The 144,179-nt window shown below is 35.2% G+C and overlaps 1 long non-coding RNA gene across 1 annotated transcript; it reads right to left on the bottom strand.

Moving 5' to 3' along the window:
• Positions 1-64,146: 64,146 nt before the first annotated feature.
• On the bottom strand, positions 64,147-131,508 carry LOC132424013 (uncharacterized). Its single transcript, XR_009519156.1, has 3 exons — positions 131,373-131,508; positions 107,673-107,794; positions 64,147-64,388 (listed from the first exon to the last, which is right to left on the bottom strand). It is a non-coding gene; the product is annotated as an uncharacterized lncRNA (long non-coding RNA).
• Between the last annotated feature and the right edge of the window lie 12,671 nt (positions 131,509-144,179).

Genomic DNA, 144,179 nt, shown 5'->3' with positions numbered 1-144,179 from the left:
TGGAGACGGAAGGTGATCATGAGGTTGGGGCCCCCATGATGGGATATGTTCCCCCTAGAAGAAGAGGAAGAGACCAGAACTCTCCCTCTCAGCCATGTGTGGATACAGAGAGAAGTCAGTCATCTGCAAACCAGAAAGTGGCTCCTCATCAGACATCAAATCTGCTGGCACCTTGATCTTGGACTTCTCAGCCTCCAGAGCTGTGAGAAATCAGTATTTGTTGTTTAAGCCACCCAGTCTGTGGTATTTGCTATTGAATAAGACAGGAAGTGTGTGTTGTGTGAAATGGTTATTTGCATCCCCATTTCATACAAAAACTAAATGGTATTTCAGATCTGAGGTACATTAGAGAATGATTTTTTATAGACACATTTTAAACATTTTAATGCTTCTTATCATTTCACTTTAAATCACTCCATTATGAAATGTCCTTTATTGTACAATAGTTCTTCAAAACTTTAAGCAGATCTTTATCAATTAAATTTACAGCAGTACAGCATGGTTTGTCACAGACTTAAAGTGCAAGGCACCTAATGATATGAAAGGATGATATAATACATACAGTATAAGTGAACCAGGTCTATTCTGAAATATTCATTCCTTTTATAGCCCCTCCAAATCTGCAAGACATAGCTGCTGCATAAACTACACATTTATTTTGTGTTGTTTATTTGCAATCTTCTATAAAACTCAAAAATATAATCCATACTTACTACAGACATTTTACCTATAAGAAACACTGATCTGTATACTAAAAGAATTCTTGAAAAATTTTACAATATAGTCTATTGTTTAACAAATATTTGAAAATAAAGTCTACAGAGAATAGAATTTTATTCCTTGATTAGTTGTAATTATTTCATCAGCTGAATTCCTTGAGATGTATGACACTGGTTGGTCCTTTAGATGGACTGTAAACTGGAACCTCTTATTCTTGTAGTAATGTGTACACAGGTACAAAGTATTTCATTATGAAAATGAAGAAAACAAATATGAGAAAAAAATATGTTAGAGTTTCAAAGAACTTACATTATTATTTTTTAGACTAGGCACTGAATAAGTGAGTGATGTTTTCTTGTGTTTGGTTACTTTTTTAAATTATAAGAACAAGTAAATATAACAAACAGTACACGATTCATCTAGGGAGAAAAAAAGTTATACACATAATAAAATAAGAAAGAAAAGAAGGGAACTCAACGCATGATATAGGGTAAGCTGATCACAGATTATCAGTATATCGCTTGCACATTTAAAGCATGAGTCAGCTATAAGGAAGAGCTTTTTTGTAGGAATTGCTGACTTTGTTCTTCTAGCTCCACTGTTTAATGAAAAGTATAAGAATGCTAGGATTTTTTAAAATTATAGCTACATTCATTAGAGTAAGCTTTTGTAAATTCCCTTTTACCTACTGAACTCTGTTGGAAAAGTCAGCTGTGGAGAAAAGGAAGAACTTATGAAGAGAAAGAAGATCTGGAAACAACAGGAACCATTGGGCATCTGTAGAGAAGAAGGAGAACACAGCACGGACACAGGCTGTGCGGGACCTGGTGGAGAAATGAACACTGCAAGAGCTGCAGCAGCCACGAGAACCAGTCTGTGGGTGTTTATATATTTATAGCCTTGACTGTCCCTCCTACCTAAGGAATGGTGCATCAGCTACGGACTGCTGTCAGGAAATAATTCTGTATCCACATAATCAGTGACGTGCCATGCTTGGGTCATACTACAGAGCTAAAAAAAATAGAGGCACATCTTTGTATCAGGTTTTTTTTTTTTTTTTTTTTTTTTTTTTGCGGTAGGCGGGCCTCTCACTGTTGTGGCCTCCCCCGTTGCGGAGCACAGGCTCTGGACGCGCAGGCTCAGCGGCCATGGCTCACGGGCCCAGCCGCTCCGCAGCGTATGGGATCTTCCCAGAGCGGGGCACGAACCCATGTCCCCTGCATCTGCAGGCGGACTCTCAACCACTGCGCCACCAGGGAAGCCCAGGGTACCTACTTTTGAACAACAAAACTGCCTGAAGTACTTTCTAAAACAAACTTGTGGCAAAATGTCCAACTTGGAAATAGAATTAGACAACCTGATGTATGAAATAATAAGGTGTAAATTAGTCAAGTGAAAGATTAATAAATTAATTCAGGTGCATGTGTTGGAAGTAGAAATTGAGAGCAGACTAAAAGAAGTGGCCCGTAGGCTTATTTATTCTGGCATACTTTGTTTATAAAATAAATATGTATAATGGAGTGTGTTCCTCTATGATTTGTGTCTTCAAATTCCCCCCAGTCTTTACTTCACCCTACTATATAAGACCCAGTCTGGCTTCACTCACTTTTTCTTAATCTGCCTGGTTCCTGAAGCTATTAAAGTTTGTGCTCCCTGTGCATCTTTATTCTATAGTAGAGAATGTGGACAAGTGTTACAACACAAATCCAATGAAGAAAAAAAAGGATTTTATATATTAGAATCTGAATCATAGCAGCTAGAAGTGACTCTTATTAGCTGAAAAATGTGTGCAGGAATTTTACTAAAATCAGGCTTCAAAGACTTCACACCAGAAGCATGACTAATGTAATGCAGCAGTTCGCCACACAGGGGCAGTAAATGGCCAGCTTTCTTATGTGAAAATAAAATGAGAAAGGAGTTCATGAAAACAAGATTTTGAAGGAAACAAAATGATGTTCTCTCAAAGGTTAAGAATTTTACTTCTTAAGTATTTCCAGACCACATATGTAGTTTTTAATAAAACTTTAATAGCTTGTTTCACTTTTGCTCTCATACCTACTCTACTTCCAACCTGGCCTCTATCAGTTTTTCAAACAGCCTAGGAATTTTCCAATTAAAAGGGCTTTGTACATCCTGTTTATTGCTACCAAGGACACACCCCCGCCCCACCCTAACCTTTCAAGTCCCAGTTGAAATGCAGCTTCCCTAGAGAGGGCTTACCAAGATGCATTTTTTTTTTTTTTAAATGCAAGTCTCCCATACACAACATGCAACTTCTTATGGAGGTTCATTTTTCCCCCCTGTGTATTTCAGTCATGTCACTTATCCCAATTTGTAAGTATCTTACTTATGTACGTTGCTATTTGAGTTTGTCTATTTCCCCCAGTATGCTCTGAGCTGATGAGGTTAAAATCCTAACTCTCTGGGTCATTTTTGAATCCCCAGAGCCTACTATACTGGAATGTAAGAGAGCTTGAAAAACTATTTATTGAATAAGTAAATGAATCCCTATGACTGTGGCTTATCTTCCCCGGACACACAACTTCAACCGAGCCCCAGATTCCCATGTATATCTTTACAATAGTATCAGTAGTATGTCACCTGATATTTTCCAACCAATACACCTGAAGATTTGTCTACAGTTTACACCAATTAAAGATAGTTCTGATACACTTTTTTTTTTAACATCTTTATTGGAGTACAATTGCTTCACAATGGTGTGTTAGTTTCTGCTTTATAACAGGGTGAATCAGCTATACATAAACATATATCCCCATATCTCCTCCCTGTTGCGACTCCCTCCCACCCTCCCTATCCCACTCCTCTAGGTGGTCAAAAAGCACCGAGCTGATCTCCCTGTGCTATGCAGCTGCTTCCCACTAGCTATCTATTTTACATTTGGTAGTGTATATATGTCGAGGCCACTCTCTCACTTTGTCCCAGCTTACCCTCCCCATCGCCGTGTCCCCAAGTCCATTCTCTACGTCAGCGTCTTTATTCCTGTCCTGCCCCTAGGTTCTTCAGAACGATTTTTTTCTTAGATTCCATATATATGTGTTAGCATACGGTATTTGTTTTTCTCTTTCTGACTTAATTCAGTCTGTATGACAGTCTCTAGGTCCATCCACCTCACTACAAATAACTCAATTTCGTATCTTCTTATGGCTGAGTAATATTCCATTTTATATATGTTCCACATCTTCTTTATCCATTCATCTGTCAGTGGACAATTAGGTTGCTTCCATGTCCTGGCTATTGTAAATAGAGCTGCAATGAATATTGTGGTAGATGACTATTTTTGAACTATGGTTTTCTCAGGGTATATGCCCAGTAGTGGGAATGCTGGGTCGTATGGTAGCTCTATTTTTAGTTTTTTACGGAACTTCCATACTGTTCGCCATAGTGGATGTATCAATTTACATTCCCACCAACAATGCAGGAGGGTTCCCTCTCCAGCATGTACTGTTCGTAGATTTTTTAATGATGGCCACTCTGACTGCTGTGAAGTGATACCTCACTGTAGTGTTGATTTGCATTCCTCTAATGATTAGTGATGTTAAGCATCCTTTCATGTGTTTCTTGGCAACCTGTATATCTTCTTTGGAGAAATGTCTATTTAGGTCTTCTGCCCATTTTTGAATTGGGTTGTTTGTTTTTTTTGATATGGAGCTGCATGAGCTGATTGTAAATTTTGGAGATTAATCTTTTGTCAGTTGCTTCAATTGCAAATATTATCTCCCATTCTGAAGGTTGTCTTTTCATCTTGATTATGGTTTCCTTTGCTGTGCAAAAGCTTTTAGGTTTCATTAGGGCCCATTTGTTTATTTTTGTTTTTATTTCCATTTCTCTAGGAGGTGGGTCAAAAAGGATCTTGCTGTGCTTTAGGTCATAGAGTGTTCTGCCTATGTTTTGCTCTAAGAGTTTTATAGTGTCTGGCCTTACATTTAGGTCTTTAATCCATTTTGAGTTTATTTTTGTGTATGGTGTTAGGGAGTGTCCTAATTTCATTTTTTTAAGCTGTCCAGTTTTCCCAGCAACACCCATTGAAGAGGGTGTCTTTTCTCCATTGTATATTCTTTCCTCCTTTATCAAAAGTAAGGTGACCATATGTGTGTGGATTTATCTCTGAGCTTTCTATCCTGTTCCATTGGTCTATATTTCTGTTTTTGTGCAAGTACCATACTGTGTTAATTACTGTAGCTTTGTAGTATAGTCTGAAGTCTGGGAGCATGATTCCTCCAGCTCCGTTTTTCTTTCTCAAGATTGCTTTGGCCATTCAGGATCTGTTGTGTTTCCATACAAATTGTGAAATATTTTGTTTTAGTTCTGTGAAAAATGCCAGTGGTAGTTTGATAGGGATTGCACTGAATCTGTAGATTGCTTAGGGTAGTATAGTCATTTTCACAATGTTGATTCTTCCGATCCAAGAGCATGGTATATCTCTCCATCTGTTTGTATTATCTTTAGTTTCTTTCATCAGTGTCGAATAGTTTTCTGCATACAGGTCTTTTGTCTCCTTAGGTAGGTTTATTCCTAGGTATTTTATTCTTTTTTTTGCAGTGGTAAGTGGGAGTGTTTCCTTAATTTCACTTTCAGATTTTTCATCATTAGTGTATAGGAATGCAAGAGATTTCTGAGCATTAATTTTCTATCCTGCTACTTTACCAAATTCATTGATTAGCTCTAGTAGTTTTCTGGTAGCATCTTTAGGATTCTCTATGTATAGTATCATGTCATCTGCAAACAGTGACAGTTTTATTTCTTCTTTTCTGATTTGGATTCCTTTTATTTCTTTTTCCTCTCTGATTGCCATGGCTAGGACTTCCAAAACTATGCTGAATAATAGTGGTGAGAGTGGACATCCTTGTCTTGTTCCTGATATGAGGAAATGCTTTCAGTTTTTCACCATTGAGAATGATGTTTGCTGTGGGTTTGTCGTATATGGCTTTCATTATGTTGAGGTAGGTTCCCGCTATGCCCATTTTCTGGAGAGTTTTCATCATAAATGGGTGCTGAATTTTATCAAAAGCTTTTTCTGCATCTACTGAGATGATAATACAGTTTTTACTCTTCAATTTGTTAATATGGTGTATCACATTGATTGATTTGCACATATTGAAGAATCCTCACATCCCTGGGGTAAACCCCACTTGATCATGGTGTATGATCCTTTTAATGTGCTGTTGGATTCTATTTGTTAGTATTCTGTTGAGGATTTTTGCATCTATGTTCAGCAGTGATACTGGTCTGTAGTTTTCTTTCTTTGTAACATCTTTGTCTGGTTTGGTATCAGGGTGATGGTGGCCTCGTAGAATGAACTGGGAGTGTTCCTCTCTCTGCTATATTTTGGAAGAGTTTGAGAAGGATATTTGTTAGCTCATATCTAAATGTTTGATGGAATTCGCCTGTGAAGCCATCTGGTCCTGGGCTTTTGTTTGCCTGAAGACTTTTAATAGCAGTCTCATTTCAGTGCTTGTGACTGGTCTGTTTATATTTTCTATTTCTTCCTGGTTCAGTCTCGCAAGGTTGTGCTTTTTCTAAGAATTTGTCCATTTCTTCCAAGTTGTCCATTTCATTGGCATATAGTTGCTTGTAGTAATCTCTCGTGAACCTTTGTATTTCTGCAGTGTCAGTTGTTACTTCTCCTTTCTCATTTCTAAGTCTATTGATTTGTGTCTTCTCCCTTTTTTTTTTTTGATGAGTCTGCCTAAGATTATCTTCTCAAAGAATGAGCTTTTAGTTTTATTGATCTTTGCTATTGTTTTCTTTGTTTCTATTTCATTTATTTCTGCTCTGATCTTTATGATTTGTTTCCTTCTGCTAACTTTGGGGGTCTTTTGTTCCTCTTTCTCTAATTGCTTTAGGTGTAAGTTTAGGTTGTTTATTTGAGATGTTTCTTGTTTCCTGAGGTAGGATTGTATTGCTATAAACTTCCCTCTTAGGACTGCTTTTGCTGCATCCCATAGGTTTGGGGTCATTGTGTTTTCATTGCCATTTCTTTCTAGGTATTTTTTGATTTTCTCTTGAGTTCTTCAGTGATCTCTTGGTTATTTAATAGTGTATTGTTTAGCCTCCATGTGTTTGTATTATTTAGATTTTTTCCTCTAATTGATATCTAGTCTCATAGTGTTGTAGTTGGAAAAGATACTTCATATGGTTTCAATTTTCTTAAATTTACCAAGGCTGGATTTGTGACCCAATATATGATCTATTCTGAAGAATGTTCCATAAGCACTTGAGAAGAATGGTATTCTGTTGTTTTTGGATGGAATGTCCGATAAATATCAATTAAGTCCATCGTGTTAATGTATCATTTAAAGCTTGTGTTTCCTTATTTACTTTCATTTTGGATGATCTGTCCATTGGTGAAAGTGGGATGTTAAAGTTCCCTAGTATGATTGTGTTACTGTCGATTTCCCCTTTTATGGCTGTTAGCATTTGCCTTATGTATTGAGGCGCTTCTATGTTGGGTGCATAAATATTTACAATTGTTATATCTTCTTGTTGGATTGATTCCTTGATCATTATGTAGTGTCCTTCTTTGTCTCTTGTTACAGTCTTTATTTTAAAGTCTATTTTGTCTGATATGAGAATTGCTTCTCCAGCTTTCTTCTGATTTCCATTTGCATGGAATATCTTTATTCCATTCCCTCACTTTCAGTCTGTATGTGTCCCTAGGTCTGAAGTGGGCCTCTTGTAGAGAGCATATATACAGGTCTTGTTTTTCTAGTCATTCAGCCAGTCTATGTCCTCTGGTTGGAGCATTTATTACATTTAGATTTAAGGTAATTATTGATATGTATGTTCCTATTACCATTTTCTTAATTGTTTTGGGTTTGTTATTGTAGGTCTTTTCCTTCTCTTGTGTTTCCTGCCTAGAGCAGGTCCTTTAGCATTTGTTTTACAGCTGGTTTGGTGGTGCTGAACTCTCTTAGCTTTTGCTTGTCTGTAAATGTTTTAATTTCTCCATCAAATCTGAATGAGTTCCTTGCTGGGTACAGTAATCTTGGTTGTAGGTTTTTCCCTTTCATCACTTTAAGTATGTCCTGCCACTCCCTTCTGGCTTGCAGAGTTTCTGCTGAAAGATCAGTTGTTAACCTTATGAGTATTCCCTTGTATGTGATTTGTTGTTTTTCCCTTGCTGCTTTAAATATTTTTTCTTTGTATTTAATTTTTAATAGTTTGATTAATATGTTTCTTGGCATGTTTCTCCTTGGATTTATCCTGTATGGGACTCTCTGCACCTCCTGGACTTGAGTGACTATTTCCTTTCCCATAATGGGGAAGTTTTCAACTATAATCTCTTCAAATATTTTCTTAGTCCTTTTCTTTTTCTCTTCTTTTACTGGGAACCCTATAATTCGAATGTTGGTATGATTAACATTGTCCCAGAGGTCTCTAACACTGTCCTCAATTCTTTTCATTCTTTTTTTTTTATTCTGCTCTGTGGTAGTTATTTCCACTATTTTCTCTTCCAGGTCACTTATTCATTCTTCTGCCTCAATTATTCTGCTATTGATTCCTTCTAGATAATTTTTTTATTTCTTTTATTGTGTTTTTCATCATTTGTTTGCTCTTTAGTTCTTCTAAGTCCTTGTTAAGCATCTCTTGTATTTTCTCCATTCTATTTCCAAGATTTTGGATCATCTTTACTATCATTACTCTGAATTCTTTTTCAGGTACACTGCCTATTTCCTCTTCATTTGTTTGGTCTGCTGAGTTTTTACCTTCCTCCTTCATCTGCTGTGTGTTTCTCTGTCTTCTCATTTTGCTTAAGTTACTGTGTTTGGGGGCTCGTTTTCAGAGCCTGCAGGTTAGTCGTTCCCATTGTTTTTGGTGTTTGCCCCCAGTGGCTAAGGTTGGTTCAGTGTGTTGTGCTGGCTTCTTGGTGGAGGGGACTAGTGCCTGTGTTCTGATGGATGAGGCTGCATCTTGTCTTTCTGGTGGGCTGGACCACGTCCAGTGGTATTATTTTGGGGTGTCTGTGACCTTAGTATGATTTTAGGCAGCCTCTCTGCTAAAGGGTGGGGTTGTGTTCCTGTCTTGCTAGTTGTTTGCCATAGGGTGTCCAGCACTATAGCTTGCTGGTCGCTGAGTGGAGCTGGGTCTTAGCATTGAGATGGAGATCTCTGGGAGAGCTTTTGCCATTTAATATTATGTGAAGCCGGGAGGTCTCTGTTTAACCAATGCCCTGAACTCAGCTCTCCCACCTCAGAGGCACAGGCCTGACACCCTGCTGGAGCACCAAGACCCTGTCGGCCACACGGCTTTTGGGAAGTCTGAGGTCTTCTGCCAGCGTTCAGTAGGTGTTCTGTAGGAGTTGTTCCACATGTAGTTGTTTCTGATGTATTTGTGGGGAGGAAGGTGATCTCCACGTCCTACTCCTCCACCATCTTGAAGGTCTCCTTCCCTCCCAAGAACTGGAAATCTGTACTTCATGGGCTATATGAAGGAGTTGCTTGAATAGCAGGAAGCAGTTGGAAAGTATCTTCTGAATTCCTTTACATTTCAGTCTTCCCGCCCTCACAGTCTCCTCGCCCCTACACTCTTAATTAAATAGAACTTGTCCTTCTTTGGAGAAGATGAGGACATAGTCTTAGGAAGAACACAAAGCACTGAAGGAAGAATGTTACCCTTGTCATCTTCATCACACCTTTGTCATAGATTTTAGTCCTTGCTCCAAGACCCCACATCATTCTTGCTGCCTCATTCTGCATTTACCCTTGTTAAGGCAGAAATGCAGAAAAAGGGTTATAGAGGAGTTTAATGGTGTCCATTCCCACCCATGATGAGAACAACATAATGTTCCTTTTTCTTCCGACTTTACAGGCATTTACCACTACATATAAAATGGTCATTTATAATTATCACCAATAGAGGGATATTAAAAAATCTCTTTATGGAGCACTAGGTGTAAAACACCAGCACTCAGCATAGTGCAATTTTACGAAGCAATAGCGAAGGAGAGAGACAAAATGCATGGGGTGGAGGGGAACCACTGTAGGACCGAGTGAGTGATTGAAAGGCAATCTTCCCATGGTCCCAAGATAATGCAGATCCCAAAAGGGGAGATACTGTTTGCCCACTGATATTTATCCCATGCTTATTATGACACCACAGCATAAATTGTTGATTAAGTAAATGATTGTTTCTTGAAGACTAGAATAGAAGCCAGAGTTGAGTGGAACTAGACATTGTTGTATTTTCTACCATTGAAGAGCTGGCTGGGTGCTAAGGTCTGCAGCTCAGGGTTTCCACTACCAAAGGCTGAGTGATCCAGGCAGGCTGCAGTGAATGCTAGTTCTTCCCTAGCCCTGGAGAACAGAGGATCAAGACTGATAAGGACTAAGGGAAATTCTGTAACCTAAAGGATGACTTTTGGTTCCCATGTGTCAGTAGATTTAGGGCTGTGCTTTCTCCCTTCTCACCTGTAAGAGACCCTACCAGGGCCTAGCACTGGAGAAAAAAGAAAGCAGTGATGAAAAAAGATCAATAAAAACTCCAGGGCCCAAGATAACACACTTCCAAGTGCAAAGGGAAGGAATATTCCAAGGACCAATAGGACAAAAGGATGAAGACACCTTAAAAGCACAAAAAGACACCTTGAAAGCACATGTAAGGGCCTAAATATTAATGGACAAAATCTACAGGATGATGGTCTATAGGGTGAAAGCAGTAGACTAGAATTATCCATGTGCTTTAAAAACTTTTATTCAAAAGATTTTAATAATTTCTTAGAAGTCAAAGGCATTATTTTAGATATTTGGATATTCCATCCTTTTTCATTTCCAAGACTCAGAAACTGTTTATTAAGGGTAAAAATAGTATTGCAACAAATCTAAATTTTGTGAATGTCAAATAAAAAACATTTAGGCAGATGTGAATTACTGTATACATACAATGCAGCATTGAAATATTTCCTCAGTGGAACACAGTTACTAAATGTATAAACTTTCCATAGTAGCACAGCTTTTCCGTTCAGTTTCTATTTTAATCTCTGATATTCATTCACACCTCTATACACCTGGAAACATCTGTTACTGTTTAGAAAAGAACTTTTATCAAAGTTTTTAAATACACCTGGTATATCACACATTAAATAATCAAGTCTTTTGCTCATTTCATTTCTTTAAAATCATGTCACTGTACTAATGAGGTAGTCTGTGCTTTTTACAACCTGGTCTTCTTAGAAGCCTTTACCCAACTTTTTCAAAAATACAGAATAACTATATTTAAAGGTAAGATGCAATTAACCCCTTTACATTGTTTTTGGCAGTTTAATATATTTTGTTTTTGTTTTTTTTTTCTACTCTGTGTGTCTGTTTCTTTGAGATTAATGAGCTAATAAGCTTTGGAAGACGTTCATCGATTGCTGCCTGCCAAAGACTTTCTGATTTTCTTAAGGTTTTAAAGTCTCAGAATAATCTACATTTGTTTTTCTTCTGTCTCTGTCTCTTTCTCTATCTCTTTCTCTCATATACACACACGCCTCCCCAGGTGCTGGCAACTCTGAGGTTTCAGATGATCAAGAAAAACAAAAGCATCACCTGAACATCTTTTAAAGTTGAAGTACACTGATATGTCAATGAATAGCAATGTGTTTCTGTCACTACAAGTAAAATTACAGCATTCTCTATTTCCAACTGCCAATAATGTAGGGATCAATCCAAAGAAAATCTTAGAAGCAATAATTAAATAAATGTCAACAGAATGACCTTATAATTTTTAAGTCCAAGTCATAAAAAGCTATATGATATATACAAATTTCAGTTCATCTGATTAATATCTGGAAGTATTTTGTGGTACTAAGAATATGAAAAAATATAAAAGTCCATTTAATTCCAAGTTCTTTAAAGTTAGATGGAAACAAACCATTTGAGATTTCAACAAACTTTTAAAATCTAGTTGGAAAACATACATACATTTCTTAAGAGCTAAAATTATACATTCAATATACAAACAAGGGAACAACGTGGGTGGTAGGGCAGAGCTCCATGACTGGACAGGAGAATCAGAAAACCTGTGCCAACTGAGTCCAGGAGCTATGAGCTTTGTGACTTCCCCCTTAAGGCTTGGAGTCTCTGACATTAACTCTAAATAGGATAGGTTTCCATTAGTAGCTACCCACCCCTCCAAGAAAAAGAAAAAGAAAAAGAAAAAAGACCAGTCAATAAATTTTCTGGTCAACGTCACTAGTCATAACACACCACACTCATTGTAGCATGACACCATCTTCCTCAGCAGAAAGACTGAGAATTAAGTACAGAGTAATCTGAGTAGCTTCAGTTACCAGGATGGTGATTTCATTCTTAATGGGTATATATTTCCTCCCACTCAAGAGCATTTACAATTAAATACAGAAATATTTAAAAGATTTAGAAACATGGAAGGTAGTTTTGAATTAGGAAGGAATCAATGTATATTTGAAAATATATATATTTGTAGTATTTAAGAGAACCTAGCCATGAGAGTAATGGTTGAAACGTAGAATATCAAATGTACAAATGTACAACTGAATACTTTATATAGATATTTGATTTTAAATATATTACTTTTATCATGAATAGTACTGCAATATTTACAAAACTTTTGGATTCACCTTTTTTATTCTTATTATAAGAATAAAATTATCAGGGAAATGTTGTTTGTTGATATAGCAAATTGAAGAACTTAAAAATGGAATAGAGGGACTTCCCTGGTGGTGCAGTGGTAAAGAGTCTGCCTGCCAATGCAGGGGACACAGGTTCGAGCCCTGGTCCAGGAAGACCACATATACCACAGAGCAACTAAGCCCGTGCGCCACAACACCTGAGCCTGCACTCTAGAGACCGTGAGCCATAATTACTGAGCTTGTGTGCCACAACTACTGAAGCTTGCATGCCTAGAGCCTGTGCTCTGCATCAAGAGAAACCAGCCTGCGCGGTGCAACAAAGAGTAGCCCCCGCTCACCACAACTAGAGAAAACCCGTGTGCAGCAACAAAGACCCAATGCAGCCAAAAATAAATAAATAAATTTATTAAAAGAAAAAAAATGGAAGAGTATATTACAATTAGAAATGCTTGTGAATTACAATGATTACTTCATAATTTCAAATTTAAAATATGCAATTAATTGCTTGATTTAGACACAGTATTTTATGTTGATATCTTATTGTTTATATGTTGTTTTAGAATAACCAGAAGAAATTTTGATTCACTATATTTGTTAATTAGATTTATAAAAGTTATTTAGATACCCAGAATTTTACTTTCAGAAAATTGAAGCATTTAAGAATAAAATGTTATTTAAATTTATTAATGAATTTAAAAATATTTGAAGATTTTTACCTTTATTAAAAGATTAAATATTATTCAAAACCCTTAAAATAACTACTAAACATTTATAGATTTATAAGTAAAATTAGTAATGAAAAGCCTAAGGAAGGATAATTTTCTAAATCTGTAAATTTAGTAAATTGAATATCAAGCGTTAAGAATAAGTTCCAGAAGTTTTCTCTTCACACAAAAAGACAGGAACAAAATCATAAAAAGGGCTCTATTCATTTTAATTAAAAAATAAGATATTTAATAGAGGCCTAATAAATCACCTTTCATGCAATTTATGGAATTCAAAGGAACTTCAAGATGGTATGTAGTTTATCTTCTGTGGCAGATTTTGATCAGCTCTGCATGTGATACTAATGAATCTGAGCTGCCCATCAACCCAGATTCCTACAGAAATGCATTTCTCAAACCCAGTCATTGTATTATACACATATATTCCTTCTCTTCATCAGACACATTTAAACTACAGAGATTATACAGGGTAAATTTAGACTGACAAGCATATATGCTTATTATATATTCACAACGAACCCTTTTTCAACTTATTAGTCAAATATGTTCCTTCATTTTGCCCTATAGACAGGTGTAGTAAAGATAAGACTCAATAGGAGTATTCCAACAGAGATGTTTATGTAAGCTTGTTAATGAAAGGTAATTGAAAGTTTTTTTGAATGGCTTTTTCTTAAGGGAACGGGAAAAAAAAAAAAAACAGACGTTTTCATCACAAGCACCACTTATCAAGCAACCCCAAATGCATGGCATTTGTATTAGACAAGAAAGCAAATAGAAGGATTTTTGATTGTCTACATTTGTACTCATTACCAGTGCTCTCATCAACTGGACTACCAATGCTTAGAAAAATTACTGTATTTTTCTTCTGACTCAATCCATCACTCTTCAGAATGACTATTTCAGTCTTTCCCCATTTACACAATCCTCTGAATCCCCTCTATTCTCCTTACTCTTTGCCTCTTTCTTCCTTGAGACAAATAGAATCCATGAACAGGAAACTGTGTTGCATCCTTCTCTAAACAAACCTACAACCAATCTGTACTCTGACCACTTCCTCTATCTGCTCAGATGTATTACAGAATCAATTATCTGGTTTCTTCCATCTTAAATCATCCATGTACCCCACATTCTCCTGAGCCTATGTTTTTCTGCTAAGCTTTTCCATACGACTGTCAATATCCCTCATCCTAAATATTTATCTCTTATATATTCCTCTCATTCCTGCTTTTATGATTCAACCTAAATAGCTGCATTCATTTACTGAACCAAAGAGTTAGTCACTATTTTTCCTATCCCAGACATCATGTCTTGACTGGGTAAGATGGGTAAGATTACCAGACACAATCCAGCACACCTTCTTTCTTAAAATAAATAAACAAACGAATATATATATATATATATATATATATATATATATATATATATATATATATATATACACACACACACTTTAGGCTGGGTTACCTGGAATATTTCAGGCCGGGTTTCAAGATTCCCTGGGAGATTTCAGATGGATATTACCAAGAAGGATATCTATTACAGAATTCTCTTGGGATCAGTACCCAGGAAAGAAGGGGAGAAGAGCATGATAAGGCAAGGAAAGAAACTGGGTTTCATGCAGTGCATGGAGATACCTGGAGCTGGACTAACACATCAGAGTTGTATACAGGCCCAGTCCAAGATGAAGCAAGGGTCTGGGTCTTAATACGCCCATATTAACCAGTCGTTGGTTGCAACCCTAGAGTAGATGTAACCTCATGTACGGCACGTGTTTTTAGCTGAAGCAAACCCCAAAGAGGGCTGTTATCATAACACCCACCATACAATGGAACCCCATTCTCAGGATGTTCCTCACCCTTCTACAGCCCCTGTTTCTAGATTGATCTTTGCCAGATTCCTACTCCACCCAATTTTTAAATTTTGGAGTGCCTCATAGTTCCTTTTCGCCCCTCATCTTACAGTATATTCTCTCAAGTCAATCTCATCTCCCATGCTTTTAATAATTACAGGCTGCAGTAACTCAAATTTGTATCTATAACAGACATGTCTTCTAGCCCTGGACTTAGAGAATTGTAGAATTCTACCTATGACTCCTTCTACTTCCTGCTCTTTCCTAAAGAAGATACTTCTTTTTCCTTGTTCCACACACATTCTTGTTCCAGAATGCAATTTCTTTTTTTTAATTGCAGCATGTTACTCTTCTACTGCAACCATTCTCTGGTTTCCCATTGCCCTTCAGAACAAGTAAAAGACCCTTAACATGCCTCTTCCAAAGCTCTGCACATTGTGATTCACTTTTTTCCCCAACTTCCTCTATTTAATTTTATTCAATTCAGTTTTCTCCCTAACCCCTTCCATGAGACAAATCGGTACTGCTGTGGCCTCTCCCGTTGCGGAGCACAGGCTCCGGACGCGCAGGCTCAGCGGCCATGGTTCACAGGCGCAGCCGCTCCGCGGCATGCGGGATCCTCCCGGACCGGGGCACGAACCCGCATCCCCTGCATCGGCAGGCGGACCCCCAACCACTGCACCACCAGGGAAGCCCCGGTATTTATTCCTAAAGTCTCCATTTATATGAGATATTTTTTAAAGAAAATCCATCATTCATTTTTTTTCAGAGTATTCCAGGGATTTTGTCTAGAATCTCATTTCCTCTTCATGTTAATTTAAATGGCAATTTAACTAATTTATATAATTCTTCAGTTCATTTTTTTTTTCCTGTTTGACTATAAATTCCAAGAAGGCAGGGGAAAAAGTCTATCTCCAGTGCTTAGCATAAGGTTTTATATGCAGAAAAAGTTATATGTATGTATATGCTGAATAAAGCTGTATGACCCAAAGAATAAGTTATTTGATAGGCAGGACTTACAATGAGGATTAGTTTCAAAGGCCCATTGGGATACAATGGAGAGGGGTAAGTACCTATTACCAGAAGGAAGAATAAAATCTCAGTGAAAAATAGGGAATAGAAAACAAAAGATGACACAGAGGATGGCAAAATAATTTGCTTTTCTGAAGCTGTCTAAACAACTAAGCTACAAAACAAGCAGGGCTAAGTTCCTCATGGTAAAACGTCTAAAAACTGTGAAACAAATGGAAGCAAGATTTATCTTGACCTTCTGGGTGAATGGCAGTACTCAGGGATAAAGACTATTTTGTAGATGAGAAAGAAGAAGGAACTTGCCACAAAATAGTTGGCTAAAAAGTAGCATAGTTAAAATTTGAACTAATTTCTTTCTGATCCCTAAATGCACGGTTTTCTACTACACCAACACTACTTCAAAGAAATGTGAAGTAGTTTATAATAATGGATATCAACTATTTTTTTTTCAGCCCCAGGAGTAACCATTCTGACTCTAGCTTTAGAAATTTAAGTGAAAGGAAAAGGAAGAGGAAAATAGTTTTGAAGAATGTTAAGATAACAAAATGATTTGGGGGTTTTGTATTTTCTTGTGGAAAGGGGGAGCTAAATCCGTGGTAGAGGGTGAAGGAGGCACATGCATTAGAAATGGGCCAACACTGTGGCCTTAGATGTAACTTCTAGGATCAAATGAAAATTTCCGTCAGGACTGTCACTTTTAGATGAGATTGGTTCCAACTGATAATGAGCAAAGACCTCCAAATGCAGATGGGAATTATGTGACATATCAAGGTACATTTCTGTGAAACATACTCTGTGTAATATGGCTTGCGGAGTCAACATTCCTTTATTTAACTGCACTCAACTAATGTATGCCTTGAAAAGCAAGTAATTCAAACACTGCGTCTTAACAGACTTCTGAAAGAAAAAGGGGATTTTCTTGCTGCTCTTAAACAGTCTGCTGATTAGTTTATGGCATAGAAGAGAAAATCCAGCCTAGCATATCTTCAGCTTCTAATCATGTTTCAAGTCTTGATTAAAAAACAGAACATGATACATGAGTAATCTCTTCTAAATCATATCGGGATAATCCATGCTGAGATAATACTATGTATCTGCTTGAGACCCATCTAGGGGAAGTCTAATATCAAAAAGGATTTTAGTAGAGGTTCATTAATTCAACAAACATCATTTTTTAAATACCAAACATATGCCATGCATTGTCTGAGGAAGAGAGGATTTAGGGGAAATAAAAAGGTATATTGCATGTTACCTGGCAGAGGAAGACAAATAATTAAATGCAATAAAATGCAATACATACAAAGATAGAAATGTATGGAAGTCTGGAAATTGACGCACATGAGAAAAAACAGCCACTTCAACATAATGAAAGCAACTAATGCCCTTTTCCTATTTGCCCATTTCTGTTCCCCTCTAAACTTAAAAGAACCTAATTATAGGAATGAGATCACTAATCAATTTAACCTAACTCCTAACTTCTGCGCTCCTGACTGCACACTATGAAAGTGCGCATGAAGAAAAAGAAATAAAAGGAATACAAATTGCAAAACAACAAGTAAAACTGTCACTGTTTGCAGATTACATGATACTATACATAGAGAATCCTAAAGATGCTACCAGAAAACTACTAGAGCTAATCGGTAAAGTTGCAGGATACAAAATTAATGCACAGAAATCTCTTGCATTCCTATACACTAATGATGAAAAAACTGAAATAGAAATTAAGGAAACACTCCCATTTACCACTGCAACAAAAGGAATAAAATACCTAGGAAAAAACCTACCTAAGGAGACAAAAGAACTGTATGCAGAAAACTATAAGACACTGATGAAAGAAATTAAAGATGATACCAACAGACAGAGAGGTATACCATATTCTTGGATTGGAAGAATCAATATTGTGAAAATGACTATACTACCCAAATCAATCTACAGATAAATACAATCCCTATGAAATTACCAATGGCATTTTTTACAGAACTACAACAAAATATCTTAAAATTTGCATAGAGACACAAAAGACCCCGAATAGCCAAAGCAGTCTTGAGGGAAAAAAACGGAGCTGGAGGAATCAGACTCCCTGACTTCAGACTATACTTCAAAGCTACAATAATCAAGACAATATGGTACTGGCACAAAAACAGAAACATAGATCAATGGAACAAGATAGAAAGCCCAGAGATAAACCCACGTACCTATGGTCAACTAATCTATGACAAAGGAGGCAAGGATATACAATGGAGAAAAGACAGTCTCTTCAAAAAGTGGTGCTGGGAAAACTGGACAGCTACATGTAAAAGAATGAATTAGAACACTCCCTAAAACCATACACAAAAATAAACTCAACATGGATTAGAGACCTAAATGCAAGAATAGACACTATAAAACTCTTAGGGGAAAACATAGGAAGAACACTCTTTGACATAAATCACAGCAAGATCTTTTTCGATCCATCTCTTAGAGTACGGGAAGTAAAAACAAACACACGGGACCTAATGAAACTCAAAGCTTTTGCAAAAAAAGGAAACCATAAACAAGACGAAAAGACAACACTCAGAATGGGAGAAAATATTTGCAAATGAATCAACAGACAAAGGATTAATCTCCAAAATATATAAACAGCTCATGCAGCTCAATATTAAAGAAAAAAACAACCCAATCCAAAAATGGGCAGAAGACCTAAATAGACATTTCTCCAAAGAAGACATACAGATGGACAAAAAGCACATGAAAAGCTGCTCAACATCACTAATTATTAGAGAAATACAAATCAAAACTACAATGAGGTATCACCTCACACCAGTTAGAATGGGCATCACCAGAAAATCTAAAAACAACAAATGCTGGAGAGGGTGTGGAGAAAAGGGAAAATGCTCTTGCACTGTTGGTGGGAATGTAAATTGATACAGCCACTATGGAGAACAGCATGGAGGTTCCTTAAAAAAACTAAGAATAGAATTACCATATGATCCAGCAATCCCACTACTGGGCATATACCCAGAGAAAACCATAATTCAAAAAGACACATGCACCCCAATGTTCATTGCCGCACTATTTACAATAGCCAGGTCATGGAAGCAACCTAAATGCCGATCAACAGACAAATGGATAAAGAAGTTGTGGTACATATATACAATGGAATATTACTCAGCCGTAAAAAGGAATGAAATTGGGTCATTTGTAGAGATGTGGATTTATCTAGAGACTGTCATACAGAGTGAAGTAAGTCAGAAAAACAAATATCGTATATTAACGCATGTATGTGGAACCTAAAATAATGGTACACATGAACTGGTTTGCAGGGCAGAAGTTGAGACACGGATGTAGAGAATTAACGTATGGACACCAAGGGGGGAAAGCCGCAGGGGGCGGGGGGGATGGTGGTGTCATGAATTGGGCAATTGGGATTGACATGTATACACTGATGTGTATAAAATTGATGACTAATAAGAACCTGCTGTATAAAATAATTAATTAATTTTAAAAATGACTAGCTCTCCCTGCCCCCATCAACAGCCCCCTTAGCAATCCTGCAGGCAGATCATGTGGGCAAAATAGTACATGAAGAGAGAGTCGGCCAGTTGCATGCAATGGAGAATGATAAAGAACCCAACCTCCTGCCTCGATGAGTCACTGAGATTCTTCCCGCTTTTTCTTCTTTAAGAACTGTCATGGCTGAGGAGAATCTTCACTTGGCCTCAGGACACAAGTTTACCGTCTCCCCAGATTATGGGCTTTTATGATTAAATCACCTTTACCTTCTATTGACACTTGCCTCTCGAATTACTGGCTTTTCATCAGTGAGCAGACAAACCTGAGTTCGGTAACAATAAGAAAAGGTAATCCAAGGAAGATTTATTTAAGAGTTAATACTTGAGCTAAGACTAGAAAGAGCAGCAGTGTCTCTGGACATGATTTGTCAGGGACCAAAATAAGATGCTCCAACAGGGAGAGTTGAAATAGCAGAGTCTTACAGGTTTGACCCACATTGTAAGTGGGAGATGTACAAGAAGTTTGATTGGCTGAGGCATAGGTTGAGAGATAGGGCATGATAAATTATATCTGGAAACAAGTCAGGGCTTTCAGTGTCACACCAAGGAATTTCCACTCTTTTTTACGTGCCATGGGAAGACACTGAAAGGCTTTAAGCAAAACAATAGCACGACATCACATAAACATAGATTCAAGTTAGTGAGACAAAAAGTTTCTTTATTAAATGAATTGGGAAGTAGAATTGTGCAATTTACCTGCAAATAAGTACTGCTCACTCCCACAAAAAAAAATTCCAGCAAACAGAACTGATGCCAGTTATGAAGTATTGAACATTGTTCCCTCCTGCAACAATGGATTTCCAATTTTGTTCATTCAGTTCTGAGTGTGCTTATTTCCAAGGAAATATCACCCAAATCTCCACATTTTACCATCTAAAATCACTACAAGTGACTTGCTTACCTCGAAGAGAGAAATACAAGACCAACAGAAGCATGTAGTTCCCCTGAATTAACCAGCTGAGCTATCTGAGAAGAAGGTGATTAGACTGAAATTTCAAACTATTTTTTACTTAACATTGTAATCACAAACAACCAGGTACTTTTTTTTTTTCTTCAGGAAATCACAGAGAGAAAAACTTGAAGTTCATGCTTCTGCCTCTCAAAGGAAAAGGCTATGAGATGCAGTGGTCCCTTTTCAAAGACCACTGCAAGTCATTCCTAAAAGCAGTCTGGTTAAAGGTTAAGAGCCATCTACCAATCAACATGCCTACGCCTCTTTGTAAAGTGTGTCACTCCTCCCATCAGGAGTTGAAGTCTGCTTGCTCCGCTCTTGAATCTGGGCTGTGCTCGTGGCTTGCTATGTCCAACAGGCGGTGACAAAAGTCATGTTTTGGGATTCTGAGCTCAGGTCCTCTAGCTACTACTTTCCATCTTGGAAACCAACTCCCACATAGAGAATGCATGTTTTCCTGCTAGAGGTGGTGGACACATGGAGAGACAGGCCCTGGAAGAGGAGGGACTACAGTAGAGAAGGAGTCTACATAGAGGACAAGAGTGGCAATCCAGCCAACAGCAAACCCCCAAGCCCCAGATGTGTAAATGAGGTCAAGTTGAATCTACCTGCTTCAGTTCAGCTCTCCAGCCAGAACCTTGTCAAGTATACATAAGCTATCCCTGTTTAGGCCTGCCCAAATCACTGTCCCATGGAATCATTAGCAATAAAATAGCTGTGGTTTCAAGCCATTACATTTTGGGTGATTACACAGAAACAGATAATCAATACAAGTGGTAACATGCTTCATGCTACCTTTTCAAAGAGACACCCCAGTGCAGACCAGGCTGCCATGTAGAAGGTATCTGTGGGCTCAATTGGTACAAAAGCATCACAGCATGAAGGACACAGAGGCAAAGCCACAGTAGCAGGCCCTGTATACAGCAGGATACACAGGAATGGCCTTTTCAACACTCACACCAAGAAGAAGAAATAGCAGCACAGCAAACCCTACACAGTGATGTATGTCTGCCACAGATGAATCAGGCCAGACCAAGCAGGAATCCTGGCCAAAGAAAGATACTAGAAAATCCATTGAAAACATTAGACTTGTTTTTCTTTAGACATGAAGGCCAGCTATGATAAAAAAAATTTTTTAATCTTTCCTTGAGGAAGCAAAGAAAAAATGAATACACCTCCCCTGCTTTGCTTGTTGTTGTTATATCCACTTCATGATGTTTTAGAAGTTTTGTTTACTCTTACTGTGAAAACCAGTCAGAATGTGTGCAGTTTTCTCTTATTTTTCTCTTTAAAGCTTCAATACAAAGTTTTACAACATATTATGCACTGTAATATTAAAACATTAATTCTCCTAAAAACACGATGTCATATAGTGTCACATGCTTCAATGTGTGTGATACGAATGTTGCTTTAAGAAAAACATTATGGTCTGTATGGAGCACCCCAATATGTAATGATTTAAGCCAGCATGCCATAGCATTTAAAAAGTTTGTACACTAGAAATTTTAACAGTGCTACGTTATAGATTTTCAAATATTTATGAGACACTACTGAAATACCATGATTCTACTGCACACTTACCAAACCCAGTTGAGCAAAACAAATAGAAATGATAAAGTTTTATTAATATTCCATGATAATTTCTATTTTAATTTTAACTCTTTTCTGGTTTCAAAGTAATGGAAATTTTTTTTGACAAACAAATACTAAATATATTAAATCCTTGTTCTTATCCTCTAAATATCCACTTCTGCAGCTTTAAATTTTATTTTATTTACTTTTTTATACAGCAGGTTCTTATTAGTTATCCATTTTATACACATCAGTGTACACATGTCAAGCCCAATCTCCCATTTCATCATACCCCCCCCCCGCCCCCCACTGCCGCTTATCCCCCTTGGTGTCCATACTTTTGTTCTCTACATCTGTGTCTCAATTTCTGTCCTGCAAGCAGGTTCATCTGTACCACTTTTAAGGTTCCACATATATGCATTAATATACAATATTTGTTTTTCTCTTTCTGACTTACTTCACTCTGTATTACAGTCTCTAGATAAATCCACATCTCTACAAATGACCCAATTTCATTCCTTTTTATGGCTCAGTAATATTCCACTGTATGTATGTACCACAACTTCTTTATCCATTCGTCTGTTGATTGGCATTTAGGTTGCTTCCATGACCTGGCTATTGTAAATAGTGCGGCAATGAACACTGGGGTGCATGTGTCTTTTTGAATTATGGTTTTCTCTGGGTATATGCCCAGTAGTGGGATTGCTGGGTCATATGGTAATTCTATTTTTAGTTTTTTTAAGGAACCTCCATGCTGTTCTCCATAGTGGCTGTATCAATTTACATTCCCACCAACAGTGCAAGAGGGTTCCCTTTTCTGCACACCCTCTCCAGCATTTGTTGTTTGTAGATTTCTGATGATGCCCATTCTAACTGGTGTGAGGTGATACCTCATTGTAGTTTTGATTTGCATTTCTCTAATAATTAGTGATGTTGAGCAGCTTTTCATGTGCTTTTTGTCCATCTGTATGTCTTCTTTGGAGAAATGTCTATTTAGGTCTTCTGCCCATTTTTGGATTGGGTTGTTTTTTTTTTTTAATATTGAGCTGCATGAGCTGTTTATATATTTTGGAGATTAATCCTTTGTCCGTTGATTTGTTTGCACATATTTTCTCCCATTCTGAGGCTCGTCTTTTGATCTTGTTTGTAGTTTCCTTTTTTTGCAAAAGCTTTTAAATTTCATTAGGTCCCACTTGTTTAACTTTGTTTTTATTTCCCTTACTCTAGGAGATGGATCAAAAAAGCTCTTGCTGTGATTTATGTCAAAGGGTGTTCTTCCTATGTTTTCCTCTAAGAGTTTTATAGTGTCCTGTCTTACGTTTAGGTCTTTAATCCATTTTGAGTTTACTTTTATGTATGGTGTTAGGGAGTGTTCTACTTTCATTCTTTTACATGTAGCTGTCCAGTTTTCCTAGCACCACTTACTGAAGAGACTGTCTTTTTCTCCATTATATATCCTTGCCTCCTCTGTCATAGATTAGTTGACCATAGGGGTGTGGATTTTTCCTTGGGCTTTCTATCCTGTTCCATTGATCTATATTTCTGTTTTTCTGCCAGTAGCATATTGTCTTGATTACTGTAGCTTTGTAGTATAGTATAAAGTCAGGGAGTCTGATTCCTCCAGCTCCGTTTTTTTCCCTCAAGACTGCTTTGGCTATTCTGGATCTTTTGTGTCTCCATACAAATTTTAAGATTTATTGTTCTACTTCTGTAAAAAATGCCATTGGTAATTTCATAGGGATTGCACTTAATCTGTAGATTGATTTGGGTAGTATAGACATTTTCACAATGTTGATTTTCCAATCCAAGAACATGGTATATCTCTCCATCTGTTTGTAGCATCTTTAATTTCTTTCATCAGTGTCTTATAATTTTCTGCATACAGGTCTCCTGGCTCCTTAGGTAGGTTTATTCCTAGGTATTTTATTCTTTTTTGTTGCAGTGGTAAATGGGAGTGTTTCCTTAATTTCTATTTCAGATTTTTCATCATTAGTGTATAGGAATGCAAGAGATTTCTGAGCATTAATTTTGTATCCTGCTACTTTACCAAACTCATTGATTAGCTCTAGTAGTTTTCTGGTAGCATCTTTAGGATTCTCTATGTATAGTATCATGTCATCTGCAAACAGTGACAGTTTTACTTCTTCTTTTCCTATTTGATTCCTTTTATTTCTTTTTCTTCTCTGATTGCTGTGGCTAGGACTTCCAAAACCATGCTGAATAATAGTGGTGAGAGTGGACATCCTTGTCTTGTTCCTTATATTAGAGGAAATGCTTTCAGTTTTTCACCATTGAGAATGATGTTCCCTGGGGGTTTGTCGTATATGGCCTTATTATGTTGAGGTAGGTTCCCTCTATGCCCATTTTCTAGAGAGTTTTTATCATAAATGGGTGTTGAATTTTATCAAAAGCTTTTTCTGCATCTACTGAGATGATAATACAGTTTTTATTCTTCAATTTGTTAATGTGGTTTATCACATTGATTGATTTGTGCATATTGAAGAAGCCTTGCATTCCTGGGGTAAACCCCACTTGATCATGGTGTATGATCCTTTTAATGTGCTGTTGGATTCTGTTTGTTAGTATTCTGTTGAGGATTTTTGCATCTGTGTTCAGCAGTGATATTGGCCTGTAGTTTTCTTTCTTTGTGACATCTTTGTCTAGTTTTGGTATCAGGGTGATGGTGGCCTTGTAGAATGAGTTTGGGAATGTTCTTCCCTCTGCTATATTTTGGAAGAGTTTGAGAAGGACAGATGTTAGCTCGTCCCTAAATGTTTGATAGAATTCGCCTGTGAAGCCATCTGGTCCTGGGCTTTTGTTTGCCTGAAGACTTTTAACAGCAGTCTCATTTCAGTGCTTGTGATTGGTCTGTTTATATTTTCTATTTCTTCCTGGTTCAGTCTCACAAGGTTGTGCTTTTCTAAGCATTTGTCCATTTCTTCCAGATTGTCCATTTTATTGGCATAGAGTTGCTTGTAGTAATCTCTCATGATCCTTTGTATTTCTGCAGTGTCAGTTGTTACTTCTCGTTTTTCATTTCTAATTCTATTGATTTCAGTCTTTTCCCTTTTTTCTTGATGATTCTGGCTAATGGATTATCAATTTTGTTTATATTCTCAAAGAAACAGCTTTTAGTTGATCTGATCTTTGCTATTGTTTTATTTCTATTTCATTTATTTCTGCTCTGATCTTTATGATTTCTTTCCTTCTGCTAACTTTGGGCTTTGTTTGTTCTTCTTTCTCTAGTTCCTTTAGGTGTAAGGTTAGACCGTTTATTTGAGATTTTTCTTGTTTCTTGAGGCAGGCTTGTATTGCTATAAACTTCCCTCTTAGAACTGCTTTTGCTGTATCTCATAGGTTTTGGATAGTCGTGTTTTCATTGTCATTTGTCTCTAGGTATTTTTTAACTTCCTCTTTGATTTCTTCAGTGATCTCTTGGGTATTTAGTACCATATTGTTTAGCCTACACGTGTTTGTGTTTTTTACATTTTTTTCCCTGTAACTGATTTCTAATCTCAAAGTGTTGTGGTCAGAAAAGATGCTTGATATGATTTCAATTTTCTTAAATTTACTGAGACTTGATTTTTGACCCAACATGTGATCTATCCTGGAGAATGTTCCATGCGTACTACAGAAGAAAGTGTAATCCACTCTTTTTGGATGGAATGACCCGTAAGTATCAATTAAATCTATCTGGTCTATTGTGTCATTTAAAGCTTGTATTTCCTTATCAATTTTCTGTTTGGATGATCTGTCCATTGGAGTAAGTGAGGTGTTAAAGGCCCCCACTGTTATTATGTTACTGTCGATTTCCTCTTTTATAGCTGTTAGCAGTTGCTTATGTATTGAGGTGCTCCTATGTTGGGTGCATATATATTTATAATTGTCATATCTTCTTCTTGGATCGATCCCTTGATCATTATGTAGTGTCCTTCCTTGTCTCTTGTAACATTCTTTATTTTAAAGTCTATTTTATCTGATATGAGTATTGCCACTCCAGCTTTCTTTTGATTTCCATTTGCATGGAATACCTTTTTCCATTCCCTTTCAGTCTGTATGTGTCCCTAGGTCTGAAGTGGGTCTCTTGTAGACAGCATATTTATGGGTTTGGTTTCTGTATGCATTCAGTGAGTCTGTGTCTTTTGGTTGGAGCATTTAATCCATTCACGTTTAAGGTTATTATCGATATGTATGTTCCTATTACTATTTTCTTAATTGTTTTGGGTTAGTTTTTGTAGGTCCTTTTCTTCCCTTGTGTTTTCCAACTTAGAGAAGTTCCTTTAGCATTTGTTGTAGAGCTGGTTTGGTGGTGCTGAATTCTCTTAAGATTTTGCTTGTCTCTAAAGCTTTTGATTTCTCCATCGAATCTGAATGAGATCCTTGCCAGGTGAAGTCATCTTGGTTGTAGGTTCATCACTTTAAATATGTCATGCCACTCCCTTCGGGTTGTAGAGTTTCTGCTGAGAAATCAGCTGTTAACCTTACGGGAGTTCCCTTGTATGTTATTTGTCATTTTTCCCTTGTGCTTTCAATAATTTTTCTTTGTCTTTAATTTTTTCCAATTTGATTACTATGTTTCCTGGTGTGTTTCTCCTTGGGTGTTTCCTGTATGGGACTCTGTGCACTTCCTGGATTTGGGTGGCTATCTCCTTTCCCATATTAGGTAAGTTTTCGACTATAACCTCTTCAAATATTTTCTCGGGTCCTTTCTCTCTCTCTTCTCCTTCTGGGACCCCTATAATGTGAATGTTGTTGCGTTTAATGTTGTCCCAGAGGTCTCTTAGGCTGTCTTCATTTCTTTTCATTCTTTATTCTTTATTCTGTTCTGAAGCAGTGAATTCCACCAATCTGTCTTCCAGGTCACTTATCCATTCTTCTGCCTCAGTTATTCTGTTATTGATTCCTTCCAGTGTAGTTTTCATTTCAGTTATTGTATTGTTCATCTCTGTTTGTTCTTTAATTCTTCTAGGTCTTTGTTAATCATTTCTTGCATCTTCTCGATCTTTGCCTCCATTCTTTTTCCGAGGTCCCGGATCATCTTCACTATCATTATTCTGAATTCTTTTTCTGGAATGTTGCCTATCCCCACTTCATTTAGTTGTTTTTCTGGGGTTTTATCTTGGTCCTTCATCTCGTACATAGCCCTCTGCCTTTTCATCTTGTCTATCTTTCTGTGAATGTGGTTTTTGTCCACAGTCTGCAGGACTGTAGTCTTCTTGCTTCTGCTGTCTGCCCTCTGGTGGATGAGGCTATCTAAGAGGCTTCAGCAAGTTTCCTGATGGGAGGGACTGGTGGTGGGTAGAGCTGGCTGTTGCTCTGGTGGGCAGAGCTCAGTAAAACTTTAATCTGCTTGTCTGATGATGGGTGGGGCTGAGTTCCCTCCCTGTTGGTTGTTTGACCTGAGATGACCCAAAACTGGAGCCTACCCAGGCTCTTTGGTGGGGCTAATGGCAGACTCTGGGAGGGCTCATACCAAGGAGTACTTCCCAGAACTTCTGCTGCCAGTGTCCTTGTCACGGTGAGACATTGCCACCCCCTGCCTCTGCAGGAGACCCTCCAACACTAGCAGGTAGGTCTGGTTCAGTCTCCTATGGGGTCACTGCTCCTTCCCCTGGGTCCCAATGCACACACTACTTTGTGTGGGCCCTCCAAGAGTGGAGTCTTTTTTTTCCCCAGTCCTGTCAAAGTCCTCCAATCACATCCCGCTAACCTTCAAAGTCTGATTCTCTAGGAATTCCTCCTCCCTTTGCCAGACCCCCAGGTTGGGAAGCCTGATGTGGGGCTCAGAACCTTCACTCCGGTGGGTGGACTTCTGTGGCACAAGTGTTCTCCAGTTTATCAGACATCCACTCAGCAGTTATGGGATTTGGGTTTATTATGATTGTGCCCCTCCTACTGTCTCATTGTGGCTTCTCCTTTGTCCTTGGATGTGGGGTATCTTTTTTGGTGAGTTCCAGTGTCTTCCTGTCAAAGATTGTTCAGGAGATAGTAGTGATTCCGGTGCTCTCCCAAGAGGGAGTGAGAGCACGTCCTTCTACTCTACCATCTTGAACCAATCTCCCTCTACTCTTCTGCAGCTTTAGTTAAGCTAAATAAATCTGTTCCATATGCAATTGCTTTGTATTTCAGAGATAGCCAGATAGATAGACACACATATATATAATGGATGATGAATTTCAACCCCTGATATTTGAATAACCAAAAAGCTGGTCTTCACGTAGTTTGGCAAGTAAACATCACAGCATCATTGTCAGAAAATAGCCCCCAAAAGTCACCACAGCAGAGTTAGGATGCTAGAGATCTGATTTTAATTCCAAACACTCAGCTACACTTAAAGACCAAATTCAAATAGCCCATGCCTTTTTTTGATGATAAAAATACTGCATCAAATTTTTGCAATCATTGCATTTTTCTCATCCAGTTTGAATCTAGTCAGCTGCTTATGTTATTAAGATATTCTAAGGTTTTGATATAGTAGCGACTTTTGGTAGAAAGGTCTTCTTTCTTTTTGGTCTCTTTAAACAATATTCAAAATCCTGATGCCATTTGTGTTTGACATGTTACAGCCTATAATACCACTGCAATTTTATACCCTAAGATAGTTATTTTTTTTGTCTAAATCTTATCATATTGCATTTACCTCAAGATTTTTTTAAAGCATGTCCCAGTTCTTCGGAGATTTTCAAAGTCTGTTTAACAGCTTTTCTTATTCATTAGCAACTTCCCTTAGAATCTGCTAATGAGTCTCTTAGGACCCTGGAGTTCTCTCAGTCATGGCACTTTTTAATGTCTTTATCACGTATTTGGGAATAATTCTGTTACTTCTTACTTCATATAAGCTTGATTTTTCTTGCATATATCACTGCTAAAAATGTTATATAACTCTTAGTTGAATCTACATCTTCTCTCATTATGAATCTCTTAGGCCCTCCACAGGTCACATGAGCCTACTGTTTTTCAGAGAAGAAGACCAGTTTAGTTTTGCCAACTAAAAATTGTCACCTGCCGTCTGCCTCTACGAGGATGAAGTCACTAGCCACTGCAGTTGCTGACATTTAACACACCCTGAAAGGTGTTCAGGGTGGAGATCAGGAATGAGGCACTCTGCTCTGGGGAAAACTGGCAGAAAAGGCCTTCAGATAGTCAGATATTTTCAAGAGAAGATTTCATGAGCCCAACTGAGCCCAAATTCTTGCATCTCCTCATATGTAGAAAAGCACTAAATCATTAATGGTGACATCTGCTCCTCATGACCAGCAGCAAGCCTCTGCCCAAATGTGTGCTTGACTGCATGTACCGCCTTCACTAAAATCACATATACACTGACCTCCCCCCGACCTTCTAGGAGCTAGTACCTCAGAGCAATCTGGGAGACTGTCTCCCAGGCTATAGTCCTCATTTTGTCCCAAATAAAACTTAACTCTCACATCGTGCATTTTTTTCAGTCAACAGTTTCCTATAGTATTATCTATCCAGTTTCCTATAGTATTATCTATCCTCTCTCATACTTGCTTTATCAGAATATATTTGAATACAGTTTAATTCTACAGCAAGTGCTTTATCTCCCTCACATGATCTATTGTGCTTACATGGGGCTTTCTTCTCGTCTGAGAAAGCATCAATTTTTCTAATCCAACATATTTTTAATAAAATCATGTCTAAGAACAGACAATTTAATTTCTCTCTAAGGCTATACCTTCCTTTCTTTTCCTTTTCTTGAAAGACACTCCATCCAAACACTTCTCCCAACTGCCTGAAACATTTAGCCCTACTCATCTATCTTCTCAGCTCCTTGACTTTGATAGATGGCCTAACAAAAGTAGGTCACTGGAGGTTTCCAGAAAGTCTATCTCACTCTCATATACCCAAAGTATTCCTAACATAGAATTACTGGATTTAGCAAATAAATGTACAGGATGCCCACTTAAAATTAAATATCACCCAAACAAAAAATAACTTTTTAGTGTAAGCATGTCCCAAATTACCTGTGGTTTATCTGAAGTTCAAATTTAAATAAGTATCCTCTAATTTATCAGAAAATCCTATTCTAATGGAGTAACTCTATCTTTAGCTGTTGTCCAAAATCTTGACTGGGAATTTTCTGAGAACATCATTAGTTTCATCTCCAGAAGAAAAGAGAGAAGGCCAGGTTTCATTCTATTTTCACGTACTTGATTTTTATGATATTAGATCTGGCATCTCAGAAACAGCCTTGCATGTCCACCAGTAAGGCCTCACCTCTAGTTGTTCCTCGGGAATGAGGAGCATAAGCCCGCTCTTGTTCAGTGGGGTCCCTTGGAATTAAGTCATTCACAAATTATAAGCATTGAACATCTACTCTATGACAAGTACTGTAATATCAAGGATCCCAGAAAGAACAAGTGATATCCTGTCCACTAGAAATTTTAAGTCTAGTAAATGAGGAAAAAAAGATATGGAATGTGCCCTTTTTACTGATTTTAGTACCTATATCTGCATCCTTTGATTGACCCATGTTTACCTATAAATTATGCTCTCATTATTAAAAAACAGCTTATGCTATACCAGAATTAGGGCATACATGTATACATTTCCTTACAGTCAATAGAAAGGTTAAGTGTGTGTGAACCTAGAAAGAAAAATATGCTGACCAAATGGAAAACTGGGATTCACAAAAAACACTTCCACAGAACTATAAAAATAATCTAAATGTCATTTTCTAGAACTTTCTTTGCTTCATACTCCAAATGTTGGACTGTCCTAGTTTAGTCCTAAGATATCTCTTCTCTATAATCAGTCTCTCAATCAGAGGTCCATAAAGTGTGGTCTAGAGATGCTCGGCTGTCCCTGAGTGGATCCAAAAAGTCAAAACAATTTCACAATAATAAGATGTTATTTCCTTTTAACTATTTTATTCTCTCACAGTTAGAAGCTTGGATTTTTCAAAGGCAACACGGCAAATGATATCTCAACAGACTAAAAGTAGAAGCAGATATGAGAACCAGCTGTCTGGTATTACAAAGCCATTGAAGAAATATGTAGATATGTATAAATTTAAGCAATCCCTTTTTTCTAACTATTTTTTGTTTTGGAAAATATGATTACTCTTTATAAAAATCGTATTCAATTAAGAGCGCATTACTCTTATTTTTAAATGAATTAATATATAAGTATTTTGAGAATTTCTGTTTTAATTTATATTAAGAGATAAAACCCATATAAGCAAAAGTTCTTCAGAGTACCGAATATATTTTTTTTAAGTGTAGAGGGGTCCTAAGACCAAAAAGTTTGAGAACAAGTAATATCTAATGACATAGCTTTAAACTCCATCCTTCTTATACTTGTGACATCAAAATTTACATATTCAATTGTAACCACTCTCTATTAAGATCTTTCAATGGCTTTCCTACACACATAGAATAAAATTCAAACTCCTTTTTGTGACCTACCAGGTCACAGGAGATCTGGCCTCTGCCTCAACCTCCCACTTTATTATCTGTCACTTCCTGCTCCCTCTGCTTGGTCCACACTGGACATCTAAGCTCTTCTTCAAATATGTCAAGAATGGTCTCACCTCAAAGTCTTACAAATCCTACTGCCTGCTATTTTTCTCTAAAAGACTTTCTTCTTTCCTTTATGCAGGTATCTACCCCGAAGTTTTTCTTTAGAAAAATCTTCTCTGACAACCCATTAGGAAAAACAGTCTCTGTTACTCCACACCTTGCCCTGCTTCACATTTCTTGATAGTCTTATCATAACCTGAAATAAAATATAAACAAGATACTTGTTTATATTGGGCCTCCCTCACAAGTTACACGAGAGTAAGGACATGTCTATTTTTGTGCGTTACTTTATCCACAACACCTTCAAAAGTACATGGCATATCACAGGCGTATAGAAACCATTTGTAATTTTTGGTACAGTGAATATATTTGACCTTATAGCTTTATTTTGAAGTGAGAATAATACAGACTTCATTTTTACAGCTTTTCACATGGAAGGTCATTTCTTTAACTGAATTCCTTCATGCCAATAATTCAAGGAGAGAAAGTGTGCATACAGGAAAAATATTAATAATATTTGTTAACTTATCCCTAAAAGAGATCTAATTGAATTTTTGTCATTAGTGCAGCAATGGAAATTCTTCCATACTACCTGAAAAGAAAGGCACATTTACTGCCTTATATTTTCAATGCTTTGTACAGATCAGAAATAAATACAGTCACCAAAACGAAAGTAATACTATATAAGCCAGTACCTAATTGAATAACAATAAAGCAACTTAATGCTTAACATTATCAACATTTGTTCTGAGCTATGTCTTGATCTTCACAATGTTTTATTCATTCAGTGGTTAATTGCTTGCTTACTACTGTGGGCTAGGTAACAGAAAAAGAAAATTATGGTCACCAATTTGGAGAAGAAAACGTACATCAGCGAAGTGGATACAACGTTTTTGCAAAATTGAAATGACTGAAATATAGAGGAGAAAATAGCCAATAGAACAGTAGAGTTAGGGTGGAGATTCAGAACTAGAGAAATGGATTTGGCAACAGTTAGCTTAAGAGTAGATGCCACTGAAGTAGCAGAGATCACTTAAAGAACAGTAAACTTAAGAGTGCTCACTTATTCAGATTTCTGCCAGGCTTTATGGAACATTCTAGATGCGAAAGATTTTGCAGTACAGAATCACTGAAGATTGGCCTTCTCTGTAAGATCTTCTCGACACACTTACTGTGTACTTTCTCTACATCAATGTAGTAATTCCAACAACTAACATATATATGATGTTTTTAAAAGTTTACAAATATATTATGATGGTGAATTTTATTATATTTGGACCTCTCAAGAGACCACATAATTATTTCTATTTTATGTAAAACTTCAGAAAGTTTAAGTGACAAGGTCACAAATAGGTCATTGATGCCTAATCCACCACCCTTTTTATGATGTATAGTTGACACTGTGGAAATGAAAATACTGTGATTTTCTCTCTGAATTTTACTTCTAGTTATTCCTAATTGCTTCATATGACTTAATTGGAAACTTGGCTTTATTATAGCAATCTCTCCCCTTCCCAAACTACCTTCCCCAACTGAGATAATTGCTAGGAACTATAAACCTAACAACCTTTAACCCCACAGACCCTGGGTGTGCTTCTAGCAAAATTTCCTGATAATATTTGTACAGACTATTAACTTTAAAGACATAGCAGATATAGAGCTTCTGTCTTGATTATACAAAAAAAAATATTTTGAATAAGATTAAATTAAAATATTTAGGATACTTTAACATTTGCTTTCGGTAAAAATTTCTTGAAAGAGCAAGGGAACAAAAATTCATTTGAGATAAAGTAGAATTTTATTCTTTTATAGTGACATATTGATTTGCTAATATTGTATAGAGAACTATAATCCTATAGCAGGTTAAATAATGAGTTCCTCTAAGCTTTCTTTTTTTTTTTTTAAGAGATTCCCTCATACCTTGCCAGAAATTTAAGGCTGTCACTGCTTGGAGACTACTGAAAGCAAAATGAAAGAGTTCCATCAAGTGGTCATATGAAGACATGGCAGTTCACATTTCACCAATACAAAGAGAACAATTACTCCAAAACCTAGTTAACGCATACATTTTCAACAAAATTCCCAAAATTTATGCAATGCAACATTTAAAAATATTATGGATACAAGTTAAACATCATCATAAATATTTTTTTTCCATATTATTAAACTGCAACAGAAATGAAACTGCAACAGAAATGTTTTCTTATTTTCATTTTCTAATGCTCTGTCCATGTAGTTTAGGCTTGAAAATGTGTGGTTATAATCTTAATTTCTATCTTATAGTCATCCTTTTAAAATATTTGGCAGGTAGACCAGAGGTTACACTAAACTAAGTCCTGGATTGTGCTAAAATTCAGAAACCAGCCACGTGCAAATGAGCCAAAACATTTAAAAATTATACCTTATAAATACAAAGGAAATACAGCTCAGGACTTTTTAAAAAATAAAATTAGTTATAAAGCATAACCATCAGTTAACATGATTCCTTTAATATCCTAAATTAAGTCTTTTGCAATATCTTGCCAAGTTGCATCTCCCTTATAAAAGAGGACCAACTGAGTATCTCTGTTTATAAATTATAGTAGATTTAAGAGGATGCAGATTCTTACCTCTCTACTTCAGAAACGAGTGATGACTTACTTTAAAGCTACAAATGCTACTTTTAAATGCGTATTACAGATTAAGATTTGTTTCATACTTTATCAAGCAGTAGTTCATTTGAGCAACCATTTACAGTGTGTAATTAACCAAACATTCGACTGTGTATAGCATTTCCCACTTTGTACAGAAACAATGCATATTGTTATTGAGATAATGTTAAATGATACATTTTTATATTAAACCTGTGAAATCTCATTTAGGTAATATATAATCTAATTAGATTATATATTACCTAAATATAAAATTGGAGACAGAGTGTATAATGATTAAGAACATAGGTTTTAGCATCAGAGAGATTGGATTTGAATTTAATCTGCCACTTTTTAGCTCTGTAACCTGGAGCAACTATGTCTTCATTTATATGAGAAGAGGAAAATATTACTACTAATGTTGTTACTATAGAAATTAAATGTTATATTTTATATTGAGCAGTTAGATATGCAGTTGACAACCCTTTAAATATGCAGTTGACAACCATTTAAATGAATAATACTTTTGGGAGAAACAATCCATTATTCTATCTTCTTATTAGTAGATAAAAATGGTGTAGACTTTTGTATACAAGTTAATTGGATTTAAGAGTTTAAAAAATGTAAATGACTAAGGAAACAAAATAATATAATAAAATATACTGCTGCTATGATAGAAACACGGTCATACTTTTTTTCTGTGTGAACTTCCTCCAAACCAGTAATCTCTCAGACCTGCATTTCCATTTCAACAAAAAGCCACAAAGAGATTCACATAGTTACACTTCTATTCTCCTTTGGAAATCTGTATTGGTAAGTAAGCCAGGCTAATGTAAAAATGTCACATAATAACAAAAACAGCTCTTCCTGGCAATGTGGTAATATACTGAATGCTGAAAATGAAGAGGGGGTGGAAGGATGATAAAGTACATTTAGTAAAAAGTAAACAAGTGGGATTATAGGTACAGATTATGAATGAATTATTTGTACTCTTACATATTTTCTATGTTTAAAATTATTCCAAATAAAATATAATTAAATATAAAAGAAAAACTAAACCCTTATTTAGGTAAGCTAAAAGTGAATGAATTTACCTCCAATAAATATTCACTTTAAAAAAACTTCTGATAGTATTTCTGAAAGACAGTAAACAAGCACAGAAGGAAAGCTGGAGATGCAATAAGTAATGCTGAGCAAAGAAAGTGGTAAGCATGTGGGTAAATCAAAATACGCACGGTCTGTGTGAAACAACAAAATATCTAATTGGGGGAGAAAGAAAATATAGAATTAAAATATAGGACAATGATAACTAAGATTAGACAGATGATGATTTGATTTTTAAAATTCTAAGGTCCACGTGTTATACAAATAGGAGTAGAAATAGTGATTAACACAGACTTTAAGGTAAATATACCTGTTAAAGTTGAATGGTAACTACTAAAACAATAGAGGGGAAAAATTAAATCCGAAAAAGAAATAAAAACAATGTGAATGATGCATTAAAGGTGAAGTAGTGAAACAAAGGAGAAATATACAAAACAAGAAATAAAATGGTAATGAATCCAAATATAAGAAGTAATACTAACAAATATAAATGGGTTAAATTTACCATTAAAGGGTGAACTAAATTAAGAAAAAAACAAAGGACTGCACTGTTTACAAGAGTCACACCTAAACATAAGGTCATGAGAAAACTAATAGACAAAGGATAGAAAATTAGGTAAGGTATATATTGGCCAAGAGAAAGCTGGTGCATCTATATCGATATGACAGAGTCTTCTTAAAGGCATAAAACCCTGAATAGTATAGAAAAGATCACAAAACAATGATAACGACTCAATTTATAGAAATTATTCTAAACTTTGATGTCTCTAATAACTTGCCATCACAATATATAAAGAAATATTATAGGTATATGAGAAATCAACAATTACATCATTTCAAGGAATAAACATTATTCTCAGATACACATGAAACTTCAAACAAAACTTGACCATGTCCAAGACCATATAGGAAATGTCAGAAAATTTCAAGAAATTATCATGCAGAACCTTTTCTCCGACCACAATGCAATTAAATTAGAAATCAGAAAAAAAAAAATCAGTAATTCAAAAAAAGTTATAAATTTGAAAATACATAAGGCATATTTAAAACATACCAGAAATCAGTAAACCCTGAAAATAAATTAATTAAATCGCTAACTTAAGATATTAGTGAAAGAATAACAAAATAAACCCAAGAAGAGGAAAGGAAAATTATTTTAAAAATAACAATTAATGAAATAGTAATCAAATTCAAAATATCAACAAGTCAAAAGGCTAATTCTTATTTAATATATGTATATTTAACCTACTCTTATAAAGTTTTAATCATTTTTACTTGAATATATATCCATAGATATTTGTAATATTTTTTCATTTTTAATTTTACACAAAACTTTGTGACATCCACTTAATTTTACCTCAATTTTTATCATTTTCAATGTTATTTTTTAAGACCTATTTGATTGATATATATAGTTTAATCCTTCTAACTCTTGTACAATAGTCTATAAACTAAATTTTATTCACCCATCCCTCTTTTTCTATGTACTAACAACATTTCAGTGTACATCCCAGGATACTTATGTACCTATGTTTTAGAGGGACCCTGAAGGGAAATTACAAGTTTTTTGGAAAAGGGGGAATACCAACACCCCTAAATGTTAGAAAATTAATTATTTAAGTGGTATTCCTCAAGAAAATCTGATAAAGTATCCTTTCTCTCTCTCTCTCTCTCTCTCTCTCACACACACACACACACACACACACACACACACACACACACACTCTCTCTCTCTCTCTCTCTCTCTGGACTGCTTCTTAGTGTCCCTATAAAAGGAAGATCTGAGACATATACAAGGTTTTAGGTTTTATTCAAATGGAAAAATCCCTTTCATAAGTCACCTGAACCATACCTCTTAAAAAAACTCTAAAGCTTAAATAAGACAATATTATACAGCTGTGCTCCACTTTACTTGAATTTTAGAAACTTTCATTTCCAAAAGGCTGCTACGACATAGTATGAGTGTGTACATGTTGACTGGTGTGTACATGAATAATCTGCTACGTGCAGGTTATTCAAATATGGTGAAATATGTGGACCCATTGCCTTAGCAAACATCCTGATAAGTGCAAGGTGACAGAGGTGGTGTTCAGATATCATTTCATACTTGCCTATATTATAAAGTTTATTCTACTTTGCTGCCAAATTGTAACACCAGCATTTCTTGTAAGGGGAACACATGAGACTTAGGTATGATGATGATAAAATTTGTTTGACAAATCAGGATATTTTTTAGAGTAAAATGGATCTCAAGAATAAACCAGGACCTATCCTTTGTCAACCTGTGTCAAACAGATACTCTACTGGTTTTAATAGTGAAAATGTATCATGACTTGTCATGAAGTGGGTAGTCTTCAATCCCCAGCAAGTACTTCTGCACAGCTAGAGGAATTGCTGGCTCCTTTTCTGTACATCCTTATTGTTAAGAAAGTGACGTTTGTCAAAGCAAGAAACTGCTGCCATAGAAGGTGCCCTACGCAAAATATGAAACAAATTGTTATATTTGGCTAAGAACCAGAAGGAGGATGAAAATCAATAGAATGTTTTTTTTCCTTAACTCCTCATCCACATTTTGCATCACATTTCATACTGGCCCGCAGTTGCTCACCACCAGTATGAAACAGGCTGTTTTCTTTTGTTCTGAAACTTCATGTGGTGATAGAATTTTAAATGAGCTTTAACACAGAGTTGCTCATCCCCTGCCATTCTGTACTAGATTTAATCCACTATTTGGGCTCCCTCTTAATAAGTTAGCCTTCGTTTTCCCCCTTTCCCTGGTAAATTATTTTCAGTAATACAAAAAGTGAGCATGTATTAAAAATCATTGCCTTCTGGGACATATTCAAGTACTGAAGGGTGCTCAGGTAAAACTGAGATCCTACTAGGCACAGATGGGTACCCATCGATATCTTGGCATTTTATTTCAAGTTTTTACTGTCTTTCAATATGGTCCACAGCATGAGAGTCTGCATATTCCAGTTTATGGTTTTTCTAGAAAATTGAGATTATGCCAAACTAATAAAAAATAATCCATTTAAATAAGTTCGGTGAGCAGTCTTCTTCTTTAAGTCAACATAGAACCATAATTCTTTCCCCAGATTCCTTATTTAAAGTATCTCTACCAAAAAGACAGACAGATTTCAAATAAATGTCTGACACTGGAAAATGCCAAATATTTTTCTTGTGAATTAATACCCTAGCTAGGCACCAATATGTTAAAGTATACTATCGTTTTTATGCCAAATCTCATTCACGTATTGTTTAGGAATAGATTCAGTATTTTACTACAAAGACTTTAAACTATCAAGTCCAACTGAGTTCTGACATCACACATCTCTAGAGATTCTTACTGCAGGATAAAGTTGTTCACCTAAAAAGCATAGTCTGTCCCAAGCAGATGCATACCATAAAGAAAAAAAATTAAAAACATGAATTTTTTTGTTTTTAATTCTCTCATAGTATAATGCATGAATTCATGATTATTGCAGTAATCAGCCAAACTAATAAAATGAGGGGTATTTTTATTATTACAATAGTTGCAATGCTGCTCATTTTTAGGTACCCACTACTAGATTCTCATGTTTTATTTGAACCACGTGGTGTATTTACCAGCTCTGTGCTCTTGGGAAAATCACCAACTGCAAGGAGTTATTCTCTCATCTTTGCTGCCAATCCATCCAGTAAAGAGGAAAAAAAAACCATAAGATTTTGTAAGCAAAACTCCTGTAAAAACTGAAAGTGAGAAGAGAAGGGATTTTTAAGCCTGAAAAATATTTTAAGCCTGAAAAATATAAATCACAAAATATTTGTGATTATTAATAGTGTAATCTTGAGCCTTTGTTTAAGAGTGGCTTGTTTTAGTTGGAAGCCATCTTCGAGATCTTTCAGGTTATATGCAATTTGAAAATGTCTTAGATAAAACTGCTGCCTAACTTGTCACCTAGTTTTCTTCCAATGCACAGAACTAGGAGCCTTTCAACAAATGGATTGTGCATACCATCTGTCCATTTTGTGTTGCATAGTAAATTGTGTACTAAAAATGTCTTTTTCTTCCCACACCAGAACACAAGAAATTCGCTATCTTTCATCTGATGTATGGCTTAATTTAGTCTTTAATATAAATTGTTGATGGATACAGTTGTATAAAATGTAATTATATACAAACTATTTAATTTAAAACTCACAAAATCTGTCGTTCTATTAATGAGGGACTGCATATAATTCTGAGGTGGAAATTCAACCCAATTTTTGGGATGTCTTTTTCTATTTGTAATTTCAACTCTTTATGTAACGTAACTGCAAACTCTAAATTTCAGTAGATATCTTTCAGATGAATATAATATGTGAATATATGCATATTTCATATCATTTTTGCATATAAATGCATATAAGTTGCTTTAAAATTTTAAAAGCTAAAACATTCCAGAAAGGTATATTTTTATATGTAGCCATTTATAATTTGGTCAACAGGGAAATGTAAATCTGAAAATAACCATGAAAAAGTTAAGGAAAAACTTACATAATGCTATTTTTATCCTAATCTAATCTAAACATATAAGGCTACAGAAAAGGGAGTCCAAGACCAGAATATAACAGATTTAAAGGTTATGAGTACACAGGATAATACAATGCATGAGGGCAGAGATTCATATCAACTCAAGTTATTAACTACCTACTATGTTCCAGTTGCCCTTATATATCATTTAACTCTGAACTAGGTATTCTTCCCAATGGAAGAAACTAGAGATTGGAGAAGTTACATAATTTCTCAAAATAATACTACTTTTTTTTTTTTTTTAGGAATTTAGGCATTTATTTGTTAACTTATTTAGTTTGCTTACATTAAGAAAAAACCTCTCAAACATTTAATAAATCACATCCTCCAGGAACAAATCTGATTCATGATCTCAGGACAAAAATCAAATATACCCAGTACCAGGAAAATGCACTGTATGCAACAGGTCATCAATTAATGCTTATTGAATTAATTAAAAACTAATTTGAAGGAAACAGATCCTGTCAAATATTTATACTTCTTAAATATTTTATCAAGTCTTGTTGTGCATAAGCCAAAGAAGATTTGAATATTAAAAAGTTGTTTTTCTTGTAGGGATTGACACACAAAATATTATGTAATAAACCACATTTTAATATATTAGAGACTACAGTTACAGTTTTTCTTTAAACATTATTTTGACATTAAAGATATAGCTTAATATTTTATTCTTGGAATATAATACAGTTAGTGTTTGTAAGTGCTAAAATGTCATCCCTAGAATTATGACAAATAATTTATTATACACAAGGCTTTACTTTAGAGTGAATGGATGTTGGCTATCATCCTAATGTATGCCTCCCCAAAAGGGTGGTTCACTACCTCTCAAGAGATATAAAATAAAATTCAATCTTGATGAATTCAGATTACTTGCTTGGCAAGAATTGTATCACTCCTTATAAATTAAAATAGACATTAAAAATTCTGGATATAACTGCTTTCTCACTGAACAACTAAGCTTTGAATCAGCGTAATACTACTTCCTGAGAAGAGAACTGATGAGGCCATAATAGGAAGTCACTGAGCTGTAGTGCTGAAAGGGAGACAGACAGCTGGGAACAATATTGCATTCTTAAAATTTTAATTGAGGAACACAATGCCCACATGAATGCTATGTTGAGATTCCTTTCAGAGTTTTCTCTACCTTTGTTTTTAATTCTCCTAAATTCATTTCTCCCCATTTGTAAATTCTGCTTTTGCTCTCCTGTATTTCCCCCGAACCTATATTTTCTGTGTCCATTTACAGACTCTACCTAATAATTTTGGGCCCTAGGGGGTCTTCTCTTTTCCAAACATCTCCAAGCTCTAGGATGCATTTTGGGTAATATTTTGGACTAAATTTATACATAAAAAACTATGTGAGTTCAAAAGTTCAAGGTGCGCCATATCTGTTTTATTCTCTGCACATTCATATCAAAATTTTACACGCAAATTTCTCAGAACTATAATTTCAACAGCCTACATGTCTGGACTTATAAGATGGCAATTGTAATTAAGTTCATTCCGACACTTTTCTCTACATCATTTCATACATTGCTATGAATTTACAATAGGAAGGGACTTCAACATCTTCCTTTAGCATCTTGATAGGAAAAAGTTAATCATACATAAAACTGTGCTTTTTAAAATGTTTTTTAAAAAACATTTTTATGAACATACCCATACTCAAGGTGAGCATCTGTTCAACACAGTAAATCAGTTAGGTAGATATGTTTAGAAACGGTAGCAAAACAATTTATACTGTATGGCTTTCAGCCTAGTAGGGCCAAACACTGTGTTCAATGACCCTGGGGAAATCAGGCTCTTTATAGGTCATGAATGTTAATTTGAAGCCTCTGGGACAGTGAGAAGAAGTTCACAGTGATGCCAAGAAGGTCATACCTCTAGCTGAGTGGGTAAACCCCTTTCATCAGTGGAGGAGGAATTGTTCATTTGGAGCCTGTGCTCTGGCTTGGGGACCAAGAGACAGGCAGCACTACCACTGCTACATTTACAGAGCACGCAGTTCTGTATGTCCAAGTCCTGTCAATTCCTTTCTTAAATAGCCCACTGGCCCTCATCATAATTATAAAATTCAAATCCCCTTCCAATGCCTCCTTGTCTGGCCTCCCCTGGTACCTCTCTCCTCTGGACTCACTCACGTCCCAAGCATGCTAGGTTTCTAAGTTGATTTTTACTAATTTTTAAAGACACTTTTATAGAAAAGGTTTTCACATGTACAAGTGTCTACATTTGTCCAACTCAAATAATATAATTTTAATGAATTTTCTAGAATTTCTTGAATATCAGTGAAACATTACAACACAGGAGAATTTAATCATTGACCAATAAAAGAGAAATGCAAAACTAAAGCTTCTTTTCAGCAAATAAGTGGACCAATTTTCAATAAAGAACTCAAATGAAAAATTAATTTATGTCATTAAAAAAGACCTACAGTGTAGAGTCAAAGCTTAAAATGTTGGAAATAAATTTTCTTCTTTTGTGGCAACCTTTAAAGAAATACTCATGAACTCTTCCAGAACACAAAAGCTTCAGCAACTAGCATTCTTACATACTTTCATTTTCCAAAGTAATATGTATACGAAGGAGAATTTCTTTAAATATTGTCCATAAATAGAAATCAAATAAACCAATATGAAACTAGCTTGTATGTTTTTTTACCATTATTTTTTTAATTTATTTTAAACAAAGATGTGAAAAATAAAGAGTAGGTTGTATGTTTTATGCCTAGGATTTCCTACCCTGATTTTCTGAAAGAAGCAGAAATCACTATTCTCTTGATATTTCACAAATTTCCCTTGCTCTTCAGAAAATTTAGAAAAAAAGAAGGCAATTTTAAGTGGAGGGATGTTTTCAGGGCAGTAACAAATCTGTGATCAGCATCTGGGTAAGAAGCAAAATGCCTTCTGTTAAGTGGAAAGAAAATAGTAAACCATAACATTCTACAAAACTGGGAACCAAGTATTAAACTTCCTGAATTAAACTGCTTTTCTTTCTCATTCCAAGCTAACAGAAATATCATAATGTGCCCAACTCCTCCAAAGTCAAGGGTGAAAAACAAAATGAGCACACCTAAAAGTTGGGCAACAACTGAGTATCTTAAGCTTGATCTGGAGGATAACAAGTTTGGGAGCTTTCTGAACTAAATGTAACTGGAAATATACTATTTGTATATGCTAACAAGTAAAACAGAAAGAAAATTCTAATGTGTCTTCTTAGGTAAAAAATCAGAAATTTACAATCTAAAGGAATGCTTGAAACTTTGATGTTCAGAGGATTTTGGTGCTCCAAATACCTGTTGTATTTGCCCTCATAGAAAGAATTTCAATTAGCAAGGCACACCACAGAAGTCTGATTGTTTTTTTCACATTAAGTATGATACTGTGTTTGCTGGAAGTAAGTGGTGTTGACACTGTTAGTACTAAGCCTTTTGGAGTTTACCCCAAACTGTATCATGAGAAGTCAAACCATCTCATCCTTAGAGCTGTGCTTGCCTTTAATAGTACAATTCTTCATTAAAAAGTGAAGCACAAATTAGACCAGTATGAATAGAAATTAGTAAAAACTAGAAGTGAAATTAGCAGCAATTTTAGAAGTTGTTGAACATTGCATTATCTTTATCATTTCCTCTAATTACCTTAATTAATTGTACTATTGTGACTTTTTAAAGCATTCTTACAAATTAAAATGATCAACAAGGCCATTTCCAACGATTTTTTTTGAGAGAACGCTTTTATCTTATAGGGATTATCCATATTTTAATATCTCTTTTTCTTTTGAGTTAAATTACAGTTGACTCGAACAATGCAGGGGTTAGGGATGCTGACCCTCCACACAGTTGAAAATGCATGAATAACTTACAGGCAATCCTCCCTATACGTAGTTCCTTCATATCTGTGGTTATACATCTGAGATTCAACCAACTGTGAATTTTGTAGAACTGTAGTATTTACTTAAAAAAAAAAAATCCATGTATAAGTGAACCCACAGAGTTCAAACCCGTATTGTTCAAGGCTCAACTGTACTTCAAATTTTTTGAAAATATGAAATACAGCTCCTGTGTGAAATAAACATTTTCATTTTGAGGTACTCATAGGGTATCCTCATTCATCTATGATACCATACACTTGTCTTAATTTCCTCTAATTACCTCTGATGTCAGAGGCAGCAATATGTTTAGAAGTAGCATTGTTTACTTCTTTCTTTTATACTATTTAATTTCCAGATCCACAAAAAGGTATTTTAAGATTATCTCTGTGGAAATACTTGCTTTTCATCTATTTTAAAATGTAAGTCCAACTTAAGTATGATTTGGATAAGCAGTTATTTTGAGGTAAAACTTTTACTAAGAAAAATGTATAGTATCATAGATTAATGAGGATATCCTATGAGTAATTAAAAATAAAAATATTCACTTCGAATGGGATCTGTTTCATTTTTTAAAAAACTCTTAAGTAATTGATCTCATAAGACAAATATGTTAAAAGTGACAATCCCTGAAAATAGTACTTTTAATACTGTAAAATAATCTCATTTACATAAGAACACTTTTTAAAAATTCTATGCATACAATTAATAACAATGCATAACCACAATGTATTCAGTAACAATGGATAAAGTAACAAACCAATGCAGATAAAAATGTTATGCTAAACTCATTATCCATGGTTTTGACACACTTCGTGTATTAGAATAATTATCTGAATAATGTCAATTATCAAAACACCTCATGACCAGCACCTTAAAAACTAGTCATTTCCAGCATATGTATAATGCTCATATATGTAGTTTGTCTTAAACATACCATTAATAATTTTTGTGTTATTTTTTCCTAGAGATTTTTGTCTTTTATTCAAAAATCACTATGACAATTATCTGTTTAAAACTATTAAATTTTCATTTAATTTCTGATGTAGCTTTGATGCAGGAAAATATATGTTTTAAACAACAAAAAATATATTTTAAAAAGGTCAAATCTTAAAACAATCTATGTAGTATAAGTCTAAAAATTAAAATAGCAGCAAATATTATAAATGAACACCTACTATGTTCCAAGCACAAAGCTAGATTCTTACATATACTTTCTTTAATATTAATAATATTCCTTTACGGTATAAGTTATCTATTATGTATGTGAAAATTTAGACTTTGAAAAGTCGGTAACTTGTCAAAAGTCACAGAGTTAATACAATATCAGTCTAGAATTTGAACTTGAACCTTGTTTTGTCTGCAGAAAAGAAAATAAAGGAAGGGTAAGTGAACAGCTAGATGAATCAACGGATCAATAAGTAAGTCAGCAGCTTTCATTTACTGAGTGCTAAGTATGTAAGATATCATTCCATCATCAATACAATTTTGTAAAATGTTTTATTTCCATGTTACAAATGAGGAAATTAAGGCTAAAGATAATGCAAAACATACATAACTGCTTTCTAGGTGAAACAGCCATAACTGGAAGGTCTAGAATTTGAACCAATATTTGACTATCCAGGATTCCCCATTTAAAAGCACTCACCATTTCCACTATCACATACCATTTCCTCTTCAAACAACAATTTCAAATATTAATAAAATCAGAACAAAGTTGAATGTAACCTGAAAATGCAATTTAAATTATTCAAGAACAATCTGAAGATTCAGGTATAAGAAAACATAATAGTCCTGAAATTACAAATATTATTAATCTAGTATTGATCTGTAAAAAAAGGTATGATATATTATTTAAATGCTGAAAAAAATTAAAGAAACAACAATAACAATGAAAGAACAATGGAGAAAACAAGCTTGTTTTTATTTTTTCCTCATTATTTTCAACATGGGATTTTTTTTGTTTGTTTCCTAACAAACCATGTATCTATTTAGATCTTAGCCAGTGATTTATAGCTCCTTAGGTTACATGAAATATTTTTAAAAAGAAGCATGGGAACTCCTCTATTTTTTGGCTATGCCATCAAATAAAACAATGCCTTACATATTTGACTAAAATTTCAAAGCTGCCAAATTTTGTTTCTTCTGTTAGCGGCTGTATCAACTACATACATTCAACACTCAAAAGGAGTCATCTTGAAAAGTATTGTGTGTCTCATGATTCAATTATGGATCATTTTGTTGCAGATTTAGAAACACTAGTTTCCAAAGTCTGAATTAGGGATACCTATATAGAGAGGAAATTATTGGCTTCCCAAAAATCTGCAAAAATTCTGCAGATCAAGTCTATCCATGATACACTTCTTAAAAAGCAGATGGGATTTTAGGCTCTCTCCAAAGTATTTTTTATAGATAACTGTTATGTTGAGTTTATATAACTGTTCACACAAAATAAATAGTTGCTGCTTCCTTAACCCCCTTCATTCGAAGAGTCCCTTTCCCCTCCTAAAACAAAAAACAAAACAAAACCAAAACCCAAGAATTTTCAGTTCCTACTGCTACCATCATAGGAATACCGAGCTATAGAATTTCTTAGACTTTCTGCTTTCAAGGTAACAATCTGGTTTCATCTGTCATTATGACTTTAGTCCAGCTCTTGATTACAGGGATTTAGGACTTGTTATGAGATCTTGTATTGTGGTAAAAATCCAATTTTTATTGCTATTTATTGAAGTGCAGTATACATATAACACAATTTTCTTCTTTTCAATGTTCAGTTTGATGAATACTGATATGTGTTTACAGTAACAACCACTTCAATGGAGACACAGAGCATGTCCATCACCCTAAAAAGTTCCCTGTTCCCCCCTGTAATCAATCCTCATCCCAATTCCACACCCAGGCCCTGGCCACTACAATCACATTTCTCTTCCTAGAATTGTGCTTATTACAGAAAATCATACAGATGGCATCATATACTATATAGTCTTCTCTGCTTTCTCTCACTTAATGTAATGCTTTGAAGATTTATATATGTTGTTACATATATACTTATGATTTATTCTTTTTATTAATGAGTAGTGTTCTATTTGTTTATCCATTTACCAACGGATGGACATCTGGGTTATTTCCAATTTTGGGCTATAGGAATAAAGCTGCTAGAAACATTTGCAAACAGGTTTTTGTATGAACATGTTTTCATTTCTCTTGAGTAAATACCTAGGCGTGAGCTGAGTCATATGATAAATATATATTTAAAAGAAACTTCTCTATTGTTTTCCAAAGTAGCTACAATATTTTGCATTCCCACCAACAATGCATGAGGGTTTACATTTCTTTACATCCTCATCAGCCCTCTGTCTTGTGATTTTTCATTTTAGCCATTCTAGTAACCATATAGTAGCATCTTATTGTGGTTTTTGTTTGTATTTTTCCTAATGACTAATGATTTCAAGCAAATTTCAGTGCTTATTTGCCATTGATATATATTTTCGGGAGGTCTCACTTTGAGTCTATTTCTTTTTTTTTTTTTTGCGGTACGCGGGCCTCTCACTGTCGTGGCCTCTCCCGTTGCGGAGCACAGGCTCCGGACGGGCAGGCTCAGCGGCCATGGCTCAGGGGCCCAGCCGCTCCGCGGCATGTGGGATCTTCCCGGACCAGGGCACGAACCTGTGTCCCCTGCATCGGCAGGCGGACTCTCAACCACTGCGCCACCAGGGAAGCCCGGCAGGCGGATTCTTAACCACTGTGCCACCAGGGAAGTCCCGAGTGTATTTCTTTCAATTACTGACATTTCTAACAACTACCATGTTTGGTAAATTGTCTTTGTGTAGGGGTTTGAGGATTCTCTCGGGAAAATGCATTTTAAAAAAACCAGGAACTCATGGATTATAAGTCTGACTTCATAGTGTGACCTTATTAAACAGAAAATAATTTTTGTTGACATTTCTGAGTCACTGGTGCACTGATGGCACTACCTGGACACCTGCCTGGTGTTAAATACAACAGTAGGAATTGAAAGAGCTCTTCTTTGTACTTTTGCATGGAATATAAGATACTGAGGACTCCAGCACATCAGTGGCTATGTCCACTGGTATTCACCTAGAGAGTTGGGAGCTGTCATGATTCAGAGAGGGCACAGCGTCTAGCATCACGAGCAGAAATAAAACTACTGCCTGGTAAGCACTGCAGATATTTGTCGGGGAGAGCCAGTACAGGAAAGGAGTGAGGAAATGGTGGGCCTATATAGTGGTCTACAGAACTGCTACTTAATGCTTGCAGTGCCTCATAAAGACCCCAGGAAAGACATGCTAGGGTACTTCATGGATAACTGGAGGTGCTGGTGTTCCCTGGTTTTACTTCTGCTGATTAAAATATGTGTCTAGATTAATCTCCTGGGGCTGCCATAACAAAGTGTTGTACCAAACAGGTACCTTAAACATCAGAAATACTCCACAGTTTTAGAAGGAAGAAGTCCAAAATCAAGGTATTCAAGGGTTAGTTCATTCCAAAGGCTGTGAGGGAAAGTCTCTTCCATGCCTCTTCCCTAGCTTCTGGTAACCTCAAGTATTCCTCGGCTTGGAGACAAGGTTCTCTGTGTGTCTTCGCATCATCTTCTCTCTGTGCATGCGTGTCACTATGTCTAAATTTTTTTGAAAGGACACGGTTATATTGGATTAAGACCCACCCTACCGACCTCTTCCTAACTTGATCATCTGCAAAGACATTATTTCCAAACAAGATCACATTTACAGTACTGGGGGTTAGGACTTTAACATCTTTTGGGGATCAATTCAGCCTATTACATCGTCAACCTATTAACTGTATACTTTTAGGTTTCTGTTTTTCGCTTTTAAAATTAAAAAAATAAAGTGTCTTAAAATTATAGGAGGCAATAAAAATCTCCTCAAAGTGCTGAGAAAAAATATCCATCAATCTTGAATTATTTTTTCCAGCTTTATTGAAATATAATTGACATATAACATGTGCAAGTTTAAGGTATACAGTGTGATGATCTGATACTTATATATTGTAAAATAATTACCACTATAGCATTAGCTAACATCTCTATCATATCACAGAATTATCATTTCTTTTTGTTGTTCAAACATTGCAGTTCTATTTTTTAAAAATAAAGCTGCATATTTTATTTTTCATTTGTAACATTTAATAATTCATGACTAACTTTTGGATTTACGGAGATCCTAGCTTAGAACAATTATTCTGAGAACTCATTTTGTAGTGTCTTCATGATAAGCTTTGATTAAAGGAAATTAACTGTCATCTTAATGTTTACTGAGGAATCTGAAGTAGAAAGTAGTCACAGAAAAGAACACTCCTTTTAATATACAGCATTTTTAATCAAAATTACCAAGAATTAATCTAATTTCTACTACTCCAATTTCCCAAAAATGAAGGAAAGCATTTTTCACAGAAGATGATCTCCTATGATCTCTTCATCTACAACCCCCTCATTTATCACTCATGACATTTTCATGTATAGTGAATCTGTTTGTATTTTTCCACCAACTATGGTGACACAGCACAAGCTCAAATCACTTCTCTTGAAGCCTTATGTGTATTCTCAGGAGGTGAACGATATTAGCCTGGGAGTCAAATATTGCTGTTGTCTTTTGTATGTAAATTTCTTAAAGGAATGCGAAGCGATCTTTAATTTCAAAGGGTTGCTATAAAATGAACAAATATATGAATATTTTTTATTTGTTGCTAGTTTTTTTCTTTATACTATTCTAAAAAAGAAGTAAATGCTTAACATGCTATTTTCCCACTTTCAATCATTTCAGAGGAGTGAAATGTCAACTCTAAGTTTAGGGGAACTGTAAAAACCTAGAATACCTTTATTTTTATATATTCTGAGCATTTCTGGATGTATCAGTTATCCCTAAGGTATTATAAATCTCAGGCATACTTCCTATGTTCCAAACATAGCATACATACATGAGACAACTTCATCCTCTTAACCAGTGAATAGCGGAGAACTGATTTCTGCATTTGTAGCCTACTTTTTATCACTCCTCCCATGCATTATCCAAAGTTCCCTTGCTCTTTCAGAAGTCCGGCTTTCTCAATCATCCCTGAAGCAAGAAAATTTCCATTTGACTCAAATTTATCAAGGATCTCTTGGTCAAACTCCATTATTCTTGTATTCCTAAATAATAATAACGGCCAATATTCTTGAGGATTTGGATATGCCAGAGACTTATATTTTTTACATATTGTTTAATTTTATTTATCTTATATATATTTTTAAAGTTCTAACATCTTCAAAACAACCCAGATGAGGAAAATGAGGCTCCAAGAATAACTAGCTTGTCCAAATCATATAGTGAGAAAGTAGAGGATGTGGGATTTGAACCCAGACATTAATCTTAAGAACCTGTTTGATCACTAAACTCGACCACCTTCAAGGAGCCTTGTGTCTGTATAATATCTAATGGCATATTGACATTCATGACTAAAGTCTAGTAAGGCTAGAGAAATGAAGTTAGTGCTGAAAGAGAAACTGCTTTAAGCCAACCCCTACTGAAGTCTGAGTCAGAGGAAAACCTACAAAGTATCTAGCTGTAGCAAATCGAGAAGTTGAGGCTAACAGAGAACAAGTTACTTGCCTTGCTGGACATCGCAATAAATCTGAGTCAAACTTTGTATTTTTCACTCCAGGGCTTTGTCCTCTACCTTACACTCATGTGTTTGATGATCTCTCGTCTCAAAAGTAGCACATATTAAAAGATAAGGCTGAGCCTTAATCTTTTTATCCCCAAATGTTAACTTATTGCTGGACTTAGCTTGTTGCTGACAGGCTGAAATCTGAACTGAATTAAAGACACTATGTATACTGTTTGTGCTTTCTTCTAAGAGGTGGTGTCTTTTGACTTAGTTTCTTTAGTCACTGAGGTGAACATTATTCTAATTGGTATTAACTTCAGTAACTATGAACTCTCCCAAGTGACCAAAACGTGCAAAAGCATTAAGTACCACCTGTTCAAGTCATTTATCTATTATATATTGATCCCTAGTACCCTGTGTTTCCAAGGTCTCATGCCATTTGAATTGAAAATATCGTAAATAATTTTATAAATTCACAAGAATCTAACCAAAGGTAAGAGAAAGATCTGTAAACAGATTACTTAGATTATAGTTATCAACAATCAGTTAAATTTTAATACTGCTATATCTACACAAAATTCATAAAATTAGATTTCTAACTTTTACAATACATGCTACTGCATTTTCTACAGCAGCCAGTAAGATGTGTATACATTAATCTCCTGACAAATATTAGCTGTAATTCCTCCTATTTCATGTTACTTACATTTTACACCTTGTTTCTAAATATATTTTGTTGAATTTGAAATCCATTGCCATAAAGCAATAGGTTTATTTTATTTTTATAATAACAAACTAATTATATCACCATCCTTCATGTAGGTTTTCTTTCCTCTCCTTAGAAAGCTGTGATCTGCCAAAATTTTAAAGACTGAGGTTTTAATAGAACCCCTCTAACAACTATTTCATAGCTAGTTACTTTTTCAATGTATACATCGTGATAACAGTTGGAGTATAAGAGGTCAAGAATGTGGCTTTTATAAGCAACACATATTTCTGTGCAGATGGTCTGGAGAGCAAAGATGATTTTTAAGAGAGAGAAAATATCCTAATAATTTATATATTTAATTATGTTATATTTGAAATGATATATTTGGAGAGTAAAAGGAGATGTTTATTTTAAAAATGAAGTACCCATACCCTCCCTCCATGCATACAAACTAGAAGAAAATTAAACACAGTTTACCCTTAAACAACACAGGTTTGAACTGTGCAGGTCCATTTATATGTGGAATTTTTTCAATAAATGTACAGTTGGCCTTCTGTATCTGCATGTTTCACATCCATGGATTCAAACAACTGCAGATTGAATTTCAACCTGCAGTAGGTTGAATTCATGGGTGCAGACCCTGTGGAAGAGGGTGGACAGTTATACACCATTTTATATGAGGGAATTTAGAATTCATAGATGTTGATATCCACGGGGGCCCTTGTAACCAATCCCATGTATACCAAGGGACAACTGTACTAAATTCTAGTAGTTATTACAAAGATGACACAAGTTTAAAGATGTGTGAGAGAAAATATAAGCTGAAATAAATAGTGAAGGCTGTAAAGGGAGAACAAGTATTAAAAGAGTAAGAAAATATGGGTTGGCAGAACAACAAGTAATAAAACAGGTGCTTGACACAAGTAGAGAAAGACAGAAATAAACTCTGTGCTCAGACCAAGATGCATGCTATGAAGAAAAAGAGCAAGTCCAATGTAAAGTCCAAAGTTTCAAACACAGACAAAGGAGGTACTTATATTACTAATTCAAAATGACACATGAGGATGGTAGTACTTCAACTTTATCAACCTGAAATTGGAATACAGATGAAATTGAATGGTGAGAGACAGGAGGTAGGGAGGGTGTGAAGGATGCTGACAAAATGACTTGGGCCTGGTGTGATCAGGCACTGGTTAAGGCTTAGGCACTGAGACCAAAAAAGCAATATTTTCAAAGGCTTTGTTCAGAGACATATTTAAAGGTATCATTATATACTGAAGAACCTCCCAGGTTATCACAAGTAACACAGGTGTCAAAAGCCGACCTTTGACAGATAAGAAATTCATAAATGAAACAAACTGTCCAATATTGCTGATTTTACATTTGATATGTTCAAACTGTACCAACATTTACTAAGGATTATTGAAAAAAAAATCCTGCAACAGAAATATTAACAAGGACATTTAAAATTAGCTGTAACGGGAGTTGTTCTGGTCCAAGATGGTGGTGTGGAAAGACACTGAACTCACCTCTTTCCATGGACATACCAAACCTACACCTACATGCAGAGCAATTCCTCCTGAAGAAGAACTGAGGGCTGATTGAAGAGCTTCTGCACAATAAATATTAGAGGGACCAAACAGAGACAGGTTGGAGAGATGAAGACACGGTACTGTTGGGAACTTCACCTCCGATACACTGACCTGCAGTAGGGCGAGATATCACTGAGGGGCCCATGTGTAGAGTTACCTGCCAGGGGCACAGTGAAAAAACAGCAGTTTCAAGGGCACCTAAACTACATGTGAAGGAAACACATTTACTAATCCTAGAGCATCTGCAAAATAGGTGGGGAACTGCTGGAACTCTCTGTAGGATCAGAGGGACCAGAGAGTATGAGTTTTGCATAGCCTCTCTACCTTGATAATGTGGGCAGGAACACAATCCAGCACTCTAGCTAGGCCATCAAGGGTGCCCCAGTGTACCCCAGACCCCTGGCCCAGACCAGCTATAGCCAGCTCCCCAAGGTGGGCCTGACACAGCACATCTTGGGGCCCCTCTGGCGTGCACCTACTCCAGTTCCAGCCAACCCACCAGGGCATCCCCGGCAAGGCATACTATAGGACCCACTGGCCCACACGCACTCCAGCTCTGTCTACCTGGAGTCCATACAGGGGACTCTCCTACACAAAGCAATGCCTTCAAGACTGGGAGAGGTCGCTGTTTCACCTAATTTATAGAAACAAACACAGAAAGTCAAACAGAATGTAGAGATAGGAATATGTTCCAAATGGAAGAACAAGATTAAAACCCAGGCAAAAAACTCTAATGAAATAAGTAATTTAACTGATAAAGAGTTCAAAATAATAGTCATAAAAATACTCACTAAACTTGGGATAAGAATGGAGGAACACAGTGAAAACTTCAACTAAGAGGGCTTCCCTGGTGGCACAGCGGTTGAGAGTCCGCCTGCCGATGCAGGGGACACAGGTTCGTGCCCCGGTCCGGGAAGATCCCACATGCCGTGGAGCGGCTGGGCCCGTGAGCCATGGCCACTGAGCCTGCACATCCAGAGCCTGTGCTCCGCAACGGGAGAGGCCACAACAGTGAGAGGCCCACATACCACACACACACAAAAAAACCACAACTTCAATTAAGAATAAAAAATATAAGAAAGAACCATTTACAGCTGAAGAATACAATAACTTTGATGAAAAATACACTAGAGGGAATCAGCAGCAGATTAGAAGATATAGAAGAATGGATTAGCAATCTGGAAGACAGAATAGTAGAAATCACCCAATTTAGAACAGCAAAAAGAAAAAAACCTAAGAATAAAAATTATACGATCATCTCATTAGATGCAGAAAAAGCATTTGACAAAGTTCAATGACCATTTATGAAAAAAACTCAACAAAGCGGGTAGAGAGGGAACGTACTTCCACATAATAAAGACTATATGTGACAAACTCACAGCTAACATGATATTCAATGGTGAAAATCTGAAAGCTGTTACTCTAAGATCAGGAAGAAGACATGGATGTCCATACTTACCACTTTTATTGAATACAGTCCTAGCCACATCAATCAGACAAGAAATGGAAATAAAAGGCATCCAAAATAGAAAGGAGAAGTACAGCTGTCACTATTTGCAGTGAAATGATACTATATATAGAAAACCCAAAAAACTATTAGAATGAATAAATATATTCATTAAAGTCACAGGACATAATTAACATACAGATATCTGCTGCATTTCCGTACACTAATGACAAACTATCAGAAAGAGAAAGTAAGAAAACAATCCAATTTACAGTTGTAACAAAATGAATAAATTATCTAAGAATAAATTTAACCAAAGAGGTGAAAGAACTGTACTCTGAAAACTTTAAGACACTGATGAAAGAAATTGGAAACAACACAAATAAATAAAAAGATATACTGTGCTCATGCGTTAGAAGAATTAACACTGTTAAAATGTCCATACATTGTTGATTACAAAGCAATCTACAGATTCAAATCAATCCCTATCAAAATTCCAATGGTATTTTTCATAGATCTAGGACAAATAATCTTAAAATTTGTATGGAACTACAAAAGACCCTGAATGGCAAAGGCAATCTTAAGTAAGAACAAAGCTGGAGATATCACACTCCCTGATTTTAAACTATACTGCTAAGGTATAGTAATCAAAACAGTTTGTACTGGCACAAAAAGAGACACACAGATCAATGGAATGGAAGAGAGAGGCCAGAAATGAACCTACACTTATATGATCAGGTAATCTATGACACAGGAGGCAAGAATATACAATGGGAAAATACAGCTTTTTAAATAAGTAGTGTTGGGAAAACTGGACAGCTACACACAAAAGAATTAAACTAGATGACATTCTTTTTTTTTTTTTTTTTTTTTAGATGACATTCTTATACCATATACAAAATCAAACTCAAAATGTGTTGAAAATTACCTGAAACCATAAAACTCCTAGAAGAAAACATAGGCAGTAAGCTTTTCGACACTGGTCTTAGCAACACTTTTTTGGATATGTATCCTCAGGCAAAGACAACAAAAGCAAAAATAAATAAATGAGACTATATTAAATCAAGAAAGCTTTTGCACAACGAAGGAAATCATCAACAAAACTAAAGGCAACATACTGAATGGGACAAGATATTTGTAAATGATATGTCTGATAAGGGGTTATAATATCCAAAATATACAAAGAATATACAACTCAATATCAAAAAACAAACAATCCAGTTTAAAAATAGGCAGAGGACCTGAATAGACACTTTTCCAAAGAAAACACACATATGATCAACAGGCATTTGAAAAGATGCTCAACATCACTAGAGTCATAAGGGAAACGCTAATAAAAAACACCATGATATCACCTCATACTGTCAGAATGGTGACCATCAAAAAGACAAGAAATAAAAAATGTTGGAGAGGATGTGCAGAAAAGAGAACCTTCATGCACTGTTGGTGTGAATATAAATTGATGCAGCCACTATGAAAAACAGTATGGAATTTCCTCAAAAAATTAAAAATTGAACTACTATATGATACAGAAATCTCACTACTGGGTATTTATCCAAAGAACATGAAAACACCAAGTCCAGTAGATATATGCACCCCAATGTTCACTGCAGCATTATTTACAATAGCTAACATATGGAAGCACCCTAACTGTCCAAGATGAATGTGAAAAGAATAAGGGGCATATAAACACAATGGAATATTACTCAACCATTAAAAATTAAAATCTTGCCATTGGTAACAACATGAATGAACACAGAGGGTATTAAGCTAAGTGAAATAAGTCAGACAGAGAAAGCCAAATACCATATGATCTCACTTATATGTGGAATCTAAAAAAACAAATGAACAAACATAGAAAAACAGAAACAGATTCATAGATACAGAGAACAAATGGCTGGTTGCCAGAACGGAGAAGGGTGAGAGGATGGAATAAATAGGTGAAAGGGGTTAACAGGTACAAACTTACAGTTATAAAATAAATAAGTCACAGGGATGTAATGTACAGCATAGGGAACATAGTCAATAATATTTTACTATCTTTGTATAATGACATCATGGTGATCATTTCATAATTTATAAAAATATCAAATCACTATGTTGTACACCTGAAACTAAAATAATATTTAAGTCAATTAATAGTTCAATTTTAAAAGTATTAAAAATTTATCTATAATGGATATATACATTCCCAATATTATTTAGAACAAATACTTATATCGATCAGACCTAATTACATGATGTTCTATATTAAAGCTTGGGCAACTAAGTTAAAATGGCAAATGGTGGACAAATAAAGAGATGATATAATTAGATCATAATTTAATATTACATTTATATGATTTATTGAATGAGATATGAAGGGAGAGTATTGTTCAAGAAACAGTGATATGAAGAATGCATTATTAGCTTAATAATATAAAGAAATACGAATTTTGGCAAGGATCATGTAGCATATAGAGTAATATTGGATCATATGTAGCAGAATACAATATCCTGTATTTTAGGAGGAAAAAAGATATTAAGAAACTTTTTTACAGTGTATAATGTTAGACAATGGGTAAAGTTATAGTCAAATGATTGTAAATAGTCTCAAATACTACACATGCTATATTAAATATATAGAAAGTCCTAAATCAGTAGAGTTATAAAGATACGTCTTACTCACTAAGATTTATTTAAAAATTGAAGAAGCCTTCAGAGTGCCAACATTCTAATTACAAGAATGAAGTAAGACACAATTAAAAGTGGAGTTTGAATAAATGGAGCAAAAAGTCCAGCTCAGAAAAAAACTGCCCTGATAACACTCCAGATTTATCTTGGCATGGATGCTTGGTGTTAATTGGGTTAGCTTCATGGGCAGTCACAAAGGGCCCTGGGCTTAGTAAAGCCCCTGCACCTGTTAAATTTTCTGCTGTTGCTGTCTAGATATTCTTCATATTTTTAAACAAAGGGCTCCATATTGTCATGTAGCAGGTCCTGTGCATTAAGATCATTATAATGAAAACAGAAATCTTTAAATAAAGTAAACAGTAATGGTAAACAAAGCAACATAGGGCTTCCCTGGTGGTGCAGTGGTTGAGAGTCCGCCTGCCGATGCAGGGGACAAGGGTTCGTGCCCTGGTCCGGGAAGATCCCACATGCGTGGAGCGGCTGGGCCCGTGAGCCATGGCCGCTGAGCCCGCGTGTCCGGAGCCTGTGCTCTGCAACGGGAGAGGCCACAACAGTGAGAAGCCCGTGTACAGCAAAAAAAAAAAAAAAAAAAAAGCAACATATATTCTGTCAAATGTTACCTTGGTAGAGGGTTTGAGTTTGGGAGCAATTTGAAAAGAAAAGTGAGGAAATAGAAGGGATTTGCTGATTAATCAATGGACCACATGGTGCTGTGTGTTCCTGGACATGATGACTGCCTGTCACTTCTCATTGCCACAATGTGGATTACTGTAAGAGTGTAATAAGCCAAGAGTGTAAGAAGCTCCATTTCCACACATATCCTGCCTACCACAATTACTTAATAACAAAAATTCCCACAGGTGGTAAAGTAGTATAGTTAACAAGCAAAGGAGAACTCTGACCTATAATTTTGAAAGTTAGAAGGGACTTAGCTAAGGGACTAGTGCTATTAATTCATTATCTGCCATTATGAATCTTTTCTTTTATACCCATAGTTACAAGATGAAGGACAAAAACAATGGATGTTTATTTTATTTTGTGATTTAGTTTAAAGCATAAAATACTCCTACCTCAACCCCCCACAATGATATACCAGCCCAGCATTGTTCCTCAAACTCAAAAGAATCTAATTACTTATTTCCATTTTAGCAATGGACCACAAAAAGGCTATTTTACAATATCTTATAAGGTAAAAAACACCATTTAGTTACATAACCCCAGATAAAATTAAATTGAGTATTAACACACCTTATCTCAATCCAGCTTGAAGTTAAAAAATGAGCCATCTTTAGAAGACATTTCTTTGTAAACATATTTCACAAAGTTTTGGTTATTCCCATGTTTGGTTATTCCCATGTTTCCCATATTGTTCCAGAGCCAGAGCCCAACAAATACATGGACAAAAGCAAATGACATGGTGACGCAGACCAAACTCTTTACTCTTCAAATTCTAATCACTATAATCCTCTTACCCCTTAAATAGAGTTTTCAGGAACTTGCATGACAGAGAGAGACCAAAGTATTAGAATCACACTTTCTTAGTCTGTTTAATTTTTAATGGATTCAACTATTTTTAGTAAAAAAATAAAGTTATTTTAGAAATTCTGTAGTGATAACCTTTTGACAATTTTCTTTTATCTTAAGAAATCAATTATTTATTTCAAGGATGAATGAACAAAAAACATATCAACTAAGCAATCAGTAACATCAATCAGTGATCAGTAACATCATGGCAGAAATACTACCAAATAAACTGTCCACATGAAACATTGTCACCAATATCAGAATTTATATTAAACATTCTTAGTCATACTTCTACAACTTCTCATATGTTAATCCAATTCTTCATCCACAGTCCCTCTGATATCTCTATGAATTTTGTAGGTTGCCTTCAAATTTTATTTTGGTATTGGCATTATTCATAATGTTAACACAGCTCCAGCAAAGCTGAAATGGGAGCAGAGAAGTGTGAGAAACAAATCTTCCCTAAAAGTATTCAGACTTATCTTCAACCTGATCTTTGAAAACCTGCAAGCCTAGGAGAGTTACAATTTTTTGATATCTAGTTTTTTTTTTTGGCTGTACATTATAAAATAGTTTAATATTCAGTGGAATTTATTGACATACTAGTTATTATAAGTTGTATTTGAGAAGCAAGATCACTTTATTGAATTAACCAATTTCTAGAAATGTCCATGATATATAGGGGTCTTTTAGTTATGTAATGCAATAGTTCATGGAAAAACAGAGGAGAAAAGAAACTTCATTAAGGTTAACAAACATATTAGGATGTAATGAAATGTCAGCCTGATCTATAATACAAAACCAAGAGAAAGCAGCCTTTTACATTTGATTTATAAACATATCCAACATCATAAGATTTCAAATCATATTAGAAATAATTTTTATAATATTGTAAGTTAAAAATATACTGGGCATAACAAATTAAGTCTCAACAGATTTTAAAAGGTGTATATCATATAAAATATCTTCTCTCACCACAACAGAACAAAGTTAGAAATCAATAACACAAGGAAAACTGGAAAATTCACAAATTTGTGAAAATTAAACAACAGACTCTTAAACAACCAATGGCTCAAAGAAGAAATCACAGGGAAGTTAGAAACTACTTAGAGACTAATGAAATTGAAAACATAACCTACCAAAACATAGGACACAATGAAAGCAGTGCTAAAGGGGATATCTATAGCTATAAATGCTCACATTAAAAAGAAAGAAATAATTAACAAACTACCTTTACAACTTAAGGAACTAGAAAAAGAAGCTAAACTGAAAGCTAGCTGAAAGGAGGAAATAATGAAGATCAGAGCTCAGATAAACAAAACAGAGAATAGAAAACAATAGAGACAATCAATAAAACCAAAAGTTTTTTTAAAAAGATCAATAAAATTGATAAAACTTTAGCTAGACTAAGGAAAAAAAATAGAAGACTCAAATTACTGAAATCAGAAATGAGAATGGGGACATAACTGCCCATTCTTCAGAAAATAAAAATAATAAGAGTGTACTAAGAATAACTGTATGCCAACAAATCAGATAACCTACATGAAATGGACAAGTCCTAGAAATACAAAACCTACAAAGACTAAATCATGAAGAAATAGAAACTCTGAGTAGATCTATAACTAGTAACTAGACTAAATCAGTAATCAAAATTCTACCAACAAAGGAAAGCCCTGGATCTGATGGTTTCACTGGTAAATTCTACCAACATTTAAAGAGGAACTAATAACAATGCTTCTCAAACTTTTCAATAAAAGTGGAGAGGAGAGAACATTTCCTAACTCATTCTGTGAGACCAGCATTACTAAGATACAAAAGCCAGACACACTATGAGCAAAGAAAACTATAGACCAATATCCCTTACTAGCACTGATGCATATATCCTCAACAAAATACAGTGAAATGAATTTAGCAGCAAATTAAAATGATCAAGTGGGGTTTACTCTTGAAATTTAAGGATGTTTCAACATACAAAAACTGTTCAATGTAATAGAACACATTAACAGAATGAAGGAAAAAAAAATCATCTCAACTGGTGCAGAAAATATATTAGTCAAAAGTCAATATCCTTTAGTGATAGAAATCACTCAGAAAACTAAGAATAGAAGACAACTACCTCAATATAATAAAAGCCATATATAAAAATTCACAGCAAATGTCATACTCAATGATGAAAGAATAAAAGCTGTTCCTCCAAGATCAGGAACAGGGCAAGGATACCTACTGCCACCATTTCTAGTCAACAAAATTAAATAGCCAGAGCAATTAGGCAAGAAAAAGAAGTAAAACCTATCCAATCAGAAAGGAAGTAAAAATTATCTCTTTTGTAGATTATGTGATTGTACTCACAGAAAATCCTAAAGATCTACACAAAAAATTGTTATAATTAAAACTGATTCAGCAAAGTCAATACACAAAAATCCATTATATTCTATACACTAACAATGAACATTCTGAAAAGGCAATTATAAGAACAATTCCATCTTAAATAGCATCAAAAAGAATAAATAAAATACTTAGGGGATTAACCAAAGAAGTAAAAGACTTGTACAATGAAAACTACAAAACAGTAAATAAATCAAAGAATTTTAGAAAGAATTTAAAGATATAAAGATATAAATAGAAAGAAATTAGAGACTTAAATAAATGGAAAGACATCTTATGTTCAATGTAATACTACCCAAAGCAGTCTACAGATTCAGTTCAATCCCTATCAAAAACTCAATGAAACATTTTGCAGAAGTAGAGATCTATTCTAAAATTCATATGGAGACTCAAAAGGACTTTGAATAAACAAAATAACATTAATAAAGAACAAAACCAAGTGGCATACTTCCTGACTTCAAAATTTACCACAAAGCTCCCATGTGGTACTAGCTAAAGACAGACATATCAACAAAAGGAAAAGAATTAACAGCCCAGAAATAAGCTTTTTCAAATGATTTTTCACAAAGAGGCCAACACCATTCAATAGAAGGACAGTCTTTACAACTAACAGTGCTGGGCAAATTGGATATCCACATGGAAAAGAATAAAGTTGAATGCTTACCTAATACCTTATATAAAAATTAACTCAAAATGGATCACAGACGTAAAAAAAGACCTAAAACTATAAAACTCCTGGAAAATATGGAACAAAAGCTTCGTAACATTGGATTTGCAAACATTTCTTAGATATGACACCAAAAGTAACAGGCAACAAAAGAAAAACTAGCAGACTGGACCTCATGAAAATTAATTTTTTTTCCTTCAAATTAAAGATATCCATATCTCTGACCCAGTGGTTCTCTTAAGACACCTAGACCTATACCCTGGAGGCATGTATACCAGATGATATGTATAATAAAATCATATAATATTTTAACCACAATATGTGCATCAAAATACATTATCAATAGAATAATAAAGATAACCCACAGAATGAGAGAAATGTTTGTAAATCAAATATCTGACAAGAGATTAATATCCAGAATAAAGAGAGAACATTTAAAACTCAACAAACAGAAAACAACCTGATTCAAAAATGGGCAAAGAACCTGAATAGACATTTCTACAGAGAAGATGTACAAATGGCCAATAAGCACATAAAAAGATGCTCAACATCACTAACCATTAGGTAAATGCAAATCAAAATACAATGAGATAATAACTCATACCCATTAGGATGACCATTACCAAAAAATAAAGAATAATAAAATAAAAATAAAATTAAAATAAAATAAAAAGCACAGAAAATAACAAGTTTTGGTAAGGATGTGGAGAAATCTGAACCCTTTTGCACTGTTGGTGGGTATATAAAATGTAGAGCTGCTATGTAAACAGTATTATAGCTATTCAAAAAATTAAAAATAGAATTACCATATGATCAAGCAATTCCATTCTTAGGTATATACTCAAAAGAACAGCTAAAAACATGGAAGTTCAAATATCCATTGTTGGATAGCTAAGCAAAATGTGGCATATACAAAGGAATATTACTCAGCTTTAAAAAGGAAGGAAATTCTAACATATGCCACAACATGGAGGAAACTTGAAGACATTGTGCTAAATGAAATAAGCCAATCACGAAAAGAAAATACTGTACTATCCCACTTATATAAGATACCTAGAGTAGTCTGAATCATAGAGAGTAAAAGTAGAATGGTTGTTGCCAGGACCTGTGGGGAGACAGGTATGGGGAGCTTTGCTTAATGGGTATAGAGTTCTAGTTTTACAAACTGAAGAGTTCTGGAGATGGATGGTGGTGATTGTTGCATAACAATGTTAATATACCAATGAATCATACAGTTAAAAATGGTTAAGATGGTAAATTTTATGTTAAGTGTATTCTACCACTATATGTACATATGTGTGCATGTGTGTGTGTGTGTGTGTATATATATATAATTTTACATAGACCTCACACATAGAGAATTTTGTACAATTACCATTTTGTTTTCTACTTATTATTGCCTGTATTAGGCCTTTTGGCCAGCCTGAAGCAAGAGAGAACCGTAACAGAATGAATAGGGATATTTGTCAAGTGGAGCAGAGTCAGTCACAGAATTTACTACAGAGACACAATACATAAAGAAAAATTTCCATGATTACATGAAAAATAATTTTCTCATCACTGTATACATTATCCTATTATGTGAATCAAAATAAAAATGACCTATGTATGTATATTTTAGACAGCATATACATGGGTCTTGTTTTTGTATCCATTCAGCAAGCCTGTGACTTTTGGTTGGAGCATTTAATCCATTCACAGTTAAGGTAATTATTGATATGTATATTCCTATTACTATTTTCTTAATTGTTTTGGGTTTGTTTTTGTAGGTCCTTTTCTTCTCTTGTGTTTCCTGCCTAGAGAAGTTCCTTTAGCATTTGTTGTAGAGCTGGTTTGGTGGTGCTGAATCCTCTTAGCTTTTGCTTGTCTGTAAAGTTTTTGATTTCTCCTTTGAATCTGAATGAGATCCCTGCCAGGTAGAGTAATCTTGGTTGTAGGTTCTTCCCTTTCATCACTTTTTTTTTTTTTTGGTGGTACGTGGGCCTCCCACTGCCGTGGCCTCTCCTGTTGCAGAGCACAGGCTCCGGACGCACAGGCTCAGTGGCCATGGCTCACGGACCCAGCTGCTCCGCGGCATGTGGGATCCTCCCGGAACGGGGCACGAACCCATGTCCTCTGCATCAGCAGGTGGACTCTCAACCACTGCGCCACCAGGGAAGCCCCTTTTCATCACTTTAAATATACTGTGCCACTCCCTTCTGGCTTGTAGAGCTTCTGCTGAGAAATCAGCTGTTAACCTTATGGGAGTATATTATTTGTCGTTTTTCCCTTGTTGCTTTTAATAATTTTTCTTTGTCTTTGATTTTTGTCAATTTGATTACTATGTGTCTCCGCATGTTTCTCCTTGGGTTTATCCTGCCTGGGACTCTCTGTGCTTCCCGGACTTAGGTGGGTATTTCCTTTCCCATGTTAGGGAAGTTTTCGACTACAATCTCTTCACATATTTTCTTGGGTCCTTTCTCTCTCTCTTCTCCTTCTGGGACCCCTATAATGCAAATGTTGGTGTGTTTAATGTTGTCCCAGGGGTCTCTTAGGCTGTCTTCATTTTTTTTCATTCTTTTTTCTTTATTCTGTTCCACAGCAGTGAATTCCACCATTCTGTCTTCCAGGTCAGTTATACGTCCTTCTGCCTCAGGTATTCTGCTATTGATTCCTTCTAGTGTCTTTTTCATTTCAGTTATTGTATTGTTCATCTCTGTTTGTTTGTTCTTTAATTTTTCTAGGTGTTTTTTCTTTAATTCTTCTAGGTCTTTGTTAAACTTTTCTTGCATCTTCTCGATCTTTGCCTCCATTCTTTTTCCGAGGTCCTGGATCATCTTCACTATCATTATTCTGAATTCTTTTTCTGGAAGGTTGCCTATCTTCACTTCATTTAGTTGTTTTTCTGGAGTTTTATCTTGTTCCTTCATCTGGTACATAGTCCTCTGCCTTTTCATTTTGTCTGTCTTTCTGTGAATGTGGTTTTCGTTCCACAGGCTGCAGGATTGTAGTTCTTCTTGCTTCTGCTGTCTGCACTCTGTGTGTATGTATATTTTGCATGACTGAAATAAAGATCTCCAAAGAAACACAGATATTAACAGGGATTATAGATCTTTAGTAGGATTGGTGCTTATTTAAATAAACCAGCATTATCTTGATGTTTCAAGTGTATATTATGCTTGTAAAATACACCAATATATAAAATATGCCACTAACTAAGGTGAACTCGCTGTAGACAATTAGATTCTTCTAATTTTTTAGAAAAGCAGTATCTTATGATGGTCAGACACAGACTCTGCAGCCAGACTGCCTGGATTGGGATCTTAGGTCTTCTATCACTTACCAGCTGTGCAAGTTGGCCAGTTAACTTCTCTCTGCCTCATAAATTTCTTGTGAGAGTTAAGCGTGTAAGGGCATGTATAATACAGATGTACACCTGCACAAAACAGTTTATATCACATAGCATGCATAAAAAAAAATTGGTTATTTTTAAATTATTATTGTTATTACCTTGATGAGCTATATTAAATAAGATGAACTATGTTCACCCCTGAATAAATGACTGCATTATAAAGTAAGATGTATGCTAAAAATTTATTTTAAAATACTTATGCTTCTCTTACAGTACTGAGTATTGAAATGCTCTCAGCTCTCTCTATCTTATGTAATGTATCTTGAGATTCTAATCTGTGTTATAGTCATTTTTCCAATCATGCTTTAAAAAATCCAAGTAAAGAAGAAATATCACACTGGGTTTCTTACAATTAATGAAAAAAAGAAATCACCATGATGGGCATTTCACTTTTATCATACTGACTATTACAAAAACTAGAGTGAAAGAGAAATCAACTCAATAATTGGTTTAAAACTCCTTTCAAGCAATGAGCTTCTAAACAGTGCATATATGGCTGCTCAACAATGCAATCTGCTCTGATTTGATCCATACACCTTGGAAGAATACATTGTGTCTATTCAATATTATAAATTTTTTACAGTAGCCTTTACCAAAATGTGAGACTGCTCTAATTGTAACTTGCAGTGGTGTGTTAACTTACTGTTTCAGTCATTTCCAGATAAAATATTTATATAGTGTTTCAGTCATTTCCAGATAAAATATTTATATGTTCCACTACTAGAAAGGTTTAAAAATTACCAACATGTTTTAAAGAGTTTATCAGACCCACCATGTCAATGATCAAAGGATTAGGCAGAGTCACTGTGTCTGCCTAATTATTTTGGCATAATCAGAGTAGTTATGCCAAAAATAAGATACATGAAACTGATTATAGAGAAACTGTTCATGAGTAATTAAATATTTGTGTTTTCTGGACTTTTGGCAAGTGAGTTTTAATGGTTTTCAGGTTATATCATTGCAACTTTCTCAGTATGCATAAAGAACAGCAATAAGCTATTTAATGAATAATTTAGCAGACTCCAAGATGACTACCCTCTGTGATGATTAAAATTTAGTTGATTTCAAAAATTTAGTTGGGAAATCTAGGGTGTGCATTAGTGAGACTGATCATGATTTCAGTAGGGCAAGAAAGCAGTTAATACTGAACTGTTATACCTGGTTTATCCTGGAACCAGCACAAAGAACATGATTCATGTTTTGTAAGATATAACATCGGAGATTAGATATTGTCAATTCAGTGCTAATTCCTCTAGGACCTTTGATTGTACAGTTAGTCTTCATTGCTATCTTTACCCTACAGATAACCATACACTCATACAAGTTTATCAAAACTTTACTTCAAAGCTAAAGAATATTTTTATCTATTTTTGGGATGCTTTTACACATTTAGTGATGCCAGTCTATAATGTATAGTTTCCTTTCAGAAAATGTGTTTTAATACACTGCCAACTAGTAAAAATTACCATCTGGTTATGTTAAAAGCAGCTCTTCCCTCTTTTTCATCTCACTTCACCCTCAATCCACTCAGAATCATATTCTTCACAAAACTTTGACTCAAGGTCAGGGTGAAGTAAAATAGTGCACTTTTTTCCTACATAAAAAGAGCTGAGTCGTGTATACTCTACACTACTCTATACTTAAGCTTTCTTGTTCAATTAAAAATTGGAATCTAAAACATCTAGGGCAACTTCTTCCTGATTACTGACAACAAAATGATTTTATTTGACTTGACTGCGTTTCTATTGCATTAGAAATGCACTGCATATAACCTCCCTCACATTGTAGGCGCTGGTCAAATACCTGATTTTAAGCTGGAAAACATTTCAATCAAATTACAGCTAAAATTAAACTAATTCTATCATTTCCAGAGTAACCACTGAATACTGCTCATGAAGGTCACAAGACCCGCTTTTCTCTCCTAATCTTAAATTCTAAGGAATTACATAGGTACATTAAAATGCTCTTAAGTTGACTGGATTTGCTGTCAAGGTTGAAAGGTGACTAGCAGGCAACTCCATAGTCAAGTGTCAAAAGTGTGATCCAGGGCTTCCCTGGTGGCGCAGTGGTTGAGAGTCCACCTGCCTAATGCAGGGGACACGGGTTCGTGCCCCAGTCCGGGAAGATCCCACATGCCGCGGAGAGGCTGGGCCCGTGAGCCATGGCCACTGAGCCTGCGCGTCCGGAGCCTGTGCTCCGCAACGGGAGAGGCCACAACAGTGACAAGCCCGCGTACCGCAAAAAAACAAAAACAAAAAACAAAACAAAAAAAGTGTCATCCAACTTTTACATTCATCCTAGAGAGAAGGCAATGATAGCAGCAATTTATTATGCAAAACACAAGGTGTGGTTGAAATGACAAAGGTAAAATAGCAAAATCCCGGAACTAGTGCTAAAAGACTTGAATTTTAAGAACTAAAGACAAAACTTATTCTATATGCTAGTTTGTTACAGCATTTATTTAATATTAATATAAATGTTAATATTTAATAGTGAAAGTAAAGCACTGATGTCAAATGTAGCCCAAGCCTCTCATACATAGTAGGCATTCAATACCTAGAGTTTGCTGAATTTTTGTTTGTGAATAATGACAAAAAATAGCATTGGTTGGATATATACTATGGAACTGACACTGTCTTTTAAGATTGATATGAGTCATTTTAATCTTCACAACAACGCTATGATGTAGATATAGGATACAGTATGTAGATATTCCCTTTTTACAAATGAGGAAATTGAGAAACAGAAGAGTTAAGCAATTTATTCCAAGTAAGACTGTATGATTCCTTTGCCAAGGTTCTTCACCACTATGAGATGCTGACTCTCTGTGAAATGTTGTTGAGAAACACATAGGCCCATATGATCTTACATTCTACTGAGAATAAGGCTGCATTACAGCAGATACAATCTTTTCATTAATTTCTGATATGTAAATTGAAAGGCTTGTCTAATATTTGAGCTAATTTAATATTATCATATCAAAAATATTAACTGTCTTGTTTCTACTGCACAAAAGTAATATTTTATTTGAATACTTCACATGGTGAACATAGTTGTAAAAATTCAAATATGAACACTAATTCAATATATTTTCAAGTCAGTGAATGTTCTACCATATAGGCTTATAATTTTCTCTCTCATTAGTAATGTTTGTCCCTATACTTTACAGCTTACTTTCTTAAAAGAGTGAGAGAAATGGAAGGGGAACAATTATTGGTAAGAAATCAAGGAGAGCCAATACAAATATCTATACTATACTAGGACTTTTTTTTTTAAATGAGGAATGCATGTGTTCATCCTGATCCAATTTGGATTTCAGTGACTAGCAATGCTTTGAGTCTTCCAGTTTATTACTGTAAACATGTTATATATAATTCATACCAGTAGTTAGGTGCAGCCCAGCTTTGAATACATTTGAATAGAGAAATTCACCATATTTCTTATAAAAATAAACTACTACTACTTCCACATCCATGGGTACTTATGCTTGGAAGATGCTCAAAAATAAATATGAGGAAGATCTGAGATAAAATTTCTTTCCTTCCACTTTCATTTGTTGCACCATGGTGCTTATAAATTCAGCAGTAAGTATGACAATGCATACTGAGCAGGAAAATAGTTTTAAAGACATATATATTTGGCTCCTACTGAAAATCAAATTCAAAAATTCTCATGGAAGCTTTTAAAGATAGTTAATGGAATAAATATCAACAGCATTTGGTTGATCTTGATAACCTAAAGTATTCAAGTATTTTCTTTCTACAAGGAGTTACACTGTTCTGAAAGCAGAGGGAGGGGGGAGGTCTTTGTTCCACATACTCCTAGTTCATATCCTTTAGGATTCTGAGATTTCATTTCATAAGAGAAATGTAAGCACTGTATAAAATTTTAAGCCCTCGATCACAAAGGCCTTTCCCTTACATCATTTGGAAATTTGGAAAGAGAAGATTTCAATTGATGCAACCTTTCATCTGATTGATGGTAAGCTTGTAAAACTTTAAAATTTTATCACTTACTGATTTTTAAATTTTTATTATTAATATAATTTAGCATTAATAGTCCTCTCTAATGTTCTCATGAATATTTTTAGGAAATAGAACATCTTGAAAAACAATGTGACCAACTAGACTATACAACTCAAGACAGGATTAAATGACATATATTCCAAATATTGGATTAAATGATATCAACATCAATCTGTCCAAAACTTCTACTTTTGAAGCAATTAAGAATTTAACAAAAAATAATGTACAGCTTTCAAGACTTACAAAGAAGTAAGAGATGCGTGCTGAAGGTCATGATTTAGGACAACAGGGTTCATAAGGTGAAATGAATATACAAATAGAAGGGAGGAAAGAAACAAAGGAAGCACCCACTTTATTTTGGACATCCCACAGGCAAGGCATTTTCACACATACTATGTCCTCAGTCTTCATTAATAACTAAAAATTTTACATCAGAAGAGAATTTCAACATGCTCCCATTAGAGTGTGCAGGAACCTGTTCTTGGAATTATTTACCATTTATAGTCACTTACTGGATAAAGTTATCCGGTCTCATGGATTTCATCATCATCCACAGACCGCCTATACCTATCTCAAGTTACATCTGGGATCCTATTCCCTCTAGCCTATTCAAAGAAATTGTTTTAGCATTTCTCCTGCTAAGCAGATAAGATAATTAGTCTATAACTAAATAAGCAAGGCCATTATATATGAAAATATGATATATATATCATATATATCTATATATTTCCCCACTTTCTAAAAGAAGTCTCAATCATCCTTGTATTCCTCTTTAATTACTTCCCACATCTCTCATGTCTTAATGACATTTCTTAAAAATTTTCCTTCCATTCACACCTGTTTCCTTTGCCATGGTTTTCTTGAACCCATCTTTCAGGTCTGCTTTAATTTCCCCAAATCCATCGAAACTTCTTTTATCAATGTCACCAATGATAACTATACTGTAAATCCAGTGTCACTTCCAAGTCCTCACATGACTGGATTTATCTTCAACAAATGACCTAAACTCAGTTGATCACATTCTCCTCCTTGAAATATTATCTGAATGTCACATATTTGTTTCTTCTTAGTCTCAGCTTCATGTTTCTCTCATTACTCTAAACTAAAACTATTATTGCTGATTTTGTGTATAGTCTTAACAGTTTTTATGTGAAATATATCAATATTTTTCAGAAATTGGAATATATGTCATATAAGGTTGTACTTCTTGCTTTTCTTTTATAATTCCTTTAGAGTATAGTCATCTTTCAACAATGTTGGTCTTAAGACAGTATCTCTAAACTGACAAATTCAATGAGAAAATGTTAAAGTAACCATAATAATTTACTCAGAGCTTTCAGAATCTTTTTGGCTGTATACAAGAATGTCTCATCTTGTTACTAAAACTATAACAAATAAGAAATGGTGGAAATAATCAATAGCAGAAAAAAATATATAATGTGATCAATCTTTGCCAATTTTTATGTTTTTTAGATCTTTGAAAAGAGTCCAAATTCCCTGAAGTGTATATATCAATATGACAACTTCACTATTTCAATTGCCTTCGTCATGAATATTTATTGATCCTAGTTAAATTGCAACTAGCATACCTCTATTCATTTCTTTAGATAAATATACTTCCTTAAATTTTAAGTTATCTTAAAACTATATCTAAGTGGTATAAAATACAGTATATAGAGAGACTTGCTAATGGTAGAAAAATATTTCTAAGCATTTTCAAAAGGGAGGAGTTTCTGCTCTTTGACTTATGAAAACTTTGGTTCTCCATCTAATCAACTGAAAAAACCAACTACAGATATGCAACTCAACACTTTTATATGCAATGACTTACCCTTTCATTACATGTTCTTTAAGAGTATTTTGAGATCAATAATTCTAACAAGCACAAATTAGGAATATATATATACACACACATATACATACATATATTTTTTTCAAATTCACCGCTTAGCTACCTGCTTAAGTATATGTTTTGACATCTTTCTAATCTATGGTCTGGTTACTCCAGAACCTAAGTTTCTATTATGTTGCCAGGCATTATTGCAAGATGGAGTGCTGTCAGGCAAGACTTAATTTCATTAAGCTTTGATCTGTTGTTTATTACCATGTTTTCTGAAATGGCTGCTATTGATCATATCATACAATTCTAGGCACGAAAGTAATTAGCAATTATTTAATACTACATGAAAGAGTTATTTAATGCAACATTCTATAAAGAAAGCAGGGATAATTAAAAACACATAAACTAAACCATGGGATGAGAACTCTAAACAATTTGCTTAATGGGTAAAACAACTTTAGATGCAACCAACTAAAATCACACCATGCAGCGAATGTCTTCAATCACTCCAGTCTACAGTGTGAAGTACCCATTCCACAGATGTGTGGCTAAGAAAAATCTTCATGCTGGTCATATGTGAATTTTCTGTCTTTGTTGTTCCTCCTGAGTCTGTTGTTTCTAATCCCTCTCTGTATATTACATAGTCTATGTCTTACAACGGTCTCCATCACAATGGAAACTCCCTTAGATGTGAGATTTTTACTACGAATTACTGAAAATCCTCATTCTTTTTTGTAACAAAAATTGATTTAAAAAATTTTATTGATGTGTAATATATTTACAGAAAAGTGAACATGTAAGTGTACAGCTCAGTGATTTCCACAAACTGAACATACTTAGGTAGCCAAAAGTCAAATCAAGAAATGAAATATTACCAGTGACCCAGAAGCTCCCCTTTTGCCACTTCCAGTCAGGAAAGGCCTCCTACTTTTCTACTTTATATAAGTGAAATTATATAGGGTGTGCTTTTTGTGTCTGGCTTCTTTTACTCAACATTCTACTTGTGAGAGTCATTCATATTGCTGCTTATGGTTGTAGCCCATTCTTATTGCTCTGTGGTATTACGCTGCATGAATATGCTACAATTAATGTATGTATCTTACTTTTGCTAGGCATTTGAGTGGTTTCCAACATGTGGCTATTATGAATACTGCTGACACAAACGTCCTAGTACATTTTTATTTTGAAAACATGTACACATTTCTTTTGGGTTGCTAAGTCATAGCATATGCATATCAACATGTAAATTTTAAGTATGGAGTTGTCTTTTTAATTATTTAATGTTTACAGTTTGTGTTTCTGATCTTCCCATTTGTACAGATCTTGAGGTAGTCCCAGTTTCTCCAACGAAGACTCAAAGCAAGAGCTACAGATCCCCATTACTTTGACAGTGGTTCTTCTGTGTCATATACATTCAGAGTTACTATTCTATACTGATTTTCACAATTGCAAAGTAGCATTTAGTGTGTTATGGCCCCTGGTTCTTTAGGTGGTCTCTAGCACAACCTCCAGCTTGTGCTCAACAAGAAAAAAGCCTCCCGGCTATATAAAAATTAGATTAATACTACTTCCTGTCTTATATTATTAATTATCTCTTCCAATTATAGTCAGATGGAATTTCGCTGGTTAGCTAGTTCATGCTAATCAGTTGTTAACCACAGATTCACCAACAGTATTAATGTAATCCTTACACAGGAACCTTATAAAGTCATGTTAGCATCCCCTCTTTATTGACACTACATCAGAGAGGATGAGTAATTTTCTAAGCCATGTTATCAATTGTTATAGCTGTTGACATTAAGGGGCATACTGAAGAAAACAGACATGAGTAAGTAGCAGCAGATGAATAATGGGAAAAAAGTCTGATAAATGGAGAAGTGCTAATGAATATCATTTAAAAATAATCTAAATAGGGACTTCTGAAACTTATTAATAGCTATAAATAAGGGGTAGATGACATTTCTCTTTGAATATGCAAATATCTTAATCGTTTACCTATAATACGTATTTTTATATAAATAATCTGAAAAGGTATTTGGTCCTACAAAATTATCTAGGGAAAGGCCAACAAACTTCAGTTGGTACAAATATTTTTTTAATTAAATTTGTATCTGAGCAAATCTTATTTACCTAATTTACCAATATTCATTTACCATACCCAATTAGAAAACAAAATAATCTATGACAGTGCTGGTCTGAAAGCATCTTCCCAAAACTCATATGTTCAAGTCCTAACCCCCAGTGGTGATGGTACTACTAAGTATGGCCTTTGGGAGGTACTTAACTCATGAGGGTGGAGCCCACTTGAATGTGATTATGCTCTTATAAAAGGCTCAAGAGAGCTCCCTAGTCCCTTCTGCCATGTGAGGATACAATGAGAAGTCTGTGACCCAAAGGAGGGCCCTCATCTAACCATGCCAGATCCATGATCTTGAACTTCCAGCCTCTAGAACTGTGAGCAGTAAATGCCTGTTGTTTATAAGCTACCCAGTCTGCGGTACTCTGTTACAGCAACATGAACAGCCTAAGAGATACACAGTGATGTTCCTCTGGATATCAACCAAATATTTTATATCTGGCCAATTCCAAACCAGAAGTATGTACCTCGTTCCAAATGTAAAGCATACACTAAGACTCTTAAAAATAATGTTTTCAGTTATTGTGAAAAAGACTATCATAGACTCCTTTTACTTGTTATTCTTTATTCATATTTTGAAATATGTTAAGGTACCATAAAGATAAACAAAGCTATTATCAATTTATCAGATATTCCATCTGTATAAACATACATCTGTGTATATACATGAGATCAACAAATTCTTTCCTTTTGTTATTGAAAACATTATGTGAATTAAGACTAAAAAGTTACTGAAAGCAAATATACCTACAATATATTAGTTTCTCAAAAATAATTCCTATTTACACTACAGAAATATAAAACATGCTAAAGTCTGCAAGAAGTCACTTGTGAAATTAGACTCAAAGAATTTGAAAATATTACAAATATTTATATAACATAACAGGATAACTGTTACTACAGTAAAGTTTAAAACATCATTTTGCCTAATTGCATATGAATTAGTCAATGGGATTGCTGGGGCAAGCCACAGAAACTGAAAATTAAATTGTCTGTTGTAGTCAACAGTATTTTGACTAATTTTTAGGAAGTATTTTTATTAATGTATTTTAACCCCCAGTAACGCTTCCACATTAGCTACTTCAAAGTATAGCTACTCTCAATTCCTAACATGCACCTACATTAAAAATACTGGGAATGTAATTTTTCCTCTTATTATGCTGATCATAATTGCAACAGTAAACATGATTTCCCTTTCTAGCTGTTTGCTTCTGAACCAAAAAAATTACTCATCTGAACCTACTATCCCTTCCTTCCATGTACTTTTATACAGTTTTTTTTTTTTGCCCACTACATTCTACATTTACTGAGTGCACTCACTTCTCTCCTGTGTTTAAATATTTTTACACACTCCTTTCACTCTCTATATTTTGTGTTCACAAATTACTTTATATTTACAATAATAATGACCTCACAATGGCTAACCCTGATGGCCTTTGAGTTTTAGCTGACTTCTCTGCAGTATTTGAGATTCTTCATCATACACTGTTCTCTTCCTTACTTTCTCCTTTAAAAAAATTTCTCCTCTCTTCTACACTTGCCACATTCCCACAATTTTTGTCCTCCTCATCCCCCTAATGACTCATCAGCCCACTCTCACCATCTCTATTGGATTCTCTTTCACCACTTCTTTCTCTAAACCTGACCCCTTCAGTTTAATCTTCTGCTTTTAAGTTTCCTCTTTTCTTTTTTTTTTAGTGATCCTCTTTTCTTCTACCTCTGAGATCCTGAATATTATTTCTATGTGATGACTCACATACCAGTCTATCTAGAACCTAGACAGAACTTAGAACCTCATATCAGCATTTCCATCTCCTGCATAGCTACTTTCATCTCCATGTCCTACTCTCATTTCAGACTAATCTAAAATTAAACTTAACATTCTAATTGTTCTCTTTTCTTACTCTTCTGATTTTCAGAATTTCCACCATTTTCCCAGACAACATTTTGACTACTCCTTTTCCCATACATTTATATGTATTCAGGTAATAAATTCTATCAGTTGCTTTGTTGTTGTTAACAAGATCTCACACCTCTCTTATTCTTTCCATATCATTCCTCCCCTTTTTAGTTCCTAGACTCCTAGGTCTTCTGAAGTCCAACCTCTCTTTCTTGTTGCTCTTAACACAAGCTACTGTTGTGTTAATATTCTTAGAAGTCATATTCTCTCCTTACACTCTGACTCCAAATTTCCTAACATTGATCATCAAATTTCCGGGTAGTCTGGCCAAGATCAACACCAACTAGAACTGGCAAACACAGACAAGTCTGCCATCACAAGTGGCCACAACTCTACACATCACTGTTTGAACAACCCCTTATATGTTCATGCTTTGCATGGACCATATCTCAGCATTTAAATATCTGCTCTCAATCTTACTGCAAACTGTCATAGGGCGCAGGAAATATCATCCAAGAAATGTCTTTGAACTTGCCTCCATAAAACATTCCCTAGTCATAGCAGAATACAAATTCAATTTACTCGCAGCTACTCTAACTCTTATTGAATTGGACACAATATGGCTCTTTTAGGTGCAGCCTTATGTTCTTACTAACAAACTGGTCACAGAATACTAAATAATCTGCATGTTATTGCTTTATTGCTTTTTTAATTAGAGAATATATCTTTATATTATAAACAATTTCAGATTCAAATATTTTCATCCTCATGTAACCTTAACAGAATGTTTCTATTTACATGAAAGTAAAACAATTTTTATTAGACATAACATTCATTGAGTAATTATAATACTTATCACCCTTTTATTCTATATAAATAGTTTAACTCAGTTTCTCATTTAAGGTAAACATTGTTATTACATTTTATAGTTGAAGAAACTAAGGTTCTAAATGCTCAAATACTTACTCAATTTCACACAATTAGAAAGAGATGGGGACAAAATTTATACCTGGTAGTCGGCCTCTAGAGACTACTCTGTTAAACACTAGAATAGGTTACACTCAAATGATAATATTATTTTAAAACCCTCCAGAAAGTAGGCATAGAGAGCACTTACCTCAATATAATAAAGGCCATATATGACAAACCCACAGCCCACATTGTTCTCAATGGTCAACAACTGAAACCATCTCCACTAAGATCAGGAACAAGACAAGGTTGCCCACTCTCACCACTATTATTCAACATAGTTTTGGAAGTTTTAGTAACAGCAATCAGAGAAGAAAAAGAAATAAAGGGAATCCAAATTGGAAAAGAAGAAGTAAAGCTGTCACTGTTTGCAGATGACATGATACTATACATAGAGAATCCTAAAGATACTACCAGAAAACTCCTAGAACTAATCAATGAATTTGGCAAAGTAGCAGGATACAAAATTAATGCACAGAAATCTCTTGCATTCCTATACACTGAAGATGAAAAATATGAAAGAGAAATTAAGGAAACACTCCCATTTACCACTACAACAAAAAGAATAAAATACCTAGGAATAAACCTACCTAAGGAGACAAAAGACCTGTATGCAGAAAACTATAAGACACTGAGAAAGAAATTAAAGATGATGCAAACAGATGGAGAGGTATACCATGTTCTTGGATTGGGAGAATCAACATTGTGAAAATGATTATACAACCCAAAGCAATCTACAGATTCAATGCAATCTCTATCAAACTACCAATGGCATTTTTCACAGAACTAGAACAAAGAACTTTACAATTTGTGTGGAAAAACAAAAGATGCCAAATAGCCAAAGCAATCTTGACAAAGCAAAACGGAGGTGGAGGCATCAGTCTCCCAGACTTCAGACTATACTATAAAGCTACAGTAATGAAGACAGTATGGTACTGGCACATAAACAGAAATATAGATCAATGGAACAGGATAGAAACCTCAGAGATAAGCTCACACACATTTGGTCACCTTATCTTTGATAAAGGAGGAAAGAATATACAATGGAGAAAAGACAGCCTCTTCAATGGGTGGTGCTGGGAAAACTGGACAGCTTAAAAAAATGAAATTAGGACACTCCCTAACACCATACACAAAAATAAACTCCAAATGGATTAAAGACCTAAATGTAAGGCCAGACACTATAAAACTCTTAGAGGAAAACATAGGCAAAACACTCTATAACATAAATCACATGAAGTTCATTTTAGACCCACCTCCTAGAGAAATGGAAATAAAAACAAAAATAAACAAATGGGACCTAATGAAACTTAAAAGTTTTTGCACAGCAAAGGAAACCATAAACAAGATGAAAAGACAACCCTCACAATGGGAGAAATTACTTGCAAATGAAGCAACTGACAAAGGACTAATCTCCAAAATTTACAATCAGCTCACGCAGCTCAATATCAAAAAATCAAACAACCCAATGCAAAAATGGGCAGAAGACCGAAATAGACATTTCTCCAAAGAAGATATACAGATTGCCAACAAACACATGAAAGAATGCTCAACATCACTAATCATTAGAGAAATGCAAATCAAAACTACAATGAGGTATCATCTCACACTAGTCATAATGGCCAGCATACAAACAATAAATGCTGGAGAGGGTGTGGAGAAAAGGGAACCCTCTTGCACTGTTGGTGGGAATGTAAATTGATACAGCCACTATGGAGAACAGTATGGAGGTTCCTTACAAAACTAAAAATAGAACTACCATATGACCCAGCAATCCCACTACTGGGCATATACCCTGAGAAAACCATAATTCAAAAAGAGTCACGTACCACAATGTTCATTGCAGCTCTATTTATAATAGCCAGGACATGGAAGCAACCTAAGTGTCCATCGACAGATGTATTGATAAAGAAGATGTGGCACATACATACAATGGAATATTACTTAGCCAGAAAAAGAAACGAAGTTCAGTTATTTGTAGTGAGGTGGATGGACCCAGAGTCTGTCATAGAGTGAAGTAAGTCAGAAAGAGAAAAACAAATACCGTATGCTAACACATACATATGGAATCTAAAGAAAAAAATAAAATGGTTATGAAGAACCTAGGGGCAGGACAGGAATAAAGACACAGATGTAGAGAATGGACTTCAGGACACTGGGAGGTGGAAGGGTAAGCTGGGACGAAGTGACACAGTGGCATGGACTTATATATACTACCAAAATAGGTACCTAGTGGGAAGCAACCACATAGCACAGGGAGATCAGCTCAGTGCTTTGTGACCACATAGAGGGGTGGGATAGGCAAGGTGGAAGGGAGAGCAAGAGGGAGGAAATATGGGGATATATGTATGCTGATTCACTTTGTTATAAAGCAGAAACTAACACACTATTTTAAAGCAATTATACTCCAATAAAGATATTAAAAATAAATAAATAATATACAATTTTAATTATATAATATATAAAATATCATATAAATTATTATATAATTGCCCATAAATGAACCAATGTCAGATAATCAGCTTTATGCGTCCCTTTGCTAAATTAAATGTTAGTCCTTTTTTCTATTCATGTACCTATTTTAACAAAGTTGACAATTCATTCTATGTAAGATTTTGCATCTTGATTTTTGATTTTATAACCATATACTATGGTATCATGTGGATTTAAGATAATTTCTTCTTGATATTTGGAAACTTAGGTGAGTTCAATGACATAGTATATGTAAAGTATTTAGAATAGTCCCTGGCACACAGTGGGTTTTCTTATATCAATAAAATATGTTTTGGTTTTTTTTTTTTAACATTCAATTGTGTCTTCTAGTCAGAAGACTTGAAAATAGATTATCCCATGGGTCTTGTTTGACATACAAAGCTGTATCCTCTCATTTGCCATTCTTTCATCTGTCACTGGATTTTCAATAGGATGAACAAGGTTAGTCCTGCAGGAGCCACACTTAAAGGGCTACCACAGTTAGTACCAGACAAACTTACAGAGACTTGGGTTGTTTGTCTGCATCAGTGACTCTCCAACTCAAGTATGCAATGGAGTTACCAGGAGGACTTGATACAAAAGGGATTGCTGGGATCCATCTGCTGCGTTTCTGATTCAGTAGATCTGGGGAGGGGTCCAAGAATTTCTGTCTCAATGTGACACATGCTTTTGGCCCAGAGACCCCATTTTGAGTACCGCTGGTCTACAAGTTTTAATTTCAGAAAAATGATGACAGGCCCTAAGTGCATCTAAAATGCAAGTTTCTGTCCAGGTAATCCCTAAAATAATCACATGAAGTGATTTCATTTCTTTAGAATTTGCTTATAAGAGACTAGTAACTTGTAAAAAAAATAATAAACAGAACCCCCAATTAAATAGAGTAGAGAGACCAGAAGGGGAGCTCTCATGTCCTTTGAAGATAGTAGAGCCCAATGGGAAGAAGAAAGACTCCTTTCATTTCCTAGTAAGGATTCAGCCTATGAAAAGCCACGGGTGGACTCTTTGGTTAGTACAGCCCTCCCAGCTTCCTTTTCCCCTCTCTAAAAGTGTTCTCCTTCCCTTGCTGTGATGGGACTTCCACGGGGCTCGCCAAGGTTGCAGACTCTGAAGTACAGTTCTCTGCTGATCCTGAATAAACCCATCTCTGCTGGAGAAATACCTGGCAGTCTCTTATTTTCAGGTCAACAAAATCAAACTGGTAGCAAAAATACAAACTGTTTTCCTCTTGAGAGGCCTTTCATTTTATGGCATTTTTTTCTTTACTTTTCCCTCAACAAGATGTCAAGTATTCCTGCTCTATCACCATTCCCTTATTCTTTCTTCCATTAAAACACAGTTCTGGTCAATGGCCAAAAAAATTTCCAGGACTCCTCATTCATCCCAGAATACTTTCTTAAATTTGGTTTCCATAACAAGCTGGTATACCACTTTTGTGGTATTTAGCACATTTTTCTTTTTATTGATCATTTCTATGCATATTTCATAACTTTTACAAATGCCTAAGTGTATCTTAATTTTTGCTTCTAAAGTAAGTTACTCAAAATAGCCTTTTGATAAGCATTTATTCAATAAGCATTTATTGGACCCACAGGTGACTGGGAAAAAAGAACAAACACATAGCTGACTTAGCACCACTTTCCATTTCTGTGAGGAAGGTGAATCATATGATATTGGGCAGAAATATCATTTTTCTATGGACAGAACAGATTTTTGCCTTTCATTTGCCTTGCTTTCACAATATAAACAATAGAAAACTAACAAATATTTATTTCAGGGTGCTATCTTCTATTATGTACTCTGAACAAGTAGAATTTTTCAATTATACAGTTTTTTTCCAATTAATAGAAGAGGCTGAAGGATTTCTATTCTTATATGTAGCAACTCCTTTTGTGAATGCATAATCTGTAAAATTTAATAATCTCTAAAAGTTTACAAGAAATATGAATATATTAGTATATATATATATATATATATATATATATATATATATGCTGTATTTCCCCATGATGTGGCCATATCGCCTAAAATTTTCCAAAGTTGGACAAGGTAGACTTACGAAATTAATTGGAATTTTTATTTCAAATCAAAGAGCTAATTTTTAAAGAAGTTTTCATTAATCTAGCTGGCTAAATAATTATATGCTACCACATAAGTTACAGTTATGCAACTTTCTCATAAAAACGGTTGACAGAATAGGGTGAGTTCAGTTATTCATTCTTTACAGATGAAGAAAAGGAGAAAATGAGAGGCTAACCGCTGTCTAAGGTTTGCCGCTAGCAACTGAACCGGAATTTGGGCCTAAGTTGTTTCTATTATTCTTCTGCTTCAAGCTCTTCTTTTGCTCCAAGTTTGTGATAACTTTTCTCACTCCAATATCACTAAAAAGAGGTATGTTAACTTTTTATGATGGTGTTCAAAGGTCTCTGATTGAGACAACAGCTTATTAATATATTTTGATGTACAACTTGATAATTTGTTTTCTTTTTTTTTAATTGAGGCTCATGATCTCACCAGGATATTCCTGTGAGCTCTTTTCCTTTAAACTCCCCAATCTAAGGATGTACATTTTACTTATTTAGTGGTCAAAGTCACATCTAATTCTTCACGTCTTAAGCATTAGAAATATAGGGATTCGCTGATCAAAAGAAGGTTTTTAATCTCTAGCAGACATTTTAAATATTCTCCATTGAAAGTCAATTTATTGTCAAAGTTGCTTGAGAATAAATTAAAGGATTAAAATGTTTCATCCAAGGATTTTTCATTAGCATGATATGTTCAAAAGTAAATTATTTATTGAAGTTAATTTCATATGCATAAGAATAGCTATAATTTCTATAAAGCATATTTACTGAAAACATGCAACAAGAAGTGAGACAGGCTTTAGGTCTTTAAATGCTGTAAGAATGATGAAACGTAAAATCGTCCTTCAGTTTCATATATTATTAGATGTGTTTTCCTCCAGAGCTGGCATTCCAGATGAAGACAATATGTGCTTTAACCTTGGAAATAAATAACGCGTTTACTTATTTGATTAAAGATTGCACAGTGAATTTAATAAGGACTTTATACTATCTTCTAATGTATTATAAACTCAATTTTCTGCTTACAAACAGCTTTAAGACAGAATTTAGAAGAAACATCCTTTAGAAAATTGTTTTCCCTTCCCCTGCAAACGATTCAAATAAACCATATATATTCTTTGGAATGCTTCATTTTATCTAGATATGACACTCTCTTGGCATGTCTTCCACATCATTTATCATGGAAATGTTGGGTATCCATACCTCACACAACTAAAAAATAAACATGAGTTGCAGGTTTTCACTGAATTCAACAAATCCTTCTCAGCATTTATTGTGTGTCACAAAAATTCCTTCCCTTCAGTAAAACTTATGGAGCAAGTTAGACTTTGTTCTCATTCTTGCAAACCATATATTCTATCGGATATGTCTTTTAAAGGTAGAATTTTGAGTGAGAAAGAAAATAAACCCCTTGTAGAACAAACAGCAAGGCAATCTAACTGAATCTACAAGGCCTCCAAGGCCTTCCTGAGGAAGGAGGATTTGCACTTAGCCTTGAAGGATGAGTAGGAGTTACTCTGCAAAAAAATGGAGCAAAGAATAGGGAACAGTCCCTGCGAAGAAGTGGCAGTGAGGGTCTGTCTCCGGGAGGAGATAATCAGAACAGCCACGGATTTGACAATTATTCTTGACTATCTGGTGGTTGAAGTCATGCGAACAGAGATTTCTTAGGTGTGTATAAATTAAGCCCTAATGAAGATTCAGCAATTAAGGGTAGAAATATAGGAAGAGGATCAGCATGAAAAAGGGGCTGAACAAGCATGGTCCTACAGCGAAAACTGAAGCTAGGGAGACTGTGAGTGTTCAGGAGATAAACAAAGAATATTTCTAGATGAGGGGTGGGGTCAAAATAGTCCAAAACTGCAAGAGTGCAAGTAAAATATAGACTTTACTGACACCCTTAACAATACTGACACCACTGAAGACCTAGGGGAGGGCACTTTCTGTGGATGCTTTAAGGACTGGGGGTTCTAGGGAAGGGAATCAGAAGGAGGTACTTTAATGGGTGGTAAGAAAGTGAAGAAAAGGCAGGAGACACAGACTGGGTCCCCAACACAGGCAAAAACTCAAAGTAAGATGGAGCTGAGATGGGTTTACATCCCTCCATTTACTCACTATTTGTCCTTCAGAAAGTTACTTTCTCTAGGTGTCAGTCTCTTAGGTTGTAAAAAGTTGATAACAGACGTAATTTCAAAGTTTATCGTGAAGATCTATAAGACCATAGAAGTAAGGTAATAGCATATTTCATAACAAAGTATTAACTGCATAAGAAATCCTGGTTACTACAACAATTATTAATATATTATTATCAACTTCTGTTATTAAGAAGAGGGAGGGAAAACAGGGGTGTGTTTTTGTTCTGTTTTTTAAAATAGGAGGAATTTACAACTTCTTCAATACTATGAGGGTGAGAATGACTGAAGATAAAAAAGAGGAAGGAGATAATCTAATAAATACAGACTAATCTGTGAAGCCCGTGGGCATATTAAGAACATCCACAGTATTTACAGTCAAATCCTCAAAGTGTTTGGCTCAAACACGTCATTGTTGCAACACGTAAAACGAATATTGATTCCAGTATTTATTAACAGACTGCCTCTATGATCATACATGTATATATCACTCTGGTCACCATAATTTTTTAAAAAACCACTGTGTATCTTACACATTAGAAATATCACGTGAAATTTACATTTGAAGTTATTTGTTCAAGATTCTAGCTATCTCTTGGTTTCTAAAAACTTTTTAAATTGTTCAACACATTCTAATTAAGCATTTTCTGCATGCCAGGAACACTGCTTGGTACTGAAGACATTTCAAGTCACCATTACTTCAAAGCAATTATGAGATGTTAAATATTGTTTTCATTAAATCCACCTCCAATCACTCTTAGGAATGGCACCTTACTCAAGTGATTCCTTAAATCTTTGTCATCCTGTTAACTCTAATAATTTATTTAGGGAGGCTTAAAATAAGCTTTGCTTTTTAATGCATGATGACTAAGATAATAGAAAATACAAGATTATATCACGCACCTTAGCTATATTATATCTGCTTGTACACCTTTTTGCCTGTAGAAAAGGTCATATGGACAAAGAAATGTGTCACTCATGTAGTAAGGAACACACACATAAAAAAATTAATTACTGTAGTTACCGTAGTATCCTTTTTTGGACTAATATATATAATAAGCCAAGAGACATCTAGAATTAGTTGAAAAGATGGTTCACTTAGCCCCAGTTACTGAAAAAAATGACTTATGCAGTTTTAGTAGTCAAGTATATGTGAACTGAATTCACTTCCATACACAGGAAAACTCTGCAAGTAACTGAGATTTTTCTCAATATTGGCATATAGACAATTCTAAAAAAGTCCTGGGATAAGATCTATCTCAAGCTGGCAGTATATACTGGCATGTGCCTCATCCTGCTGACAGTCATGTCATTTTGAGATTCTTACAAAAAAAGAGGAAAAATGGATAGTTTAACAGGTTCCAATTTTAAATAATTATATTGTTATATATTCCTTCAAAGAAAAGTTAGAACATTATTTTGGAGTAAAATTTTTACTTATGATATCTCCCCTCTTCCTTCCACCTACTCAAATGGCAAAATATACAGCATATAAATAAATAAATACATGCACACATATCCCATAGAAATCGAAGACATGAGCCTATGTGCCAAAACCCGATGACAGTCAACAATGTGTGGATAAAAAAAATCATCTTGACAGTCAACAATGTGTGGATAAAAAAAATCATCTGTAGAGATATGAGGTCAAATTAACTATATATCTGATCACATCTAACTCTAAAAACTCAAAGATATAAAAGTTACTAGAGAGGAAAGTGTCGATTCCTCTATTTTTCTTCAATAGAAAGTACAGAGTGGAAAATTGTTTTTTTTAATAAAGCTGCTTTTACCATTTGTAGGAACAGAAAAGTGAAGACCTCAGGATTAGGAAATAGGTACTAATATTTGAGTGTCTGTTATATGTCAGGCACTGTGCTTTGCATTTTACATAAATTATTTCATTTAAATCATCTCATTTAAACAGTACAACATTATGAGTTTAGTGTCTCTATTTGTTTTCTTATTTTTTTTATATTTGAAAACCGAGGTTCTGAGACTTCACATTACTTATGCCATATTGGTTAGTGGTTGAGGCATGATTCAAATCTAGACATGTCAGCTACACAGTCTATATGCCATCCATTATGCAACCACTCCTTTCCGACTACAGATAAATCTATACCAGAAAAACTATAAAGGTTGTATGGAAGTCCAGAAAAATAAGCCAGAATTAAACTAAAAGAAAATTCTTCATCTAAAAGATCTATCTTCACAACTTTTAATTTATCATTATTTTGACTGCTATTGTGACTATTTTATGAGGAACCATGAACAAATTAATCAGGTATGCACTCATATTCTTTTTGCACATAAGATATTAAAAAATGTATTCCTCAGACAAAGCGCTAATGAGAAGCTATCTCACCTTCCTGAAATTATGTCTTATGATTCCACCCAGCCAATTTTAGGCATGGTCTCTCTATTTTAATAGGATTAGTTAATTACCCATTCATGGAATGAATGGTTTGACTGATTCTTAAAATGAACTAATTAAACTCCTGCCTCTATAGTAGCCAAGTTAATATGAACATATCTGTGATGTCTTGGAGAAGTAATTCAGATTTTGCAATTTAAAGAGCAACAAAATGTGAGGACACAACTACTAATGTCATTATCCTACTGGATTTCAAGATAAACTCACTTTTTTACTTCTATGTCAAAAGACAGAGCACTAATGTCTTCTTCAAAGTACCATTTAGTTGTATGAAATAAGATATTTAAATGTATTTATTTCATTTCTTGATACTTCATTTTTCATAAGAAAAATACAGGAATAGATATGAGTTCTAAGAATTCCAAGTCTGTTCTACTTAGTTAACTCTTAAATCTTTTAAATCACGTACCTTAGTTACCCTCCCTCCGTGGTAAAATGGAAAACTTTAAGGAGATATTTTCATGTAGTCTGAAGCATTTAAGTCTCATTAAGATATAGACATTAACAGAAATTACCAGGAAAAACAACAACAAAAAAACTCCTACAGCATAAAGTTAATTAGAGAGTGATTAGTTTAGTTTGGAATGGTCAAAAAACTCACAATCAAGATGGATATTCATAAGTATACCAATCACATGGCATCACAAAAGATCCCTGTGTCTATTATATATCTGAATTATTACTATCCAGTAAATGCCTCACATTTAATATTTCCATAAGGGTAACTACAGAACAAGTTAAGCACACCCATTGCCTAAGAGACAATAATCACTGAAATACAAAATAGCCAACACATGTAAACTGGTAACCGGCATGGCTTATTGATGAGCCATATCTACCACACACAGAGTTTGAAAGATATGGGTTTGAGTAGGAGTGAAAATATGTCTGTGTTGTAGAAAGGTATGAACTTGACACTTTGGAGTTTGAATTGTAAAATATATTTCTAACTGGACTAAAGCTTGGGTGAAAATTTCAACTGTCTAAGATAAGCAAAGAGTAAAGAGTGCTTACTAGGTAAGTGTAGATGGAAAAATAAGTTAGCAATTAGATAGAAGTATGAAATCTTAATAAGTCTCCATTATAATGGAAATAGTTAGGAACATGATTTTATAATTGAAATATATATGCATAAAATGGAGACAAAAATATGAACTTCAAGATTATATGCATACTATAATAAAATTTAGCAAAATGCAACAAATGGTGATTTTGGGGAGAACCATCATTAGAATGATCAGGGGAATCAAAAAATAACAAAATACATTCTAATATCTATATGAAGAATGAGGTAAATAAGACATCTATGTTTTTGAGAGAATCATGCAAAAGTTTTATTTTAAAAATATAACTGTTTCTTGCTCCTGTACCTTCCAATTAATTCATTAGATTGTGTTTAATATTCTTCTAAAACACCCTAATATAGGCAAAGAGGATTTGAAATGTAAAAAACCATCATAGTTTCCTCTATTTAGGGTTCAGCTACATCTCTTACAATATATTAAAATGCTACTTCTGTTTGAAACACACTTTTACTCTGATCTACAGCTGAGAAATTTTTTAAAAAAATCGTTTTCTCTAAACTAGGTGAATCATCTTCTTTGAGTCACTTGAGTAACTTGGGAAATAGCTCCTCACTGTATATCAGTATTACAGGCTGAACTGTGTACCCCCCAAATTCATATGTTGAAGGCTTAACTCCCTGTACCTCAGAATGTAGTAACTGTATTTGGAAAAAAGGTCTTTAAGAGATGACTAAATTAAATTAAGCCATTAGGTGGTTCTAATCTAATTTAATTGATATCCCTTTAAGAAGAGGAACTTTGGACTCACAGAGATATCAAGAGTATGTGTGCACAGAGGGACGAACATAGGAGGACAAAGCAGTGAGAAAGTGCCATCTACAAGCGTGGAACATTGTGGCCTCAGAGGAAATCAATCCTTCCAGCACCTCCATCTTGGACTTGAACTATGAGAAAATAAACGTCTGTTGCCTAAATCACCCAATCCATGGTATTTCGTAATGGCAGTCCTAGTAAACTAATACCAGGATAACTTTTGTGGATTAAAGGACTTAATGGATCTCCCAAACTCAGTACCCAACTATGCTAGCAACATATTTAGGTGTCTGCTTTATCATTTATTTTGTTTTATCAAGTATTATAATAATTTTTTAAAAGAGTGTCAAAAATTAAAGAAACTCAGAAAACACTTTGTTCTAATTTTTCTATTTTAAATACAGAATTATGTGATGCTATATCAGCTCACCCCTTGTAAACATAAAATTCTATCACTGTGACCTCCTCTCCCACTCTCTTGCTCTCACATTCCAGACCTTCATTCTTTGACCCCAGAAGCCCCTGACCTACTTCATCTCCCCTATAATTTTTTCTCATAGTGCTACATTTTCCTTCATAAAAGCATATCCCATTTATAATTACACAGTTTAGATATTTCTGCTTTATTGCTTATTTCTTCCACTAAGTGTAAGTTCCACAAATGCAGGTATCAGATCTGACTTCGCATTTTAGATCCTATGCTTGTAAGAGTGTTGCTCTGTAGTAGTAATGATAAGTATTTGTTGAATAAATGAAGGAATGAATAAGTTATTGAATAAACAATAGGTATTTTTGTGTTTACTGAAAGTGTGAATGAGATCCTAGGGCCAGGACATGACAGTTAATCACACTGTATAAAAATCACATTAGAAATAACAGGGATTGTAGCAATGAAGTACTGAAATTGGTTTATGGTCTAATTTCAAAACGAAACAGGGTTTACATTCAGTAATATGGTGTTACCTTTCCTAATCTTAGTTGCTCTCTATTAGGATGACAAATGCAAGCCACTGATGCAGTAATTTTTATTCTTTTTGTCTTGAATATTACATGTAAAGTAAAATTCTTACATTTCTAATAAGAAATTCTCTCCTTAAAGATTATAAATTTGAAGGTGAACTAATCTGTTATGTAAATAAGAGATTAAAAAGTTAAGTGGAGATTCCCTTTGTGCAGTATATAAACTGAACAAAGTTGTATCTAGCAGTTCGATAAGAAAGGTAAAATACAATATTAAACTCAGTGCAAGTTTAGCTAGAGATCCAAGATAAGGAGATGAGAGCAGGGAGGAAGGCAAAGACCAAATGTAATCATTTATCTCAAGTTGCTCTTCAAAGATAAAACAAAAATCCCTTTTACCAATGTTTTTCCAAATTGACTCTACTTTCAGGAACACATCAATAAAATAATGAGCAATTATCGCATTGCACTAATTCACACACACTTTCTGATGATGTTTTTATTTTGCATATGATGCTGCATAGCTCTCCTCTAATGCTCTTTGGAAAAGTGAGACATTTCATATAAACTATAAGAGCAGAATACTATGTCCTGACAAACTCTATTCTTAACAGTACTGACAGTAATATTGACAGAAATAACAATTCTATTGGGAAAGACTTTAATTGGATTATAGACAGGAATCAAAGAGCTATTGCCTTAAACGTCAGAAGGCTTTCTTTCTGCACATTAAGTAGCTTGAATCTGTAAAATAAAAACCACTCAATGGGATTGACTTTAACATGGACACTAAAGTAAAAAAAAAAAAAAAAAAAACCTTTCTACTTAAGAGTTTATGCAGGAAATGATGTGGGTAGCTTGCACAGACATTCATACAAAATGGCCCTTGCATATTTTATTAAATTATTTAATTATAAATTAAGTAAAAATAATCACTAAAGCAAACTAATTATGTTTTAGGCCTGTTTTTCTTCTTAAAATGAATGCTATAAACTGATAAGTTTATTAGAGTAGGAATTTCAATAAAAGGAACAAAGAAGGCAAATGAAAAACTTTATATATATATATATAGTTGTGTGTCTATATACACACATATATATAATTACCTGTAATTTTACTTAAATATGTTCCATCTAAAAATATTTTAGTAAAAGTACTACCTTTCCTTTCAAATTAGGTTATGATATAATTGTTATATTTATATGTAGATATTAAGACCAATTAAGATAATCAACTCCATCATAAAATAAAGTATTTATAGTGAAGTGAAAACTTAAAGCTTCATAGTATTATTAAGTAAACTGCAAACTGCATAATATCCTCCATTTTATGGTCTAAAATAAAATCAAGACCATGATAGCAACTAGAGTTATAACTGTAAAGAAAAAAAAAGAAAAAAACTATTTTCTCAGGAAGACTCAATATATATTGCCCAGTCTTCTTTTTCCTTACACAGTGGGCCAATGCTAGTGAGAGTCACTGGTGGTAAATAAAAGACCTATCATTCAATATGAGTTCAAACAATGAATATTAATTGAGTGACTGTTATGTGCAGGCATTCTTCATTAAGCAAATAAGAATACTTGCCCACATGAAAGCTATATTTTTGTTTTACATTCAACTGGAGAGCATATAAAGAACACAATCCCAGCAGTATTAACAATATAGTCAAAATTTCTTAGTAAAATCTCTACTGGTAGATATTTTCACATTTACCTCAATGATCCTATATGATCTTTATGATATTTCAAGGAAAATGCTAATGGATTTGAATATCACCAAATTAAAATGTAAAGCTCAAAGTAAGTACGGTTGACATAAAGATCACTCACAGGAAACTAAGATGGGTCATTTCAAATGGCTTCCCGATGCCATTAGGGCAGCCTGTTTCCAAATGCACAGAAAAGCCTAACCATTCAGGGAGCAGATCTCATGCATTTTGTTGAGGTGAAATGCATTGCAGAAAATCCCGTAAGTTATGTGTCAGACTCCAGCAGTATAAAACCTGGTAGGATGGAGACCAAAATATACAGTTTTCCTCCTGATCACGATGAGTTAGCTCCAAAAGATGGAACTCCCTTAGCTCTGTGAAATCAGGCAACTCTAAAAGGTCAAATTTATATTTGTAACAAGTGCCAGCTTTTGCTCTAACTAAACAAGGTATCTTGGGATATGCTGTCACCTGAGGGAGGTAAATATGATATAATTAACCCCTGAGCAGTCAAAACACTAATACTGATTGCGTGCCTACTGTATACTAGGCACCTTGGTAAGCATGGAGTATACAGTGTGATGGATTCTAGTTTAGGCAAACACTCAGCCAGAGCAATAATTCCTGACTTAGACACAAACCACTGCTGCAAGCCCTTCTTATATAATAGTAATCTCTCCTAAGACAGCCATATGAGGTCATAGCCTACCTTACAGATGATAAAAAGCTGTTTCAAACAGTTAGGAAAGGGCACAGTGAGGGTGTGTGGCACAGGATGGGAAACTAAGATTGTCTAGCTGTCATCCTATGCTCTAAACCAGGGGACCCCAACCCCGGGGCCACAGATCGCTACTGGTCCGTGGTCTGTTGGGAGGTGAGAGGCGGGCGAGTGAGCAAAGCCTCATCTGTACTTGGAGCCGCTCCCCATCGCTCGCATTACCACCTGAGCCCCACCTCCTGTCAGCATTATGGTGAGTTGTATAATTATTTTATTATATATTACAGTGTAATAATAATAGAAATAAAGTACACAATAAATGTAATGCACTTGAATCATCCTCAAACCATCCCCCACCCCGGTCCGTGGAAAAAACTCTTTCACAAAACCGGTCCCTGGCGCAAAAAGGTTCAGGACCGCCGCTCTAAACGATAAGCATCGTCTCCCACACTGAGAACCTAACTCGGAGTCATATTTGGATTGCCAGCAAATGGTAGTCTCGTAAACCCAAAATGTTAACAATAATGAAGTGAGTACACTTTGAGTGAAAACAGTATATGTATAAGCATTACCTTTTATGACCTTTGCAACCACACTATAAGATTATTCCTTTTCTGAAAAAGGAGGAAATGGAAGTCTGGAATGGGGTTATAGCTACATTAAACTGCTCTCAGACCCATGTGTACAAAATGTTTTTCTTGAAAAGAAATTTATATGCTACTCAGAGTCTTACTGTAAAATGAATTCTGTAATTCAATTAAACACTCATCTTGAAAACAAGAACATAAGTGGAAATTCCTCACTGGCATTCATGCAAATAAACGAAATAACAATGTTAAACCTACATATAATCTCTTGTTGTATATATTTAGTGTCGGCTATAGCTACTGCTGAGTTATACATTTACAAGGACAAAACCATGAAATTGATTTGTTTCTATTTATACCAGCAAAAAACTAAATAGGAAGAGAGCAAAAGGGTGAATTTATTTCTTTAGTATTTCCTTCTACTGACATCATGCAGTAGCATTCCTCTCTCTAACTTGGGGTGTTCTATGCTTTCTTAATTTTCTAGCTTCTAACCTCCTCACCTGAACAACAACAAAAATAAAACGGATCACTGACACTTGTTTTAAAATTCGCTTATATCATTATTAAATTTTGTATATATCTATATTATTGCATAGAACATCTGATTTTCTGCTAAGTTTTCTCATAGAACATCAGCTCTGCAATATTCCTCACAAATGTCTGGAAAATACTAGGTAAAAAATATTAAATACAGTCCTTCTATGGTTTTTTCAGAGCTTTACTATCCACAGCAAATGATGGAATTCTAAGCAGAGATAATAGTACACAACTTGCCCTAAATTTATCTAGTTTTCCTAGAAAACTGTGTTTGGGCTGGGGAGAGAGGACATACATTAACTGTAGTTTGGGAACGTCCTTGCTAAGGCAAGTTTGAGGGGAAAATAACACAGGTTTTCCCTTGTCCTTAATATTTTAAATGAGGGTGAATCATGAATTTGGTTTAGTCCTTTAAGTGGTAGGAGTTGAAGGGACGGATGATTAATGGTTAAAGAGAAGACACACTGGCTGCGCAGGCTTATGTTTCTGCCCTGTGTCCTGCAAAATGAAGGTACAGGCACTGTCTTCCCCATGTCCTACCCTTGGCCTGGCAGCAAAAAGGGATACAATAAAGAAGTAGCTTCAGGGCCGTATCAGGCAACCCTGAGTGTGGCAGGGCTGGGGAAGCCTGAGGAATAGAAAACTTACATGCCTCAAATGGAACAAAGGCCACAGAAGGAAGCTCAGACATGGTCTTAGCACCTTTCCCCTCAAGCTAACAAGTCACATGGAACATGCTTTCCTCTTGACATGCTTCCTTTATGTTGACTGCATGAACAGAGAGGGCGTTGAAGTGTGTGGGGAAGATAATTGTATTCCTAAAGTACTTGGTATTAACAAGCCCATGTAAACAATACCAGTGACCATACTAGAGAAACAGCAATGGAGAACTGAAAAAGCTAAAAGATACACCTGAATAAAAACTACTGCAAAAAGATTTATGTATGGTTAATCACATTTTGGTTTAATAACAATAATGTAGATCAGACTCAAGGTGATTTGATAACTTTCATAAGGTATTTCATTGCAAAAATAATGACTATATGTGTTGCTTATACTGTTCAACAACCTGCTGTTGAATTGAAAATAAGGAACGAACAAATAGAATCAGGATCTGAGTCATTTTTGTTTGTTCTTGTTTTTTCTGTCATTTTGCTTTGTTTTGTTTGGATGCGAGAGCTTTTAGACTACATGACTGTTTCAAGGACTCCTGTGTAGTGTTTGTCTGAATATTAAGTTATCTTAATTGGTAGAAAGCTTTCTACATTTCTAGGCTTAGAATCTTTCAAAGAAGTAATTGACGTTACACTTAAAGTAAAAAAATAAAAATTGCTCTGCAGATGAACAGATGGCGCACAGAGGATTTTTAGGGCAGTGAAACAATTATCCTGTATGAAACTATAATGGCGAGTACATCCTCATACATTTGTCAACCCACAAAATGTAAAACGCAAACAGTGATCCCTAATGTAAACTATGGACTTTAGTGACTAACAATGTATGAATACTGGGTCACTTGTAATAAATATATCACACTAATGCAACATGTTAAAAATAGGAGAAATCGGGGTGGGAGTAAAGGGTAAATGGGAACTCTGTACTTTTCACTCCTTTTTTTTCTGCCAACCTAAAACTGCTTAAAAATTAGTCTCTTGAAACAAGTAGGGCAGATTTTTCCACTTAATCAAACAAACTCTGGCACAAGTTTGGAAAGTGCCTGACAATCGTACTTATATTGCTTTTCTAGATTCCTTTTCATTCAACAGTATAAATTCTTTCTTTATGTTGTAAAACAAGAGCAGATCTCTAGAGAAATTTATTTCAATAATCATAGTAAAAACACTTTCACCTCCAAAGTCAGAATCTGCTCTTTAGAACCAAATAGCTCATTCTGTAGGTGACAAACACTGTTTGATACAAAGAGAAACGCAATGAGGGACACATTAACTTCACTTTCTCCACCAAACCCCAAGTTATGATAGTATCGTGAGGCACTGCAATTTAGGTTTAAGACCTATTGCTGGGATACTGTGGGCTCACTGTGTCAGATCTTAAAGTATAAGATATTAAAGTCCACTCCTCCACTTTGATCTGCTGTCCTCTGCAGTTATCAAAAGGTCAATTTATTTTGTTTCATTTTTCTTTTTTCATATTATCTTATCCTTCATCTTAATATAAATATTAACTAAAGTTCTTATTTCACTTTGCTTGAAAAAAAAATGCACAGACTGTACCATTATAGTTACCGAAAAGTAGCAGCAAAATGTGCATACAGCACAGTAGAGATAACAGCAATTGTTCAGGAAAAAAAATCGGATTTGGAACTTCTCATTGCATGAAAGCTCAAATTGAAAGGGAAATTGTTCCACCAAACATGAGAAGATGTACCGGAAAACTTAAGGAAAGCCCTTTAAATAAGTAGTTCTCATGTATTTCTAATATCAGAATGAATGCATAGTGTGTAACTTGTTTTAAAAGTAGAGAACTTGCTTCTACGGCATTTCCACTGAATTCTTATTTTTTTTTGATTTTAATTTAATTTTATTTATTTTATACAGCAGGTCCTTATTAGTTATCTATTTATACATATTAGTGTATATACATCAATCCCAATCTCCCCATTCATCCCACCTCCACCCTCTCCACACCCCACCGTCCACTGCATTCTAAAGCTCAAAGCTAACTTGGGCTAATGTCTCTCTACCAGAAGCACCGTTGACTTTTAACATATTATATTTAAAAAGAAAAATAGCACTCTGATGATTTAAGGAATCTACAAACTATAAGACCACAGACCAAATTTGGTCCATGGTTTGTTTTGCATGCCTGAGAGCTAAGAATGGCTTTCACAGTTTTACAAAGCTGTAAGAAGGAGGAAGAGGAAGAGAAAAAAAAGGAGAGAGCGAGAGACTATATATGGCCGGCAAAGACTAAAATATTGTCTCGTCCTTTACAAAAAAAGTTTGTCAATCCTAACAAAAACATATCTTACCAAAAAAGGACCATTTGTTTCCAATCATTTCAAAATTAAGAGGCATACATACATTTTCTTCTATTTCATATGGTGTGTCTCCTAATAATATCAAAATTTCCCAGAAATATGTTCTTAGTCACCCACAAAACACACTGGAACAGAACTATATCACAAATAGAATTTAGAGTATATGTACATCTATCTTTTACTTATAATTAAGATATAATCTTAAACGTGTAATACTACATTTTTTCAGCATGGTGAACATGTTTTCTCGTTATATGTGCTCTAAATTTACAAACTATATATTGATATGTGGGTACGTGGGGAGGGTGGAGAGCAAAGACTGGGACTGGACAGCCTGCAAGAGAAATATGACCTCTGATTGTTTACTGAGTTTACTGTTTCTTGTTTTATTTTTCCTTCCTTTGCACAAATGAGAACTAGTTTTACAAAGGGAACTATGAATTTTAGGATGAAACTTTAAATTTGAGGGACAACTCTGAATGCAGGGATACTATCTAAGATTTAGAGATTGCATGTCAATTTTGTCAATCTTTTTTTTTTTTTTGATAAAGCTACTGGCACAGAATCCTAGCTGACACTTAATATAACTTTAGCACTAAAACTCTCTCTCAAGGACAAAATGATTTGTTTCTAAATGATTTAGCATACAAAAATGATTAATCATGAGAACAAATGAACTGTACATAAAGTTCAGATTACAAATGAATTAAAGTTATACAAACACAACTTAATTTAAAATAAATTCAAATAGCTTTCAAAGGAGTCATCTCTGGAATGTGAACAACAAGCAGAATTTATTTTTCTGCTGGTTTGTCACAGCAATGTTTGCCAGTCCAGTGAATGAGTGCTCATGGAGTACGTACGATATGTATTCAACATTGACATGCAAAGTTGGATGAAAAACCTGTTTTATTCAGAAAGGGGCTACCTTCCGAAACACCAAAATTTCTGGATTTTTTTTAAGGTGATGTAACACTGAAGGGAAAAAAAAATACCTCAAACTTTCCACTACTCCATGCTGAGTGAACATTTCAAACTATGTCAAAGCAAGAGTCAGTAGACGTCATGTTCTTGAAGCTTTACATTAGGTGACATGTTAAATCAGTATCCTCTAAAGAGACCTCTGAGGAGCTATGGGTAAAAGGCACATGCGGAATGCTTCTGAGATAAATTCATCCATAGATGTTCTTTCCCATTGTATTTATTTGCAAGAAAGGGAATAATTATTAGAAAGTAGCAAAATTTCCAAAATGGAAGAATCCTCAAAGTAAAAGCCTACCGAGGAAAGATAATCAATGAATGGGTATGGGATGGGGCAGAGATGGTGAGTGACACATAGACATGTTAAGAGAAAAAGCATCCAAAGATAGTGTGTAATTATTTCAGCAAAAATAAGTAAATATGCTCATACTGAGAATATGACCTGAAATTGATTCAGTAGTCAAATGGGAACAAAAACAAAACACTTGGCTTTTTCTTTTGATAAGTGGTATTTTAGATACAAAAATATAAAAATATCTTTGTATAAGAGTTACACATCTATCATTCCAATCTTCATGGTGCATTATTCCAAAATAAACATTAGTCATTTTAAAAACAACAATAAAGGCTATAATACTGTATGGAAAGAAATATCCTTACACATGTTGACTAGACATTAATCTTCCCTGTAAGGGTTAGATTTGGAAGTATTTGTAGACAGCTAAAATTTGTTTCCATAATATAACTCAGTATATTATAACTCAGCTAAGCAGTATAATGAAAAAAGGGATATTCAAATTAGAAGATATGGTACATTCAAAGTAGAAGAATTTGTTTAATTATTTGAATATAAATATTATTACATCTCAGAGGAACAGTACAAAATTTCAGGACTCATGGAGAGGCCATCCTCAAGTGAGTGTGATGTGGTAATTACCATATAATGTGATGGCTCTGTTATGAGACTAGGATCTCATCTTAGAGGGCAATACAGGGAAGGCCCGAGCAGGGAGAGCTGTACTCCATGAGAGGACCATGGAAACATATTTGAGCTGTGCTAAATTTATGCATTTGCATGGGGCTGTGGCAAAACTTCCTCATGTGGAAAAATAATGAAAGTATTAGAAATATGAAGTGTCAGAAAGTATTTCAGTATTATTAGAGTCATGACTGACATTCTCTTCACTAGAGCAGTTTAGAAAAAAAAATATTCTAGCCCTACTCTATATTTATTATACCACAATCTCCAGGGGTTAGGGTCACAAATCTGAGTTTAAAAAACAACCTGGGAGTTCCTTATTTTGACCACCTATATATCCTAACACAGTGAGAAGACTGATAAAATTTCACTAAACCTAATAGCTAGGTCCTTATCCCATTCACTCTTTTTTTTTTACATCTTTATTGGAGTATAATTGCTTTACAGTGTTGTGTTAATTTCTGCTGTATAACAAAGTGAATCAGCTGTATGCATACGTATATCCCCGTATCCCCTTCCCTCTTGAGCCTCCCTCCCACCCTCTCAACCATTCACTCTTAAGACTATGCCATATGGATTTTGTATCAAACCTCCCCTTAAGGTTACCTGGGGTCTTCACTAATACCAATGGGCAATTTTAATTCCTCATCCATTTTGGCTGCACATATAGTCAGATGACCATCTCCTACCAGATATGATTTGTTCTTCCCCCTTCAGATTGTTTTAGTGACTTCCTCTTTCTCTAAAGGTCACTTTAAAAAGCCTGAAGTATTTGGTGTCATCCTCCCATTTGCTCTCTTTGTTCAAACTACATTAGCCTTCTCTCAGTTCCTCACACACAGCTCACTTCCTTCCTAGGCTCCTTGTATGACAGAAAGAATAGTCTGATGATGATATTTTCTTTCTACCCCCCAAGTTTTCACTGATCATGCTGATAATTAAACTGTTGTTTTAAACTCTTAATGTCTATTATACCCAGGCTTAAATTCTCCACCTGGCACACTATAGTTGACATAATTTTAATTTCCATAATTATGCTGCCCTCTTCTTTGTCAGTACTCTCTTCTTACAGTTTCATCTAAACCAAGGGTCAGGAAAATTTTTGGTAAAGAGCCAGAGAGTAAATATTGTGAGTTTTGTGGGCCAAGAGGCAAATCTGTGCAATTGTCTGTGTTGAAAGACAGACAGTCTTTTGTATATTTTATATTTTACACTTTAAAATGTAAAAAAATATTTATAGTTCATGAGTCACATAAAATCAGGCAGCAGAACAGATTTGGCTCATGGGCTATAACAGCTCACCAATGCCTGACCTAGACACATGACTTTAAGCGTTATCTATAGGCCTATGATTTTCAAACGTACATCTCTAGCCAGGTCATCTTCTTGATGCCAACTTGATATTTCCACTTGAATTCTATCAGGCATCAGGAGAGAAGAGTAAAATCAATCACACCCATGTACTGACCTACTCCTCTGCCACTTGGAATGTGCCCCATGTCATCAAACTTTCCCCATCCCAATAAGACACCATAACACCCCATGTCCCTAAATCCAAACGCCTCCTGTAATTCTTTTTTTTTTTAATTTTTATTATTATTATTTTTTTTTTAACATCTTTATTGGGGTATCCTCCTGTAATTCTTAATCAGTAAATCCTATCAGCTCTACCTTCAAAACAATTTCCAATCTCAACAAACTTTGCCCAAGTTGAGCGCTACAATCTTAATTCCAACCACGGTCATCCTTCACCTGGACAGGTGCAATGGTCAGCTAAATGGTCCCTCTTCAACCACTATTTTACTCCTCCCCAGTAGTACATCCTCCATACTGTAGACAGAAGGGACTGTGTAAAAGTACATCTAATCATATCACATCTCTATCTTAAACCTTTCAATGGATTTGTTTTGCATCTAAACATTGCCTACAAAATCCTAATTTTTCTGGTCCCTTGAGAGCTCCTATCCTCATGTCTCTCCAGTGCCCTTCCTTCATTCCAGCCAAACTGGCCTTCTTATTAAGAAAATACCCAGAATATTTGTTTTTGATAAAATTAGGATTTTATTTCTCTGAACAAAGTATTTCATTACATGATCTGGTTAATTCACACCTCAGTGTTTTCCAGGTCTTGTAAAGTCACACAAAAGATTAAAACAAAAACCAAAACCACGATGGTTCTTGTATGAATTACTTATCACAAAACTCTGGTAAGAATATAAATCGTCTTAATAGATTTTTTTTTTAACACAACACTTTGAAAGTCTAAGATCTATAATCACACTTGATCCAAAGAGCTGTAAGTGTGGAGTGAATCTGCCTGAGGCTTTAGAGAAAGGAGGCATATTAAAGACTATCAGAAAGCCTAGATAGGAATGAACTGTACGGTGTAAGAAGACAGATGAGGTGTTGCTCACATCAAAGCACCAAGAAACTCTCCTTTTGAAGTGGGAATACTTGACAGACACACATTTCCATTAGCTTTTAACTTCAGTAGGAATAATGGCCCAGATCATAAACATAAGTGAATTATTTAACTGATAAAGCAGTTTAGAAGTCACAGTCAACAATATGTAATCTCTTCTTAACATTCAAAAGCAGAGTTTCCATCTTCCTCATTTATTTAATTTCTTTGGTTTTGGTGTTTTAACCAAGCTTATTTTTATTTCAGAAATTTATGTTTGTTATTCCTTTTGCTCAGAACACCCTGTATCTTCGAAGGGCCTGCCTCTTTCTCTTCATTCCAATCTCAACTGAAATATCACCTCTTCAGAGAATTCTTTGACCTCCCTATAGCTACATCAGTGCCTCTGTACTTGCCAGTTATACTCATCCACATTATCACATCTAATCTTCTTCACAGCAGTACTCTTCACAGCATCAACTTGGTTACGTATTTGTGTGTCTTCTTCCTCCTTCTCTCCCTACTAACCACTTGAGCCTCTACCTACCTCATTGCTACAACCCCAGTGCCTGGCATAGAGTAAGCACTCTATAACTATTCTTTAATTGCCTTGCTGACTATAATGTGTATGCTAATCCTTTTGACTTTTTACTATACTTTTTTCTTTCTCCCTCTCTGTATTTGTCTTCCTCATCTCTCCTCTGGCTTTCTACTTAATTTTGAAATGCATATCATTTCATGTCCTCAGAATTTCTCCTTTCTATAATGAGAGAATAATTTCCTCAAAAACCTCTGTTTTGGAAAAAAAAAAAAAGGCATAAGGTAAGACAAAATAGAGTAAATGTTTGCTTGGTATAAGGAGACACCTTCCCATGGAAGGGCCATTCCACCAGGAAACAAACAAGCAAAAACACTGCTGGTTATTCCTGGTTCCCAGATTTGAAGCCAGTAAATCATCCCATGTTCAAGCAGCCTTGACCATAGAGATGAAAGATGTGTACTTACGGTTATTAACTCATTGCAACAGTCTACAACTTAATATGGTATTGACTGACGTGACAGTAATTCAAAAGAAGTTTCATCAACAGTTTCCAACAGAACAAATGCCCTTTCTAGTTAGCATATCCAACCAAATACCTAAATCTGATGAAGAATTAGTTATACATCATGCTAAATTTGCATTGGCTCACTATTCTAGAAAGCTTTCAAACTAATGTAAAAAGAGATATTCAGTAATGGAAAAGAGAAAATAAAAGCTCATTTTAATCAGTTTCAAATAAAATTTAACATTATGTTAATACAGTAGTTTGTAGTTGACTGCGAGAGCAATAATGTGATATTACTGACTCCTAAGCAGTGACCACTGTATAATCTGAAAACTCAAAGTGAATTACCAAAAGAGATCTCAACGTCCTTTAATAGCTTCCCACTTCACTCCAAACAAAACCCAAACTCATTACAACTGCAAGTAAGACTCTCAACAGTCTCCATCCCTTCCTCGCTGCGTTATTTATTACCTCTTCTCTTACTCCCCACCCTTTGTGTTTTGCTCTAGCCACATAGTTTTTTGGGTTTTTTTTTTCTTTTTTGCTGTTCTTACATAACACCAGGCATGATCCTACTCAAGATTTATACATTTGTTGTACCCTTGCAAGGAATACTCTTGCCCGGAATCTCTGTGTGCCTCAGGTTCTCACTGCCTTGGACTCTCAATTGCTATTTTCTTTATAAGGTCACTCCTAACTATCCAATTAAAAATTACCCTCTTAGAATTATCTGATCCCCATCACATAATTATTTTTCACCATCTAACTTGCTATACTTTACATATTTACATTGCTCATTGTCTGTCATCTGTATCCCCACATTAGAATGCAAGTTCCATGATGGCAGGGTTTTTTGTCAATTTTCTAAACTGCTCAAAGTAAATATTTTATAAAGTTTTGTTGAGCCAATGAATATGTACTCTGAGACATCAAGGAGCTTATACATAAATAAGGAAAAGACACAAATGAACAATTATAAGGCATACTGAGAAATATTGTATATGGGGAGCTTTGTAAACTGCCAGAAGCAACATCAAAATAATAATGTAGAATCTGGGCAGAGACAGAATAGGTGATATCTGAGTTAAGGGAGAAAAGGAAGATAGATGGAAAAAAAGAGAGAAAGCAAGATCTTACAAATGAGCATCAGAAGTTACTGCAGGAAAAGTAAGTTAAAAAAAATCATCGCATGAAAGAAAAAACGTAAGATATATTGCATCCCATTATGTTATATACAATTAACTATATAAACCAAACACAGCTTATACTTTGATAAAGCTAAGTTGAAAAACAGATCACACTATGACATGACCAAATATAAACCTGTGTTTCTAAATTTTCGGAAAATCTTCTAGACAAGATACATGATGATTTTGGGAAGCAAAGTCGCTGGTGGATGAGGCACATATCCCTTAAAGAAAATACCCAGCTTGTGAACACTGTGTACAGCCTTCATAATGGAAAGGTGCCAGATTAATTTTTTTAAAGTCTCTTGAAACCTAAGTTGGCAACACTGAAATTCATGTGTAATTCATGAGCTTTTTAAAGGACACCTAATAAGTGACAGAGAAGTGATTCCCAAGTATGTCTTTACGCTGAGGTAGGTATGACATTATAGGTTGAAGCGGTAGAAAGAAACAAAAAGAATTAAGAATAAGCAGTATTTTCTGCCAAAGACCAAGATGCCCAGTCTCACACACAGGCTATTTTGAATCTCTTGACTCCAATGTCTAAGGAGTCTAGTTTGTTTGTCCTTAATTATTACACAAAGAACTTCAGTTGCTTTTAAAGCACAGTTTAACACTTCATACCACGAGTTGGCTACGAGGCTGACTACAAAGTCAGGTGGAGTAGGGTAAGCGCCTGCCTGGGGAAGGAGCCACCGCCTTCCTCAGCCTTCTTCCAATTTATTTCTATATTTTGGTGGCAAAAATCCTACTAAAAACTTCATATGCAGATAAATTTCAGAATTTACATCGTGTTTTACTATTATTAGCATATGTTAGAATTACATATTTCTAACTTATGTGTTTCTCACACCTGCTCCTGTCACTTCTCCCTTTTTTCCTGTTTTTACCACTTTCTTCTATTCCTCTATCTCTTTAGCTATTTATGGTCTCTTTACTCCCAGTTTAACTTCTTTTTTCTCTCCATATGTGTGGCTGGGGAGAAAGATAAGGCTAGCATATCACATAGAAGATAATGTCTTGTAAACTTATCTATTCTTCAAGTCAAATTCCATAACAAATTTCAAATACAGCAAAAAACTTCAAATGAAATTTTAATTCTAAACCAAGTGCCCACTGTCTTTAAATGTGTAAACACAGAACATTAAAGCTCCCCAATAACAAATGCTAAGGGCACTTGGAACAGTGTTTAAAATAATTTTTTCCTAAATAAATTTAATTTTTAGAGGTTATAAGAACCTTCATAAAATGAGATTTACCTTAAAGAATAAAATAAATGGGAATTAAAACATACTTTAGACCTACCAGAGAATGGACTTGAGGATACGGGGAGGGGGTAGGGTAAGCTGTGACAAAGCGAGAGAGAGGCATGGACATATGGACATACACATGGACATACACTACCAAACATAAGGTAGATAGCTAGTGGGAAGCAGCCACATAGCACAGGGAGATCAGCTCGGTGCTTTGTGACCACCTAGAGGGGTGGGATAGGGAGGGTGGGAGGGAGGGAGACGCAAGAGGGAAGAGATATGGGAACATATGTGTATGTATAACTGATTCACTTTGTTATAAAGCAGAAACTAACACACCATTGTAAAGCAATTATACTCCAATAAAGATGTTAAAAAGAAAAACAAACATACTTCATTATGTTGCACAGTAAAAATATGTTTTAAAATATTGTGAACAAATGTTATCTAAATATTGGATAATGTTATATAATTTCAGTAAAAAGAGGTATCAATTGCCATGTTCTTCCCCCATAAAAATGGAATATTTCACACCTGGCCTTTTTTCTCCCCCTGGCAATAGCTTTGATGATCAAAAAGACAGTTGAAAACACTGAAAAAAGTACTATGTCATAATTTCATTAAAAGCATCTAATCTAACTTGTGAAAAGGAATTCCTTTCTGCAGAAAAAAAATATGCATATATATATAAGCGAGCACTCCAAAGCAATTCTTTATAATTAGACATTTATGGTATCACCTCCCTTACACTACACGGGCTCCCATGCAGACTGCATGAGGGGACGTGCGTTGAGACTTATTTTAGGAATATAACCTTCAGGTGTCTGCGAAGAACCTGAAATGCACAGTTTTCTCAAAAATCCAAATTTTGAGGACAAGTTCTTCAAAAATATTGTCTTTAAGGTAAATCCACTTGCATTCTTAAATCACTACTTTCCCTATTTACAATATAATATGAACATTTCAAGTTATGGGAACGGTGTACTGCATCCAATCGCTATAAATGGCTGGCTTTTTTTGTAGGAAAAGGCTGTTAGGAACTGTTGGAAGAATTTTAAATGTTGTTGAGGTGGGCATCTATGGGGGTTTTCAGGTTTGGGACAATTTGCATTTATATTTTAAGCAGTTTAAACCAAAACCAAAAGTGGACATAAGTAACATAATTCTGCCATAGACTAAATTCTGCCATACATATTTTTGTACGTGTACACACACACACACACACACACATACTCGTTATCTAGAACAATGGAAAATTCTTTACATTTGGTAAACAATGGTGAACTTCTATTACACAGAAAGTTCAATTTCACCACTATTTAGCTCAATGATATTTTAAGGTCAGGTCTCCTGAGACATACAAATAATTATCTTTTAATATTCACTGCCAAATGTCTGAGCTTACTTCTCTTAAAACAATATTCAGTTACAAGATGAAAATATTTTACCCAAGTTAACTTGAAAGACATAAACTCTAGGTGGCATTAAGGTCCTTCAAGGTAATTGTTCCTTACCAGTCGTGATTCTAATATATTAAAATTCATAGATCACATTCTCTGAGATATTCTAATTGAAAAGCTGTAACTATAAACCTTCAACTCAAAGTTGGATACTATCTTCATTTACTGACAAAATTACATAATCACTTAAGTTTATTGAATGAAAGAAAATGAGAGAAACAATAAAAATACCTTTGGCACACACTGGGAAAAGATTTCAAGGGAAAGAGAGAAAGATATAGAGAGAGGACTCTTTATCTCTGCATCCATCCATCCATCCTAGCAAACCTTGTCTCTGATCTCTCTAGAGAAAAAAAAATGGATGTGTGATGAATGACACAAGTGATTAGCTTTGTGTAGGTAAATATAATGATTCAAAGATAATATAGTTTAACAACTTGAAAAATAGGACAGCCAAATAATTTACTTTTCCAAAATGTTTGCCTCTTAAGTAAAATATTTCATGATGAAGATCATGAAACTAAAGATTATAATTGTTAAATATTATCAGATTTTATTTTTTGAATGCTCAATATATTACACAAAATCTGGTCATGAAAATGGAAGATAAAATAGATTTGTCTTCAAAAGTGAATTTTGTTGTATGAGTGATCTCCATTTGCTTCCTCAAAATTTCAAACTCTTACATCTAGCTTCAGGGTGGCCAATTGGAATTTCAACATGTAAATTTTCATAGAAACCAAACTGATTAAAATTCTGTGGGCACTCATGATAATATATTAAAAATTATCTCTATGTTTAAACACTATATTAGCTACAAAAATCAGGAAAGTAGTGCTAATTCAAAAACTCTGACAAACTTGTTTTTAGAAACAGACTGACATATTCATTCTTCTTTTTACTATTCTTAATATGTACCAGAAAAATAGCGTACCTTTATTATGTACCAGAATAGAGCTCCTTTATCGACGCCATTAAGAGAGAAATATATTTTTATGAATTACCAAGCAATATTTCTGAATGGCTTGTTTGTTAAAGTCAAATCAATTTCTTTATTTTTAACAAGTATTCATATTAATCCCAAACTGCCTCACATTGCCTTTAAATTCACATGCATCTCAGTGACTGTTTAAACAAATTACATAAATTACACTTTTACCTTTATACACATCTCATTAGTACTTAAGCATATTGTTGGGGAAAGAAAGAAATGTGATTTCTGAGTTTGGAAAAAATTTCTCAGTTCTGAATACAATAACTGTTGCCTGCACTTCCGAAAATCCTGTAAATCTACTGGATTCTCTGCTGCCTTTATAGCCCTCTTCCCAGTCAAAAGTCCCATGATTTTACCTGTTGTGTTATAAATTACACCTATACATATTGGATATTAGTTCAGTTTTTTTTTAGATTATCCCCAAAGTCAATGCCTAATTCAGTGTTTGGAAACATATATGTGTACAATTATAACAGTTCCTTTAAAGACAAAAATAAATCTGAACGTTTATGTTACTTGTTTTATTTGCACAGTAGACGTATTTTCTATTAAAAAATGATGCATATTCTACTTACCTTGAGGATTGACTTAATTTTCACTTTTTATGCAGTTTCTAATGTACTAACCACTTAAGCAGCATAGGAATGGGCAGAGTCCAAGTCACGGAATGCTAGTCTAAGGATAAGCATCTACTATTCCATAAGTCAAATGTCAGGAAAACAGGTGTCCTCAAGTGGATGCTTTTCTTGACAGATAAAAAAACTGACAAGGGACATCTACCTGATTCCACCTACTCTTTCCACTCTTTTCTTCTTATTTGACCCTGATGCCCCCAGGGGGATTATTGGCCAACCTTCTTATTTAAAATTCAGACTGAATTTCCTATAATATTCGTTACAAGTGATGGCTGAACACAGTTGAATTAATACTGAGTATGACGCTTCATATACATTGTAGAATAAGTGGATTTTTGTCTTCTGTCCTCAAACTTAATTACAATTTCTAACATGGTTTTTATGGGAAAGAACATCCAGATTTCCCAATGACTTACAAATAATTAGAATATAATCTACTGATAAATATGGAGCACTTGTATAAAAAATACAATTTAGCTTTGCTTATCATTCCTAAGAAATTTAAATTTACATGAAAATAATTTTATTAATTTTGCATGCATGTTTGCTACAAAAATCATACTCATTAATATGTAACCACAACTCCGGACTTTGGAGGTCCTAATAATTAAAGTTCAAGACAAAGTTGTAAACTTAATAGAGAAAAAACTTTACAGATTTTTAATGTATTATTTTCTTACCAATAGTAAAGTACTATGAGATTTTTATTTACAAACATATCCAGTAATATAAAGTTTTAATTTTGAAACTTTTATTTTAAAATCCTGCTTAATTATATGTCCCAAAGTGAGGAAAAATTAATATTTAATGAGGCTTATTGATCTCAATGGTAATATGTACCTTGGGTTGTACTTGAAATTATAAGATTTGCTTACCATGCCTGAGAAATCTGCTTCATTCAATCTAGCTATTGTAAAGGAAGCAAAATTCCCTTAACATAGTACTAAAGCATTCCATTATCTTTTCTATTAAGTTGTTTTGTCCTTTGAATCATTGCCTATTTTAATTTATACTTTTAAAAAGAAATTAAATTAATTAACTTGCATTTACCATCAGAAGCTTCACTATAGCTTAGCATGATATCGATTTCAGGGCATGTTTTTTACAAATGATGGTCACTATCAAAGGAAAGAATATCCAAGCAATCAATATTGAAGAAAGAATAAAGAGCATGGGCAAATAAGAGAGACAATACTTTTTCTTCTTCAAATATCTGAAATATCCAATAAGCTCTTAACCAATGAGAATAAACCATAATCCCTGGAAATGACGGCCACAGAAAGGGTTTTGCCAATCTCCTGTAATACTAAACATACTGTTGGATCACTATTGCAGAGAAACAGTTGTCCTGCTGCATTTTAGTGATCCGACACATTGCCGGAGGAATAAACAACTCTCCTAGCCAACAGAAATGCTGCCTACAGATTCTTGTTTTAGACCTTTGATGAAAAAATATGTGTGTTAAATATGATTTTCTTACATTATTTTTAACAAAAGAGAAAAGCAAAATGAGAATTCAACTAGTTGTTATCATAAATTCTTAATGGCTTGAAAGAAAAACTAAAAACCAAAGTCTATTTCATTATTAAAATTGATTATCTGCATATATGTATACATACCTATTCATATACAAGACACACATGCATTTTTATTTTTGAAAAACATCTTCCTATTTTATTTCAAAAATTAATGAACAAAATTATATATTATAAAGAAATAATGTTCTTTTTGAACAATCTTTTCAAAAGAATTAATAAACTTACTTAAATATGTACAATATTTAATGGATATTTTGGAAACCACAGGACTAACAAAAGGTCAACACCACTATACATTTTCAGTTTTATCTAGAGCAAAGCCCTCATACCTTTCCTGCTCACAGATTTCAAGGCTTAACAAATGCAGAAACAATGTCAAAATGGATTCTCCTCTAAGATAAAACAAAATTCATGGGGTCAGGACTTCCTTTTATCATATACAACATTAAATTGCTATGTGCATCTGAGTAGGCAACACACCTCCAAAAATAATACTTATCACAGAACACATTTTCTAGACACTAGCTTTGGCATAAACCACTCCATAGAGCTACTGATCAAATCAGTATACTGAAAAACCTTATTACAAAATCTATGATCCTTTTCAACTCCACCTCAGGACACAACACTCCTGCAGCTCCACTCTATCATTAATTTCCTCCAAATACACTTGGCAAAGCAATGAGGAACATGAAATTTTCCACTTAATTTCTGAAGAACATCACACCCTTTAATGAATATGTTCTTGAAGTTTAAAAAATTAAAACATAAAAGTCACTAAAGAGATCCAAAAGCTTCACTTCAAAAATATAATAACCTTAATAGGTTTTTGTAAAATCATATAAACACACACACAAATATATCCATGTATATAGCATCTACTACAACAGAGTAAAGCCAATCTTGAAGCAACGGCTTCAAATCTGACACACCAACACACCAAATTCTAGCTCAATTTAACTGCTTTCGTAAGCATTACAGTCCACTTTAACAAAGAACTTGGGGAAAGATTACAACAAATCACTTAAAACATCAAACCAAAGGTCCACGTAATCTCAAATCTCATATCCAGCTCTCAAAATATTAAAACATGCTTGCACCTACCTTGACCTTGTCCATTCCCCTGCTGACTCCAAAGGATCACAATCATCATTAGCAGTCCTGGAGTCCATGTCCACATTCTTCTAGTGACATCTCCTTGTCTTCTGGCCATTGCATTTTAAATTCTGCATATTGAGAGGAGTGGGCATGAAAAGTATAATAAATTACAACCTAAAAGAAATGTATTATCACTCAAATCCCATATCTAATAGGCATTGTGTGTTTACAAATCACCCTGCTTACAAGGGGATACGTTTGAAAATCATGCTTCTCTTTGGTATTCTCACTATGATGATTAATATGAAAGCTCATTCATCTTAAATCTCATATTCTCAACATTCATTTGAATATTTTTCAATATCAGTTTGCAAAATCGACTATTAAATCTATGAACGCTTAAAAAGGACTTCCAAAATACCCACTGGAGTATAGTCAAGCAAAACACTGTACATGGACACTCTATATAAGTCGCTGTTTAAGTAAACTGATGTATTAAAAACACCATATCATCTCTACAAACATACACAAATATGACTTTTCAACACATTTGTGTAAACTTAGCATAAGTATCTCATATCTCTGTAGTTTTGAGTAAAATGATATTCTAGTTAATCAGTAACTTTAACAGCATAGAGATTCATCATGTACACAAAACTAATCTTGTGTACTTAAAACTGAGAGTACAATTAATTACAGAAAACACTTGCAATTCTAATCCCGGATATACAAACCATATATATAGGAAGTCATACACATAAAATGATAAAATATACTTGAATATTCATTTTGATGCTGTTTTTAATACTAAAAAATGAAAATGCTTAAATGCCCAAAGGGATATTATTTGTTCATACAGTTGAATGATATATATAGTACCTAAGATGAATAGACTTAAGTCACTTTTACCAAAATGGATCAATGTCAAAAATAAAAATTTAAACAAAAATAGCAAGTTGCAAAATGATAGGTTCAATAATATATCTTTTATATGTAAACATATAAATATATAAAAATATAATTTTATATTAAATTATGTATAAAAACATACATATAAACATAATACTTGTTTACATATATAACATAATAAGCCATAAGAATGATAAACACCTTCCAAAATTAAGAAATTTCAAGATTAAAATTTATAAAGTCATTAAGAGGAATCTTCAGAGAAGATTACCCCTAAGTTCCAGTGTTTCCACATTAACAAAATATGGAGCTAAGGAAAGTGAATTTAATGATTTCCTGAATAAACTCCATATTCAAAATGCTACATAATCCTAATTCTAGTAAATTTGGAAAGGAATCCAGGCATCAGAACTTTTTCTTCTCCCTTTCTTCTACATTAAGAAAAGAGGATTTAATTACTCACTTTGAATTATTTATTTCAGACTCATAGTGTCAAAGCTAAAGGGAAATTTAGAGCCAACTAATCCATCCTCCTCATTTGAAATAAGAGGCCAAGAAGGTTGGAATGACATTTCCAAATTCACGTGTAACAAGAGAATGATGATGGCGAAGATAGTCTTAGTACTAAGAAATATTTCTTGAAAATTTACATTTTCCCAGGTTATTTTAATATACTGATTGCCTTACATTCCTAGTTCCATTTCATTCTCACAGAAATGCTATGAGATAATATCACAATCACCATTTCAGAGTTGAGAAAGCAGAGACTTAGAGAAAAGCCACACAACTCCCAAGTCATGTAATTAGTATGTACTATTGTGACTTCAGCCAAAACAGGATGACCTCAGAGCCTATGCTCTGAACTAGCAATCACTGTGCAGGAATTTAGTCCTAGACCTCCCAGCTACAGTCCAGAAATCACTCTGAAAAGGATGCTGAGAAGAGGAAAAGGAGATAGCTTACATAGAGAACCTTGTGTACTTATCCCAAATAAACATCTTCAAATTGAAAATCATCAAAACATAAGACAATTGAGCTATCACAGTTAAAAAAAAAAAAAAAAAAGCATCAGCCCTTTCCAGAGTAACATGGGGTGTCCAGAGAAAATCTCAACATCTTCCCAACACACCTCAGCATTACTAATAATTTTACATTGAAGAAGAAGATGAATAATATTACAGAAGAGCTATAGTGATGCCTGATTATTTGTTTAGGGAGCAAGGGGCAGGGTAGGAGGTTATTATCAAAGACCAACTTTAGTGGTATGCATCTGTAATGTGTGTGTGTGTGTGTGCGCGCGCGCGCGCACACACACACTCTTTTAACCACTAACTGATAGATCTTTGTTCCCTTCTAATCAACATGTAACCATTTTTATCTGGTAGCAATAATGTCAAAATTCACATTTAACTCACCCTTAAATGTACTACTTTTGCAATTTATTTTAATTTACTGTTTCCTTAACTCCTGTATACCATACTCATTTTAAATGGTATTCTGTTCTTATTCTACATAGAATTGAGGCAGTATATGAAAAATCTTAAAATACTCTTCAAGAAGGATTGGCATATAAAACACCAGTTCCATTATACATTTTAGTAAAATTTTAAAGAACAGATGGCTTTCAAATTGTTATTGTAATCAGAAGAAAATGTAACCTTCCTTTCCAATTTGATGTTTATGGAAAACCAATAGTTCTTAAATGCCAAGTTCCTACAATGTATTATCTATATGCTATTCCTGCCCCTCTATAAATATGAAAATCATGACTTTCTATGAAATTTTATATTAATTAACTGGACTCACATAAGGTAAAACCAATCCATTTCTTTATCCTTATGAAAGAAAAACAAAATAGCTAGAAAGGGGTATGCTAGATGAACCAGAAAATAAGGTTATCATGTACCATAAAGGCATGCAATGGACTTCTCTAAATCTTTTTTGGAAAACTCTTTTCATGCATAATGAAAATAAAAACTAAGTGAAAAATAGCTGCTTTATCTTATGAACTTTACTTGTACCTGTTACTCTTTAAAGACTGGAATAAGTCCTAAAACACAGATAGTTGGATTCATTGTGCTTTTCTGGCAATAGATGTGATATTCAATGAGCAGAGAATTAGAACGTGGCTATGCAAGGATTTTGGAGCAAATAGCATTATGAGACAGTGTCATGGCTCCATAGATTCTCTCCAGAATGCTGCTCTGTCAGATGGAGCCCCAGTCATACCACCTGGTCTGAGGGTTGCTTCATATCTAGAGGTGTTCACTAGGAAGGACAGTCTTAAGTTAATAAGACTGTTAGGCTGTAGAACACCTACCATCAATGGAAGTGAAGACTTCTAGGTATTAGAGCCACTCCTGTTACAGACCATCTCTGGGTTTTATGTGCAGCCAACTCCTAAAAATTATTCTGCCCTCTCCCACTCATTCCACCTCTCATGTGGATCTTTTCAATATTTTCTTCCTCCCTAGCCAGCAGACCCAATGAACCAGCCTAGGTTGTATGTATACATACAAATGTATCTCAGCAACCAGACAGGTAACACCTTCAGATTTGCTATTTCATTGTGATCTATAGAGAGTGGCTCTAGTCACCTTCTAGGATAAGTTCTACAGCAGCTTCCTTAAAGAAAATTCTTTTCTGGAAAAAAAGGTTTCCTTGCAAGTCCCTCTCCTGGCAACTGGTTTCCTCATTGAAGTGCTTCTTCAGGGAGTGTTGGGACATGCCAGTGAGCCTACAGGTTGATGTTTTTTTCACTCAACTTCTCCATTATAATGCAACCTATCTGGTCACCCTTTTAAAACTAAAGACCAAAGAATCAACTGGGATCAGGAAGTGACCATAGCTCATAGGTCATCAATTTCTCTTCTCAGCATATTATAGGAACACAATCTAAGCCAGAAAAAAACAGCAGAGCCCATTACAGATCTCAAGTTCCAGTAATTAACATTGATTTTTTTCAATGGGAAATTTTCATTAGAAGCCAGCACATGACTTACATTCAGTAATAACTTAGATTAAGACATATTGGAGCCTCACTTTAACACTGTCCTTGGTCTAAATGCCATGGAGTCATTTTTAAAAGGGGTCTTTTTGACATTAGTAAATTCTCATAGGTAGGATCTATCTCAGTCCAAACTATACCTGACATGTAATAGTGACAAAGTTCTGTGTAATCCAAACTAATAGTACAATTTATATAAATTATATATACAGACACAATACATGAATACATTTATATATATTTTTTTTTCCAACAGGATAAAACTTGGAGGCTGAAACTATTACTCTCGGCCATCATGCTTTAGAATAAAGAGCCCAAACAATGAAAGGACACTTAGATACTGACCCTGTTTAATATCTATGACAAATTAATTAACCTCTTTAATATTCAGTTTCCAGGATGTGTGACAAATAAAAAAAAATCTCTAAAATTCCTGTAAGCTATAAAGTGTAAAAATTCTATTATGTCATTGGTTCAGGAGAAACAGATAAATCACTTGCCATTTGGCATTATAAAAAAACAGACATCTCAAAATGTAATATAACATGCACTTCTGTCCTAAAGTGTGGTCCATAAACATTCTGCTTCAGAATAATCCAGGATGCCTGGTAAAATGTACAGGCATGAGCATCACTGTGGACATGCTGAATCAGAACCCCCAGAGATGAAGCCTTGGAATATGTAATATATGTAATAAACCCTTCAAGTGACTATTTTTAATTATAAAATTGGGAATAACTAGTTTATACCATGGCACTTACTTAAAAAATTATAAATAGATTTCATAGAAATCTACAGTCTTTCTAATCTTAATGACCGCCTTTTCAGTGAAATATGACTAGTCATCTATATATAATTTCAAATGAGTAAGAGACCTGAAACAACAAGTTTAGCAGTAATCACCCTAACATTTGAGAGTCCAAGAGAGCCATAGGGACCTAAAGTCCTTCCAGAGAGGAAGAGTGATTTATCCTCCTAAACTCTGTGGAATTACTGACATAGCATAAAACCATTCCTGTGTGTCTTGATATCCTCTCAAGTGGACTTAAAGAGGAACCATTCCCAGCCCAGATTTCCTGACCCACACCTCTTTTGTTAAGATAGGGCGAGGAGCCTTTCAGCCTTGGAAACCATAGGAAGTGAACAGACTGTGGACTCCACTGGATCTAGTTAATCAACTCAACAAATGTGTGCCAGATATTATACTAGTTACTGAGCTATAGTAGCGAACAAGAAAGCCAAGGTCCCTGGACTTTTAGGGCTTGAATTCTAGAGAGGAAGTCAGGGTCAGAAATCCAACTAAACATAGCGAAGAAATCATTACAAGATGTGTTCACATGAAAAATCAGACAAAGAACTGTATACCCAACAAGGGTTTTGGGGAAACATCAGATATTTACTTTAAACACTTCTTTCAGGTAACAATATTTAAGTTTAGACCTGAGAATAAGAGCTAGCTTTGCATACAGTGGGATAGTCTTTCAGGAAAAGAAACCAGAATATGTAAGGGCCCTGATATGAGGACAATCTTGACATGTGGAAGGAATGAAAAATATGAATCTGGTTTAAGTGAAGCAAGAAGAAAGACTGATGAGATGTGACTAAAAGATATGATGTGAGGGCTTCCCTGGTGGTGCAGTGGTTGAGAGTCCGCCTGCCGATGCAGGGGACACGAGTTCGTGCCCCAGTCCGGGAAGATCCCACATGCCACGGAGCGGCTGGACCCGTGAGCCATGGCCGCTGAGCCTGCGCATCCGGAGCCTGTGCTCCGCAACGGGAGAGGCCACAACGGTGAGAGGCCCGCGTACCGCAAAGAAAAAAAAAAAGATATGATGTGAGATTATACAGGGCTTTATTGGTAATGGCAAAGAATGTAGGCGTTATAACAAGTACACTGAAAAAGTAGGGAGAGCCATGAACTGACAGAAATTTTAAGAGATCAGTTTTGTTTCTATGTATGAAATATAGTAGAATAATGATGAGGACAGGATAATAGAGTAGGTAAGAAAAGATCTGGATCTGGCTACACTGAACATTAGAAAAAAAATAAGTGGAAAGATTCTAGATACATTTGGAACCAAAGTATTTTTTAAATGAACACTGGATTGGATATCATAGGAATAGAGAGGGGGGACACAAAAATGACCCATAAGTTCATGGCTTAATTATCCAAATGGTTGGTGGTGACATTTACCAGGATATGTTTCTTCTGAATTATCCATGTGCTATTGTCAAGTGAGGCATGGACTCTCAGAAGAAAGGTCTGGGCCAGACTCTACAACTAGAAATCACTAGCTCTTAAGTATAGAAAGGGTGTTTAGTGCTTAGGGAGGGTGTGTGTAGAGAGAGAAGAGTGATTAGGATGGAGCCCAAAGAAAAATCAATATTTAAATGCTAGATGGGGGAATAGAATTTAAAAATTGTCCTATTAATAGTGGAGAAATTAAGCTCAGGATATTTGCAAGACAGTGCTAAAGATGAACCATAACACCTAAAATTAAAAATGTGGGAACTGACGACAGGGGAGTAGTGATGGATTGCGAGGGAATGGCAAAAGCTGTGGCCTAGGGTGAGTGTCAGGGAAGATGAAGAATTGTAGAAATGATGATACGTGAGCAAATGAGCCAGGAGAGGAATGATGTCCAGAAGGTGGGATATTTGCCATCAAGATCTTGGTGGTACATTTACTGTCAACGATCTCAGATTTGACCACGAGAGGGGTAACTGAAGTGGAAGGGAAAACAAGCAATGGAGATAAGGATGTCAAGAAACAGAGAAAACATAGGATTTTGATGGTCCTTCCTTGTGGATGTTGAAGTCACTGAAAATGACAAGATGACCTGGCTGAAGACGATTTAAGCGAGGATCTAAAGCCTTATATAAATGACAAGAGTGACCAGGAGGTCTGCTGATGTCAACAATACAAAAAGAGCATGGCTACTATTTCCAAAGTGTTTGCATTTCAAAAGAAGAGTATGATTTGCAAGGGGGAGATAAAATAGCAATCTGGAAGTTGTAATAGAGAGCAAGAATAGCTTCTGGTTGAAAGGTATGTGGAGGATGAGAAAAAGACAAGTTTCAATTTATGGAGACTACAGAAAAGTCTTCTTTGGCGTCAACCAAGTTTCATTTTAAGAGAATTAAAAAGGCAAATAGCAAGAGTCATTTTTACAGTTTTCAGTAGCTTAGTAAATAGTACTATATAAAATTAAGACTTAACAGAAAGGTATAGCAAAATTCCAATGGCACAGAATCCTCTTCAAAATCTCCCAAACCATATAATTCTTTATTCTTCCAAACTGCTCCTGGTACTACAAAATTTGCTTCTTCTTATTCAAGGAACAGTATTAGTCCATTAAAATACACATACACACTCAAGTGTGCATACATGTCTTATCCATCTGTAGATCATTTTTGAAGCTATATTCAAAGTAAAGGGACTTCCCTGGTGGCACAGTGGTTAAGAATCGGCCTGCCAATGCAGGGGACACGGGTTCGATTCCTAGTCCAGGAAGATCCCACATGCTGCGGAGCACAACTACTGAGCCTGTGCTCTAGAGCCCGTGCACCACAACTACTGAAGCCCGTGCGCCTAGAGCCCGTGCTCTGCAACACGAGAAGCCACCACAATGAGAAGCCCGCGCACCGGCATGAAGAGTAGCCCCTGCTCACTGCAACTACAGAAAACCCACACGCAGCAACAAAGACCCAACGCAGCCAAAAATAAATAAATAAATAAAAATAAACAAAGTAAATAAATCATTCCATAACCTACAAGCATGGAGATTTTGAGAAACTGGAACTTGTCTTTTATAAAAGAAGTTAGACTTGAGTACAAGAAAAAAGATAAAGAGCCCAACTTTGGAAGCTGACTCAGCTTAGTCATCCCTGTGCCACTGGCATGGCATCAAGAAGTAACACGGGGGGGCTCTCAGAGCCTTTTAAAGGAAGTGGAAGTCACCTATCTAAGGGATTCAACTCTAGATTACCTGGCCAAGATATAGCATCTGGATGAGAGTTCACTGACTCAAATTTTGTGAAGATGAAGCAGATACTTGTTAAAATAAGAGATCTATTTGGGGAGACATAGGCGGGCATAGGTTTTGTACTACTGGATAAGTGTATACTTGCTTTCTACAAAAATAGGTTGCCGTTTTTTCCTAGACAGAGCTAACTTACCAAAAAAAACACATGAAACTAGCAAAAAGCTATGCTATATATGGTATATATATTTACATATTTTATATACCATAAATGTATAATCATATGATATGTATATATTTCATATATAAAATACACACACACACGTGTGTGTATTGGAATTTGCTGTAGATCTTCGGCAAAGATCATTACACTATCTTCTTTTAACTACAGACTGCAAACAAGGCAAACAAATATATAGCATTTTATTTCAGGGCAAGTTACAATAAGTGGAAAAATTAGAAGATGTCAATCAATGTAGTATGCCCTTTGCTTTCTATGATTTTGAGTTTCTACAGTTTGAAAGTCTGAGTATTTGATTTCTGTTATACGTAGCCATCTTGGCATTTGGGAAACTCCACAAGACACTTTGTTCATGTGGATTTGGAAAAGGGAAGAGAAAAACAATACTTTGTTTTGCTCTGTATTCTATGTGCAACATACATTTTGTTCTACCTGCTAGTGTTAGCTTGTGATTACCCATGACTCTGTGGAAGGGGTAGTCTGATGAGCAATAGTCTTAAAGTTAAGAAACCTGGCAGGCTCTTAATTGTGTAAATGACCTTGCAACAGTTATTTCATCAAATATTAATCCTCTTTAGCAGTAAACTGAAGGGGATGGATTTGTCCCACAGGTTACATTTATATTGATTTCAATAGACTTATCCTGCTAAACAGTAAATTTAATAATGCAGAACGTCTTCTAAACTTCACTATTCCACAAGACTCCTATTTTCTTTCCCAACTTCAGGAAACGCAGAGGAGTAAAAACGGATGCCCTTCTAATGCAGGGGGAAATACTTGAACCAATAAGTTATGTATAATTCACTATTTAAACATATCAAAATCAAGCAGTTCCATAAAGTTATAAGCTCATTAGAGGGCCTTGATATGGACTGTGGAAAGAAGGTGATCCTCTCTTTTCATTCCTATCTTCCAGGTGCCTCCAACGCCCTAAAGTTTTCTTTACACTCAAAAATTAGAATCTTACCTGCGAGAGCTTACACAAACGAGAAATCAGGATAATTTCTCAATAAAAGTGCTAGAGAATAATAAATGCATTTCTGGTCAAAGCACTAGGATTCTGGAAATAACCATTTTCCTAATGAGGCACAGGAATTGTGACCATAAAAAGTTAGTGTATAATAACTGCCAAGTTCAATTCAGCTTCATTTTAAGGGCCTTCTACTATTAGGGCCAAGTATAATGACTCAGATTAATGAATTTAAAAATTGCTTTAAAATGTTTGATGGAGACCTTTGAAGTCATGATCTGAGATTTATCACTGTTACTTTTATTAAATTCAATTTGCTGCCAAGATTTAATCAGATTATTCGGATACCTGAAACTGTAGAACATACGATTCCTTATAAACACCTTAAAAACTTTGAAATGGCTCAAACCTAGAAGATGCGCTTTTTCGTAATAATGCACTAGAGTGAATGTACTTTATTTAACAGTGGTTTAGAGAGGGTTTTAGCAAAGGAAACTTGGGAAATTAGGGAACAATTTTTTTAAAAAACCTTCCAGAGGGAGTTAAGTTACTGAAAAATAATTTCAATTTATGAATCTGATAGCATTAATCAGAAAATAAAAAGTAATTGTAAAACTCTATGGAAAGTAATTTTTGTTATAAAGTTGTATTAATAATTTCAACCAGATACCTTCCATATTACAGGAGTATTTTACGAATTTAACTTCTTGGCTATCAAAGCCTCTATTCCCTGGATGAACTCCACACAGACTTAATGATCAACACATGTCAGATTTGTTCTCCGGTTTCCTATGAGCAGTTTACAAAAGATTTAAAAAAACACAAAAAACATCAAACCCAAAGGTACACTATATTTGAAAACTTTCATCAAAAGGAACACTTTGAGTTTTAAGAAAATATGACTAGTTTAGTGACCAATTATCTAGTTAGAGATCCTGAATGAAATCAACCTTTCATAATGTTATTTGCTTTTAATACTGTTGCTCTGGAGAAATGTCAAGTGTCACCAATTTTTCAACTTTGCTCCTCCAAAAAAGTTTCCCTATCACTATCGTCACACTTTTCATCTGTTTCCACTAGACTATGTCTGCATAACTTAACATAATGTCCCATACATAAATGGTTGGTGATATATTACTAGAAAGGATAACAGAAATTGGATTACCAACAGCATATCCTAGTGCCTAATATTCTGGTCTTCAATTCAAATAACTCAAGTTGCTTTCACAACTCTAACCATCTTTGAGAGTACTGGTCCAATGGTCCTGAATCGTGGCACTCTAAAATTAAAATTATTAGTAATAGTGCCAGAAAGATTATGGGTTACCAAATACAACCTTTGATACAACATCTATGCCTCATAAAATTGGACAACACTTCTATGACTTTATTAGTCTTCAAATGACACCGCGTTTTAACCCTACATAGTCTTTGTATATATCATCTTTCATAAATAGTTCATCTCTACAGTTCTCATTATTCTGATATGAAGGACTTAAGAAAATTAATTTTCATTTATTTCCTTGAATGTCCAACTCAATTCAATACACCATCTACAGCCAAAAAAAAAAAAAAATGTGATTTCTAGTTTTGTATTCCTGCTGGAACCACAAACTCAGTGGTTTAAAATGACAACACAAATTTATTTTCGTAAAGTTCTGGTGGTCAGAGTCCAAAATGGGTCTCACTGGGCTAAAACCAAATCATTCTCAGGACTATATGTTTTTGTTGTTATTGTTCTTCTGGAGGCTCTAGGGGAGAATCATTCTAAAGGTCAAGTGTATTCCTTGGATGCCAACCCCTGCCTCCATGTACAAAGCTGATCGCTCCAACCTCTGCTGCAGAGAGTCTATCTCCTTCTATGGTCTTCTATAGTCTGTCTCCTTCTATGGTCTCCTTCTATGGTCTTCTATGGTCTATCTCCTTCTATGGTCTCCTTCTATGGTCTTTCAGCCTGACTCTCATGAGATCCCTTGTGCTTACATTAGCCCACACAGATAAATCAGGATCATCTCCCCATTCTAAGGTCAGATTATTAGAACTTTCCATTAATTCCATCTGCAACCCTAACTCCTCCTTGCCATGTAACATAACTTATTCACAGGTTCTGGGTATTAGAATGTGTACATCTTTGGAAGGCTATTATTCTACCCACCACACTAAAAAATTAGGGCAAGATAAAATTATGTATAATGCACTACTAATTCTGGCAACGAAATAATACATTTTATGAAGATCTCTATCACAAACTATTTTTAAATGTTTTAGCTTGTAGATTATTGATTAAAGTTTTGGCATATTCTAGAAAAAAAATCTCATGTCCTTGATGTTAACTCATTACACACAGCAGATGGTCTTTTTAAAATAAAAAAGGAATATGCAAGGCTGCCTGGACAATAGAAAAGGAACTATAGTTGCTATGCCTCAAGAGGGCTGATTTCTGTAGGTTATGCCCGTCAGTATGCACACATGCCAAATTCCTTCCTGTCAGGATGCTATTTCCCCAAGCTTACCAAATGCCTTCACTCTCATCACTATTTACATTGAGTCTTTTTCAGGCTTACCTTCATTCGTTTCTTTTCCTCAGCTTCTCCTTATTTGTCTCCTCTGAACTCGATTTTATTTCTTATGTATTCCACGTGCTCACACACTTGATTATACTCTGCTTTACAACATTCTCTAGTTTTATGCACAAAATTTTTTCCCCACAGAAGTTGCTTCCTCTGCAGGACTTACCACCTTAGTACACAGTGGTAATATCACTGGATTAGGCTCTGTCTCCAGCCTAGAACTTAGTATTTTCTGATTTCTACTCTAAATTAAACTTCACAGTTAAGCAAAGCCCCATTTGAGGGAATAGTAGGGTTTCTGCCCCTAAAAGTCTGTAATGTGCAGAAACGCATTTAGGAACGTAATTGACTTTTATGTACAGAAGCCAGATGCGTTTCATGCCTATGCGTGCTTAGGGAAGCAAGTTCATCTCATATATCACAATAAGCATCTGTTCCACTAAATTCCACTGCCGGATACTCCTCACGCTTAGGCAGCAAAACACTTAAGGAAATAAGAGCTCTTTCCAATAAAAAGGTATGTCAGAAAGCTTTGTTTAAAAAAAAGAATCTTCCTTTATCAGTTAAGCCCAGAGGACAAAATATTAAACACAATAACAAATCATTACTGAAATATAGTTTCTGATAAAGCATTTTGGCCCTTACTCTCTATAAAATTTGTAGAAAATGATATGTGAGTGTATATTTGAAAGGCTGCTTTCAACAACAAAGGGTGTATTCTGACGTTTGAACATACCTTTGAAAATGCAGAAGTTTAAAAGAAGAGAAAAACTATATGACTATGAACCTGCAAATAGTTTCCTACATATATTTATAACATGAATAAATTCATACTATAATGTTGTTAAAATATTACAAATATCTCCATATAAATGATTTTCTCTATTGTTTTCTGCATTTTGTTTGTGAACAACAGAAGTTCTAATACATTTACAGTTCATATGAGGCTCTCGATGCTTCCTGCCAATGCACCTTGCCTTTTTTTCTACTGGACTACTAATCTTTTCTTACTGATTTGTTGGAACTATTTATATGTCAAATAAATTGCAATTAATTTTTCCTGATTTGGCATTTGCTTTCTATACCTACTTATAGTGTCTTTTGAAATATAAAAGTTTTCTATTTTAACAAAGTCCAATTCATCACTCTGTTCCTTATTGTTTCTGTCATTGGTCGGGGCTGTACTTAGGAAAGTAAATTTTCCCCTAATATTATAAATGATATTTGCTTCTAGGGTTTTTTCTTTATATTTTGAAGAGTTTACTTGACAATTACCCTGGAAGTAATTTTTGTGAATGGTTCATTATACCTTTTTGCGACTAAGAAACACATATAGCTAATTACTTCAACACTGTTTTATGATTTTTTAAAATAATTTCCCAGCAATCTGAAAGGCTGCCTTTATCATATATAGCATTTTACATTTATTGAATCATTTAAGTTCAAGCATAACTGACTTACTTCTCTGCCACTATTCCCCAAGGGATGGATGGAGGAACTGCTTTCTTGTAATTTAAGTGGGTGACATAACATGGTTTAAATAACATCTGAACTACACAGAAACTTTAATTCCTGGCTCTGAACTGTGTTTCAGCTTGACCACTCTTTTGTCCTGCACATTTGCTTTTAAGGGTAGGACCTTAATTTTGTTTATGGCTATATTTCCACTACTTAAATTTGTGCTGGGTACTGAATAGGTGCTCAAAAACATTTGTTTAATGGTTACACTGATAGATATCTGATTTTTCATTGCATTGGTGCTACCATGCAGTAAATGTTTTTTTTAAATTAATTAGTTTATTTATTTATTTTTGGCTGCGTTGGGTCTTCGTTGCTGCGTGCAGGCTTTCTTTTAGTTGCGGCGCGTGGGCTTCTCACTGTGGTGGTTTCTCTTGTTGTGGAGCACGGGCTCTAGGTGCGTGGGCTTCAGTAGTTGTGGCACACGGGCTTCAGTTGTTGTGGCACATGGACTCAGTGGCTTGCGGGCTCTAGAGCACAGGCTCAGCAGTTATGGCACACAGGCTTAGTTGCTCCGCAGCTTGTGGGGATCTTCCCAGACCAGGGCTCGAACCTGTGTCTCCTGCATTGGCAGGTGGATCCTTAACCACTGTACCACCAGGGAAGCCCCACGGTAAACAATTTTAACTGGCTTTTCTCTGTCAAGGATAAAACATTCATTCACACAGTTTTGCACATGCACACTTTATAGTGTCACACTGCTTTCAAAATATCCACAAGGATTATATGATATTTGTTGATCTCAGAGGTCTAATCACAAAGAAAACCATAAATCTGAGGCAAAAAGAATATGAAAGATCAAATTACCAAATAAAAATTTCTCCTTGTTTTCTTTAGTTCGTTGCTAAAAAAAAAGTGAGAAAAGTAATAGAAATAAAAATGAAAGTGTACAATATGCGTGTATATCACATATGCTCATTTTCATGATGCATATATATATATACAGATGAGTATGAATATATATGCTAAATAATATACCATCTTTTTTGCATTTATAATACACACATATATGTATACACATATAAAACAAATACAAATGATTTATATAATAATTTCAGTTCTATTCATTTTCTCAGCTAAAAAACAAAGAGAATTTAAAACAAAATGAATTATTCATTTGCAAGTGTTTTTAACCATTATTTCCCATCTTATGTCCACTTTTATGGCTCCTTATATTGCCATTTTGTGACTATCATGCCATAATTTATACATATTTGAAACAGTCACCTTAAGAAATCCACCCTTTGGCTAAGATCTCTAAGATTGATTTTGTGTACAAACACACACTCGACAAAGAAAGGTCAATTGTAAAAATATACACACATAACAAAAAGATTTAGCAAAAACTCCGAGTAAAATTATCTGTACATTTTTTCTGTCAATAAAATGAATATAGTAGATTTCTTGGTAGTAAACATGTTTCCCTTCTGCTTGCTTCCATCTAAACTGCCACATTGGTTCTCTGATACTTCACCACAGTAAATACAGAATGACCCAAAAAATAAAAAATAAATCAGTGAGTTCCAAGAATGTATTTTTTTACAGCTCAAATAATCTAAAGTTGTCAGTCAGTATGATACAGCAAGGTGAAAAAGGATGAAAACTGAAGTTCTCAAAGCCAGTGAATAATAATGACGATGCTGTATTCCATGCATCCATCACCATTACCACAAAACTTTGATAACTGTATTGCCAAATATTTCACATACAGCCTTAATGGTGATTAATAGACGTGCCGTATTACTGAAACTGAGACTCTGTAGATAAGTGATATCCAAAAGCACTTTGAAAATTTATTTCTATATCTGGAAATACTGCTTGTCAATATTACCTATGCAAATCTTGATTTTATTTACCTAATATTTAGTAAATACAGTCTTACTGAACAATTTTCAGATTTGCCAAATGTAGCATGTGAAATTACTGTGTGATTTTATAAGAGAGATCTAAAACAAATCTGATTATAAAAATGTTCCAGTAGTGGCAACAAAAGTACCTTGCAATGTTGTTATTTTCTCCCTAATCCTCAGCAGCACCACCCATTCTTCTCTTTAGAGAACTGACGTATAATCTAAATCAAGTTCTGCACACATGCCCTCAGCAAGGGCCCTCTCATCTTGCCTTCCTATGAGAAGGCAGTTTAAGAGGCCCTGTACATAGGAATTCTAGGGCCACCACTGAAAAGCACATACTTGTTGCAAGTATTTAAATGCCTCACTTTGCAAATTTAGAGCTCACAGTACTGAAAAAAATGAATCCAATTTAAAAACATTGTTGTATAGAACACTGCAAACTCTGTGAAATAAGTTACACAAGGATTAGATGACTCTTCATTCCAGCCTATCTGATCATGTTTTCTCCTTATTTTTTTCTCATAGCCACAACTAACAACAGATTCACTGTTACATTTCATTAATTGATTATTCCACAATAAATTATCTCAACAGCATTTCTGATGCCCCTGCTATTTTGCTTCTATATAACTCTGTACTTTTGAATGAGTCAGGTTTGTTTTGAAAAGCCCTGACTACTATTCTTGGAAAAGCCATCATTTCTTCTGTAAGCTTTATAATAGCAAACGTCCATTAGGTCTGGTAATCAAACTGAAGAGAAAACTAATCATATTATTTTAATATCAATTAATAATAACATCATTTACCATCCTCAAATCTAGTGCTATGGATAAGTTGTCCACCCGAGACAGCTGGTTGCATGAGCAACACAAGGAAGGCAGCCAGCAGTCTTATACCCACAGCGAGACACGTCCACACACACTTGCTGCCACAGCCAAAGTAATGCCATATGTCCTCAGTGATGTGGGTGGACGAAAGTAACAGCTAGCCTGCTAAAGAGGGCCATATGTACAAGCAACCTATCACGCCATCCTCTTTACTTACGGTTGCTGAAAACTCAGCCGAAGTTCTTGCTTAGATAAATAGCATGGCTGGAGAAGATGCCTCCGCAGTAGTAGAAAAAGACCATTTATTGTACAACTACTATATCTCTGGGCATGGAAGCTAAAAATATGCTTGTGCATTACTCTTCTTATTAAGACTTACTTAACCATCAGCAGAGTTCCTTAGTCAAATCTTGACTTCCCTCAATAATGCATTTGCATGTACATGCAAAAGGATAGATGTGCGGTCCCCTATCAAAAATGACCATTCATAATCATCCTTGTTTAACTCCATGTTATACAAACTTCTCTTTTATTTTTGCCTGGGTCTCCATAAAAATTCATTGTTTCTTTGACATTAAAAATATTAAAGACAGCGAAAAACACTTTAAAACTTAAGAGTATTTGAACTAGTTTCTGGAAAGCAAGGAGAGAGCTATAAGGCAAAACTGTATTCTACATACATTACCTTTTACAAAGTAAAAAATAAACATGGATTTTGGATGATTATAATAGCTTTGTGTCTAAACAAGGGTTTCCTTTGGAGTTTCCACAACTGCAAAGACCATTCAGCTATTGTACTGATAATACAATTTATAGTTTTAAGGTCATTCTTAATACTGTGATCAGATAATTTATTTTTCTTTTAATGGCTTCTTTTGACAAATGAGGGAGCTTTTAGAAAGGACAATGCTCCCTGCACAACAACCAGTAAAGCATGTCACATCCATTTACACATAATTTTAAGAAAAATGAAAGACAAATTTGTGAGGCAGCAAGAATTCATTTGCATTAAATTAATGTGAACAGGCCATTTCAAGTTCCCTTTGGCAACAATGGTAGGGGGGAAAAATAAATCCATCTCATGCAACAGTCCTCTTCTGGGTTACAGAAAAGATTTGAAAGCTAACATGACCATCATTAAATTTCTCCTGGAAGTCTACAATTAGTATATATAACTCATGAGGTAAACTATTCACACACACATTTAGGAAGAGCACCAATTATTATGGAACCACTGTCCGACATCCCCTTGAAAATTATGTCCTGCCAAGTTTTAAAAGAGAACCAAGCTTTCCATGGATTCTTTTATGGATTTGGCTTTGTACACAAGAGCTAAACGTCATATAAGTAAGAACCATCATAGACACTGCCCTATGTAATTTAAACCTAAGTAATCCAGATGTTGCCCTTGATAGACTATGGATTTAATTAATAGTTTTGACCCTAGAAGTGCAAATAATTCCACCTACATTTTACTAACACTAGATTTAATAATTTAAACGGTGTTTAATTGATTAGCATCTTTGTTAGGAAAAGTCTCCATCAATATCTCCTAAAGGATTTTTAAAAAATCCCAAATGCACATTGCTTTTTCCATGGGGAAGCAAGAACATGATTTTCAGGGTCTCAGAGCACAAAAATACTATTCCCATTTGTGGTTGCTGGATAATAGCCTCCCAAAGCTGTTCTTCTCCTAATCCCCAGACTCTGTGAATGTATTATCTTACATAATCAAAGAGAATGTGCAGATGTGACTGAGTTAAGTACACTGAGATGGGAAAATTATCCTGGATCATCAGGTGATCCCAACGTAATCACAAGAGTTCTTGCAAGAGGGATGGAAGAGAATTCAGAGTTGAGAGGAAGATGCAATGTAGAGACAGAAACAAAAATAGGAGAAATGCACCTTGAAAATGCAGGAAGGGGCCATAAACCAATGAATTCAGATGGCCACTAGAAGCAGAAAAAGGCAAGAAAAGGAATTCTCCCTTCGAAGCCTCCAGAACAAACCAGCCCTGTAGACATCTTGACTTCAGCCCAGTGCAACTGATTTTGGAACTCTGACCTCCAAACTATAAGACCATAAATTTGTGCTGTTTTAAGTCATTAAGTTTGTGGTAATTTCTTAGATCAGCAGTAGGAAACTAATACACCAGTATAATAAGCAAAGGAACGAAAATGAAAGAGTGATGAATTTGAGAGATCCTGGAAAAAAATGGGGTATTAAACTCAGTAACAGGATTTATCTTGGTAACTGTATTATATATTACTTGTCTATATGAGCCACATTATTGATATCATTATCATGACCATGCAGTCAATATGAATACACCAGTATGTCTAACTTAGAGATGAAATTTTTCTGTTTCAGCCTTTTTTTAATCCCATACAGAAAGCCTTGAGCAACGCTATATCTGATGAAGCTAGTATCTTCACTTAAGAATCTTCCTATTTAGCAGATAAGTTACATCCAAAATTAAATCCTATTAAGCCAGTCTGGGAACAATACCTAGAAGATTCAAACATTACTTTCCAAGAACACCACCTACGCGTGAGTGTGTGATGTTACCTCTGCCAACATAATCAAAGTTAATTTGAGAGATTTTCAGAGCAATATTAGAAACATTGTGTGCATTTTTTCCTCTTGTTAAAAACAAATCATTGCCCAACTCTCCATTATACTTATGTTAATAGGATGAAGTCCACACATGAATTTTGCTACCACAAATAGAAAACCACTTAAACAGAAAAATCTCACTTATTGCTGAAAGAATGACAGTACAAAACTGTCAAGGGTGGGAAGGAGTAAATGCTGTATGGGATAAATATTTCCCTTTTCTTATCAAAACTGGTCCCGAGACCTAGCATGCTTCTCTTCAAAAGCTTAAGCACAGTAAAAGTTATAAAAATACTTTCTTCAACTCTTCTAGAGCTTAATGATTACAGAACATCAGAAAAGAAGCAGGAGATGGGAATGTCTTGTACAAGACTGACAAGGAGTTTGAAAAGAGAAATATGAAACTGGAAAATATGTAGAATATCTCCACAGCAATATGTGAACGGGCAGGAAAAATACTTACTGAATGTCTACCACGTGCTTAGTCTCTTACATAAATGATTCTATTGAATCTCTTTAATATACTAATGAAAACTCTACAAAACAGGCATTTTATTCAGTTTATAGATAAAGAAAGGAGAGTACAGAAAGGAAACTTGATCAATGTCACACAACTAATAAAAGGCAGAACTAGGGTAAATATCACGGCATTAATAAAACTGGCAGTCTCAGCCTAATTGGACCTGGAACTACACTAAGAAGCAAAACATGAACAAAGAATCTATAAGTTAGATACTATTTATCTCCCTGTTTCATAGAAGAAGCAACTGAGGGGAAGAGAGGCTACATCATCTGTTTCAAGCTCACACGGCTAGCAAGAGACAATTTCAAATCCAGGTGCGTAAGATATTTTATTACTCCAAGATACATATGCATTATTTCCAGGATTAGCTGAGATAATTCTTGCTAACCCTAAGTGAATGTCTGACACTTGATAAGTGTGTTATAATTTAACCTTATTATTATTTAGTACGGGAATTATTAAACTACTTCATTTGTCTTCTGCAATTTCACTGCTCGTTCATATCACAGTTCTCCAAGAAAAACTAAGTTCAACATATGTATCCTTTTTGGTTGCAAATTTTGGAGCTCAAGTAATAAATGGCACATCACACTAAACTGCTAGTTTAGTTCAGAATTTTAAAAAAAGGAAATTCTTCACTCGGTAAAAAAACAATTGGGTTGTTCCGTTTCCATACCTTCAGTACAGCTCATTAATTGTATATCTGTATAAAAAAGCATAATTTTCTGTAATTCTTCCTATGCTTAAATAATACATTTAAAGATTTGATTCAACAAATCAGAATAACCCATGAATTATACATGACAAAAATTTTTGTTCAGTGACTTTTTTTCTTTGCTATAATGCTGCCCATTTTCAGAATTAAAAACTTGCGTTAAAGTCAACATCCTAAGACCAATTTCTCCACCTTCTCTTATTAGTCGTGAATAAAAGATGTTTGTCCAAAGTTACCCTGACATTGAAACAACTGCAATGAATACTGTGGTTGCCAACCATGTCCACTGTTCATATGTCTCCGTATTTTTCTGCATTAAATGTCCCATAATATTCCCTTATGCCATCAGTGTCACCACAAAGGGCAATCAGGGATGAAGTTCACAATGAATGTATATATACTAAAATTTAAGATGTTCAATCATCTTCCTGGTATCTCATGCCTCCTCTGAACTATTCATGTTAACATGAGCAACCAAGTGCTGAACATGGCCCTTACAGGAAAGCAAAATCCAAAATTCCATTCACACCACTGCAAATTTTTAACCAGTTTCTTGACCCAATGTGCATCACATATGTGAAATAAAGAATTCACTTTCATAAGTGAATGTTCATTATACTCCTATAACAAGATCTGTCCCTACTCTACCCACACCTCCTCAGCACTCACTATTCTCATGCATATGGGTCAAACAATGTAAAGGATAAGCAGTGACTCTGCCCAAAGGCTTTCTTGCATCTCCAGAGCTATCTCAGCTTGTGCATATGGTTTTCCAGAAATTCTAGGCCATTAATGCCCCCCCAACCCCATTCCTAGAGCAGCCCTTAATCAATGATGGGAAATTATGGAAAGAAACTACCCCATCCCCTCGACCCGTACATACTCTGCACTGTCTCCCATATTTCCCCAACAGGATCGAGTCCCATTGCTCATCTTATTTCCAACTCCCTATATTGCACAGAAACGACTAGAAGTTGACTAGGCATTTTACTGCAATGTGTATGCAAATCTCTCTTGATCAAGAATGTCTGTAGATGAATATTTCTGGGTAAACATGTACAATGGTCCTCATTCTTTCCTGAGGGATAAAATGATGTATCTCTTCTTATCCTCCTCTGTCCTCCCTTCCTTGCTCAGCTGTCTATCTGAAAAAATTGCAAAGGAAGAGAAATAAGGCTTTGATCAGCACTCTCAAGAGGACCCCTTCTCTCAGAAAGGTTAAAACTACGGGAAGCCTCACACACACCCTGTTGAGCTGCTCTGTAGGTTCTGAGAGAAGAGGAGATGTTGAGATTTGATAAAAATCATTTAAGCCATCCTTTTAGTGCCAGAACCTGAAGGGAACTGGTCAGATGGTCAGGAGTCATAGAACTTATTATCCAGATTCATTCAAGAACACCTGAGTGATGCGTATACATGGACTCCTGCAATCAGATGTAAAGTTGCATACCACACCTTTAGTTCCCAAATTCAGCGATTAATGCTATGTGTGTAACATGGAGAAAGAATTTCAAAGTATATGAGACTCCAAGAAGTTCTCTGTCTAGTATTCACTGCTCCAGCTCATTTTCTTCTCATATGCCTACACTGTCTGCTGAGCGTGCACACACACACACACACACACACACACACACACACACAACACCTCCTCGGGGCAGAAAATCGCAAACTGTCTTTGAAACTCAAATGGACTCTTCAAGGGCCAACGTACAGCAGAGTTTTACCACTTAAGCATGAAAAGGAAAAAGCTGAATCAAGGTTATAGGTTTTTTCACTCCCACAAGAGCTATAATGAGCTTCCTTTGAACCAGACTATATCAGACATTGAAGCACTCATGATATATACAGCATGGGAAAATTTTTATGAATGTGGTCACATATTAAAATATAAAACCATTCAGTTCCTAACCCTCCTCTTCTCATGAATCCTATATTATACATACACTATCTGCCGTGTTCTCAAGGAATCTTAGAGACTGTTCATTGTCAAGCCTGGCAGTTTACTCTGAAAGCAGCTGTAGTTTCAAATACACACTAAGAAGTTTTAAAATGCATCTAAATGTGGACAGTCTTCTATCTGCATTATAAGCCATAAATTACTCCCAAGAACATCCTTAGTATAATATTGAGTTTGCCTTTCAATCTACTCTTATTAAGGAGGACACAACTGTTAGGAGTTAAGTAATTGTTTGACGGTGAGGAGAGTATAACTCGGCACAATTATATTAAAGTATCTTTTATATAAAAAAGTGAAACTAGTCTGAATAAATAACCAGAAAAATAACGAGAAACATTTTAAGGTATTTCACATAAGTCATACTCATATATCACTATTACAAAAGTCCCAACCAAAAGCAGCTGTGCATTTTTTGGGAAAAAGAACTGAATTTTAAGTTGAATAACTGAGTCTTAAATTCCTGATTTATAACATAATCATTATAGAAATTTAGGAAAATTAATCCCACTATGTCACAGTTTCTTCACCTGAAAAATGGAGCTAACATTACTGTTCTCTCTAAACTCTACAAGATATTAGAAATGGAATATATGTGAAGGAACCTGGCTTACAGCTGTAGACATCAAGAAAAATTTGTTAAACCCAGGTTGATGTTAAACTAAAAGAAGAGCAAAGTAAAATATTATATTTTAATTACCAAAACTTGAGATGCATGTGTCTCAATGTGAAAAACCAGTAAGCTCTCTTTCAAGTATAAAATGACACTGGGCCCTTGTAGAGAGTTTAGTAAATATCTGAAAGATATTTAAATTTCATCCACAAATTTGGGTTCTAATATTTACTTGCTAAATTTATAATTTGTATACTTCACTACTATTAAAATGTACAGTAGCCCATATGACTAATTGTATGCCCACCAATTCTACTAAAAAGTATCCAGTGAGGTCCATGGAGTAAGTACTGAATCCAAAAACAAAAATAGCTACCCCAACTACCTAAAAGCAAACATTCAGAACACTCTTGTGACCATGAGGATTATAAACTAGTGCTCCTAATAAGAAAGTAACTTCTAAACCAAATAAACTCATAACACATTTTAGGGATTTTGCTGCTCACATACACACACACATATTAGATTTTTTAAAATGAAGCAAACGTGCAAAAAATTAAGAAGTTCTGTGGGAAGTGTTCTTAATTTCATACCCACAATTTCTTCATCAATCCCTTTCCCCAAAGTCCTTCCATGAAAATAAACTTGCTCTCCTCTTAATGTGAACTCATCGCTTTTCCCATTTATTTGCAGAATGAGAAATATATTACCTGTCAGTCCGACACTTAAAAGTTGTGCTGTTAAAGAAATCCAAAATGGTAATAACTTTGGAACAAAGGATGAAGAGGAGATGAGTGAATCAACATGGCTTTTAAGCTAAGTTGCCATCACACTTCAGAGCCTGTCTAGACAGCCTTAAGTTCCCTGTCTTTTAAGAAGCTTACGGAGGGTACAGAGCAAAAGAACCTCCGGTTACTCGAGAGGTTTACCCTCTGGGAAAAATCAGGGGAAAAGAAATACCACTCCCCACTTAGAGGGCAAGGTTTCCCTGTCCCCTTGTGTACTCAGACTCCCTAACTCCACACCTCTGAAATGCTTTGACTTGGCTTAGAAAACTGGGCATGAGCTAAAAAGAAGGCAGACAGAAGGACAAAATGGGCTGCCAGGAAAACAAATGACTGTCTAGAAAGCTTACATACAACGCGTGCATTTGGGGACATTTTTTAAAGCCCAGTCACTTCAGGTGAATTCCTTCCAAATCCCCCCATCCTTGCCGCGAGGATCACAACCCCCCACCCCTCACTGCCTATCCTTTCACCATCAGCCTGTGTGGCCAATGCCGAGACCAGAATGCCTGTGACTTTGTGAAATACTGCAAAGCCGCCAGCGCTTGAAAAGCGGCAAAACCTCAACAATTCCAAGCCTGTAGCTCTAGACCTTTCAGTACATCCCTCTGCTTAACTCACCTGGAGTCAGGTCTAGCCGGCAGCCTCCGCCCAGAGGAACTGGGAAGCAAGCCGGGAAGCTCAGCAGCGTTTGCCTGAATAATGAGGGCAGCGGAGCTGAGCACCTACCCCCGGACCTGCTGCTTTGGTTGCTCCCGGTTTTCTTCCACTCCCCACCGAGTCCTCCTTCCTTTTCTCTCTTCTTTCCTCCCCCGTCTGCCGCTACTGCACTCCCTCTTCCGAGCAGCGGCGCAGAAAAGCGGAGTCCTCCCGCCTCCCTCCTCCAGACGCACGAGCTGTCCGTGGTGCTAATCAGGAGGCTCCCAGCTCCTCCCGGGCAGGCAGGCGGTGCGCAAGTCCCCCGCGCCTGACACTGCAATCCCAGGAGCAGAGCTGCAGATATGCCTTGCGCCACCGGAGGAATGGGCTGGAGGAGGCGACCAGCTGCACCCCATAGCATCTAACATCCCCTTGTCGGTTTAAACGATCAATAACCTCAGACTTCTTCCTAAACATATCCAGTAATTCACATATGCCAAAAAGTAAATGAGTGGTTTGAGGACATATGTGTACTAGCATTATTCTTTGTACAGAGATAGTAACTTGGCTAGAGTCTGGGACTAAAAGTCCAAGGAGTGGTTATTTTGACCCATTTGGAGTGTGCTTGGGGATTTCTAACCCAAACTAGCAATCTACTAGTCATGATAACATAGATTCCTACAGAAAGGCAACCAATACTTATTAAATATCAGGCTCTTTATTTAATAACCTCATTTCCCTCCAAGATAATCTTTACTACAATTCTGTGAAGCAGTATAAGCAACTCTATTTTGTATTTTAAGAATTAGAGAGGTGTAATCTATCTGCTCAAGGAAGGTCACAGAGATTCAGGGAATTCCCTGATGGTCCAGTGGTTAGGACTCAGGCCTGGGTTTGATCCACAAGTCACGTGGCAGGGCCAAAAAAAAAAAGTCATAGAGATTCTAAGTTTCTGAGCCTAAATAATAACTGAAGTTTTATGTCCCACAATCCACACCTTGTGTACAATGTTTTGTAGCATCTTAGATGACACTGTGCAAACCAAAAAAGATAATAGAACTATCAACAAATACACACCAGGAGCCTGCTGAATTTCCAGAATCATGGTGAGACTTGTGAGCAGTCAAGTGCTCCAAGTAACAACAGTTCAGATGCATGCTAACCATGGGGATTACTTATGAAAGACCAACAGTCAGAATTAGGAAAGGCAAATAATATTCAGGATCTCTAGAATCAATTTTCAGTCACATGTGAGTTGAACTTCACACTTGGAAAAAAAAGGCCAGATTACTGGCTCTTCCAAGAAGCCTAAAATGGGTATACGCTTTTTGCAATGGAAGAAAGCGCAGTAAACCAACATACTTGTTTCGCATTAAGAGAATGCAATTACTAATTAATATTAAATTTTAAGAAAACTATCAGCAGTCATTCATTTCAGCTAAACTTATATGAAAAATTCATTATCCATTCAAGCTTCCAGCATATTAAATAGCATTGAAAATTAAATTTACTTAGACCTACAGAAATATAAATAGTTAATAAAGTAAATAATTCAATTGACTTCTTTACCAACATATCATTATGTATTCCTTCCTAAGGCAAAGGATAAGATTCCTCCTGTGGTATGAAATACTATAATATGGGTGTTATATTTTTCTTTGTAGAGATGGAAGGAAATATTAAGTACAAGAAGTACAGTCAGATTTCCTGTAACCAAATTCATCCTGATTATTCATTCTATGCTCCACTACAGAAATTATTCAAAGTGGTCTTTATTTCTCCTTACTTTCAAGGCAATTCAGGAATAAAAAGATATGTTATTGGTTCACAGGAGGTGAGCAATTTTAAAGCACCTACATCAATGCCAATCGCTAATTAACTAATTAAGAGTAAATTATGCTTATAAACAATCATAAAGGACTCTGGTCAAGGTATGACTAATTGTATTCTTTTTTTTATATATTACTAGTACACCTAATTGAAATGCAAAGATAATATGTACACTTACATTTTTCTCCTACCTAAAGTATTTATTTGGGCATAATGATATCATACCTATCCTGCGATACTCAGTGCGCACGTACCCATAAATCTTTCTGATTTGTCTATCCAACGTAAGTACTTTCCCCCTTTGAACGTTAACAACACTCTACTTATTCATTCTTTGCAATGCTTACCCTCAACTTTTTACAGTTCTGTCCACATATAAGCAATGAGCATTGTTTAAATAAGAAAATTTTTAATAAAATGGGTTGAATTGACAGAAGATTTAAGCTAAATATTCAGATACATGCAAAAGCCTTCAGTATTTTTTTCTTAAGATCTTATGTGTGTATATTTCATCTGTTCAAGTAGACTGAAAGCTTCTAACGGACAGGGATTTTGCCTGCAAATTTTATGTTTTTCACACATTATCAATCTAAAGCCCTGGACCAGAGTTGAAAGCAAAGCATTTGATTAAACTTAATTTAATCATTCCTTAATTTATTCAAAAAATATGTACTTATACTAATTTTGTCTAAACCTTGCGTAAGATGTGGGATGTATCAATACAATGGTGTTCAAACTTGATATGTCTTTGATCTCATGGAATTTACAGTGTAGCAATGAAGAGTAATGAACAAATAATAATAAATTTATACATTCTTGCTGAATAAATGAAAAGTCTATCTGAACTCCTTGGCCAAAGCCATAACATTAAAGCAAAAGAGGGCTTCCCCGGTGGCGCAGTGGTCGAGAGTCCGCCTGCTGATGCAGGGGACAGGGGTTCGTGCCCTGGTCCGGGAAGATCCCACATGCCGCAGAGCGGCTGGGCCCATGAGCCATGGCCGCTGAGCCCGCGCGTCTGGAGCCTGTGCTCCGCAACAGGAGAGGCCACAACAGTGAGAGGCCCGCGTACTACCAAAAAAAAAAAAAAAAGCAAAAGAGCTGCCTGCCTGAAAACACTAAAAGTAACTGCCAAGAGGGATTCTCTGTTGAAACAATACATCTCATTATGGAAATAACGAGAAAAATTAGTAACTGTGCAAATGACAGCATACACACATCTTTGTGGTTTCTGACCTTTTAGCTTCCTCAAAGGCAAGACCACAAACCTTTCAACACTGTGGACAGTATTAATCTTGGCACAGAGTATAACATTTTTTTCACATACTTTTTCCACAAACTTCATTCTGTTTTTCTCTAAAATGGTTTTAACTTTTAGCTGAATCTAATGGATTTGCTGGTGAAAATATTTTGCACTGAACAACTGTCTATGAGTCATTCTCAAGCTCTAGCTCATTTATCTGATGCCTTTTTGCTTTTAGCTTACAACGATAAAATTCCTTTTCTACTTTAATTTATTTATTTATTTTTGTGGTACGCAGGCCTCTCACTGTTGTGGACTCTCCCGTTGCAGAGCACAGGCTCCGGACGCGCAGGCTCAGTGGCCATGGCTCACGCGCCCAGCCGCTCTGCGGCATGTGGGATCTTCCCGGACCGGGGCACGAACCCATGTCCCCTGCATCAGCAGGCGGACTCTCGACCACTGCGCCACCAGGGAAGCCCTTTTTCTACTTTTATTGATAACCATCACATAGTAACACACGCATCCACACTGGATGGGATTTAAACTTGCAAGTGTTTACTTTTAAATCAGAAAAGGGAAGTTAAAGGGAAATAGAGGAAAAGATGTTTGGAAGAATATCCAAGGGGCTATCACAGCAATTCAGATCAGAATATTTTGTTGGTAGTGGTGTTGTGTTTTCTTTTACTGAGGTACAATTGACATATAACATCATGTTAGTTTCATATATACAACACAATGATTCAATATTTATATTCATTGAATATATATTGTGTACATGTATGTAAGTGATCATCACCATAAGTCTAGTTAACATCCATCACCATACACATTTTTTCCTTGCAATGAAGAACTTTTTAACATTTACTCTTAGCAACTTTTCAATTATACAATACAGTATTATAAACTACAGTCACCATGCTATGCATTACATCTCTATGACTTATTGGTTTTATAACTGGAAGTTTGTACCTTTTGGCTCCCTTCACCCATTTTGCTTTTTGATCTTTTTCAAATATTAAAGAAAGGATTGACAGCCAGGCCCTAGGATGGCTAAGGCACCTCACACCTGATCATTTTTTATGACCAAAATTGTCTCCTAAAATGGCTTTAATTTTTAAAATGTCACAATTTTATTTGTGTATAGGTATTCATGACGTGGAGTTAGGGAAGGGAGTATAAACTAGTAAGCAGTTAGAAGAAAAAAAAATTCACAAAAATCAAAAAGGTTCTGAAAGAGGAAAAGACAACCTACCTGGCATTTTTAAAAGCTCGTAGTTCATAATTCTATACATTGTCTATAGGCTTAAAGCATAGCATAAAAATAAAGATAGTAGATAAATCAGTGAAGAATGTCTACTGGATCTAACCCTTAAAGTTTCCCATATGTCTTTTTTTTCAATAAAAGAGACATGCATTTACACCTCAGAAAATAAAATGTATTTTTTGGATAAAACACATAGGAGAAAGAGGAATATACTTCAGTACTACAAAAGTGAGCTGTCCCTAGAACATAGCATGGCTTACCATCTTCTTCACTCACAGGCAAAAATTTTCACTGCTGGAGTCATGCCTTTGAATGTGGCGGGAGGTTGATACTAAAATCAAATTTATTTGGCAGAGGAGTAAATAAATCTTTAGGCCATTAAATCACTCACTAAAATTTAGTATGCATTTATATATTTATCAATTTACTTTATATGACAAAGACGTTTTACTTTATATGACAAAGACGTTCGAGAGTCTGCTATGCACAAGCAAATGTGGAGTCATCTTATAAAAAAGGTTACTTAGAGAAATGAGAGGCAAGCTGTGATGGGGAGAATGAAAAGGTGAGAGCAAAGGGGAATTCACAAAGAATCGGCAAGGAGTATTAGGATTTTAGAGGGGATAAACAAACCTGGCGAGGGCTGACATTTTAGAAACCTGAGTTAATTTAATGACTCTGATTCTCCGTTTCCTCATCTGTAAAATGAGGAAAATAATGATAATCACTTTCTAGCTCGTTGTGAGGATTAATTAATCTCCACAAATAAAACACACAGAATACTTTCTGATACATAGTATACACTAATCATTTACTATTAGTATATGAAGAAACTGAGAACTTCCAGAAATAGTAAGACAAGGTAACTTAAAGGCAAGATATAAGGGAGCCTCAAAGTTCACCTCGACAATTAGCTGAGGGCTGCCCGGAAAAGACAGCCAAATTAATGTGACAAATAGATGCTGTTTTAGGGTCATTCCCCCCTACTCTGACCTCCTCTAGCCCTTTGCTTAGATGTTTTATTGTACTTTTCAGCTTCTCTCTTGAATTATGGTTATTTATGTAAAATCTTTCAGATTCCTATAAAAATAAGCTTGCAATGGGATTCTTAAGGAGCTCTGTCAAATTCCTCTTTCTATCACCTACAGCAAGTAATCCAAAGGTAGTAACCCAATGTTTACTGAATGAATAAACATAGGAAGATTATCTGAATATTTCTCTTTGCTGATTTTTAGTCTGAATTATACCATTAGTGGTGAGAGACAAATGCTAAATGGTGAGGACATACAGATCAGTATTTTCACCTGTAATTTCATTTTATGTGAGAAACACATACTTCCACTTCTAAGGCAATCGTGACGTTCTATATATGGAGATTTGCTAATGCACAAAGTGTGGTCTGTGGACCAATAGCATCAGCATCCCCTGGAGCTTCTCGGAAACCACACCTACTGAACCAGGATTCGCATTTTGACAAGACCCAAATGATTCATATACACATTTAAACATCAGAAGCACCGTTTTATAATTCCCTTCATTTCCAAATTGCATGGTCAAGGGAAGAATATATCATAATTGTGAAAATAATAATGGCAATATTAACAAAAATGTAACTAACACTTTGTAATCTTATAAACCTTATGATCTCCTTCTTCCAAACACTAAGTGGAGTCTTTTATATAATACTTGTTATAATTCTATGAAGTTGCCATTCATAGCCTCCACTAAACTGAGATTCACAAATTTTAAGTAACTTCCCTAAGGTCACAGAGCTAGTGAATCAGACAAGGTTTTTAAACTCTGGCTACGTCCGTCACTCCAGAGCTGAAGCTCTGTTTACCCCATGGTTAATACATTTGCTTCCACCTTCCATTTCCTGACTGTGGTTCCCTTTCTATTTCATTAACTTTATTTACACATGACCGATTTTTTAAGTGTCTCCAATAATTTTTGGAACACAGTGTATAACAGATTAATAAGGGGAATACCAAATACTATCCATGAGAAATTGTAATGAAGTAGCTCCAAAAATATTCAAGTACTATAAAGAATCAGGGTGTGGGGGGGGGGGTTTTTTCAGTATTTTTTTGTCACAAAGCATCCAGTATAAAAGCAAGATAGTGTTTCCACTTAGAACTTTCAACTTGCATTTCTCAAATGGAATAAGATTATTAAAGTGACAAAAAATTCATAAACAACCAAAAAGCTAAGAATAAGAATTGCTATATCAGAAAAAAATGACATGGACATGTATACACTACCAAATGTAAAGCAGATAGCTAGTGGGAAGCAGCCGCATAGCACAGGGAGATCAGCTCCGTGCTTTGTGACCACATAGATGGGTGGGATAGGGAGGGTGGGAGGGAGACGCAAGAGGGAGGGGATATGGGGATATATGTATGCATATGGATGATTCACTCTGTTATACAGCAGGAACTAACACACCATTGTAAAGCTATTATACTCCAATAAACATGTTAAAAAAATAAAATTTAAGATGGAATATAATCCCAAGTGCAAAAAAAAGAAAAAAATAAGCTTAAATATGCCATATGAATGATATCTATAAGAACCATGGGAATTCTATTTGGTATTTAGTTCCATTCTGCAGTATGATCACAAAGAAGTGTCTGTATAATTCACGATGAAAAACAGAACAATACATCACCTCATTAGGCTTGGAGTTATGTAAAGATTTACAGCCTAGGAAAATCTACCAGATATACTTACTTGCTTCTTAGACTGTGCCTCCCCCAGGATTCCTCATTTGCTATAGGAAGGTGCACATGAAAAGCATGTACTTTAAGCCCAACAATGAGTGGGACTTCTTCTGTGTAGCCAGACATTTTAAAGGGCAGATTGGCTTCTAAAGAGGTGGAGTTGTGACCTTGGTCTTTTTGTTGGAGAGAAGTATTCCCTAGCCATACTGTATTTTTCCCAAAGCACCCTTGTGTTATTTTCCCTTTATTCCTGGCTCCTATCATGTGACCCCTCCCCCATGTTGGTTTCTGAGGAAACTGAATAAAACCCCCAAAGGAGACTGAGAAAAATGCAAACTATTAGAGCAGCAGAACTCCACATTGCTCGTTAATATTTTCACATGGAATTCAATATGCAAATAAATACACTACCATTTACCACCTAGAGCAGACATCCTAGAATCTTAAAAGTAGAAAGCATTAAAAGACCTAAAAACTGGGACTTGTGAAAGGTTTCTTAACAGAGATGAAGGTGATGAGGTCGGGACACGCTACAGAAATTGCCCGAGGTCACATAACTAGCTAGACTGCAGCAGAATTTTTTTTTTTCTCTACAAGATGTATTATTTTTTTTAATCATCTCAATATATTTCTATTCCATAGTGGGGATACCATCTCCAATTCAGAAGTCTAATTTTCTCTATGAATCCCCTTTATACCTCAGGCTTATGACTACCCCTTAGGAGTATGACAGGAAATAATTAGCAGCACTTGGATGAATATTATGAGATACACTTGGAAAAATTAGATCAATGATTCAGGAACCTCAGAAACTAACAAACACCAGATAAGGTCAAATTATATTTAAACTTCCATGTGACATAAATGACAACCTATTCTCATCTGTATAGCTTTACTTTGTACATTTGAAGAAAGAATATTTCAATACATAAAAAGTAAATACGTAAAGACGAATGAAAAGAGTAAGCAGAAACAACCATGCAGAAAAACAGCACAGCGTCATCCTCTGGAGATCATAGGGTTCTCACCCTGAAGAAACAGGAGAGCTTGAACACGGGCAGGGCCCTCAGCTAGCTATACTGATAATGGTATATTTTTAAAAGGCTTTTAGAGAGGATGGAAATGTTTTATTATGTATTCAGTAAAGTGCTACGGTGGTGTTTCTTAACTATCAGCTATTTTTAAGATCCCCATACTCTTTCTGTAGATGACAAAGTTACATAAATATGGAGGAAAAGGATCAGCCTGACAAAGGTGATAATAGAATTCTGTTTTCAAGTGTAAGATATTTCTAAGCACACATTTGCTAATCTTGTTGATGTGTATTTAACTTCCTTTTCACCTAACCGTCAAAGTGGCTAAAGCAATCCTTCACAAGAAGATAGCATTTTTTTCTTGCAGGCAAAGATTTTTTTCACATAATACTCTAAAATTTCCAATTTTATTTTGTGTGAAAAATATTTTGGTGGTATGTATACAATTACTAGAACTCTGGCTGCCTATATAATTAGATGGACTTTATTTCAAAATGATATTTATTTGTAAAAAACTGTAAACCTTCGAACTTTCAATTAATTAATATTATATTCATCAACAACGTTATCTTCTATATATTCAGCATTTGGAATACATTGCCTTAGTGTAAAGTTCAGTAGCTAAATTTATAATTTTTGAGTTGGGTTTCACATGAAGTTATGAAAAGTAAGCAAAGTTAAAAATGGAAACAAATATCATTTACAACTGTCTGTGATCAAGTAAGTAAATAAAACATCTAAAATAATTAGAACTATTTAAATAAATAAGGTTATTACCTAGTAAGCAAAATATTCCTTTGGCTTTCTAGATGACTTTGACAGGTTTATATAGTTTCTAAGCTTCAGTTTGCTTATCTCTATAACACAAAGATTGGATTGGACACTACTTTATGTTCTATTCAACTCTGTAAAACGATTTAACAAAATTGCATTTGTACTCTTCTTCTCTACCTTACTCCATACAATACTATTGCCCCTGTTTCTACTGTTAAGTCCCTTCCCATGGAATCCAGAGCACAGCCTCTCTAACTTTGCCAGAGAATCCTGCCATCATGGAGTCATCTCACGAATGGCCCCACTATGCCCCCAGTTTCTCAACCTCAAACTCAAACTCAAAGAATACTCACTTTTCAACCCTTCCTTTACCATCTTCCTACCTGTGTCCAATCTGTAGTCCTACCATGTCAAACCTGTAAGTTTGGAAATGCATCTAATGCATACATTCAGCTTCAGATCTATTAACAACCACTAGACCAAACCACTGTCGACTCCTAAGTTCAATATACCAATGGGTCCCTCACACACCTGCTTATTTCTACCCCCTCCACCTATCTCCTACATGGCAAAGAGAGTAATAATCTTTTAAAAGTAATTACATCATATCACTGCCCTGGTTAAATCTTTCAGAAGCCTCCTAATGCTTGTGGAAGAAAAATCACACCCCATATCTGAGCCCCTAACCATATCTACAACCTCATGTCAGGCAACCCTCCCCTGTTTATTACAGTCCAGCCATATTGAACTTCAGTTACCGATATACAAGTATTCTCCTGTCACACGACCTTGGCAGGTGCTTTTCCCATTTCCAGAAATTCTCCTGTTATCTTTTCACTTTTTGGTCTTCACCTTACATATCATTTTCTCAAAGTGGCCTTTCGGGATCCTACCTTATCTCACTGCATCTTCAAACTCCCTCCCCCACCTTTCTTATGTTTATTACATTTCCTTTCATAGTACTCATTTTAATATGTAAATGTCTTATGTATTTAAGTGATTACTGATTTTTATTTAGGAGCCTTTTAAATAATATTTCAGTATGTCAGGGCTCTACCCCTTTGTCATCAGCACTTAATCACCAGCACCTGGCACAGGATCTGGTACACAAATGCTTACTGACTAGACAGTGAGCTTCACAAAGATAAAATCAAGTAAATCTTGGGGAATTGTAGGCCTGTTCTTTTGTACTCTCATGCTGAAGCTAAAAATAAGATTCAAGCTATGTAAGAAAAATATATCCAACTATATCAGTACCAGAAAGATTTTTTTTTTTCAGTCTTATTCCAGGTTTGATTGGGTAACACAGGAATCTGAAATGAAGACTAAGGTACAGGAAGGTTATTAGGAAGTGTCCTTAAGATTAAAACCTGTAGAAGGGAAAAGAAGGAAGCAACACTGGAGACAGGGAGAAGATGAAGACTGATACAGTCTCAGACAGTCCTCAACCAAACGTATGGGGATTTCTGGAGCTGAGATGGATCTTCAGAGGTGTCTGACTTGGAATTAGAAGAGTGGGCCTTTATGCCTCATACATAAGTCAGTCATGGGTGAAGGCTGCCCTGAGAAGGGACATGACCATGGGTGAGGTGGTGGCTCTCAGCAGCCAAGGAAATTCTAGAAGGCTCTTTGTCTATGACACTCCAGGCAGCTGGGTAAATAAGTCCTTCATTTGTGAAGGACATCAAATGCAAAGTATCAGAATCCAGTATAATCATAATATATTTCATGTATTTGAGTCATAAATAAATCAGAATGTTTTTTTTTTCCTACCAGCCATATTAGCTCACAAATACAGCATTTGAGAAAAACAGTGATGGATAAAATTCTGGGTGATAGTAGGAAACTTTATTACATTCCCAGAGTTGACATTAAATATTTAGATAATAAATGCAATACATAGATAAACCTCTCAATCTGTTTGCCCACCTAAAAAATCCAGGAGCTCAGACCATAGTCCCTTGAAGTTCTAATTTTCTAAAAGTAGTTATAGACCGACTTTTATTTGCAATAAACTTAGTCAAATTGTTATCACTCTTTCAAATTATTTCACTGCATTTGTAGCTAGCCATCAACCACCAAAGGGAGAAAATACAACTCTTAAGACGGTGGTATTTCTTATATAGCATCTTTCCCCGAGTCACACCAAAATAAAACAGTCACCAAATCAAGAGGACAAATTTACTTGGAAAGAAAGAAAGAAAACCTTATTTAAACTCCCAAAATTGTGAGCAAACACAATCAACTTGGACAGACCTAAAAGCCAAAGCTGGATGCTGAAAACATTGCTAGTATACTCATTCTTCTCTCTAGATGCTTTTTAAAGATTCCTTCTTTAATCTTGACATATAATAACTTTACTAGAATTTTTCATAGTAGCTGTTTCTTATGTTTTGTCTCAGAATCCTCAATGCCAGAAGGCAAATGAAAATATGTCTACATAGTTTTAAGGTGAGAACAAGACTTCTATGCCCAGGGCAGTTGTCATTTATGTATTTCCAGATCATGGAAAAACACTGCTTAATAAGAATAAAAAATTGTTCACATGCCCTTCTCCTCTAAAAAGCCCACTTGAAGACAAGAACTAGACCAAAATACATAACTCACAAACGAATGTGTTAGGGTAAAAGTATTGACATTACCATTGTATTAATAGATAGAATTGTCTTTTTTTTTTAAAGGATTGTACTTAGTAGGAATAAAACAGGATGTAACTTAATACAGTCAATAACCTATGGTCAAGAGTTCAATATACATTTACCCCTAAAAAAGAGGCAGAAAAGAGGTGTATGTGTAATTATTCTTCATTTTATACAATACTGTTTTATTCTTATGTTGAAAGTTTTTTTAATAGATCTTTACTGGAGTATAATTGCTTCATAATACTGTGTTAGTTTCTGTTCCACAAGAAGGCGAATCAGCCATATGCATACACATGTTCCCATATCCCCTCCCTCTTGAGCCTCCCTCCCATCCTCCCTATCCCACCCCTAGAGGTTGTCGCAAAGCACGGAGCCAATCTCCCTGTGCTATGCTGCTGCTTCCCACCAGCCAACTATTTTACATTCGGTAGTGTATATATGTTGATGCTACTCTCACTTTGCCCCAGCTTCGCCCTCCCACTCCATGTCCTCAAATCCATTCTCTATGTTTACCTCTTTATTCCTGCCCTGCAACTAGGTTCATCATTACCATTTTTTTTTTTAGATTCCATATATATGCGTTAGCATACGGTATTTGTTTTTCTCTTTCTGACTTATTCCTCTCTGTATGACAGACTCTAGGTCCATCCACCTCACTACAAATAATGCAATTTTGTTTCTGTTTATAGCTGAGTAATATTCCATTTTATTCCATTTTATATATGTGCCACATCTTCTTTATCCATTCATCTGTCAGTGGACACTTAGGTTGCTTCCATGTCCTGGCTATTGTAAATAGAGCTGCAATGACCATTGTGGTACATGACTCTTTTTGAATTATGGTTTTCTCAGGGTATATGCCCAGTAGTGGGATTGCTGGATCATATGGTAGTTCTATTTTTAGTTTTTTAAGGAACTTCTATACTGCTTTCCATAGTGGCTGTATCAATTTACATTCCCACCAACAGTGCAGGAGGGTTCCCTTTTCACCACACCCTTTCCAGCATTTATTGTTCCTAGATTTTTTGATAATGGCCATTCTGACCAGTGTGAGGTGATACCTCATTGTAGTTTGGATTTGCATCTCTGTAATAATTAGTTATGTTGAGCATCTTTTCATGTGCCTCTTGGCCATCTGTATGTCTTCCTTGGTGAAATGTCTATTTAGGTCTTCCGCCCATTTTTTAACTGCATTGTTTTTTTGATATTGAGCCCCATGAGCTGTTTGTGTATTTTGGAGACTAATCCTTTGTCTGTTGTTTCATTTGCAAATGTTTTCTCCCAT

The sequence above is a fragment of the Delphinus delphis genome, chromosome 4 (genome assembly GCF_949987515.2).
Source record: "Delphinus delphis chromosome 4, mDelDel1.2, whole genome shotgun sequence".
NCBI lineage: Eukaryota > Metazoa > Chordata > Mammalia > Artiodactyla > Delphinidae > Delphinus > Delphinus delphis.
The sequence above is the reverse complement of the archived record's forward strand: the minus strand, read 5'-3'. Positions and strand labels throughout refer to the sequence as shown.